This window comes from Mytilus galloprovincialis, chromosome 10 (genome assembly GCF_965363235.1).
Source record: "Mytilus galloprovincialis chromosome 10, xbMytGall1.hap1.1, whole genome shotgun sequence".
Lineage (NCBI taxonomy): Eukaryota > Metazoa > Mollusca > Bivalvia > Mytilida > Mytilidae > Mytilus > Mytilus galloprovincialis.
The window spans coordinates 12,347,761-12,491,612 of NC_134847.1; the positions used below are offsets into that span (position 1 = coordinate 12,347,761).

Sequence of the window (143,852 nt, forward strand, 5' to 3'; positions counted from 1 at the left end):
TTATCAGGGTAAATAACCTACTAATCGTTTATTAACATTGCCATCTGTTCCTGTACATGCTGCCATTTTCAATTCTGTTCTATCTCTAATATTTTTAAGAAAAATGAAAATAAAAAAAATGCTTCAAGGGGATATAACTCTCAAAGGGGATGATGAAATCCTACACAGCCTCATCTGGAAATACGTCATAATGAGATCTATCGATGGTCAATATTTGGTCTTGATGACTTCAATAGTAACGGGGGGAGGGCATGTCAAAAAAATGTTGAAAGAAAAAAAAACATTAGAAAAACAATAAGGTCTTTCCTCACGTAGGAGAACCTTAATTATTATTATCCAATGGAAAATTAAAATAAATCAAAAATGAAAAATATTTAATATATATACATAACAAAATAAAAACACAATAAATACAAATATAAAATATTATAATTATTGGCGTTACGGGCAACATGCTAATGATTGATATATATTTAAAAAATAAATACAATACATATATCAAACAAGAAATTAAATTCACATTATTCGAGCATCTATCGCTGCAACTGCAATAGACGATAGTGTGTAGATGTATAAATGTGACTTCAAATAACTTAGACCATAAGGAGAAAGTTACGAGCCGCTTGATTATACATCTATCAGAAACATAACACGTAGAGTTTTGAATGAAACCTCAAACAATGTGAACTTAATAGCAAAGAGAGCCTTTAAAAGAGAAGAGAGTATTGACAAGAGCTTGAAGCATAATTCGAAGAACACTTGTTACTTCGAAATATTATACCTGTCTACGCGTGACATGTTGAGCGCTGGCGTTGAGAAATGATGATGCTGTAGCTTTGCTTGTCTTTATCACTCCTCATTATATACTTACACGTCTATTATACCCTTCTCTATAGTTGTGATAATTGAGGTGAATAATGTTGTGTGTGACATCGGGGAGAAAGTAAAAAAAAAAAAATTGTGAATAGTCATGCGTATATGAACCATTAATCATAAAGCAAATATATATAACATGAACTGTACATAATTAAAATGCATAAGTAAAAATGAGTAAAAACTAGTAGCCAAGATCCGAACATATGCTGTTGAGTGTTATTCCAAGCAATAGAATATATGATAAGAACTTAATAGACGTTAAGGGTAAACGCATACAAATATGGTATAACTACAGGATAAACTTCTCAAATGGTAAAGGGCTTTAAGAAACAGGGAACAAAACTATAGTATACAACCTGATGCAACTCTCTGTTTCATAGTTCCATATCTACATCGTATACAAAATCCAGATAATGTATGCCACTTCTAGGCCATGTCAATGTGTATATGTGATATATTGAGATGAAATATTAAAAATGTAATCAATAATTATAATGAGTGTTGCCTCTTACTCAAATAGCAGATACATGTATGTGTACGTCCGTAACAAAATAGGCTAGGAAAGTAATAAATTTATTATGATATAGTAAATCAGCAATTTACGATAATATAATGAGAGAAAATACATTCGAATATTTTGTTGAATATGACAATCCAAATATGTTACACTCATCAATTGCACTGAAACTTTTAAAGCTGATTCTTGTAATCAATAATTGAATTGTATGTTTCGATTATCAACCAATGAATATGAACATTTATTTTGTAACTATTCAAATAGCCAAGTAATATGAACTACATTCAGATTGCCCTCAGAAATTAAAAAAATGTACAATAAACTGACCTGTCTTGGAAAAATAAACTTATACCAGTTTAATCATTGAACTGTTCAAAACTTCTGTATGCCTCAATCCATATCTTTGACACTGTCTCCACCTATTCTGCAGCAATAGTCGATGAGCCGACCAATAAATCGACTATGACTGAAGATCGATCCCTTACTATCCATATAACTTGTTAAATGACGAGCGGTTCTTGTATACTACATATACTAGTACACATTGTTTATTCATTAAATGAAAACATTGTAAACGATAGTTATTGCACTAAAGATATGGATAAAAACACACAAACTATCCATTTTACTTTACTAAGTATCAATAAAGGTACTTGTGAGACATGTTCAGCTGTGAATATTTGAGAATGTAAACGCCAAATGTCATATCCACAATATATTCCGCGATCTAACAGCGAACAAAAATTGTCACATAATCGTAATAAGTATTGTTGTGCAGTTCGTGTACATCTGCATAGGTTCCAGTTAAAATGTTGTATATAGATATAAACTTTTGAAATTAGCGTGAAAGATCAACAACGTGTTCGTGTAACTAAGTCCATTTCTAAATGATGGTACTTGTAACATGTAGTTGAAATATTCAATAGATACATATAAAATTGTTACAAAAATAAACATGTATATCTATTCCCGTACAAAGTTTCAACTGTTACTATAACAAACTTTCTGATAGCCATAGACGATGTTGGGAAGGAGTGATCTCCAGTTTGACGCGTCTGATTTATCAGATAAACATGATAAAGTAAAATATCAAAACACTGCGGTTAAACAATTTGCAGACATCAATAAATAAGTCAAGATTAAGTGATAAATATACAATGGCAGCTGCAAGGAAATAAACACTTACATACATTTTAAGTAATGAACATTAAGACACATTGTATTTTTTCATAATTAACAAAAACAGAAGTGCTAAATGGCTAATGTTAAACGTATGAAAAAATCTAAAGAGTTTCATCTCATGCAAAAACAAAGTCATGGACCTTTAATTGTTAATGCTTTTTATACAAAAACAAGGAGATATGGTATGATTGTCAATGAGACAACTATCCACCAAAGTTGAAATGAAGCGGATGTAAGCTATTATAGGCAATCGTACGTTTACGTTCCGTCATGTTTTAGACATTTGATTTATAATAGTCTTTCAAAAAAAGTAAAATCACAAAAAGACTGAACTCCAAGGAAAATTCAAAACGGAAAGTCCCTAATCAAATGATAAAACACATCAAACGAATGGACAACAACTGTCATATTCCTGACTTGGTACAGGCATCTTCAAATATAGAAAATGGTGGATTGAACCTGGGTTTATAGCACTAAACCTCTCACTTGTATGACAGTCGCATCAAATTCCATTATATTTACAACGATGCGTGAACAAACAGACATACATGTAATAGGTAAATTTCTGTGTCACAATATCAATTAGAACAAAAACAAACAAATATTTAACAAAGAAGCACAAAAAGCATCTATCAAATTTAACAACCACATGTATTGCTTACTTATATATATATTTTAAATCAACCCTTACAGGATTGAAATATTTGAAGTTCTGAGACTGCATTCACTTGTTATCTTGAAAAAGAGAAGCGAAAATCCATAGAGATACTTAAACAAAATAATTAATACAAAACCCTCAAAGCATACACATAACATGTAAAGTCATGGGAAGAGATAACAAAACATGAGATAAAGAAACGAAATAGAAAAATGCTGGCTAACATTCCGAAAAGGTTCCAACCCATCGCAAAGGAATGCCCAGTTTAAAACAAAACGAAAAACAAAAACAAAACAAGCACCAAAGTAAATTCTAAAATACTCACATCCACAAAATGTTTTAGATTGATTTTAAAAGAGGGGCGAAAAAAAAAACAAGAGGAACAGTCAAACTCACGGATCGAAAATAAACTGACAACGCCATGGCTAAAAAGACAAAGACAAACAGACAAATAATAGTACACAAGACACAACATAGAAAACTAAAGACTAAGCAACACGAATCCCACCAAAAACTGGTGTTGTTTTTAATGTTATATTATTCAAACATTTTGAATAAGGTTCAGATGTAACTATTCAATGAGATAATTAAAAGTATTTAATTAACATGACTGTATACTGTTGTGCAGTTTCAGTCCTGATATATGTTATATATAAAATAAATGTACCTGCGAAATTTGCTTCTGTCCCAATCAAATGCAATGCACAGTATAGTCATGTGGCTCCTCCTGGCAATTAAACCATTAATTTTAGTGAAAATGTTAAGACCACAAAACTAATCTATGAGATGAAAAACTTAAATATTTCTGTATTAAAATATTATTTTTTGTAGATAATAATGTAGCAGATAAAATTGATGAGGAAATTGACATTTATATACATGTACAAAAGAAAAATAAAGAAGAAAAGAACGTTATTATCAAAACTGTCATGAAATATATCTGTGCTTGTTTGAATTCTAATGGAGGTATTGTTAAACTGAAAAATAAACACTGGAAAAGGTCAACTCAAAAAGACCTAGATGTCTGGTATAATTATTTGGAAACACAATTATTTGATGATTCAAGTAAATTTATCGAATTAGAAGGAAAGTACAATGACGAACTTTTATTTTTACGGATAAGACCGTTGAATTATATCTTTACTGTTGACATGTACCTATATTTTCCCAGAACTACAGATATTGTTAAAGTAAGATATAATCAAGCCATTGATATTCTCCACACATATGACAAATCAGGTTCACTGACTGAACTGCCAGCTGTCGAAGAAGTTTTTGAGTATCAAAAGTCCCTGTTAACATTAATGGAGAGTGATCAGATACAATTTAAAGAAATAAAAAGTTCAAAGGTTCTTAGCAAATTCAGCAGCGAGGTAAACAAATACATATCGGCGTTTTGTAATCATAAAGGTGGAAGGATCTTTTTTGGTATAGAAGACAAGGAGTTTAAAGTTGTTGGAGTGCCACTTACAGAACTGGACAAAGATTCAATAAGTATGCAATTATATAAAAACTAAACAAATATCGATATTTAATTATGCATTGTATCTTTTAAATCAGATTGTTCAATAACTTATCCGATACCTACTAACATGGCCACCGTGATAAAATGCAAGTTCTCTAACATTGGTGCTTTGTGTCTATTGTTTTCGTGCTTCGTACCATCTTTCGAGTTAATCCAATTGCAACTAAATTTTACAGTTTGTTCTAATGTTTTGATGTTTCACAACTGCCATAGGTTAGAGAAGGGTTGAGTGCTCACAACTATATTTAACCCTGCCACATTCTCCATTTGCCTGTCCAAATCCAGGAATCTGTTGTTCACGTCCAATGTAATAAAATTTTGTCATCAAATCAAGCATTTTTAGATACAATTACAATGGAAATGGGTAATATGTCTAAGAGACAACAACCCGATCAAAGAGCAGATAATAGCCGAAGGCTACCAATGGGTCTTCAACGCAGCGACAAAATCCTGCAGCCGGAGGTGGACCTCAGATGGCCCCTAAATTAAAATGTCACTTTCAGATTTTGTCAATTGGTGAAAAAAATCAATACAGTTTGTTTGAATAAAAGGGTGTATTTACAAAGATTGAAATGTCCCTTCCTAAAACAGGATATATTTATCAACAGTTGCCATGTTATTTAATCGTTTATTTGCCATAATCACCGAGGGGAGATTAGCATAATGGGTAATGCTAGCTTTGAAGGAGAAGTTTACTCCCTCGAAAATAAAGGTTCTCTCTTCAAGAGGTCATGCTAGTCTCTCTGTTTGTGTTTGTTACTTTGATTTGTTTCTTTAAATTCGATTTATAAGATTTGTAGTTGAAGCTCAGAAAACTGTTATTGCATATATTTATACTCAATAATTTTAGGTATTAGTATTATTAAAGAATATAATGTTGCTGCGTTGAATTTTAAAAATGCCAAAAAAATGTAGTTACCTGAAATAATAATGCTTATAAAGTTGGTTAAAATCCCTTGCAAATAATAAAAATTGATATACTGTCTTGGAAGTACTTTACAGGAATTTCTTCATGTTCTTCTTCGCCGAAGATAAATATGATCTCTTAAGATATTTTTATCAGATCCGAAAATACCTACGAGTGATTGTCAAATTGTCGATAAATAAATTGTCGTTTACCAAATCTCTACTTGTTTTACATGTGGTGACAATATTATTTTTTTTATTTATAAAGCTAGGATAATATATGCTAAGATGGACAAAACCATGAAATGGGGCTGCGACAACAAAACATATGTGTATGGAATTCATTGGAGCATTGATTTCCAGCCAGTAAATATTCCAGATAACATTAAAGTGACCATTCAAGAGGTAAGAAAGCTTTGCTTATCTCCTTTCGGCCATTTTCTTTTCTGATGGTATATTTGGAAGGAGTAAGGAATGCTGATTTGTTCTCTACGTATGAGTTTAACGTAAGTATCCCAATGTGTGTATTTAAGTGTTCATATATAAACAACAGTTTTTTTCTGGTTTAGTATGAGGGACTTAAAGACAGATTGTTCAACAGAATTATTCATTTTCTCTAGTAATATTAGCATGAAAAGGTAAAAGTTTATTATGGCATGTATGATAAAAGATGTACATGATTTTCACGTATGAAAATGAAAGTTTCACATTTTCTTAAAATATCAAATCATTGGCAAACTGTAGTTTTCCTTTGATCTGACTGCATAACATTTTTTTAAGATCACAACCGGTCTTGTTTCATATTATTGCTTCTAAATTAAAGTTTGTATCAAAAACAAAAATGCAATTTTTCTAGATATGAATATATATATATATATCATGTATATATAAAATTGAGAATGGAAATGGGGAATTTGTCAAAGAGACAACAACCCGACCATAGAAAAGACAACAGCAGAAGGTCACCAACACTTCAATGTAGCGAGAAATTCCCGCATCGGAGGCGTCCTTCAGCTGGCCCCTAAACAAATATATAATAGTAAACATACTAAACTCCAAATTTTACACAAGAAACTAAAATCAAAAATAATATATATATATATATATATATATATATATATATATATATATATATATATATATATATATATATATATATATATATATATATATATATATATATATATATATATAACGCCATACTTAACTCCAATTTTTACACAAGAAACTAAAATCAAAAATAATATATATATATATATATTCGCCATACTTAACTCCAAATTTTACACAAGAAATTAAAATCATCATCATCATCATCATCATCATCATCATCATCATCATCATCATCATCATCATCATCATCATCATCATCATCATCATCATCATCATCATCATCATCATCATCATCATCATCATCATCATCATCATCATCAGCAGCAGCAGCAGCAGCAGCAGCAGCAGCAGCAGCAGCATCAGCATCAGCATCAGCAGCATCATCACATAACCACCATTCATCATCCATTCATCCATTCTATCCCATTCCCCATCTTATCCCATCCCATCTCTGTTTTCTATTTTTATTTCAGTCATGACATATTTGTAGTAATGTGGGTTGAACTCCTAGATTTTTAGTTCCTTTACTTTTACTTACAAACAAAGATTAATGGGATCTACACCATTAGATTTTACCACTGAAATAGTCAAAGTCATGGTGTACAGCTAGCAGTTTTGATATCATTCAAATCAAATTTTAGAAAATAATTTTGTGTCCTCAACATTTTTTCCTACAATTTAAGCTGTGTTTGAGCAAGATAAAGTGTGAATACAATTTCCAATTTAAATTTTTTGTAAAGTTCTTGGTCCACTTTTATTATGGTCAAGAAGCATTTGCTATAACAAATATTTAATCACAATCAAAATTCAAAGCTATATTAAGCTTGAATGCAGTGCCAATACTGCCCCAACAGTTAATGATTCGACTTCTGTGGTCGATGCAAGCTGCACCAAGCGGAGAATTTTATTCTCTTCTCTTCTTCTCCTAGTTGTTTGCAATGTCACTATAAGTAGTGACGTTTACAATTTCGGGAAAACGTTATTTATGGATAATTGATTTAATAGTGAATCCGGGTTTTTGTTAAATAATTGAAGTCGTTTACTAAATTCTTTCATAGATATAAAGCAATGGCTTGGAGGTTTTGATGTAGCTTAAGAATCGAATAACAAAAAAATATCGAATCCTAAATTTGCATCGAAATTGCTTCTAGATTCTGTAAAAGATACAATTCCTTAAAAAATTATTAATAATTTTTACACTGTAGTAAGATTTTTGCTTCTAACATTGATTTTCTCAACTATAAATTAAAACCCAACTTATTCTAGTGTGTATGTCTATACAACTATTTTCTACATGTTTTTGTCAGTTTTTTAAAATCTTTAAACTTGATCTGTTAGAGGTTTACATGTTGACATTTTTGTAAATAGGCGTTTGTTTTTGTTGCACTTCAATGTTTCTGTTTGTTCCGTTATTTTCCTCTTATAGTTACTATGTTTTGTTACCCAGATTTGTTTTTTTTTCAATCGATATATGACGTTTTAATAGCGGTATACTACTGTTGCCTTCACCAATGCATTAAAATAAAATAAACGGTACCAATTGTAATGCCCCAGATACGCATGTCGACGATTAATGTCTCTTCAGTGGTGCGGAAGTAAACGCTCACTTATATATTTGCAAGAGCACCCGAGTTAATCCCCGGTTTTTTGGTTGTGTTCATTCCGAAGTTCTCTGTTTAGTGTTATGTGATGGTGTGTATGTTTCTGTTGTTATTTAGATGTCTGTTTTTTTCTTCGCCTTAGAATCTTTATTTACCCGTTTTAATGCTTGCCCACTTTTTGATATTATATCTTTTCGTATGAATGATATATGAATAAACTCATAGATAACAGGATTCAAATATTGTATTTGGTGACGCTCGTAGGCATTATGCAAAAGATAAAACAAACTAATAATACGCATTCTTCATTGTAGAAATAAATTAATGAGACATAGAAACATTTCTATATTCTATAAATTTTTCATGGAAATATAAACTTTGACAATTTTTAATAGGGAGCGTCACTGGAAGTTATTATTGTGTCTGTGTGTAGATATCCTGGTGGAGTATTTACAGATACACCGAATGCGTACTACATCCGGGAAGAAGACAGGACTATCCAACAGTTCACATTCAAAGACTGGAAGACAAAAATGATTTCTTCACACAAAGGTACTTTTTTTTTTTAACTTTTAGCTTGATACATAATTAAAAGAACTCATTTTTAATTGCATTTTAATGTCAAACAAGCAGTGTACATTATTTTGTATTCAGTTGAAAAAAAGTAATTTATGAAATCGATTTTCAAATTGTAAATTTTACCACATCTCCCAATTTTTTTTCTTTTGAGATCTGCAATTTGCATAGAAATAAACGACGAATAAAACTTAAAACAATTTACAAACGTAAACAAAACTTTAAAAAAAAAAACTTAAAAAAATGTATAGCTGGTAAAAAGTACAGCTTTAAAATTTTTGAAGTTTCATTTCGAAAAAGGTTACGTTTGTAAATCGTCTTAATTTTCTGCCGTTTATTTCTGCAAATTGCAGATCTAAAAAGAAATAATTGGGAGATGTGGTAATTTACCAATGAGTCAACTATGAGCGAGCAATACAATGAATTGAATCTACGCATGTATAGATAGTTAAGCGAACTTTAAGAAAGAGGAAAACCCATTTAAGCACACCGTGTCGGATTGGTGGATGTTATCTCAAAAGACTATATTTAGGAAGTAATAACAGTATTTTGATAAAAATGTGAACTCTTTTTTTAGAGCAAACGAATGCTATCTTGTAGCTGGATTTAGTAATCTATAAACAAAAAATACCTATTCTTACTAATTTTTATTAAATTTTACGAGTTTTTGCTCTGTGTAAGAAATAGAAAGAACAAGTACTAGTTTTCAACTTGGTTGTCTTGTTTGGTACATTGCCACAATTAACCTAGATGTGCAATCAACCACGCAATCATCCTTTCTATTACTATAATAATCATAGATTATTAGACAAGTAGAGGGTGGTTATGCTTGTTTATAATATGTTTTCACTATAATTATAGAATTACAAATCCAGGAATTAAAATATAGAAAATACTGAATGTGTTACCGAACAAAACAGTAATTGACGAATGAGCATCGCGTATCACTCTTAAATATCAGTGTTGTTCGGTCAAAGTTGAACATTTGTTTATGTTTTATTTCTTAGATTAGTTATTCTGTTTATTACATTAACTCTAGACTATTTAATGGAAATATTTAAAAAAATGAAAGGAACAATTTCTATTTCTACACGTTCTCAATTGTTTTTATGTAATGTCATTAACAACGTCTTGACCGCATCAATTGTTGATAATGAAGTTATCACTCTTGAACTATCTCTTTTTATTTTTCTAAGAAATCACGATAATTCATTGCAACTAATGTTATAATGTGTGTTACTGCTGTTTTGAAAAAAAACCTTTACATATCCATATTTAAAATTGTCTAAATGGCTTTTTTTACCGAAATATAATCTCTTAAAATTTATCAACTGGTAACAAATGTTAACCCATTGATTAAGTGTACTACGTTCTTTCTGTGGAACAAGTGTACCTTTGTATTTTAATGAAAAAAAAATTTAACTATCTATTTTCACCTTATCAATTTTTATAAGATATATTTATCAATGATCTCACAGCTTTCACCCCTTTAGACTTAGTACCTTCTTTGTCTTTCATTCAAGTTTTGTTTATTTTGGGAAAGTTTTGATGATTCATTGTTTTGTTTAAGGTATTCCATTTACCAAAGGATGTGGTGAGATCTTGCAAGCGTCAGTATACAATTTATTCGATGACGTCTCGGATACGAATAAAACCGTTCATCAAACACAGAGAGGCGTATTGAATATAACAGAAATGCTCAGTGATACAGCCAGTAATGTCTCAGTTCTTAAAGATCTTGTCGAAAGTGGGAGCTTATCTTCTGAAAAACAAAAAAGTAAGTAACTGCAGTTAAAGTCAAGAGCTAGCTCTGTACGCCTGTTTGAATGTTAAAAAAAGCAATTCAATCTATATCGACCACATTTACGTATAAACATTTATGTTTGCCATTATTCAATTTGCTGTTTTAAATTGTTTTGCAATTATAGTCTGAAGTTGGAAACTATGAATTAGTTTTCAATGTTCCATTTTTACCTTCAGGATCAAGGGGAACAGAAGTTTTACAAGACGAAAATTGCGAGAACTTTCAAGGTTTGTGCTCACATTATGATGTTCCTGTTTTATTTCTATGTATAAAACTAGCAAAAATAAATAAAAAACGAACTCCAAGTAAAATTAAAAATAGAAAGTCCCTTCACAAATTGTAAAACCAAAAGCCCAACTCATCATATTACCTGAAAACAACTGTCATTCCTTTTTGTAGAATTGGTGGCTTAAACCTGCTTTTATACCTTCCTAAACCTCTCACCTGTATGCTTGTCTCATATTATATGTTATAGGCATTTACCTGGGTTTATGCATTTGTAAAATGTACGAAAACGTGATGCATTTTCCAAATAACATTTAAAATTCAGACATTTTGTAAAATTTACATGCCTGTAAGATGCATATAGTTTTTAACAAAAGAAATGTTACAAAGCTACTTAAGCATAGGTACTATTTCTGTAACGAAAGTTTGTAGTACTGGAAATTTACTTTTAATATTCAGTACTATGTTGTTACTTTAAACTTATTGTATATATGAGCATCTATGTGCCTGTATTATACTGAACTTGATTTGAATTTGAAATTCAAGTTTTATCAATTTTTGGTACACTGTTACATTTTCAGCATTTTGAAATTTTATCTAGTTCGAGTTTCTTGAAATTATGATTGTCAAACATCGAATATTGTGATCACATTTGGTATTATTTCTGCAACAAAATTTTAAGTACAAATCAAGTACTGTAAAATACAGGTACCCAAATATTTCAATAATTTTATAAAGTATAGAAATAGTAACAAATATTCAAATTAAATTTCCAGTACTACAGATTTTTAATACAGAAATATTAGTTATGAAATATTAGCAGTTTACATATAAGTATAAACTTCTGTTTAAAGCTTTTTTGTTTAAAATCGTTTGTAAATTTTGATTTATTGCAAGAACAGTCCTTTGACCATCAATATTTATCCGAAAAACAAACATTTAAAAAAACCCTGATTATATGTATATATAATTTCCTTATTGGTATTTGAAGAATACACTTTATTAAAAGTTATTATTTTGATTGCAAGATATCGTTATAAGGTGACATGCACGACAATTGACTTCAAATGTATAAAATGTCAATAGTATATCTCCATTGGACATATTCAATAGTTGCTGATCATCATTTTATAAAAAGAATTTTATGACGTTATCATTAAAAAGCATTATATAAATATTTTTAAATAAGAAATACAAATGTTTACAATTTGACACCATCAATTAAATAATTAGCTACAGGAATGATAAATTTAGGTAGTCTGATATTCAGTAAAAACAATTAATGACCAATGATTTGCTTTTATTTTTTTCAGTACCTAGTAATCTGTTTGAACACCATGTAACACACGATTACAAGAGTACAAGAAATGATACAATCCTACAGAACATGCTGGAAAATCACAATTGTGTAACAGTTAAAGGTATTACTTATTATTGGCTCATGGCAATTTTTATATTTTGAGCTGGGCATCGTTTTCATATCAGCTATTACTTCTTTATTCAGGTTTTGTTCTAATAGCTTGTTAGGATGCTGTTAGAATTAAAACCAAATCTTAACGATTTGCAATTTTGCTTATGATTCAAGGTAAAACTGGAAATGGGTTTAGGGTGAAACGTCGACAACAGAACAAACAAATATAAACCAAATAGACATAAACATGTTAACATAAAAGAGGGACGAAAGATACTAAAGGGACAGTCAGACTCATAAATCTAAAACAAACTGACAACGCCATGGCTTAAAATGAAAAAGACAAATAGACAAACAATAGTACACATGACACAACATAGAAAACTAAATAATAAACAACACGAACCCCGCCAAAAACTAGGGGTGGTCTCAGGTGCTCCGGAAGGGTAAGCAGATCCTGCTCCACATGTGGCACCTGTCGTGTTGCTTATGTGATAACAAATCCGATAAATATGATAAGAAACATATTCTTTCAAAATGCATTATAATCAACAATACTTTTCCTAAAGTACTACAGTTAATTGATATACTAATTTAGATTTGTTTTATACGGGTTTTACATAAATTTATGCTTATTACAAATGTATTACGTTCAGGTTTATTTTTTGCTTAAAAATTCACAACCCTTGAAATTCTTTTCCATTTTCGAAACAAATCAGCTCATCTTTTGTAATATCTATACTGTAAGCCTGTTACTTGTAGTACGTTCTGTGACGCATTGACCTTAATTATGCTACACATTCAAAGGAAAAAAAATCGGATTTGTCAACAAGTGAAAAAAAACCAATACTATTTTTTTTTTAATCAAATACTCGTACCATACATAAATGTGTATGACTACTCTTACGCACTAACATGGCTTGTGAATTTGGAAAAGTGGTATCGATCGCAATATGTTCAAACAAATTGCCTGGAATAAAAAATAGGGATAATTGAAAACCTTTTTGAAAGAGACTTGTGTGTTGTTCAAACAACGTGTTTTTCCGTATGTACGTCAGACAGTTGGTTTTCGTTCTTTAACTTTATTTGGCCTAAAAGAAATAGTATGTAACTTATACAAATGCATATAACCACAAAATACAGATTATTTCAGAATTTTGAAGGCCTCACTTTTTACGTTCTAGAGTTATACCCCTTACAAATGGAAACAATTCTGAATATTTCGTTTCCGTACTCAAACTTCAGTTAATCTCAATCAAGTGTTATGACACTTATTCAAAATGCTTATTACAACAGCATACAGATCAATTATCAATTTTGTTGGTGTTGCTTTTACCGTTCTAGAGTTATGCCCCTGAGAAAATGGAAAAAATGCTGAAGTTTCCATTCTCTTACTTAATTTACCTCAACCAAATGTTATGAGACTTTTGGCAATTGTTGATACCTCAAATTTATATCATAGGGAACAAATACAAACTTAGATATATTCACTTTTACCGTTCTTCAAATATGTCCCTTTATAACTTTAGTTGATGAGCAAGCAATGGCATCATATGTGTTCCATGGAAACATTCCCCATTTATTTTTTCTTCTTTGAATTTTAATCATTATTGCGTTTTTGTTTTAGGATACATAGGTACGGGAAAGTCACAACTAGCTCTAAATTATGGACTTACTATGAAAAAGGATAACAATTTAGTTTGGAAGTTTGACTGTAGCAACATTCGAGAGCTATGGCGATCAACAGCTTATCTCTTAAAAGAACTTCAATATAAAATTAAAGACACAGAAAATAAAAAGGATGACATCCTTTTCATGGCAAGAACTATCAATGAATATCTTGAGAAAAACTATACAAGTTTGCATATTTTAATATTTGAAGATGTAAGTGATGACTCCAAAAATGTAATTGAGACTTTCATCAATGTATATTTGGCAAAAAGAGGCAACCTGAAGGTTTTAGTTACTTCATTTTTATCAGTTACTGAGATAGAATTGGAAATTTATGGTTTTTCTGAGGAAGAAGCAATATCGTTTATCGATGCTATAGCGGCAACCGATGCTGAACGAGAAGAACTCGTCAAAACATTTAGTTGCAACCCTTTAGGTCTGAAAATTGCTTTAAGATACATAACGCATTGCCAAATATCAGTTAGAGCATTTCTTGGAAAACTAAGTTTACCAACAGGTGCACTAGACATAGAAAATTCCCCAGCTATTTCCCAGCAATGCGAACTAAAACCACTGTTCCAGTCTTTACATCTTATACTAAGTGACATTCACCAAAAAAATCCACGCACATTAGAACAAATATTACTAACGCAATTTCTTGGTTCGGACAATATACCCGTTATTATGCTAGAAAATGTACGTCTAAATTTTGGATCTCATGAATTAAAACAGGAAGGAATATGTAACAGCACCTCTGACACTATAGATGATGTAATTTTCACACTGAAGCAATATTCCTTTGCTAGAATCAGTGGAAAAGACGACACAAGAGTTCTGCATACACACAGTGCTATATTATTGGCAATAAAAAACTACACTTCAGAAGCTGTGGAATCAAACAATCTTACTGTAGCTGACATGTTAAAAGCCCTTCTTTGGACAGTGGTATGTTTAATGCATAAGGATAATAGAATGGAAGCGGATTTAGAGAGACACACATACCTGTTACCATATGCTGAGTCTATTTTAAACCATACACGTACATTATTATGTAATACCGAAGAGGCTAAAACCAAACTGTTTAAGGACATTTCATTTTCTTTACCACTTGTCTACGTTAGTGATATTGTTGGATATACGTACGACTTCGATGAAATGTTTCATTTTGGAGAAGCTTATTACAAAGTTGCAGAATCATACCTAATGAAAATGGTAGAAATGAGTGTGCCTATTTTTTGCGCTACAGATGAAGATATCCAGATAAAATCGATGGAACAGGCGAAGCAACTTAATCGAACAATGAACAATATTTACAAACAAAATACAAAAATGCTAAATACTATTGGTCAATGGTATATTCTTAATAAATACAGACCGAAAGAGGAATTAGAAATCATACAGAAGGGATTGCAAAGAGCAGGGAAAATATTAAATGGAAAATTAAAAAACGAACAAAATTTGGATTTACTTCACGAGAACAAACTAGCAGTTCCAAAAAAGAAGATAGGTTACTTTTTCTTTTTTGAAGTAGTTATTTCATTCTTATATAGCTACGGCCGACGACTGTTCAAAACAATGCCATTAGACACTAGACATAATTTTTATTTTTTGCATATTGCCGATCATCTTAGTAATATTGTGCACACGCTAAATCCTCAATGGAAGATGATACATCATTTACTTACAAAACGAAGTGGAACTCTCCAAGTAGCATTGAAAGAAATTTCAGGCTTGCCTCAAACAAGTCTGAAAGATTTGAAAGAAATAGCCAAGCAATGCTTACTTTCTTTAGATGAAAGACAGACTTATTTCCGCTTTGGAATTATCTATTTAGAAACTGAAAGTGATGAATTCAACAAGGTCATTTGGTTGAAGCAACTCGTTAGATGTTACAAAACTATGATAAGAAAAGCGAAAAATGAAACAGAAAAAGAAGAAATTAAACAGGAGGGCCAGGAACATGTAGAGCACCTTGAAAAATTAATTAAAGCGTTTGAACATACGTCAGCCTTACCTAGTTTATTACTTTGTATTGGAGAATTTTATCAATGCATACGTGACTTTCAAAATGCCAAAACCACATTCAAAAAGTTATTTCCAAAACTTACACAAGTGGGGCAGAAAGTGAAACCTCGTAAGCATGAAAGAAAATCTTATATTTATTACCTCCAATGTTTGCTTTTAGAACCAAAGGACACACGATTAGAAGATATAGAAAGTGAAGCATGTAAAGATATCGATATATTGGTCCCAAGGTGTTACAAAGTTTTGATGAACCATGACGAGCTAAAGGATCTTGAGGAACTGTTGTTTATGTCCGAGCAAGATAGTATTATGAAACATGAGCAAAGAGCATGTTTTGTGTATTTGGATAGCCGCTTATCGCATCTACAGAACGGTGGTCTGGATGAAGATGTCTATACACGGCATGTGATGGAAATAACTGAACTTTTAGACAAGTATTCGAAAATGCCATTGAATCATACAAAGTCCGGACTAGGAGATATGGAAATGAAGTTGAGTGATTTGAGGAAAAAGCATAATTCATAAACCTTTACAAAGTCTCTTGACTCTTAAATGGTGCATTCTAACTTGTCCATCCTACATTTGTATGTATACTGATGCCATTATATGCTTTTATATTTAGACACTGATACGCTAGACATTGCTTTTGATATATTTAAAGTGTCATTCATATCATATATTGTTAACAGATAAATCCAATGTTCACGATATATAAGACATACAGATTTTTCTGATGATGCATTGTTAAAAGTGATTCATATCAGATAAAAAAAACCATTATGTTATTTTCTTTGTGTTCGTTGAAATTATTTGGTAGATGCTAAGAATTTATATCAATTTAAACTGTTATTCTGCAATAGTTATTTTTATAATTTAGAAGACAAACTTTTTAAGAAATAACCCCACAAAATACGAAAGGGGTAAATCAATGTTCAAATCTCGTTAATCAAAGAAAAAGAGACAACAAAGTTAACATCCACAAATTAACTCATTCGCTTGCACTCAGAAAGAAGCGACAATGTATCATCAACTATACAAACTATAAAAAAAACAATATGGACGTTATTGATGCAGTTATTTTGGCATTTCGTTATATCTTTTAGGAATACAGTCAGCAATTGTTTATTTAGCTTTTGAATTTTTGCATGAATTTCGAAACATCAACTCCCTTTAATACTTCCAATTATATGAGTTTTATGGTTTATTTTAATGCTTTCACTTCGAATAAAATTCTTCGATTTATAGATGTTTGTTTTCAAGAAAAGAAAACACGTCCTTTTTTGTTTTTGTTAGATAAAGAAGTAAGTCCGAATATTAAGTTCAATGGTTTATTGTTTCAAGAATTTTTAACTGTGCTGATGACAGAAAATTAATTTTTAGTCACATTTTTATTTGTAAACGTTGATTTTGTTTTCATCCCTAAAAGCCCAAAACAAAGAGATCTTTGTTCCATTTTAAAACGTTATATAGATTTCACACTTATTATAGTAGAATAAATAAAGATCCAATGCTTTGACTATTTTAAAATGCTAAATAGTAAACTAAGATATGTAATATGTTATAACAAATTTATGCTGACGGATCTTGATTGTCGGCGTATATGTCGTGTACAAGTTGCGATTTTGTACAGGTTATAACATGTACAAAAATATTGTACATGTTATAACTTGTATAATGCAAAAATACAAGTTATAACATGTACAAAAGTACCTCATACATGTTATAACCTGTACAAAATATTGCTTAAAAATGGTTTTAACTTGTACAAAATCGAAAAATAAGGATATTTTTTTATTATCGCAACAGATGATATTGACCTCAATAACATTTTCATAACTTTTGTATTATTCCTTCATGTTAGTGTGTTTTGTCCGTTTTTGATACAGTTAATGTCCAGGGGTCGGTATTACGAAGCATTCCTAAGACCTGTCGTAAGATATATCTTAGGACATGTCTTATTATCCTCTTATGACTATCTATGGACATATCTTTATTTTATAAATTATAATTGTGAGTGTCCACCTTGAAGGCAATATAGTAAAATACTTTCTTTCTAGTTGACACTAAAAGACATAAGAGGATAGCCAGGATAGATGTGTCTACAAATACAATTGGGAATTGAAATGGGGTATGTGTCTAAAAGACAACAACCCGCACATGGAGCAGACAACATCCAAAGGCCACAAATACATGCTGTCAAAGTAGAGGATATATATATTTAAAACATCAAAATGACATTCGCCTCATGCAATGATCTTACATTTTATAAACAAAAATTCAGTTATAAATTTACATTTTTATAAGTCATGCTGAAGGCCAAAAATGTTGAAGAGTAGATCCAAAGACATTGATAATGAAGCGTGGTTCAATGAAAACTATTTCAGCCTTCTCTTGCTTTTACAGAGTAAGCATATAAGACATTGTTTTAGTCTTTGTTTGCTATAAAACGAGAGGGAGGAGTATTTCCCAAAATTATTAGGAATCGTTCTTAAATTTTTTGGAAGAATTTAGTTACTATTATCTAATGTAACTGTCATTGAGGAATGCAAGCTTTTAGAAAATAGTTTCACACTTATCTAAGCCATGATGTACTGCATAAAACATAAAATTACATGAAAACACATTTTGCCAACATAAGTCATGACACATATATTTCTTAAACTTTGTGATCATTGTCCTCTACAGAAAAAGTCACCTTCTGGCCTATTTATTGTTGTTCTTTATGCATTGGTGAATTTAAATGTATATTTTACTTCATTAAGATTATTTTAAATTTTGTACAAGTTAAAACCATTTTTAAGCAATATTTTGTACAGGTTATAACATGTATGAGGTACTTTTGTACATGTTATAACCTGTACAAAATTGCAACTTGTACACGACATATACACTCTTATAGAGACTCTATATACCTGTTTGATTCTATATGCGATAGCTGTTTGTTTTAATGATTATAACACAATGTTGACTGCTGTACCTTAATATTTTACATGTTTACCAATTATGTATCTTTAGTTTGCTCACACATTGTTATAGTTTACGATAATAGAATTCCATTCGGCTGTCATACAAGAGAGAGGTTTAGCTACCTAGAAATTCGGTTTTATCCAAAATTCCCAAATAGGTAATGCCTGTACGTAGTCAAGACTATGTTTGAGCTTTTGATTTAGCAATTGTTAAGGGACTTTCCGTTTTGAATTTCTATTGGAGTTCGATAGTCAGGTAGTTTTGTTATTTTACAATTTCCATTCCTAAACATTAAAGTAAATTTCCCGTTTTTCATAAATTTATCGTGGAAGATCAAAATGATTGCAATAGGTGACATCATGAAAAGACATAAGCTTTATCTAGTAATTTTATTAGCGTTTTTTTTCAATTTGTTTTGATCTGGGACAAATGAAATAGAAATAGGGGTCATTTTAAGGCTGTATAGAACAAACTACTTTACGGTCAACTCACCTTTAAGAAATCCATTATCCACGTTGTTTCATTTCTTGAATTAGATGTTGTTCGATGATTGGTTATTTCTATGTAATGGCTTTCTATATTTACAAACTTTTGGACAATAAAATATGTTTCAATACTTGTATCAATATAAATATTATTAAAAAAGTATATCAATAAATTATAGCATTAAAGATTAAGTAAAAAAGTACAAAAAAATATATAGGAGATACAGAAGCGTCATTCAAGGTTATTTTTAACAAATCCAGCCGTCATCGTACCACATAAAAAGTAAGTTCCGATAAACAACATTATACCGCATAGGTTAAAACCGAGCTTCACTGGAATTCGAGGAACTAGAATGATTAGGTTGAACGTTTTTCCGGTATAAATTGACAATGAATCTATGGTAAAAAAAAGAAAAAAGAAGTGAATGCAGAACTATGCAGAACTACAGTCACAAAGACTTAAAAGACCTTTCTCATTCATTGACCTTCATTACAATTCTCAGTTGATGTAAATATTTTGTCTTAAACACATTTTATGATTTCAATTCAAAATTTCATATACTCTAAAATCTCTTTCATATTAGTGTTATACAAATATATTTATTTGTGCAGTTTTGAAAGATGTAAAAACGACGTTTGAAACTGCACGATTACACGAAACAACAGTTGTTTTTATTTTGGTTGCTTTGACTTCAAGTCGTATATTGTGGCTCATCTCTTTTCATTATAGGATTTCATTCGTATAAGAGGAGGACGCATTTGCATTTGTTTATTTATTTGTATAGGCATGTTAATACCCGCCCCCGGGTGCATGACTCTCTCGCTATGTTAAACACCTTTTGGTGCCCCTCGGCTGTTTTCACCTCTTTGGTCTGGTTGTTGTCTCTTTGACATATCTCCCTTTTTCCATTCTCAATTTTAATTATTGAGAACAGTAAGAAAATAATAAGTTAAATCATACATTTTGGTATAAAAATGTGCACACTGAAAGCACAATAATTAGAAAAGAAAAGATGTGATATTTTCAATAAGACAACTCTCCACAAGAGACTAAATGACACAGAAATTGAAAACTATAGGTCACCGTATGAACTCCAACAATTAGCAAATAGATATATAGAAAGATGTGGTATGAGTGCCAATGAGACAACTTTCCATCCTTGTCACAGTTTATAAAAGTAAACCAGTATAGGTCTAGGTACGGTCTTCAAAACGGAGCTTTGACTCACACCGAATAAATCAAGCTATAATGGGCCCCAAAAATTACTAGTGTAATCATTCAAACTGGAAAACTAATGGTCTAATCTATATAAAACGAAAAAAAGAGAAACACTTATGAACCATACAACAGATGACAACCACTGAACATCAGATTTCTGACTAAGGACAGGTGCAAACAATTGCAGCGGGATAACACGTTTTAATAGTACCAAACCTTTTCATTTTTCTGAAGCAATAGTATAACATTACAACATAGACTGACACACTATAAAATATCAGTTGGAATGACTTAACTCAATCAAAAGACGTAGTAACACAAATTTACACACAATGAACAGATAAAGTTGATCTGTGATACAATGTGAATATTATAAATAAAATATATTTAATAAGAATAAGGGATGCTTAAAGTAAAAGTATAAAACCGCTGTGAAATGTTAAACAGTATTAAAAAAAAACATCAACTATGAAAAAACAATTATGTCATAATATACACAGGTAAATGAAAATATATTTGTTGTTTTGTATACTTCTTCTTCTGTCTATTATGCTTTCGTTTAGAAATACAAAGAAATTTCTTATATGTCAATAAAACTAATTCAAAACTTGGTACATGTGGGGTGAATATCGACAATAAAACTATACAATTAGTGCTCGATAAAAAATCGTGTTCTTCATTTTAAGGTGCCGGAACAGTATTTAAGGAGAAAGAAAATAATTATGATGTCCATAGAACGAAGAAGTGACAAGTTGTAGTAATTTCAAACAATTAAAGCTGGAAGATAGACCAGATACATGTTACAATAAATAATAAAAAAAAGCATCACAAATAGTATCAACAGGTCAGATTAACAAGAGAGAGCTTGTTAAAAGCCAAAACAATTAATGATACAAAATCATGCATGCGAGACTAAAATCAGCAAAAACACATCCCAGGAATAACGTATTTTAACGCCATGGACAGTCGGGAAGACATGACTTGTGCAATGCTATGTATCGACAAGGAGTAGGATAGTTAGTATTTACTTCTTTATAGATACAAATTATCGTGTGTGTATCTCTATACATCCCGTTTGAAAAGAATACAAATTTAGTTATGTTTTAATTTTCTAATGACAAAAATCAATATTAGTGCCAATGTAAACTATATTCTAAGATCTAATTACAACTTTGGTAAGATAACCTTTACTTATAAGTTTGTTTAAAGGTTCGATGAGTTTACATGGATCATATAGTAATTTCCGCGCTTTTTGTACAATATTACCGTAAAATTTTGGAAGTTAAATACCAATTTTATTAAGTTTTCTACAGGTACAGCCAAATCTATTAATCAAATCTTTGTATCTATGAAATAATTTAGTCAAAGTGTTAAGTAATTTATGGTAACGAAGTTCCTGACTTTAAAAAAAATCCATTACAGAAAGTTATATAGATGTCATCAACTTACTGTAAAAATGTATGCAGTAAAAATTCCGAAAAATTCCCTTAACAAATGGCAAAATCAAAAGCTAGCATACATCAAATAAAGACAACTGTAGTACATCGCTGTTCCAAAGTCATCAATCGAAAGAGAGAAAACAAATCCGGGTAACAAATTTTAACCGAGGGAAACACATCAATTATAAAAGAAAAACAACGAAACAACAGAACACTGATGTGCATTAAAAAAAACCGACAACACAACATACATAGAAAGGAACTATTAATAAACAACGGCCATAAATCCTGACTTGGAACAGGTCATTTTAGGGAAACATGGTGGGTTGAATATGGTTTAGTGACTAGTCAAACCTCGCGCTTGATGGTAATTTTAAATATACTTCTAAAATGATAACATGACTGCAACAGTACAAATGAATACAAGTACACTAAAGACATACGAAATGCATAAGTGAATAAAATAATAGTACATTTCGACAAGATTATCACAGAATGACAACGAATAACTAAAATTAAGTTAGGAATATTACACAAATTCACAATATAATTACGAATTGTATGTATGTTACCCGAATGTATCAATGTAGATTACTAAAAATTGGATATAATTCAAGTTAAGGTATGTTATTTGATGTATTTCATAACAATTACAAAAAAATGAATATAGAATTATCTTAGTAATTGTGTAACTAACTGCACTATTCAATTATGTCGGCCTTCCTTCCAAATCAAACTGTGCAAAATAGAAATAATAAAATCTTATGTACATAGTTGCTTTAAACTAAAATCCTACAATTGAACTTAGTGATTAATTATCTTTACTTTTGCATACAAATAGAAAAGAAAAATTAGAATGACAACTACAAACGATAGAACACAAAACAATATCCAATCAGAATTGATGATAGAACTTCGTAACTAAATACATCAACGCTGAATAAACAAATACCAAGATACTTCGTATAGCAATGCGAATTCACACGAACCAAAATAGTCATATTCGGGAATAGGTCACGTTCGGTACTGTCATATTCCTATCCCGTGTACATGCATTTTGTTATGTAGAAAATTATGGATTAAACCTGGAGGTATAGTCACATGTCTTGACCAGGATGTGTGAGAAACAAAAACAAACATAATACGAGGTAGGTGAAAAAACAGGAATGTGTCCTGAGAACACGGATGACCCACTCGCACTATCATTTTTTATGTTCAGTGAACAGTGAAAGTGGGGTCAAAATTCTCATTTTGCATTAAAATAAGAAAGATCATATCATAGAGAACATGTGTACTAGGTTTCAAGTCGATTATACTTCAACTTTATCAAAAACTACCATCACCAAAAAACTTTAACGCACTATCATTTTCTATGTTCAGTGGACCGTGATTTGGTATTTAAATTAGATATTGCATATCATAGTTAAAATAATGTACTAAGTTATAGTTGATTGGACTTCAACTTCATCAAAAACTAACTTGACCAAAAACATTTACCTGAAGGGGGACAGATGGACTTCCGAACGGAACGACGAACCAACCGACAGACGGACGAACGGACATACAGACCAGAAAACATAATGCCACTTTACTATCGTAGGTGGGACATAATTGCAAAATTGGGGTACAGGGGTAAACATTATGCTATAACCTCAATAACTATCAAAATCAACTAAACTTTGTCAACAAAGACAAAATGGCTATTGACTTGTAAATCATTGTATGGTTTGACCTTCAATATGTTTTGTTTAACTCCCTTGATCACTCTGAATAATTCATGTATGAAATTTACTGTTGAGTACATAAAAGCTAGCTCCCTTAAGAATAAGCTTATCAACACTTTTTAACTAAATGAGGTTTTTGTTCAACTTACCATGGACCCCAGTTTAAGGCAAACATGCATTCTTGATTAGCATATACTATAATATATCAAAATAGGAAAATGTATATTAAACTATTTTATTTTTTTTTCAAATTCAATTAAAGTCTTTCAAAACTTGATATATAAGAATGTGTATTTTTTAAATGTTTTTGGGGAAGTATAAATACACATCCACGTTTATTTTCGATATAGTAAATTAAAAAAAACATATTGCGAGGTTTTTGTCATGGTGAAAAATGCGACAGAGTTGTTACTCGCATTTTGGAATATTTTGTTTTAATTAAACAGGATTTTTCTCACAATCATAAAAATTAAAATCGCATTTCAGTCGAAATTGACAAAATCACAATAAATACACGCAATAATTTTTAAAATTTACAGTATAACAATTTATTTATTTATTATAAGGTCAAACTGCCTTCTACACTTGTTTTTTGCATTTTACAAGGCATGCATTCTTTGACTGACTATGTCGGAAAACTAAATCCCTGGGATGTGTTGTGATGGTTGCAGTCTTTGGTGCCTACTTTTTTTTTATTATTAATTGCTTTTAGCTTTTAACCAGTTTTCAGTAAATGCGAGTATTCTCAAACCGTACTTTCTTGTTAATTTGAAATGTTTACGCAATTTTCGTTTTTGTTATGTATTGTATTATTCTTTGTTTTATCTCGTAACACTATTTTAACAGGGTCATTTTCTACGAGATATCAACAATGAATTATCAATGGACATAAATTTGGCAGCTAAAGTCCCCTTTATATGTAAAATCTTTGATTAGTATTTAGTTAACGATTAATTTTTACAATGGTTCTCGTACTATGAATAACAATATCATTTTAAAAAATATATTCCCGTGCTCCTTACAAAATTTTTTTTATATTATCCGTTTTTTTTTTTATTTTACTCCATTTTTTTGTAGGTTAAAGATGTGTTTTTTTACATTGTTATGTATATCGTATTTATGTTGTTTCAATGATCAAATTTATTCGTTCAGTTTTTACCTGTTTTATCATAGCACCCTCAACGGAGTTGGGGTTACATATTCTATTTTCTTTTTTCTTATTTTCTTTATTAGTTTTCTTCAACGTTTTTTTCAGCTTATAATAGTTATCAAAGGTACCAGGATAATAATTTAGAACGCCAGACTCATCAGTGACGCTCATATCACAATATCTATAAAGCCAAACAAGTACAAAATTGAAGAGCATTGAGGATCAGAAATTCAAAAATCTTGTGCCAAATACGTCTAAAATAATCTATTCCTGGGATAAGAAAATCCTTAGTTTTTCGAAAACATCTAAGTTTTGTAAACAGAAAACTTATAAACATGACCACATAATTGATTTTCATGTCAACACCAAATTACTGACTACTGGGCTGGTGATACCTTCGGGGACGAAACGTCCACCAGCATTGATATCAAACCATTGGTGTAAATAGTTATCAAAGGTACCAGGATAAAAATTTAGTACCCCAGACGCGCGTTTGGCTACATCAGACTCATCAGTGACGCTAACTTGAACTGTATGAACCAACGGCCAGATGACTTTTAAAATGTTTATATCATTGAAAAAGCTCCAAATTATCTCCCTTTGGTGCAAAAATGCTTTTCCTAATGTATTAGTATATCTTAGTTTTTACTATATGCAGTTTATAAATGAATGCTCAATTTTGGATTTTATTGGGGCTGTAGATTTCGCTCTTTCAACAAATTTGATTCGGTCATAAGTTGTTAACAAAATTTACCAAACATTTGGGAAAGTAAATCAGACTCAACTTTAGTTAACCCCTTTCTCTTTACAACAAACGACTCTATTTATCAATAATCTATTTTTAGAAAATGGCTGAGGAAAAATATTGCATACTCTTCGAAACAAAAATAAAAATAGGAGAATTTGATTTACAGACACCTCTTCTGGTAAGTACATATCAGTATCGATTTAACATATTGAAACAAAAACCATAATAACATTCTATTAGTTCGAAGAAAACACATGACAAATGTGCTCTGGATGTAAACAGATCCTGCTCCACGTGTGACATTTTTAAGACGTTTTGCACTTCGTGTTCGTTATTATTGTTCTTAAGTGAACTCAGACAGTTTTGGTTCAGCATATCTTTTTCACCAGTTTTTTTTTTTATTGAAGAACGTGAAGTAAATGCCGATTTAAGTTGGATCATCTGTATATATTTCCTAATAAAGAATGTTCTCATACTTTGAAAAAATGACGTAGTTATGATTTTTTTTTTAAATATAACTAAAAATGTTGATCGCCGTGCTATGTTTCAAGCTACAGGGTATGCAAAATTGACTAAATTAGCATACATTGTCCATGAAAAAAACCCACATTTTGTGAATAAAAAGAAGCCTTGAATATAGAATTTGAAATAAAATACGAGAAGACAGGTTTTATTAAATGCTTTAGGAAATTTGTTTTCTTGTTTAAAGAAATGAAAATTTCACTATTATTCTAGTATAAAGTTTTTACTGTCAAAAGAGTTAAGTGCTCTTAAAAGGTCATAGTTGAAAAATAGATTCGAAATACACAAACAATGGGCTTGTGTTTCAAACTTTTAGATAATACAATAAAAGAGGGACGACTGATACCAGAGGGACAGCCATAAATCGAAAATAAACTGACAACGCTATGGCTAAAAATGAAAAAGACAAACAATAGTACAAACGACACAACATAGAAAACTAAAGAATAAAAAACACGGACACAACCAAAAACTAGGGGTTATCTCAGGTGCTCCGGACGGGTTAGCAGATCCTGCTCCACATGTGGCATCCGTCGTGTCTTGTGATATTAAAACCTGTAAATAGTCTAATTCGGTAGGTCACATTTATGAAAGGGAAGGGGATTGCACTTACGACGTAAGGAACATATCCGATATCATTTGCGAAACGGTTATTCTATAACGGTCAACCAACTCGTGATGGCGTCCGTAAAATTTACGAAGAGATGATTAACTCCACCATTTGGAACTCTTGATATAATAGCGTCCTTGTGAGCAACAACCCACTTTCAAGAAAATCATGATAGGAAATGCAAGCACGTGAATATCCTATCAATTGGAATATATGATTATATATACACCGTAATTAGCAGGTGCTGCTGGAATGTTGCTACTAAGAAATGGATAGTTCACAGTTGGAAAGCTGAAATCATCTCTTTTGTCGTAAAGTTTTATTTTCAATCGACCCTCATTGTCAATTTCTAGATGTAAGTCAAGATATAAGGCCAACTTAACTGTATCTCTTGTATCCTTTATCTCTATTTCTAAGGGATAGATGCGTTCGACATAGTCAACAAATTTTGAATTATATGGTGAAAGAACAACATCTATATAGCGGAAAGTAGAGTTAAAGGATATTGCTAACTTCTTATCTTTCTTCCTAAGAAAGTCCTGTATAAAGTTAGCCTCGTAATAATAAAGAAACAAGTCGGCAAAAAGAGGAGCCCAATTCGTTCCCATTCAACAGTCTGTTGAAAAACAAGTCCTCCGCATGTAACAAATATGTTGTCAATCAAGAAATCAAGCATCTTGATAATGTCAATTTGGGAGATTTTTTCGTTTGAATCAGAGTGATTCTAAACAGAGTAGGATTTATCCGTTCCTAAGACAAGATACTTGTATCTTCGTTGGCCATTCTTTTCTATAAAAAAAACTACTAACTTTTCAATATAAAAATTAAAATTCTCACACATTAATTGTAAATCTGTCTCAAAATTTGTGGATTTGTGCAAATAACTAGACCGAATGTGTACACATATTATTAGTTACATAGTGTGCTAGTGACCTAATACGGTATATATGGGGTCAGTAAATTCCATATGGGGTGAGAGCGAAGCTCGAATCCCCATATGGAATTTACTGACCCCATATATACCGTATTACGTCACTAGCACACTATGTAACGAATTTATCTTACCGACTATCTTAACGTGTAAAATAAAGACTAGTGATTCTCAAAATGAGCAAGTCTTCAATACTGTTAGCACTAAGAAAATACTTCCATTGATCCTACAAAAACAGATGCCAACAATAACGACTTGTAAGGTTTAAATTTGTTTTATGAATTTATTTTGATCTTAATCATCAATTTCTTCGTCTGTTGGAACTTTTAAGATTTTTTCTCAGTACCGTTTTGTTTTTTATAAAGGGACATAACACCATTACTAACCGTGTATGAAATAAGCCCCGCCCCCTTCTTACCTAATAAGGAATATAAAGGGACGTAACTCCACTACTAACCGTGTATGAGATAAGCCCCGCCTCCCTACTAACCTAATATCAAATATACACGGTTTGCACGCGGAGGCTTTTAACCAATCATATTCCTGGAAATGTTTAAGAGGTAAGATAAAAAAGAATCCAAGATGGCGGTACAGTGAATAAACCGTAATTTCGATTTTAGTTGGATATTGATTTGTGTATAATTTAAAGTGGATACATTGATTTATTTGATCTTTCTTTAAGGCATTGTCAGTTCCGGTGATAATAACTTGCCATGTTAATCAGGAATGTCAGGCTCTAGCAACAATTTCATGGGATCATCAATTCTCTACTCAGGCAAGTGAACAAATCAAGACTTATAAATAAACACAAGACATTTGGAAAAAGGTATGATACTCGGTAAAGGTGAGGTGTTTAAAGGAGTGTGTTTGGTGAAATTGAAACACAGACCGAAATACCAAAGACTATATGAAATGACAAACAGTAAAAGAAAAAAAAAACCTAATGGCAAATCCGAAATATAATCATCGGAAAATATTTTTTTAATGAAATCTTGAACAAGCATACAAATAGACCACTTTCGAGTTTGTCCGTCATCGGAAAACAATAGTCAATTATGCGCGCCTTTAAGATGGCATATACCAGATAGAGGGGATCGCCTGTATCCCTGCACTATAAACGTTTCACAAAACATCGTAAATCGTACGATTTACGACTGGTCGTACAATATGTTACCGATCAAGTTTACGAGTGTTTCACAAACTTGTCGGAAAAATTATCGTACGACTTCTGATTACCGACCACGGTTTATACAGCTCTTTTATGTGAAGGTCGGTAAATTGATCAGACGCGCACCTGTGTTGAATTAATAATATCATTTTATCGACAATCATATGTCATATGATATGTTTTTGGTTTATGTATACAGTTCTTTCAAGTAAGACAAGCAGGTTATATAAGAATGGAACGGTTTCAGGTAAGTATGTTGAGTATCGGTATTGTAATATAAACATTCAGTAAAAAAAAATCCGCGAAATGTGCTTCATGAAAGGTTTCCAAGCAGACGACATCATAACTTTAAGATGGACTCTATTGCTGGCACAGGGAAGGCTATCCGGTGGTCAAAAGAAGAGGTTTCAACTCTGGTAACTCTTGTTACCGGGAGTATAGACATAATTAAGGGGAAATTTTCTCCTGGCCTATCCAGTTCCGACAATATTAGTTACATAGTGTGCTAGTGACCTAATACGGTATATATGGGGTCAGTAAATTCCATATGGGGTGAGAGCGAAGCTCGAATCCCCATATGGAATTTACTGACCCCATATATACCGTATTACGTCACTAGCACACTATGTAACGAATTTATCTTACCGACTATCTTAACGTGTGAAATTAAGACTAGTGATTCTCAAAATTCTCAAATACTGTTAGCGCTAAGAAAATACTTCCATTGATCCTACAAAAACAGATGCCAACAATAACGACTTGTAAGGTTTAAATGTGTTTTATGAATTTGTTTCAATCTTAATCATCAATTTCTTCGTCTGTTGGAACTTTTAAGATTTTTTCTCAGTACCGTTTTGTTTTTTACAAAGGGACATAACACCATTACTAACCGTGTATGAAATAAGCCCCGCCCCCTTCTTACCTAATAAGGAATATAAAGGGACGTAACTCCACTACTAACCGTGTATGAGATAAGCCCCGCCTCCCTACTAACCTAATATCAAATATACACGGTTTGCACGCGGACGCTTTTAACCAATCATATTCCTGGAAATGTATAGGAGGTAAGATAAAACTAAATGTTGGGACTCAATTACAGAAAGGTATATAATCTTCATCTCAACCCTCCCCCTATACCTCTAGCCAATGTAGAGAAGTAAACGCATGACAATACGAAAATTTAAAAAATTCAATTCAAGAGAAGTCCGAGTCTGATGTCAGAAGATGAAACCAAAGAAAATAAACAAAATGACAATTATACATAAATAACAACAGATTACTAGCAGTTAACTGACATGCCCTATCTGAACACTTGATCAAAAACAAAAGGAATAGTTGACCTTTAAATTTCATGTTAAATCTAACAATAGAAATTCTGTTCAGTGAGGCATAAGTAAGTAGAATTTACCTGATCATCACAGCTTTCAATCATGGTAAACAATAGATTTTATATTTCGTCGGATAAGCATCAAACTGGCATGTACATATTAAATTAAGTACATCAATTGGTGCATCAACTGTTCCAGGTTACTGCCATAATAAGTAGAGAATGCCATTCTGCCCTATTTTGATTTAAATCCAGTCTAAACAAAAATAGATTATCCTTCTATACAGGTATTATCACCATATAGAGGGTTTGTTCCCAACCTGTTAAATCTTTTCATATTAAAGATTACTTTTTAAATGATAAAAAATTATATGTTTAACTTGTCCAACAGATATAATTATCATTATTATGTGTATTACATAACATTTCCAAAGGGAAATTCTTTACTAGCCACTGTTGGAACATATTCACTTGTACTCAGTTGTACTGGTATATTTCTGGTTTCAATTTTATTTTATTTTATTTTGAACATTATATCATAATAATTACTTTAAATTTAATTTAATAAGACTTACATGACTTATTTTATCTAGCACATAAGATTGTTTTTATTGTAGTGAATCTTTTCTATCCTCTTAAAAAGAAGTAATTTCAAACAATTTTTCAGCCTAGGACTTTATTTGAAGTGCCGTCATCAGTGCCATGGCATGAATTAGCAATCCTCCTGAATGCAAAATTTAAACATGAAACAGGACGAGGACTAACTGATGATCATCTTAATTATCTTGCTTCAAAAATTTTTGGTAAGAATCCGAATGTGTATGACTTCTTATAGAGGTCATGTATTGAATATATATATATACAACTCGTCTAAACATCAACCCAACAATGTTAGATCTGTAAATTTGCTTTCGCAAATTGTTTTGTTCTTCCCTCGCCGGGATTCGAACCCATGCTACTGTGATATCGTGACACAAAATCGCCTGCACTGCAGCCGTCCCGTTAAACCACACGACTACAGAGCCCAGGTGGTCATGTGGTCTAGCGGGACGGCTGCAGTGCATAAAGTATATTTAAACAAAACGCATTTGACTAACAGGTCGAACAACTGATGTTCTTTAACCCTGCTGACTGCCATTGGCGATTGCCAAATAAAATTGATCACAAGATGTAACAAAATGGATCTCAATATAGATTTAATACTTAACAGAAAAATTTTTCAATTTGTGGCCACGATGTTATGCCACAAACATACGGTGTCAATATTTTTTTTATACACCAGATCCGGATTTCGAAAATAAATGTCTCTTCAGTGATGTTAGGGATCGAAACGGTATTTGGAAGGCCATATAAAAAGTACCCTCATTTTTAGAAAAACTCTTGAATTTTAAGAGTCAATATAGGATGAACGGATCACATAAACCGGAGGGAAAATATGATACAAGCCCAAACAAACAAATAAAAACGAGTCTAAATTAAAAACTACGTTCAAACCTATGATTGCGTTGGATAAAAACCGCAATTTTTATACGTGTGCATGTAAAATAAATTTCGTTGTAGAAGGGTCTTAAAACAGCACAAACAACATTTTCCAAAAGACCAAAAAAGTGAAAAAAAGTATATTTAAACAAAACGCATTTGACTAACAGGTCGAACAACTGATGTTCTTTAACCCTGCTGACTGCCATTGGCGATTTCCAAATAAACTTGATCACAAGATGTAACAAAATGGATCTTAATATAAATTTTATACTAAACAAAAAAAAAATTAATTTGTGGCCACGATGTTATGCCACAAACATACGGTGTCAATATTTTTTTTATACACCAGATCCGGATTTCGAAAATAAATGTCTCTTCAGTGATGTTAGGGATCGAAACGGTATTTGGAAGGCCATATAAAAAGTACCCTCATTTTTAGAAAAACTCTTGAATTTTAAGAGTCAATATAGGATGAACGGATCACATAAACCGGAGGGAAAATATGATACAAGCCCAAACAAAAAAATATAAACGAGTCTAAATTAAAAACTACGTTCAAACCTATGATTGCGTTGGATAAAAACCGCAATTTTTATACGTGTGCATGTAAAATAAATTTCGTTGTAGAAGGGTCTTAAAACAGCACAAATAACATTTTCCAAAAGACCAAAAAAGTGAAAAAAGTATATTTAAACAAAACGCATTTGACTAACAGGTCGAACAACTGATGTTCTTTAACCCTGCTGACTGCCATTGGTGATTTCCAAATAAACTTGATCACAAGATGTAACAAAATGGATCTTAATATAAATTTTATACTAAACAGAAAAAAAAATTAATTTGTGGCCACGATGTTATGCCACAAACATACGGTGTCAATATTTTTTTTATACACCAGATCCGGATTTCGACAATAAATGTCTCTTCAGTGATGTTAGGGATCGAAACGGTATTTGGAAGGCCATATAAAAAGTACCCTCATTTTTAGAAAAACTCTTGAATTTTAAGAGTCAATATAGGATGAACGGATCACATAAACCGGAGAGAAAATATGATACAAGCCCAAACAAAAAAATATAAACGAGTCTAAATTAAAAACTACGTTCAAACCTATGATTGCGTTGGATAAAAACCGCAATTTTTATACGTGTGCATGTAAAACAAATTTCGTTGTAGAAGGGTCTTAAAACAGCACAAACAACATTTTCCAAAAGACCAAAAAAGTGAAAAAAGTATATTTAAACAAAACGCATTTGACTAACAGGTCGAACAACTGATGTTCTTTAACCCTGCTGACTGCCATTGGCGATTTCCAAATAAAATTGATCACAAGATGTAACAAAATGGATCTTAATATAAATTTTATACTAAACAGAAAAAAAAATTAATTTGTGGCCACGATGTTATGCCACAAATATACGGTGTCAATATTTTTTTTATACACCAGATCCGGATTTCGACAATAAATGTCTCTTCAGTGATGTTAGGGATCGAAACGTTATATATATATATATATCTATATATATATACAACTCGTCTAAACATCAACCCAACAATGTTGATCTGTTAATTTGCTTTCGCAATTTTTTTGTTCTTCCCTCGCAGAGATTCGAACCCATGTTACTGTGATATCGTGACACCAAATCGCCTGCACTGCAGCCGTCCCGCTTGACCACACGACCACCTGGGCTCTACTTAAATAAAGCTTTCAGTGGCTGTGTGTTACCTTTCCTCGTCAGTTTTAATCTAGCGGCGTATTACAATACATGATATCTAAGGCATGGAGATGTTATTGTTACAGATCAGCTCAATTGTCTATAGTTAAGGATCCTACAAATTAATGTAAGATACAGCCACAGAAAATAATTATATTTATAAGTACGTCTGAGTCAGTGACAAATCTAAAACAGATTTATCCATCGGATCGCCATCAATGATGGTGATACATGGCTGTGTGCATAATGTATATAATACTCGTCTAAACATCAACCCAACAATGTATGATCTGTAAATTTGCTTTCGCAATTTTTTTTTTCTTCCCTCGCCGGGATTCGAAACCATGCTACTGTGATATCGTGACACCAAATCGCCTGTACTGCAGCCGTCCTGCTAGACCACACGACCACCTGGGCTCTACTAAAATAAAGCTTTCAGTGGCCGTGTGTTACCTTTCCTTGTCAGTTTTAATCTAGCGGCGTACTACAGTACATGATATATAAGGCATGGAGTCGTATTGTAACAGATCAGCTCAATTATTTATAGTAAAGGATCCTACAAATTAATGTAAGATATAGTCACAGAAAATAATTATATTTATAAGTACGTCTGAGTCAGTGACAACTCTACAACAGATTTATCCATCGGATCGCCATCAATGATGGTGATACATGGCTGTGTACATAATGTATATAATACTCGTCTAAACATCAACCCAACAATGTTAGATCTGTAAATTTGCTTTCGCAAATTTTTTACTTTCTTCCCTCGCCGGGATTCGAAACCATGCTACTGTGATATCGTGACACCAAATCGCCTGCACTACAGCCGTCCCGCTAGACCACACGACCACCTGGGCTCTACTAAAATAAAGCTTTCAGTGGCCGTGTGTTACCTTTCCTCGTCAGTTTTAATCTAGTGGCGTACTACAGTACATGATATATTAGGCATGGAGATGTTATTGTTACAGATCAGCTCAATTATCTATAGTAAAGGATCCTACAAATTAATGTAAGATACAGTCACAGAAAATAATTATATTTATAAGTACGTCTGAGTCAGTGACAACTCTACAATGGATTTATCCATCGGATCGCCATCAATGATGGTGATACATGGCTGTGTACATAATATATATACAACTCGTCTAAACATCAACCCAACAATGTTAGATCTGTAAATTTGCTTTCGCAAATTTTTTATTCTTCCCTCGCCGGGATTCGAACCCATGCTATTGTGATATCGTGAAACCAAATCGCCTGCACTGCTGCCGTCCCGCTAGACCACACGACCACCTGGGCTCTACTAAAAAAAAGCTTTCAGTGACCGTGTGTTACCTTTAAAAAGAGATCGATGTTGACTCCATCGCATACTTCCTTTAACATGCTTTTTGGTTAATGAATTAACCATTATCTGTATTGGCTGTTTAAATTGTAAGAACAAAAATCTATTTTATTGTCTTGTTGATTAGTGTATTTGTCTGTGTCTCCTAATAAAATCAGGGCAGGTTATTTAAGAAATGAAAAAAAATATTATTGCAATGTCCCAAACGGTGCACATAGTGTATCTATTCAAGGTTATCAATACCTAAAAACAATTATCCATTAAAACTTTCCTTTAATATCGCGTAGTCTCGAGTGCCCTTTCAATGCAATTTTCCATAAGAATAATGTTTCAAATGGGCATACATTTTTATGCCCCACCTACTATAGTAGAGGGGCATAATGTTTTCTGGTCTGTTCGTCCGTCCGTCCGTTCTTCCCGCTTCAGGTTAAAGTTTTTGGTCAATGTAGTTTTTGATGAAGTTGAAGTCCAATCAACTTGAAACTTTGTACACTTGTTGTTTATGAAATGATCTTTCTAATTTTAAAGCTAAATTAGACTTTAGATCCTTATTTCACTGAAAATAGAAAATGAAAGTGGGAGTTTCAGGTTAAAGATTTTGGTCAAGGTATTTTTTTATGAAGTTGAAGTCCAATCAACTTTAAACTAAGTACACGTGTTCTCTATGGTATGATCTTTCTAATTGTAATGCCAAATTAGATTTTTTACCCAATTTCACCACGGTCCATTGAACATGGAAAATGATAGTGCGAGTGGTGCATCCGTGTACTTTGAACACATTCTTAGATACCAAAGGGACAGTCAAACTCATAAATCTAAAACAAACTGACAACGCCATGGTTAAAAATGAAAAAGACAAACAGACAAACAATAGTACACATGACACAACATAGAACACCAAAGAATAAACAACACGAACCCCACCAAAAACTAGGGGTGATCTCAGGTGCTCCGGAAGGGTAAGCAGATCCTGCTCCACGTGTGGCACCCATCATGTTGCTTATGTGATATCAAATCCGGTATATAGTCTAATTCGGTAGGTCACATTCATGAAAGGGAAGGGGATTATAGTTACGACGTAAGGAACATATCCGATATCATTTGTGAAACGGTCAACCAAATCGTGATGGCGTCTGTAAAATTTACGAAGGGATGATTTCAACTTCACCATTTGAAACTCTTGGTTGAATAGCTTCCTTGTGAGCAGCAACCCTCTATCAAGAAAATCATGATAGGAAATACAAGCACGGGAATATACATTTGAAAATCTGACAAATATTTGTAGACGATCGTTTACAGTGCATTTTCCATATAATTCATATGGTAAGAATTTTACATCTGAGAGCACTTTCAAAACTGGTACGCATGGACCCAACATTGGCTTGGGTTGACAGGGGGGTTACAAAACACACAAAAACCTATACCTGTAGCAGTCATGTCGCTGACATAAGTGGTCATGAATCTAATTGATTATGTAAACTAGTTTGTGATTGACTTCTGCGTTATTTGAACAATTGTCATTAACTTAATGTGTTTTCATCTCAATATCACTGTAAAAACAATAAATTTAACGAAGAAGCACAAAAAGATCTTAACAGTGTTGTAACTGGATAACAAAAACCTTAAACTACATGAACAAGCTGGTTTGTTTAACCTCAAGAAGTTGTCTGAAAACAATTCGCATAACTTGAATAATGTTTTGTTCAGACTTTTCAGTAGACCATAAGATCAACATGACCTTTTCAGACTTAAATTCGTTTCCAAGTGTTCGATCGTGAAAAGGATAAGATCTATATATCCATTAAGCTTATGACGTTCATAGACAATGCTTGTCGAGGTAAATTTAATCTCTTTTTTTTTATTATATATTACAGGAGAATCAAGTAATTATGCAAGTTGCCACGTAACATTTGATTTGTTCTGTAAGGTGTGTATTCCTAGAATATGTTCATATTTACTCTTCACAATATCAGACTGTTAATAACATTTATTTCAAGGATAGTTGTTTGTCTTTAATCACCATATAAAAATATTCCTTTCAATGATATACTCCTGTTCTGTAACTCGATATGATACAGTTGTAGAATTTTTAAATTTGTTTATCAAACAAACAGTCGTTTCTCATGCTATTTCAGAGCTAACGTCTTTAGGTGGCACCTGTTCATATTCGATGACGGTTCGTAGCAGACAACACTTATCCAATGTATCTTCTACATACATTACCTGTAAAATATTGAATAATTTACCCATAATTTTAAGATTCTAAAATGGTCTGTATTTAACGGAAAATTGATACACGTCATCGTATTTATTATTCTTTTTCAGGATAAGTTGACGAAGCATGAGTTCACTTTCTGGGACCTGTTTTATAGTATCATGCGTGTTACAAAGGATCATTTATATGTCGCTTGGAACGAAGGGTAAGTCTGTTTTTTTACATTTCAATATGACATTAGTTTAAAGGATTTAAATTTAAAGATTAACAAATCTGGCAACCAGTGGACATGTCATGGTGCTTAAAGGACCAAATAGGAGAATACACGGACGGACGACCTTTATATACATATATGATATTCCCCGCATAGCGTTTTTTGTGGTGTAAAACATTAACAGGATAACTAACAAAATGTTTACTTGAGACGAAAAATATGAAATATCTTAAATACATATTTACTTTTACTTTAGAAACATTGCTGGTTTTATAAGTAAAGCCAAAGCTGAGATGTGTATGAAAGAAATTTCATTTGCCGTTTAAGTGCCTCACTGTTGGGAGGAGTTTCAATTTCTTACAGCCGTGGCAGTAAGTACTTTGGCTTAATTATATTTGAATTAAAAGAGAGTGGCAAATACATCAAAAGTGGCTTCGAACTAGTTTGTCAAAAACAACAAAACGAAAAACGATTAAAAGACATACAATGGTGTAGAACACTAAAACTTTAAAATAAGCAACTCGACACTCATCAAAAAGGAGATTTCGGGTGCACCAGGAGGGTAAGTAGGTACTGATCTACATGTAGCAGTTTTCTTGTTGTTCATGAAAGTACAAACCCAATGAAGAGTTGAATTAATTCGGGAAGAGAAGGACGAGGTTGTGATTAAAAAATTTGGAATATTTACGTTGTCATCTGTTAAACAGATATTCCAGAACAGTCAAACAAACCTAAATTGTCAAAGGGATGATTTCAACTGCCTCCAGTGATACTCTTTGATCAATTGTTTTCTTCTGAGCAGCAGCTCTAGCCTCAATCATGAAAATCTTTAAATAAGACAAATATACACCAGACGCAAGCTATGCTTTTAGTAACAATTAGAACCATATATGACATTGACAATTATTTCCAAAATAAAAAAAAAATGTTTTCCTGAAAAAAATATTCATTCAAAAATGTGTACCTGTAATGTTTGTATTAAAGAATTAAGCAGATTATCCCTATTTTTCGAAATTTTCCTTCCAACTTACTGACTGGTAATTTCCTACCTTAGCGGAGTCGAGTTATATGAACATTATCGCTGAAACTAAGGGCGCACGTGGCGTTTCTTATAAAATTGACACTGTCGTCATAGGTAAAAAAGCAATAAACAGATTTTCAATGGTCATCTCAACTCGATTGCTTTTCTCACTTTCGACGTACAGGCTCAAGCGAGAAAATCAATATCGTTGTGATGATCAACAATAATCTATAATTATAGGCAATACTACCTCAATTTCTTATTTTCAGTGCGGTTAACAATCCATATTTCGCGGTTTTGTATTAATTAAAACGATATGTCAAAAACATTATTAATAAAAAACTAATCACTTCACATAAAACACTACCATAACATGCAAGTCTCTATTTATGATTTATTTTTATTACTACAGATGGTGTTCATCACACGTCTCCTTTTACATGTATCTACAGATACGATCATTGCCACTTCTCATAATGGACACACCAAAATGGACACATTTATACCCCAATAAACCATAGGAACACATTTTTGGGACAAATTCTGATGGTAAGAAAATTCTGATAGTAACAAAATATATATTTTCTAATTAATGCCAAACCACATGTATTCATAGTGGCAGAGCCATATACATATACACACAATAAAAACTGTAACCTAAATTTCCCCTTACATTTCAGCAATTATTACCTTCCTCATTTGAATTAATTACAACATCAAAACAACAATAACATCGTTTGAATACATAACGTTAAAATGTACATTCGATTAGTAATGCAATTTTTGCAAGTAATTAAAATTGCGACTATAAAGGCTTCAAAAAATTAATGCTTGTTTCATGTTCCATATTATATCTCATTTTGTTTTTCAGATTCTCCGAAGACAGATGGAAAGTCCGAGTATGAGAAATTTATATGGACAATAAAAATGAGGTATTCCGAGTTTTTTTTCAATCACTTAGTTTGCGTTTACTCTCTTGTTCCATATTTTTTTTAAGAAAAAAGCAACAGGCCCGTTTTTCATTTAACGTGATTTATTTAGATAATGGTTAAAACATTATATTATGTATGTTTGATTATGTATCATGCAGAACATTTCATAAACTCTTGACGTACGCATGTTTGTATCTTACTGCTACTGGGTTGGTTTGAAAAAAATAAAGTACTTTTAGCGTAATGTGTCGTTTTAGTGTACATGTACCTGATAAAGTTTTACCATGAACACTTGTCACAATGACATCGGAATAACGACTAAGCAAATATGACAATAAAAAAAAAATGTTTCACAATATTATATTTTTGAACTTTTTCCATAATTTTTGTAGTTCATCAGAAGACGAACGAGAAGATATCACTGATCAGGAATGTGACGCTGCATTAATGGAATTCATAGCTGGCACCGATTTCGATAAACTTTTGAATGAGGATTTTGAGATGAGATGATACACTAGCCGATAACTTTCTCTTTTGTCTCCCGCGCAAAGCGTTGCGATTGACATACAAATCTGGGTGTCCGTCCGCTCGGTCATGCCCCTTTGATATATTGATAAAACTGGAAATGTCATTATTGGCGCTCTCATGTGTACAGTTCTTGCAAGATTTTCGTATGAATATTTTAAGGTTTATGTCTCAGTCTCAAATCCGTGCTAATCATTTAATTAAATAAATTTGAAACATTGATTGCATGGCAAATTGCACCATTAGCACTCTCATATGTACAATTCTTATATTCATCATAATAGAAATCGCATAACATGTCCTCTGAATCCTTCATTTCTTTATGATATTTATAAAATGTTATGGTATTTTTTTAAGTAAGTATCCTTGTATAAATAGAAAAGGTGCATTGCGTCGGACATTCGAACTCAGCTCTTTTATTTTAATTGTTATGTTATTGTTATATTAAAACAAACAATACTTATTTAAAGCTTTACTTTCTCAACTGTTGGTTCCAATTGCAATTATATGGCATTGTATTACGAAATACACTTATAGAAATCAGTAAGGCTGTTATACATGTTATGTGTGATGACCTGTCACCACTTATTTTAGATTTCGTAAGGCGACTAGCAACGCATTGAACTTTAAAATACATGTCAATAGATATTTTTCAAAATCATTACTAACTTAAGCATTGGTGGTATTCTCTTTCGTCGATAAGAACAGGATGGCTAATACAATGTCGTTTAAATAAAGGCAATAGTAGTATACTGCTGTTCAAAACTCATAAATCCATGGACAAAAAACAAAATCGAGGTAACAAATAAAACCGAGGGAAACGCATTAAATATAAGAGGAGAACAACGACATAATACTAAAATGTAACACACATAGACAAAATCCCACGAAAATAACAAATATAACATATACATAACAACAAAACCAAATACATGAATTTGGGATAGACAAGTACCATGACACGTCTTATCGCAATGAGAATTTACACTCAAAAATAAGAGAAAACAAACGACTCAACGTTATATTGTAATACACACAGAAACAAACTATAATATAACAATGGCCATATTCCTGACTTGGTACAGGGCATTTTTAAAGGATAAAAATTGTCGTATAATGTACATTTGAAAATTGTGGTATTACTCCACCCGTGTAGCTCCTTCCCTGCATATAACCAAGTTCAGATGATGACATATAGATATATAAACAAAAATGAGATACGACGCATATATATTTATCTTAACTCCTAAACATTTCCAGTAATATGATTGGTTAAAACCAACAGAGTTAGTTAAGAACCATATCCAGAAATCAACGCCACTTTGCTTATTTGAATATTATACTAAAGAAATCGGATACGGGTCACGGAAATTACATTAAAATGATATGAAATTTTGAAAAATGTCTATTTTAATTTAAGTGATAGACAGGTTGCCGGGGCAGAAAATTATTATACACAACAATATACACCATTTAAACGAAACATAATGACTGTTGTTGCAAAAATACAGGTTCCTGAGCCATTTTAAAAATCGAAGCCAGAGGCTTTTAACATTGCAGTGTAAATTACAGGCTTAAATGGCTGAAACGTCAAGTTTGCAAACTTCGTGTTGAAAATTGACCGCCTGACAACTTTACGGAAATATCAAAGTGATTGTAAATAAGGACTCTGTGACGGGCAACTTATAATATCCGTGTTTTAATGATATCAAGCCAGTCCAGTTCAAACTACTATCACGTGGTATAATTCGTTTTGTTCATTTATCACCTGGATTTGAACCCTCTGCTTCTGTGACAACGTGACTTCACCGCCTGCACTGTGCCAAGCGTCTTGGGCTATCGAACTGTAGTTAATTTCCTTGCTATATGGTTTCTATTGGAACGTTGTTTCATTGGCAATTATATCACATCTTCTTTAAATATAGCTTTTTTAGTCGAGTAATAAAGTGGCGAAGGGAAATTGGAATGAATCAACGTGAAAACATCGATATCCCGACCAAAACGAAAACAGCAAAATTCCACCATTGGGTTCAATCAGTAAAACAATGCCGCTTCCGGGTGCGTGATTTAGCTGGTCTTTTAACATAAATGTGGATCCCGCTCACACTAGCATATGTTTTTTTTATCTATCTACTTTTAATCGATGTAAATAGAAAAAAAAAATACATGCAATCGGTCAGACCGAGTCACCTAATTACCCGTAAAACTGTAACCATTCTGTATAAATAAAAATAATTAATAGATGTATGTGTTAATACAATGATACACACGCTTGACAAAACATAGATGAAGTTATTTTTTCTATTAAATGCCAAGTTCAAATTTTAAACCACAAAATTGCAGCAAGGAACTTGCATAATCACTGGGTAAATGTGATCTCCGTAACAAAGATGGCAGACGTTTCTGGTCAATATTTTTTGTCGATTTTGTTAAAAAAGTTAAACTGCTAAATGGAGAAATTGGTCGTCGAAAAAAATGCAATGATAAAGGTAGCTGTAAAAACTGATATCCGTAACTATTTTAATCTTTTAGAAAAGGGTATTTGTAACTGTTGAGTTTTGATTTTTTACCTCATTCATTATCTTCGATGTATTAGATCGGATGAACAATTTGTCTGCAATAAAATTGTCATAAATTAGTCAAAATATTAGCAATTACAAAAATACAAAGTGAAGAAGCTAACAATCCAAATGCAATCAAAAAGAATACCGTGAAATCTTATTTCCCAGGCAAAATACCTTGGCCGTATTTTTGGAAGTTTTGGTCCTCAATGCTCTTCAACTTTGTACTTATTTTTACTTTCTAACTTTTTTTATCAGAGTGTCACTGATAAGTCTTGTGTGGACGAACTTCGCGTCTGACGTATTGAATTTTAGACCTTGCCCCTTTTGTTAGCTATTTTTCGTATGTTTCTCTGTCTTATATGTTCTCCCATTTATTTGTATTGTAGTCTTGGCATGTAATTATGTCATGTTAATATTATAATTAACATTGCCATTAAAGCGGAAGGTTTGGCATGCCGCCAAACCAGGTTCAATCCACCATTTGTTTTCTTTTAATGTCCTGTACCAAGTCAGGAAAATTGCCATTGTTATATATATTATAGTTCGTTTCTGTATGTGATACATTTCAACGTTGTGTTTCTATTATGTCGTTTGTCTCCTCCAATATTTGAGTGTTAATTCGAGTAACTATACGACGTGTCACGGTACTTTTTTATCCTAAATTCCCGATTAAGTTTTGATGTTATATTTGTTATTCTCATCGGATTTTGTATAATGCTTAGTTCGTTTCTGTGTGTGTTACGTTTTAATGTTGTGTTTCTGTTGTGTCGTAGTTCTCTTATATGTTTTTCAGCGGAATAATTCAATTTGAACAGCAATATAATTACATGTGAATACATGGTAAGTGCTGTTTTCATGAACCAATTTGAGAAAAAATTAAGTTAGATAGAGATTTTTTTTTTTTTTTTTTTATTCTTGAAAATAATTAATTTAATGTAAAATTAATGAAAGAAAACTAAAAAAAAATTATTAACTAGGCGTTTTAGCGGTTCTTAAAACATTAACTAGAAACTGTATGCTGAGATGCTGAGGTTATAGTAGGCTTTCAAAGAAAGGTAAAACTTGTTGTTATAAATACACATAATTATGTGTATTTAGATGCCGTTTAACAAAACTGTAAGTGACATTTTAAAAGTACACATCTGTAACTATAACACGGAAATTATTAACATCAAACCCATCGAGCAAGATATGGCGTAAGTAGTTCTTGATATTTTTGTTCATGTTGTCCCTCTGTGTTGTCTTTAGCTTGTCAGTTTTGTAGAAGAACGGCCATCATCTGTTTTTGAAAGTGTTTGGTTTACTAACTAATCCGAATCAAAGCAAACGGATGATGGCAGAGTGTGTAACAATGTACAAGACAGTTATTATATATAACTCGATCATCAAATTTACCTCGCCATAACAAAACAAAATCTATTCATTGTGTCTTTTTGTGTCGGAATGTATAAGTACCCGGCCACGTCCACTTGTATTTTTGTCTATCTGACGAGTTAAGCTTTTTCAACTGATTTTTATAGTTCGTTTCATGTTGTACTGTTATACCACTGTCCCAGGTTGGGGGGGGGGATCCCGCTAACATGTTTAATCCCGCTATATTATTTATGACGTGTATGTGCCTGTCCCAAGTCATGAGCCTGTAATTCAGTCGTTGGCGTTTGTTTATGTGTTACGTATTTGTTTTTCGTTCATTGTTTTTACATAAAAAAGGCCGTTAGTTTTCTCGTTTGAATTGTTTTACATAGTCTTATTGGGGCCTTTTATAGCTGACTATTCGGTAACGGCTTTGCTCATTGTTGAAGGTCGTATGGTGACCTATAGTTATTAATGTCTGTGTCGTTTTGGTCTTTTGTGGATAGTTGTCTCATTGGCAATCATATCACATCTTCTTTTTTATATTAAGTTCAAGTTTATCAAATCTAATGGAATTCAAATCTTAACAATCAACCCCGAAAAGATATATAAAGCCTATTTCAAAAACTTACGTTCTTCAAACCAAAGATCCACAAGCATCACACACTTCTTATTGCAGGACAAACCCATTTGGATATGTGTGTATACAGAGCACTCGCGATGCTTTTTTTATGAGCAATATCATACTGTTAGTACTTAACCCTCCCCCTATTTTTGTATGTTATATTTGTATTTCATTCTTTGTTGTCTTCCTATACAATGGCGTTTGTTTCTCGTTTGTATTGTTTTCATATCTAAATTCGGGGCCCTTTACATTGACTTGGTGGTACGGGTTTGTTTATTGTTGAATTGGTGTGAGATGGCCTACAGATGTTAATTTCTTTGACATTCGGTCCCTGTGGAGAAGCAATCTTGTTGTCACTCGCACTAAATTTTCTAAATGTTGTAAATCATAACTTTCCTTTAATTTAGTCCTGGTATCTATGATGAGTTTATTTTCTAGAGAGACAAAATATCTTTCGTCTATCTTGAATTCAAACTGCATCTTTCTTGGATTTTAGTTGCGAATTAAAAAAATTTGTTTTTGAAATTTTTCATTAGTTTATTTAATGCATGAACGAACAAATAACTGAAAACGTATCTAAATTGAACAGAATTCATAGCTTCAAGCATAAAAATTGGCAGTGTCTAAGAGTTGTTTTCGCCAACAAAAGCTGTACTTTCAGGCAAAAGTAAATACTTTAAATGCAATTCGATGATGACTTTTCTTATTCCGTATTATGACAAAGAGTGTTCAAACATTTTCATCTTGCGACAAACTAGTAATGAGAACCTTTATAGCTGACTATGCGGTATAGGCTTTGCTCATTGTTGAAGGCCGTACGGTGACCTATAGTTGTTAATGTTTGTGTCATTTAGGTCTTTTGATGATAGTTCTCTCATTGGCAATCATACCACATCTTCTTTTTTATACTTTCTGTTTATTGGCTAACTACAAAATATAATTGTTTTTATTATAATACATGTAGTAAAATTACTTTCAAAATACGTTGTTTAACAGTAATCTTCGTTTTTATCAATTTGAATAATATAATATCCAATCCATGCAATCGTATAGTAATATCAAGCAAGAAAAATGAATCATAACAGGACCAATTTTATGAAATACACATCGTTATCAATTGGAATTTCCCCTATCGTTTTCCGTCATTGTTTAATTTTAGTAAACCTTTATGTGAACTAACTCATGTAACTGGTATCAACATTTTCACACTTAATATTATGAGTGGGGACATCGTATCAATTGTTCTATTTATATTTAATTTCGTTAGAACTACATGTACATGTATATACGGTAATTGAACTTTATACTTTTAATTACAAAATCAATGTTCACTTCCGCGCTTGCAGTGTAACTTGAAATATTGATATGCTCGTCAGGTTGTTGACGTATTTTTGATCTAAAAAATGACATTAAACTTAACAATTTCGATAAATTTACAGTCTTCTGTCTGTTCCACTGAACCCGTCTTTTGTGAAAATGCGTTATGTATGGTACATGTCTATGTTCAACTGCAAAATGAAAAATTACAGATCGCAAATATAAGGATTTCTTTTTCAATCTAATTATACAATTGACCGGATTCACATGTACACAATCATGACCGGAAAAGACTTATACCCTTTGACAATAGAGAATTTCTCTTAGGTTAAAAATTTAAAATAAACAAGTTAATTTTTGATATTCATTTCCGCATAATTTTAACAAAGTATGTGCAATATGGAACATGTGAATGAATACAATTAAAAATTAAAGGTCAATTGTTCATGAACAATTAAAAGGTCTTACATTTTTTCTTTTATTAATTGCCTTCTTAGTTAAAAATTTATATGGTTTCTAAGGACTTTTATGTTCATAATAAGTGGTTGCTAAGGACAAAAATCATTTCCGAGGATAAAATATTTAATTTACTACCAGTATTAAAGATATCATATGTACTGTTCGTAGTATTTAAAGTTAAAAAAAATAAGTGCTAAAAATGAGTGCTAAGGACTTATATGTCGTTGCTAGGGGCATTTCCCGTGTTAAAATTTCATATTTATTTTATTCATAGACTTCTCAGTTCAAAAATGTATGGTTGCTAAGGTGTTTTATGTCGTTGCTAGGAACCTGACCTTGACCTAATTATCTTATTATGTAGAACATTTTTGCAATTCAAAGTTTCTTTCTATATCTAACCACTTTTAAGTTATTAGCAAACAATCATCATTTCAGACCCAAAAAACAGTTTTGGTGCCCTAGTTCCATAACAGTTGGTTCAATAATTTTGAATCTGCACAACAAATGTAGATCTCGACAAGACACACATTTTCTCCGTTACATTTTATCAGCCATCTTTTACGGTTATTGAGTGAATCCGATAACAAGCCATGGTCAAAACCTAGGTCATAACCTTAACCTTAGGTCACTTTTCATGGTCACGTGCATTGATGATCATTGGTGATGATCCTAGTGGGCAACAACTTACTGTTTCGAAGTTTTAGGGCCAACCGACATTGGTTAATTTTCAAAGGGGCATAACCCTACCAATGAGTCGTTGAATCTTTCCGATCAATATGTAACGAAGAAGCAGGGTCTGTTCTTGAACAAATTCCATTCTTTGTTTTTTTACCTATCATGGTTATGGGGTTAGAATTGTCACAAGGTTTTAGGTGTTAGGGGAGATAACCGCTATAAAAGAAATGTTACGGGGACGTGCCCTCACCACGAGATAGCTTTTGTTCAACCAATACTAGATACCTAATATCATTTCAACATGTCGCGTACTTTTTGGGGGGAAATTTCGTTAAAATTTGGCGGAAAGAAGAATAATAATAATCAGAAAAAGAGGAAAAAACAGTAATGGTCTTTCCCCCATAGAAAAAGGAAAGACCTTACAAAACTGCTCTCAACACATGAAACAGAAGCTAGTTTATAGAGTGCGCGAATGTTATTATACTTTCTATACAGATAATGACTTGTATTCAAATCTTTTTAATATTTGATGTGCATTCAATGAATTACCTTTCCTTGACTTATAATGCCTAGTAAAATTAATAATTCAATATCTAATGGTTTTGCTGACCTTACTTGTTCGAAGCGATATAATTTTCTGTCCCTTGTATGATGCCAATCCTAAGACCCATATGTCGCATTAGACACATGCAGTTGGGTCTGTAGTATCCTAAATTTCTAGTTCATTTTTCACAGAGAACAATACGATATAACGGTAAATAACTTCGATGTAGTTAAGATATACGTATTTTAAAATCCAACCTCATCATTTATTCTTAATACAATACATGTATGTATCATTATAATACGTTATGATACGTTATTTTGATTGCATAACAGCAATATCGCGTCATTCTGATATCAATCTTCATTTCAAATTGATTTTTTTTTCGTGTGATGAAACATGCGATGGGTTCAATTAACTGCTATTTACTATAGTGTTTTATATTACTATCCATCTTATATTGAGTATAAAGAGGCACCATTTCCTTGCATTTAACCAAATAATTCAGTGTTTGTTATTGTCCTGGCTTTTTCGCGAGCAACTGTGAAATCGTCTGGGATTTTAAACAAATTGTCCGGATGTTTTTACAGAAAAATTGAATAAGAAAAAAGGTATTCTGGACTTTGAAAAATGACTTTTCTAGTTCATAACTGTAATAAAGTGAAGGACAATATCATATATACCCATATATACCCAATAAATCATCAAAAACACATTACTACGTTGATCAAAATGACGCTTTTTTTTTAATCTAATGCAGTTTTTCTGTTCAGAGAGCGTTCTACAACTACTTTTCCATGTTCATTTAGAAATTACTTGATCCTTAACAAAGCGGTGTTTACAAAATGTAGAACAAAGTGCAGGGAACTCATATTCATTTTAACTTCATATCATGCTATTTCTGATTTTACAGTTAATGATATTTCTTGTGATGAACCCCGGGGATTAAAAAAGTAAGAATCCTTATAGACAACCGTGATGAATAAAAAAAAAATGCTATGTAATAAAAGATTTTCTACTTAAAGTGTCCTGCCCCCACCCTCATAAAAAAAATATCAATTAAAAAAAACACACATACACACACACACACACACACACACACACACACTTAATCCAACCCATTTGTATTGCCATTGAAAATAAAATTTGAATAAAATTTCATATATATCAACAATGAGATGAATATGTATATTATATGCTATCGCCAGCTATATTTTTCAGTGCTTTGGTCGACATCAGCTAGGAACAGCATTGTAATAGAAAGATATCCATATATTTCATTTTTAGGTACTTTTCTTTATATTGAAAGGAAGTGCTAATGGTGTTTAGTTGCTGTATGACCAATTATTACATATGCATAATCAGACTTCTTCTCACAGTAGTAGCATTCGGTTCCATTTCTTAAACATTTGTTAAACAATAAAATAAATAATACAAGATACAGACAAAATGATAATGAATTATTATTATATTCTTTTAAAAACAAACATATATCTCACCTCACAAAATATGTATGTACTTCTCAGTCCAAATTGTCTATGCCATAAGTTTCATTAGATTGTTGACATCACGAATATATAATGTACATGCAATTTATAAGATGTGAGAAAAAAGAATACTTACAAACTAGTATCTCAATTGTTTGTAAAACAATTGAAAGGTCTTTCCTGTAAAAGTGATGTTTTCGTAATGTACTCTGTACGACCTTTCGTTTGATATACGACAAGTTTACCTTCTGAAACTTTTCGCTTACTTTTTTGCGATCGGAATTATGATATATGTAACATAGAGTAGATGAGCTTTCATTAACGCCATGTTCTAGAAAGTTTGCTTTTTGCACTTAATAACCCTATCCAAGTAATTTTTGGAGGTCGGGAATTTGATATTTCAAATGTACACATCATGACCTTTCATTTGATATGCAACAACCCTATCTTAAAAGAAATTTATTTTTTGCCCTCAATGCCCCATCCAACCCATTTTTGGGGGACGTCAATTTGAAATTTGAAATGGTCGCTTCATGTTCTTTAATTTGATATGCGACAACCTTACCATCTGAGAAATTTGAATGTTTGCACTAAATGACCCCATCCGTCCCCCTTGGATAAAAAGGGGGGTTAAAATTTTCATTTTTAAGCAGAGTTTATTAAGACCTTCAATTTGATATATCAGATGACCACATTTGACAAAGTGCAAATAATGATGCAAGATCAACGATATAAATAGAAGTTATGAAACTTACAAAGTCAATGCAAAACTTGAAAATTTCAAATTGAATTTTTGGTGGTTTTTTTCATGAAATGTTTTTGGTATTTGGTCAAACATATGACTATGTTAACCTCTTCAATTTCTAAAACATTTTAAGTGGTAAGCTCTTGTTGATTCAGAAAAACATGCCTCCGCTCGCAAAACTTAAAACTGCATTATCTCTAAAACGACAATAGATATCTCAAATCTGTTAAATGATAAATGATCTACAGCTAAAGGACAACATTATAAAAAAGAATTTGGACAATTATAAAGTTCACAAAGGTCACAATTATTCATCAAATATATGATGCAATACCAACTTAAGAACCGGAAGTCGTAGAGACATGGGACTAGCACCATTCAACTCAGGACCACTTAACCTTTCAAATATCAAAACGTAAAGGTCATTGTAAACTGTGAAGGTCAAGGTAAAATTTCATCATGACCTTTCATTGACCTCAAATTGAAGGTCTTGAATGACTGATCATCTTTGCAGTTTATAGTAGGTTGATATATGTTACCTTTAAAAAGATATACACACAATACTATACTTTTAAGAATCATCCCGTTGTAACTTTTGAACAGACAGTCGGACATTTTTGGACTTATCATATAAAATGTAGAGCTCATCGAGAGGAACATTTTATACGCTGTATGTATGCAGTAAAGTCTTATCGTTTTCCTAATATGTAAACTTGAAATTGCAGCGTAATTTTTTTTGCACTTAGTGACCTTTGACCTTGACTGCATATTAAAGGTCACATGAATTAAAGATTATTGGTAAAGGTCCCAAGTCTCTACGACTTTTGGTTCTTGAAATACAATTTTCATAAAATTATGTACAATTTTTCAAGGGGAATAACTCCTTATTAGGGTAAATAACAAAATAGTTGTACATGTTCATTAACATTGCCATCCGTTCCCGTACATGTTGCCGTTTTCAAATCGATTCTATCTCTTATACTCTTTGAGAAAAATGCAAAGAAAAGAAATTCTTTCAAGGGGATATAACTCTCATAGGAGACGATGAAATCCTATTCAGCCTCACATGGTAATACTTCATGATGAGATCTACATTATGTCCAATTAAGGTCATGATATCTTTAACACCAACGAGGGGGGGCCATGTTGAAAAAAATCAATAAAAGGGAGATAACTCCTAAAGGGGATGATGAAATCCTTAACAGGGTCATTTGGTAATACATCTTGCTGAGGTCTAGCGATGGTCCATATTTGGTCTTAATAACTTCAACAGAAACAAGAGGCGGGCATGTCAAAAAAATGTTGGAAGAAAAAAAGGAAAAAAAAGGAAAAAAAAACATTAGAAAAACAAATAAGGTCTTTCCTCACGAAGGGGAAAGACCTTAATAAACGATAAAATTGAGAATGGAAATGGGGAATGTGCCAAAGAGACAACAACCCGACCATAGAGCACACAACAGCAGAAGGTCACCAACAAACGTCTTCAATGCAACGAGAAATTCCCGCACCCGGAGGCGTCCTTCAGCTTGCCCCTAAACAAATATATACTAGTACAGTGATAATGAACGCCATACTCAACTCCAAATTGTACACAAGAAACTAAAGGTGAAAATTATACAACACTAACAAAGGCCAGATGCTCCTGACTTGAGAGATCTCAACCCTCCCCCTATACCTCTAGCCAATGCAGAAAAGTAAACGCATAACAATACGCTGATGTAACCAAAATAAATAAACAAATGACAGTAATACATAAATAACATCAGATACTTGTCAATATCATGCAAATAAACTCATCATAGATACCAGGACTAAAATGCAAGTGTTAATACACCATGTGCCTTGAAAGTACTTAATTGCAAACTTTATTTTATAGTTTTTAAATGTAAATACACCAACATATAACAATTTTAGCAATACGAAATGTGGGGAGTCACTCCATAAAACAAAGACGCACTCGAAAAAGCTCGGACTAATCTTGAAAAAGACCGGACACGAAGTAATGACTTCAGTTTTAAAATGTCAATATCCATGCAATAAAAATATTTTTTCAAATTGTCTGTATATTTTAAGAAATATTGATTCCATATAAAAAAGAAGATGTCGTATGATTGCCAACGAGACAACTGTCCACAAGAGACCAAAATGACACAGACATTAACAACTATATGTCACTGTAAGGTCTTCAAGCATGTTTACTATCCGCCCACATTTGCATTGGTATGTGTGTGGAAATGGCTTTATTCTGTATTTTGGAATAAAAGCATTTTAAGGCTAAATTTAACTTTTTTTAGCAAAAAAGAATGTCAGAATGATAATATATTTTTTCTCTCAAATACTAATATACTTTGTATAACCTTGTATATCAATCTCAAGCTGATATTCAACTTCTTGTCAGAAATTAAGTCTGTTTGTTTATATTTTTGGTCATATTCACTCGAAAAAGTGGTCACACTCTAAATTTAAAGCCCGATCAAATCGCGATAAAACACTATCCGATTTGGCCGGACACTTTACCTCCCGTGACGATCTTCCAGAATAAAGTGCACAATTAAATAATAGAAAAAAAAAATTTGAAATCGTGTCTTCGTGATTCTTATAAAAACCTGTAATTATATGTATTGAATGCTTCTTTTAGTAATTGTAAAGGGTTCCAAAAGCGTTGACTGGGCGCAAAATTTAGAATGAAGGGCTTCCGCTTCATAAAGAATGTACTTCGGTCAACGCTTTTAAACCCCAACAAAATAACAAAAAAGGAGGATTCAATTCTTAAAACAAGAGAAATCAACTGGGAAATGATTCAGACAGACAAATTCGTATTGATAAAAATATATTATAATTCATTCTTCTAATTTTAGGTATAGACCCAACATCAGAGAATAAAGAGTACGTAGAGACGGAGAATATAGTGCTTAATATTATCAATTTATAAAACGATTAATATGATTAAGATGATTTACTTCCTGATACGGTACTATTACGCATTCTATTTGATAATGATTATCACTTGTACAAGAAGAACGTTTTATCAAAACGAGAGTGTAAATAAAAATAAAATTCCGGCATACTGCAAAATACTAAAGAATTCATTTGTATGTGATGGGAATAAAACGATGAACAGAATACCATTTATTCCGAGCTATATCAACAATCTTACTATACAAAATGGTATTTTTTCTAATGTAACAGGGGAAACGTTTTATAACGTAGAAAACAGTTCAGTTAAAATTCTGATATTAAAAAATTGCATGATACAACTCATAAGTAAAGATGCTTTCAAAGGGTTAAATAAAGTGATTGAATTTGATTTGTCTGGTAACAATGGACTTGTTTCTGAAGTTATTGCTGAGAGTTTACATAGTATGTCTGTTTCAAGAATAGAAAGACTATATTTAACACATATTGAATTGACACACTTGCCAATGAACATGTTTGACGGGCTTATATCAACACACATATCTGAGATTTATCTTAATCACAACTTTATAAAGTCTCTAGATGGTGAAGTCTTCAGGAAATTGATCCACTTACGCATACTAGATTTGTCATGGACAGGAATTTCTGACTTCAACTATAACTTTGTAGGATTATCAAGCTTAGAGACGTTATCACTCTCGGGTACATTGTTTTCCAAGGTCCCTAATTTTTGCAATGGAAACCAAAGCTATCTTCCGAATTTGAAACGACTTGATTTAGGTAACAGTAATATAAACTCTCTATTTACTTTTGCGTGTTTGGATAATTTAAGAACTCTTCATTTAATGGAATTATCTCTTCGTTTACTTAACAACAACACCTTTTCAAAGCTGAGATCCTTGGAAGTATTAAATTTGGATCGACTTGGAACCCACCTTCAAAGGATAGAACCTGAGGCTTTTAGTAGTAAATCTCTGAAAAAACTGACGTTTTCCGTCACTAGTATTTTGTATTTTAATGAATATAATATTGAAAGATTTCATCCACGATCACTTTTTTTTAATTGCAATCAATTGGAATTTCTTGACCTGTCTAATACTAGATTTCAGTTATCCGAATATCACTGGTTTCAAATTTTTAAACCATTGACACGATTGAAGGAACTCAGACTAAAAAATGCCAAAATTGGAAATTTACCAACTTTCAAACAAAATATTTTCCCAGTGTTGGAAAAACTTAATCTAGCTTCAAATAGAATATCATCGTGGAAAGATAGTGAAACTTTTAATGAAATAAAATATTTGAGAATTTTAAATCTACGTGGCAATCGTATTTCTTTAATCAACAAAACATCTTTTCCCGAATCATGGAATAACGGGAAAGGATCTTTAAAAACACTACTATTAGTGGGAAATCCATTTTCCTGTACCTGTGGTCTAGCATGGCTAAGACAATGGATGGATACTACTTCCGCAAAAAACATTACAACAGACAAACACGTATGGAGATGTTCTATTTCAAATTCTAAAGTACTGGAATATTACCCCATGCAGACATTTCCGTGTTTAGTTACATATATTATACCATCGTTGATGGCTCTCTTTGCAATATTGGTGACAACGTTTATATGCTATATATTTCGATTTCAAATAAAACTTAAACTGTACCGGTGTAAATCGAGGAGAGATGGTTATAACTCGATATCGAACAAAGGATATGTCTTTGATAGCTTCGTAGCATATAGTTATAACGACCTCAATTGGGTGAAACAGCACCTGATTCCAAAACTTGAAACCCATCATCATCTTAAGCTTTGTATACGGGATCGTGATTTTCGACCAGGGACGGTATTTTCAGATCACATAACAGAAAACATTGAAGCAAGTAGAACCTTTCTTCTTATACTGTCCGACAATTTTGCAAGAGACAAGTGGTGCAAATTTCAGTTAGATATTGCAAACCATATTGGGATTTCCAGAGGAGATTTGACTATTGTACCTGTTATATTAAAATACATAAGCTTTAAATCCTTAAATGAATCAATTTATAACGTAATTAACAATACGGATTGTATGGTATGGTCAGAAGATGGATCAGCGTCAGAATTCTTCTGGACAAAAGTAGTCGAGTGTATTCATTGATGTTACACTAAGAATGAAAATCGCGACTCAGAGTATTAATTCTGAAATTCTGACGTAAAAAAAACAATATTTCAGGATTAGTTTTTTGAAATATTACAATCTTTTCTATAAATGTTCGTTGTAAAAAGGTTATATATAGTTTAGCTGATGTATACTTTTTGGCATGAAAACGGACTATGAATTAAAATATATGGGAAAATATAGAAGTAATAGTTACACATGTATACAGTCAGACTCTGGTAGCTTTCATAATTCCTTAGTCAACCAGACCCACATTTATTGCCATCACTACTAGAAGGATAATACAGACACACAAAGAAATAGGTAGAAACATATTTCACTTTTAGGACCTAATAAAAGATGCTACAATACATGCTTACCAGGGGAAAACACCATATTCTCGATAGAAAATACTGATGTAAAAGAAGGTTAATAGATCAGCAGGTTTTCATTCAGCAAGGATGCATTTGTCCCTTAATTTTGACTTCGAAGTGACCGTATTGGACAGCTACGACTGCTTCAGAAAACAAAAAATGGTCAAATACGCATAAATATAAGATAATACTCAATGGGGACCGAAGTTGCAGAAATCAGTACTAAAATCCACTTCTTTGACAATTTATTTGCCAAGAAAGCAGTTCAGATTTTGTCGATACTGCAACAGACTGACAAAGAGACACGTCAATGTACATGTATATGTATTTTGCGGACTGTAATACTCTAAAGCGATGCTATTAAACAAAGTAACACTTGTTTTGAATTCCATATCAACATCAGAAGTGTCTGGTTATATACAAACCACCACTATTTAACAAAAAACCTGGACGAAAAAGGTTTATATGATTAATAAAGAGAAGTACGTTTATTGAATTAGATGCGCATTGTAACAGTTAATGTATTTTAAGTGATGCACGAGTCATCCAGAATCATCTACAAACATTGGAGCTGATCAAACCATAATAGAACAAATAATCAGAACTGTGCATGAGGTAGATACATTATACTTGTATATATATATATATATATATATATATTGACTTAAAAAGCATTAAATTTGAAATATCTTTTTTAACTCATCGGTGACCTATATTTTTTATTATTGTTTTCAAATAAGCTGTACCATGTGTACATAAACTAAATAATTGTAAAATTTAAGCAATTTCTTATATTAGGTTATTTTTTTTATTTCGAAATTACCTCAATTTCGCCTATTAGTTCAACAACAAAAAAAAAGGATTTTAACAAAAATGTATGCGTCTTTTTGAGGCAGATTGTGAGCTTAAATGAACGGTGACCCCATTTTTTTTATTTCATTTTTTTTTAAGTATATGATAAAGTTTATTTATAAAAAGATATAGCGAAATCCTATATTTGAAAAAACAAATTGATTTATACCCAGGAGCCCCCTTAATACCATTTATTTGTCTGTAATTACCTATGAAGGATGCCGATTGATTTGAAAGAAAAACATGATTTGCAATTTGTTCTGATTTTCTTATTTCACATCTTAGAAATCATTTGGTTTTACATTACTAGTAACTATTAAAATAAGATGTATAATGTACATTTATCCCATTTGCAATAAAATAAAATAGCATATGAAATTTGTTAGGGCTTTTTGGTTTCGCAAACTTAAAAAAAGGGTCTTTCCGTTTTGAATTTTCTTTTAGTTCGGTATTTTTGCTTTTCTTCTTTTCACCAGCGAAAACGTTATTTGAAACGAAATATAGTAGTACTTAAAACTTGTTTCAAGTGTAACGTTTTACAAACTTTGCAACATCATTTATAGTCATTAGTATAGCAAAATATTTTTGAACTGGTTAAGGTTGATATGTGTTTTCAACTATTTGAAACCATAGATAGACGCTTGTACTTTTCATTTGCTTTTCTGTTTTATGCACACAAAAAAATCCAAGGTCAACTGCTTGTCTCTTGAAAATTATCTCCATTACTTTTCACTTATATATATCATTAATAATTCATTTCTGATATACGTATAAACCGAATCCCAAAAGACTATTCTACAAAAGTTCACCTGATTGAGAACAAAAGATTCGTAGAAAAACTACTTGAACCATGTCTACATCTTTAATTTGTTTAGAAACTGCTGTTTTTTCTTGTGTCTTGATGCTCTCATTGAATTATCAACTTTAATATATGTTATTGTATATCCAGATATTGTTGGAATTAAAAATTTGTTTTTCGACATTGGAGTTTTATTAGAATTTATATCAGTAGCGTTATAGTTTACTTCAATTGAAAAGCATTGTGAAAGAGAATTATTCAATTTTCAAAGGTAAAGGGTATTTTTTTTTTTTACATTCAATATTTAGAAGGTTGAAGATATTTTACATTTCTTTTTTAATCTCTGTTCTCCCGAAAGATCTAGCATGGAAAAAATGAACGCGTTTAATTGTCTTCGTGATGCTAAATTAATTAAGTGTAGCAACATGCAGATATGTCCTCACGGTTTTTGAGGTACAGGGAAAATATACCGATCGATAAAATAGAAAATCAAACGTAAAATAATTCAGAGAGTAACAAATAACGTCAACTGTAGTATACTGGTGTTCAATAGTCATAAATCGATTACGCGAAAAAGATCTGGGTAACAAACTAAAACCGAGGGAAACACATTAACTATAAGGTTAAAACAACGGAACAATAAAAACACTGAACTGTAACGAAAACAAACGTCAACATACATAGAAACGTAATATTTGATAGCATCTGGTTTATTCCTGACTTGATACAGAACAAAATGCTGGTTTGTACCTTGTTATGTGTCTAGCCAAATATCGCGGTTATATGGCAATTTAATTTTAAAAAAAAAACAACACATAAAATGCATACATTACCTAAATAACATGTCATGGTTAATTTATTCTTTCATGTTTGTCAAGTATATTAAACAGTAAATAAAACCTTCATACTCAAAGACATAAAAACGTACCAATTTAACGAATACGGTTAAACAGTTTTTTTTATATTTCATATTGACCGGACATTAACTATACATGACAAATAAGAAAATTATGTTTTTATCTTAGTATAAATCATGCAGAAACCGTAACATAAGATTGCTATCAAAACGTTACCATTGTTGAATGTCTAACCACAAATTCAGTATCATCTTTTTTATCGAGTAAGAAAAAGCTGTTTCAAATAAACCCAAAATTTCAAGCTGCTTTACTTTGTTAAGATATTTATAACTTGATTATTTACAGCTAATACGTAACAAAACTATGTATTTATTTTTACAAAGAAAAATCACTGTCTTACACATATGATCCAATTCATGCAATTGACCAGCTGGTTTCATTGTTAATGTTTCACCCTATGAACACTTACTAAAAGTGTTTGCAGGATGAGATAAAAGTCGGAATTAAGATAACAAAGAGACATTATTTGTAGGAGAGAAACTGACAACATCATGGAAATAAACTAAAACAAAATGACACCCTTTGGTGAGTACTCCGTTGAAATGAGGCACCCGGCTTTGATTTATTGTTAAGACTATATCAGCTGATAATTCCAGTTGTACATTTATCAGTTAGATCTTAACCCAATTGTATATCACACATGTATCATTGGCCCTTCCGAAAGGTTGATACACTGTATTTCTTAAAAACATGGAGTTAAAGTTAAATATACGCAAAACATCGACGCTATTTGAGCTGCAGTCATTCCTAGCTAGCTGTTTTTTTTTTTTTTTAACAAAAAGTCTAGATCCTCTCGCTTTAATAAATATCCGCGACTGATTATTCGTTTTTTTTTGCATAGCACCAATTCTGTTTTCTAAAGGCAGTTCACAATATAACCAAAATAAATGCAGAAAAAAATATTGCTTGATAAAAGAATGAGTGGATCCAGATGAAAATGTCACCATGTTGCTCAGATGACAGTGATTAATTTGTTCATTTGTAAAAAAACAAAAAACGCTATATTTGCAAATAATGACGTGATATCCCGTGTTTGTAATATGTACAGCAAATTATCCAAACCAAGTCATTGTAATCATGGTCAAATTTAGCACAAATTTGAAGTCATTTGTGGTAAGGAAAATCTTGAATAGTAATACATGCATAACGTTTATATTGATATATAACGTTACTACATATACCACCATCAAATTAGGTTGAATATAAAAACAACATAAAAGGTAAAATAACCAAAATACCAAACTTTGAGAAAAATTTAAATGGAATAGTCCATAATCAAATGGCAAGGTCAAAATCTCAAACAAATCATACGAAAGTTTATTCATATATCTTTAAAACGGTTGTTATTAAGAAGTCATTACAAAGAATTTTGCTTTGAAGATCACGTGATACTTAACTTTAAACTTGTTTGGCTTTTAACTATTTTGATATGAGCGTCACTAATGAGTCTTATGTAGACGATATGCGCGCCTGACGTATCAAATTATAAGCCTGGTACCTTTGAAATTTTTTCAAAATATTGATTGAAACAATACTGAAATTAAACGAAGTACAGACTTATCTTTTACGACATCGAGATTCTTTCTATGTACACATATTGGTACCCGAATTTCGTTTTTGAATGACCATAGATGTGTCTCCCAATAATATTCTGACGCAAAGCAATGATTACTTGTCAGTATTGACGACAAATTGTTCAAATTATGATGCAAAAACTTGGAGAAGGTTGTGAAACCAATAAAGAACCTATCACTTTATTATGCATTGGACAAAACAAACAGACATAATGGTATACATGTCAAAAGGGAAACATTAGTCAACATTAATCACCATAAAATAAACAAGCATATACATAAACATTTACGAAGGCACAATTATACATTTAAGGGATGTCTAAGTACAGAGCAAAGTCATATGTAACAAAGAAACACCAAAAATGACAGATAAGAATACAAACATTATCATAGTTTGTTCAAACCATAGTTTTTTTTCTAAGAATAGCAATATGCCTTTCGTTTTTTGTCGGTGTTAAAAAAAAAACGTTCAAAAGGATTTTGAAACAGATATTGACCAGGAAAATATTTTTAAAACATTTAGGAAATAGAAAACTAACCTAATACAAATTCAATTTACTATAAAGCAAGTAATGTTATGTTTACATTTTCTTTTTCATCAATGTTGTCTAAGTTGTGTTCTGTGTTTGGTCTTTGCCCTGTAAGCATGGCTAGTCTGTCAAGGTCAATTGTTTTTCGTCTGTAATAATCTTCATTGCTTTTCACTTATATCAATATTTATTAATTGATGGAATACGTATTGACAAAGTCCCTAAAGATTTATAATCTGATTAGTTCATTTTCAAGTAATTGAAGAAAAAAAACTATTCTTAAAATTATCATTTGGTCTTAATTTGTATAAAAATGGCAGTTTTGACTTGTTATTATCATAAATCATAAATAAGTAATAAAAGTGGTCTGGTTAATTGGTCGCAATGTATTCAGCAATTCCAAGAGGAAAAGTTGTTTGATATTGTTTGATGTTACCATTTGATTGTCAACTTACTCTGCGTGAAGGCCAAATCAGAGACATTTATAGGCAGCAGAGGGTAGATACACAAATCATTTTCTCAAATTCATTCATTGATTCACACTGTCAAAATGGACAAAAAAGGGAGAAACTGAAGAATCAGGTCAAGGGTTATGGAAAGATTTTTCAGAAAGCACCGGATTTCATGGTTTAAACAAAATGACATTTGACAAGAACTATCCAGGACATTTAATTCGAAGGTATCAAATATTGTTTCTTTTACAACAAAATGTTAATATGATGAATTGTTTTAGATTTGGTTGTAAAGTTGTCCCTTTATTAAACTGTGTGTGGTAATAATACCCTGTTAGTCCGGCGGCTACAAGCATATTTCAGACGAATTGTGCACATCCTGCTACAAGCATGAAATTTGGCATAGACCTTCCTCAACTATTACTCTTTTATTTCAGATAGGGAGGCATTTAAAAAAAATGTCTCACTTCCGGTAAAATCCAAAATGGCGGACGTCATACTTGAATCAGCCTAATATCGAAGGCTAGTATTTGAAAAGGTGTTATTGGCATGCTACTAGCATAATATTTGGTACAAACCTTTGTTATGTATTACTTTTGGATATATTAGATAGATTATATGTCTTCAAAAACCCTACTTGCGGTTAAAATCCAACATGGCGGACATTGTACTTGAATAAGCTTATTTTTTTAGGGAGGGTAATTGAAATGTGTTTTAATGTATTGCTACTATCATTACATTGTGCAGGAACCTTTCTGTGGTTCTTCTGATGGATACAATGTATAAGACATATGTCTTAAAAACCCTTACTTCCGGTAATATCCAAAATGGCGGACATAGAAATATCGATTTATTATTCAAATATTCAACTTTTTTTAAAATGTAAAGAAAATGATTTTCTTTTTGTGCTGGTCATTAAACTTTTGTCTTTAAGATTCCCAAAATCACTTATTCTATCATGTTGTACATGTTTAAATGTAAAGTTGACACTTCCGATAAAAATATGACGTAAATTTAAAAGATGAGTCCTCAATCCATTTCTTCGATGAAGAGTTTTGGATAGATTGAACAAAACAAATAAAATCCCTATAGTACTAAAACATATTTTAAATTACTACAAATTTCGGCCAAAAATAACGATCACCACGACATGCACACATCGCAGTGCACAGGATATCCGATTTTCAACATTAAAGATTACCGCGGCATCCTTTCTTACATCCACAATGTACAAGCTTCTGACAAAATGATGAGGCCTCAAAAAGAGTTTTTTTTTAAGTTATCCTCTTTGTCCCCGCCTGTAGTGGGTAGCATAAGAACCATTCCCAAGTTCGTCTCCCTAAACACCTACCTAAGTATATTGCATGATTTACATGCTTGAAAAGACAAGACCAAGTTGTGGGAATAGCCTCAAAAAGCCTTCCCTTTTGCGCAAATAGTTATTTTCTTGCTTCGTTAACCATGTTATACCCATGCGATCTTACAGTGAAACCCTGGTGATTAAGTCTGATCAATCATCATTCTTTATGTTAAAGTCACATCTTCAAATGCAATCAATGTCTCCCCCATAGTCTTTTTTTCCCTTTCAAGCAAAGAGATAACCATATCACAACAGGTAAAGGCATAGATAACAATAAGTGTGTCAGATCACTCATTGCCTAGTGCATTTGAAAGGCCATTGATAGATATTAATCAAAAGTCTTTTGCCCTCCCAAGCACAATCCATAGTTCGTCTACCCCTATGTCATGGAATAGCGAAACAGTAGTGACAGCATCATCATTCGACTGTTCGAATCATGACTCGTTTAAGTTCGTGTTTCACTGCATCAGACACATGCACCATGATTCTAGTGTCTGCCTCTAAATGTGAACTTGGTGCTGAACTTGAAATACATCACGTGGTGGATAAGATAGAATATCCTGACCATTTGTTGCTATAACTACCATACGCATCCAAGACTTCATCCACTCGTATTACATTTTCGTAGTATTTTATTAAGGTAAGGACATAATACCCAATCAGCATACTCGTTAGGCCGCAATTCACAATCGAAGAGCTGATTTCCCACATTTACAAAGACTGTGGTATTGTTTCTTACATCCATAAATTTCAAAAACTCATATTTTTTTGCCTTGTTTACCCAATCTGTTTCTTTTTTTCGATCTTACAACAAAACCACGTGTCGTTTTCAATGACATTAAATTTATCAAATCCATATGGTGATGTTGGCTGGTCAATCATCATTCTAAATGCTAAAGTCACATTTTCAAACTCCATTAATGTCACCAACGCAGTTCCTTTTCCAGCAAACGTGTTATCTTTTAATGCCTAGTAATGACTCAGTTAAGTCTGTGTTTCACTGAATCAGACACATCGATCTTGATTCTAGTGTCAGTCTCTTCGTGTAAACATGATGCTAAACTTGAAACATCACCAAGTGGTGGATAACACTGAACATCCTGAGCATTTGTTGCAACAACTAACTACTCAAAATTGTATTGAGCAAGCTGCTGTGAATGAAAACTTAAAAGTTCTTGTCGTCATCTCTTTGCCAATTTTTAGGATGTTTTTAACCCTGGATACGTCTGTGTATTCCCTTTCCCCCAAATGTTGCTCTTGCCTCTTTTAGCAGCTTTCAAACTACCAGTATTGTCTATGTTCGCATCCGACACTACATCCACTGTTGTTACAGTTTCAAGGTGTTTCCTAACGAGTATGATGATTTGGTACTTACCTTAATAAAATACCTTGAAACTGTAACAAGAGTGGATGAAGTCGTTGATGAGTATGGTAGTTGTAGCAACAAATGCTCAGGATATTTTATCTTATCCACCACGTGATGTATTTCAAGTGTAGCACCATGTTCACATAAAGAGACAGACACTTAAATCATGGTGCATGTGTCTGATCCAGTGAAACACGAACTTTAACGGTCATGAATAACAGTCACTGATGATGCTTTCAATAATATTTCGCTATTCCGTGACATAAGGGCAGAAGAACTATCGATTGTGTTTGGGGAGGCAAACATCTTTTGATTAATATCTATCAATGGCCTTTCAAATGCACTAGGCAATGAGTGATCACACACACTTATTTCTGACCCATATCTTTACCGGTTGTGATACGGTTCTCTCTTTGCTTGAAAAGGTAAAAAGACTGCGTTGGAGACATTGATGGTGTTTGAAGATGTGACTGTAACATAAAGAATGATGATTGATCAGCCTAAATCACCGGGGTTTTACTGTAAGATCGCACAAACTTATCAGATGGAGCTAACATGATTAAAGAAGCAAGAAAATCATTTTTTGCACAAAAGGGAAGGCTAATTATAAGTGAGGCTGTTCCCACAACTTGGTCTAGTCTTTTCAAGCATGTAAAACATGCAATACACTAATGCAGGTGTTTAGTGAGACGAGCTTGGGATTTGCTCTTATGCTACCTAGTCCAGGCACTAATGGATTGCGAAGGGACAAAGAGGGTCCCTTTTAAAAAAAACTCTTTCTGAGGCCTCATCATTTTTCAGAAGCTTGTACATTGTGGATGTAAGAAAGGATGCCGCGGTCATTTTTAATGTGGAAAATCGGGTCTCCCGTGCACTGCCTTGTGTGCATGTGGTCGTGACTGTGAATAAACATGTATTCTTGGCCAAATGGTAGTAATTTTAAATGTTTTAGTACTATAGTGATTTTATTTTGTTTTAATCAATCTATCCAAAACTCTACATCGAAGAAATGGATTGAGAACTCATCTTTTAAATTTACGTCATATTTTTACCGGAAGTGTCAACTTTATATTTAAACATTTACAACATGATAGAATAAGTGGTTTTAGGGATAACTTAAAGCCAAAAGTTTAATGACCAACACAAAAAAAAAATCATTTTCTTCACATTTTAAAAGAAAGTTGAAAATTTGAATAATAAATATATATTTCTATGTCCGCCATTTTGTATATTACCGGAAGTAAGGGGTTTTAAGACATATGTCTTATACATTGTATCCATTAGAAGCACCACAGAAAGGTTCCTGCACAATGTAATGATAGTAGCAGTACGTTAAAACACATTTCAATTACCCTTCCTAAAAAATAAGCTTATTTAAGTACAATGTCCGCCATGTTGGATTTTAACCGGAAGTAGGGTTTCTGAAGACATCTAATCTATTTAATTTATCCAAAAGTAGTAAAAAACAAAGTTTTGTACCAAATATTATGATAGTAGCATGATAATAACACATTTTTACACACTAGCCTTCGATATTGGGCTGATTTAAGTATGACGTCCGCCATTTTGGATATTACCGGCAGTGAGACATTTTTTTCAAATGCCTCCCTATCTGAAATTAAAGATTAATAGTTGAGAAAGGTCTATGCCAAATTTCATGCTTGTAGCAGGATGTACACAATTTTCCACAAAGCCGCCGTACTATGTATGCGTTGAACATAATTGTGTCTGATATTAATATTTTTTTCTAGGTGGCATTATACTAACCATTTATCAATAGTGTTATTTTTTTCTCATGATGTAAGCTTTAATCCGTGCATTTAGTATTCATTAATCTTAAATGTTATAAATCGGAGGCTGACTACATCTTTATGTGTACGCCCCTCAGTTTCTTGATAACAATATATTTATTTTACATTGAGCAAGTGATGAATCTTTATCAGATAAACATTTAACATAATAGATTTTGAAGATAACATTATCAGAAAACTGTGTGTTCTACAGGGATCACAAGTACTTCAACTTTCATCTGATACATTAATTACTATTATTATAATATATGATACATGATTAAAGATTTACCTTTATGCGTTGGCACTTTATTGTTTTAAATATGTACCACTTTCCAGCATGTTCGTTTTTGACAGGGTCAGATTAGATGGTGTAAACAAAGTCTATCCAAACAACTTTTGCAAAGAATTGCGCTCATCCCGGTGCTTGAGGTGTTCGTAAACATTCATTGCGTGCGAGTTGGTTTTGTTTTGTTGTTGTTTCGTGTTGAAGGCCTCAATGTGACTTTCATATGAAGAACAGCAATAAAAGCATTGTTCCTTTGCTTTATGTGTGTATGTTTTTGTTGTTGGGCATTACCTGATTAAATGTCATCTCGGAAACTCCATATACTTTGTTTTCCTATAATTGATTAACGTATCCATATTGTAATATATGATCAAAGATATTGGATAGTTTTACAGTCTGATATTTACACAGTTATATCTAGAGAGAGAGAGAGATCTTTTTTCTAATGTAAAAGAAAAGAGGGACGAAAGATACCAAAGGGACAGTCAAACTCATAAATCTAAAACAAACTGACAACGCCATGGCTAAAAATGAAAAAGACAAACAGAAAAACAATAGTACACATGACACAACATAGAAAACTAAAGAATAAACAACACGAACCCCAACAAAAAATAGGGGTGATCTCAGGTGCTCCGGATGTATAATGTAAATGTCTTGCCTGAATTTAAGGCGACGAGTTCCATGTATAGTTTTTGTTTTCTAAGTAATGTGATGACATTTTTCGTTTTGGTCATAATGTTATTTTCTTTTATATAAGTGTTTTGGTATGTTGGCCATCTTTATCTAGATATTATGAGATTATGTACCATTATTACCATCTTATTTAGATTATTAGTATTAATTTAATAAAATAGACAAATATCTGTAAAAAAAGAAAACCTTAGTTAATCGATAAACGAACATACAGCATTAATGAAGATTTAAATTATTTGCAAAGAAATAATCTGTCATCACCATACTTTAACAAAATCAAGCTTAACTAAGTTTTACTTTAAATTGTGATACCATCTTGTTCAATTTAGTTATTTTATGTCAATAATAATGATTTCATCATGAATCTATAAATCAATGTAACTTATTGTTTTCAGTGTAGTCTGGTCAGTGGTATGGTTAGCCAGTGCTGCGCTCCTCATCTATAATATAATAACTGAGTTTTTGAACTACTACAGTTATCCATCACTTTCCTCTACGTACATGTAGTAGTCCTTTGTTCATTTATGTATCATTGCTATTTTGCCATTTTGCTTAGTTTCGTATGTTACCTATTCTGACATCGGACTCGGACTTCCTTTAAACTGAGTTTTATTGTGCGTATTGCTATGTATTTCATTATACTACATTTGCTAGAGGGTTGAGATCTCCCAAAACATGTTTAACCCCACTGCTCTCAAGTCAGGAGCCTCTGGCCTTTGTTAGTCTTGTATGATTTTTTATTTTAGTTCATTTATATGTTTTGGAGTTTAGTGTGACGTTCATTTTAACTGAACTAGCACACAATTTTATTTAGGGGCCAGCTGAGCACCACCTCCGGTGCGGGATTTTCTCGCTGCGTTGAATACCCATTGATGGCCTTCGGCTGTTGTCTGCTCTTTGGTCGGGTTGTTGTCTATTTGACATATTCCCCTTTTCCATTCTCAATTTTATTTCAAAGCAAAAGGTTATGACGAATTTGCAAAGTTAGACTAGGAAAAGGCTGAAAGATGAAAATTATCGTACAATATAACGATTCTAATTGTCGTACAATGTCGTTCAATGTGACGACACCATCACGAATTGGTTGATCCATACGATGTGTCTGTGTCTAAACTAACTAAGGACATTTATACAACGTCTTAAATTGCGGTTTAACATTTACGTCGTTTAGTCTTTTAATACCGAATGTGACCTATTTCCGAATATGACTGTTTTGCTGAAAGTGAATTCGCATTCCTCTAAGGCGTGTCTCGGTATTTGTTTATCCAACATTCATGTATTTAGTTGTGATGTTTAATTTGTAATTCTGATCGGATATTGTTTTATGTCTTATCGTTTGTAGTTATTTCTATTTTTATTTTCTATTCGTATGTAAAGTAAAGATAATTAATTACCCAGTTTATTTATATGATTTTAGTTTAAAGCAACTATATGTTCAGGATTTATTTGTTTAGAAGAAATACCGGCATAGCTAGATAATACAATTAATTACACAATTACTAACACAATTCTATATTATTATTTATTTTTGTAATTGTTATAAAATACACCAAATAACATAATTGCAAACCTAATCTCGATTGATATCCAATTTTTAGAAATTAACCTGTGACGTTACTTTTTGTGGCGTTGATACGTTCGTGTGACGGACAGTTCGTAATTCTATTATACTGTTTTTGTGTACTGTCCTAAATTATTTTAGGTATTCGTTGTTATTCTGTGGTTAACATGTCGAAATATACTATAATCATATTATTTATTTAAAAATGTCTTTTTTATATGTCTATATGGCGAACAGCATTCTTTCCTTTCGCACGACGTTGAATAACCGTCCACACGATAAATATAATAAATTCCAAGAGTTCTGTAATAGTAAGGATACTGGCACCAAGAAATAGGCCCATCTGTCCTCCAAGATTTGCTGCAAAAGAATATATTTTTATTCAGTAAACTTTAGATATGTTTATTAAAAACCCTTGTAGATCAATTTAATGACTCCTCTATGTTTTGCATATTTTTAAATGTACAATTGGGTCACGTGTCACGCAAAATTAATTGTGTAAAATAAATTTCATTCAAAAAAGAGTTTAACAATTTCTTAAATCTAAAATCTGACACGTAATAAGTTATTTTGTAAAGGAATATTTCCTAGAACTTCAGTCTCGAACAGCTAAGTGACCAACAAATCACACTTTGAGTTAATGTTGTTTCAATTCCATCCAAAAGTTCTAATGTGTAAATGAATTGCGATTAATTCAATTATACTGCATTTAGACAGACCCTCGTGTATAACCACATAGGCAAAGTTATATTTGATTTAAATGTTATCTACAAACTTGTGCTTTCCTATTTTGTAATGTAAATGATGAGGTACAAAGGGATGTAGAGAAAAGATCAGTAAGACATGTTAGCTTATTCAAGTTTTCGAGAAATAGAAGAAAAAGCACCCATAAAACCGTATAATTTAATTTTGTATGTAACGCGTCTTCTGATTGGCTGACGTCATTTTGTTATGAGTCCATAGACATAATTTAGTCATGTGACCGCGACGTCATCAACGTTTTTTCATGGTTTTCTACAGTTTAAAATGGAATTTAGAATTAAATTATAAGAAATGACTGTAATATTTTTTCTGTCTATTCGAAAAACATAAAAAATGTGCTGCACACTGTTAAATAACCCGCTACGCGCGTTATTCAGTGTGCACCAAATTTTTTATGTTATTTCTTCATAGACAGAAAAAATATTACAGTCATTCCTTAATTAATGCTACAAAACTAAATTCGGGAGAAGCCCCAACTTATTTATTAGAAATGAACAACGCACAAACGTCAAGTGGAATACCAGAGACCATGTCATTGGACCAAATTATCTAAAAAGAAAACTGTTTTAATTACTCAATATGTTACGGTTTATTTCCCCGATGCATCATGCATTATCCAGATTTGGAACAACTTGTTGAAAATATTGGTATCCAATGCTGTTTAACTTCGTAATTGCGAGGTTTTCTTATTGTTCTGATTCGAGCGACAAAACCATACGAGAGTTTAGCGTATGAAGTATAAGCTTGGTAACTGTGAATTAGTTTTACCACCACTTGGTCAATGCCACGCTGTTGGAAGTTCCTGAGAAACTCATAAGCTCATAGGTCAGTATGAGTCAGTTCTCATATTTTGAAATGAAATATCATTGATACGGACATTTTATGTTAATCGACCTTTCATCAAGTGTTAAACAAAATTGATTACTCGAAAAAGTAGGGTACCCTAACATATAGATGTTTGAGCCATATCATGTACATCTGTTTGAAATTTTTAGTTTTCAATCCTGTTCAACTTCATTATTTATTCGGATTTCCAATTTGTTTGTTCGAGCGACAAATGTGAGTCTTCTGTTAACAAAATGAGCACCTGGCATAATAAATCGTATGCCTGTAACTTAGATGAGTTTTGATAATATTCAATTATTTAGTTTTTGCTCAATTCCCGCTTCACTATTACAATGTTAATCAATCTTTTCCAAAATCACACATATTTGAAAAAGATTGGTTCGATTGGCATTTTTCGATATATACAGTTCAGTTTAAACCTTTTAATGTATAACTCAAATGTATCAATTGTGCCGAATAATGAATAAACAAACATCTGATTTCCTCATTACTTTGTTAAACCTCATTCATAGACGGATTTACCGGTAATTGCACCTAGTTAATCAATTGATGAAAAAATAAATATATTTATTCAACTGATACGACGAGTTAATTCATCCCTATATAGCTACATGCATACGATTAAACAAAAGGAAAAGAACCAGCACTTGTGTTTCATTTTTCACATTGGAGTCTATAACAAATAAAGTGGTTGATCGAAAGAAAAAATACATCTTGACAGTTTGATAGATATATTAAAAAGCTCTATCAGCACCTCAAGGAGACGTTACATAAAGTGCGGTCTATAGAAAACATCCTGAGCGTGGTTTTTATAACAGGATTTTCAGCCTATGGCAAAACTTCACGCCGTATTGCAAATGGAAGACTTTCCAAGTCAACAATTTAAGCAAATGTTATGTAAAATGTTTATCACGAGACATATGAAAATAAAGTCTTTAAAAGTGTCGTGCGTCAGAAGTGCTTTATTTAATACACCTACATCAGAATCCAAACATGCCAAACACTTGAAAGCCAGGGATGTATACATACAACAAAATTCATGTTAAAGTGTTATTTTCATTAACTAGCACTTAGTCGATAATGCAGGTGGGCTATTCGTCCCCTGAGGTTATCATTATTTCAATAGTCCATGCTTCGGTGCTGACACGATTTGTAATTTTTTTCTAAAATAGCCCCGTAAGTTTTAAAAAGAAACTAAGGTTCAGACTCCCTCAAGCAAAGTTGACCTATTAATTTCGTTCAAAGGGCTTTTCTAGATTTATCTTCTCCAAGTATATCTCCAATAAAAACAATACAAGGTAATTGCTAGATACCTTAAAGGTATATCTTATTGTGTATATCCTTCATTCCTTTAAAATAGCTAGGACTTGAGGTAAAAAATACTAACAAAATAGAAAAAAATACAATATGAAGGCAACAAACAAAAAATTAGGAAATCGAATCATCTGCAAAAAAAACGAGACAGAATGCTTCGCTAGGGTAATTATTTGCTGTTTTTCATGCATAATCCTCCATGCGAATCCACAGACAAATATCACAGTCGATAATAGGACACAATAGTTATCAAAGTACCAGGATTATAATTTTGTACGCCAGACGTGCGTTTCGTCTACATAAGACTCATCAGTGACGCTCATATCAAAATATTTATAAAGCCAAACAAGTACAAAGTTGAAGAGCATTTAGGATCTAAAATTCCAAAAAGTTGTGCCAAATACGGCTAAGGTAATATATTCCTGGGATAAGAAAATCCTTAGTTTTTCGAAAAATTCAGTTTTGTAAACGGGAAATTTATAAAAATGACAACAATATTGATATTCATGTCAACACCGAAGTGTTGACTACTGGGCTGGTGATACCCTCGGGGACGAAACGTCCACCAGCAGTGGCATCGACCCAGTGGTGTAAATAGTTATCAAAGTACCAGGATTATAATTTAGGACAAGGTATGATAAGGGGCATTTTTGGCCCCCTCCTCAAATGACTTCATATTCAATTCATCATTAGTCTATGCATAGTGACTTAAAAAAATGTTGATCATTTTGTGTTTATGTGATTATTTGGTTGCCTAGCAACGGGTTTTATAAAACGAAATATAATATCCATCTTTATTGCAATTGCCCAAGGAAAAGACTTCTGAATATATTAAAATGAATGGTAATATGTTACCAAACACTTGAATATTTACTATTGTTTTTAATAATAACCTAGCAACCACAATGTTGCCAAGTGACCACACAAAAGTACCTTTTTTATCCAATGTTATCCATAAAAAAATGAAAAATTCAAATGTTTTCATACAACTCATAATAAATCGACTCCTATATTGATATATTAAGAAACAATGTTTGCATGAAAAAACAATTTGATTTTGTATCTATATAATCCTTCAAATCAATCTGAGTTTTCCTTAACAACGCATAGTTAGTTTTAAGTTAACAGTTGAAGAACATTTAAAAAGATGTTTAGTATCACTGAGGGTAATTTTTAAGCTTGAAACGTGGAAATAAAGGATATTTATCAGTTCCTTTAGTGCAGATGTGCAATTCTAATATAATTCTTAATTCAGTGTTTCCATGGTTACACAGGAACGTATCCATGATGTAATATCTTGCTTAGCAACCATCGCGAATCCGATAAAACAATTTTTATGTATATCTAAGTATGTATTTTCATATAAAAGAGAGACAGCAGATACATATTTTTTAGTTTTGCATACTGTATAATAATCTAAGATTCTTTGCTGCTAACAACAGCCTTATTACATGTACCCCCCCCCCCTTCTGTTTTCACAATGTTTATTTTTTTCTCTATTGGATTTTCAAAACAAAATCAATTGTGCATGATTTGATGAATAGACAATGTTATTTATGACTATAAGGTTACAATTAATTTCCGTTTTTTTTTCTTCGCCCAAAAATTGAATAATTTAACTTAAATAAATGGAAAATGTGCCCATTGGCATAGGGATTCAGTCGATTCCCCCGCTAACATATAAATTTATACAGAGATATATCCCAAGAACTTTAAAAGTGACGCTACTAAAATTTGAACTTAAACTGAGTTTTGTGGCAATAATCATTATATATGCATTTCATAACATTGAATTGAGACAAACTCAAGTTAGAGATCGGAAACGAAAAATCAGCATTTTTTTTTTCATTTGTAAAGGAGCATAACCCTAGAACAGAAAAAAGAAATCACCAAAATTCATACTGGGTCTGTGTTTTGTGGTAATAAGCATTGTTTATAAGTTTCATAACATTTGGTTGAAGCAAACTAAAGTTAGAGAACGGAAACGAACAATTCAGCAATTTTGCTTTAGTACAGGGGCATAACTCTTGAACTGGAATAGTGGCGCAATCAACATTCAAACCCTATCTGTGTTTTGTGGTAATGAACCGTGTGTATAAGTTTTATATCATTTGGTAGAGACAAACTAAAGTAGGAAAACGGAAACGAAAAATTCAGCATTTTTGTTAAGGAGTATAACTCTAGTATCAAGTGACGCCAGCAAAATCGAACTTGACCTGTATTTTGTGGTGATAAGCATTGTGTATAATTTTCTTAACATTTGGTTGAGGCAAACTAAAGTTAGAGATCGGAAACCAATTTTGGAACGTACAAACGGACGGACCTACAATGTATGTATGTATGTATTTATAGACGGACAAGGGAACAACTTAATGCTCGCTCCGGTACTGAGAGGACGTATGCATGCTCTTTACTACATAGTTTTTACGTGAAGCACAAAAAAAAAAAGTTGAGAATAATAAGAGTAGAAATTATTGATGTGTAAACGTGGCTGCTGACTTCCAAATTTACATAAATAAACTCATCATAGATATTATTTTTTTAAACCTTTTAGTTGTAAAATAAATTTTATGCAGTAAAAGGTAGTACCATTCATATTATTATTTAGAACATTGAGTAAATTGGTGCATACGGTACACTGTGGTTGTTAAATTGATCTACATATTGATATTTTTCAACTGGGGAATTGATTTATAAACTTGGCTGCTGACTTTCAAAATTTACATAAACGTCCATTTTTTTTAAACCTTTTAGTTGTAAAATAAATTTAATGCAGTAAAAAGTAGTACCATTCATATTATTATTTAGAACATTGAGTAAATTGGTGCATACTGTACACTGTGATTGATAAATTGATCTACATATTGATATTTTTCAACTGGGGCAGAGAGGATAGGATGGTTTTTTTACAGTTTTATTTTAAATCTAAGACAAAGATGAATACATCATGAGAAAATAGAATAATAACATATCTATCTTTGGGCAATCCGGAAAATGATAGGAGTCTGGTGGTTTTAGTCATTTTGTTCAATGCATTTATTATAAATAAGAAGATGTGGTGTGGTTGACAATGGGACAAGGCAACTCTCCACTCAAAAGACCAAAATGACACAGAAATTAACAACCGTACGGCCTTCAACATGAGCAAAGCCCATACCGCATTGTCAGTTATAAAAGGCCCCGAAATAAAAATGTCAAACGATTCAAACGAGATAACCAACGGCATAATCTATGCAGACAAAAATTAACCAAAAACAAATATGTAACACATAAGCAAACGATAACCACTAAATTACAGGAGTCGGTTTCACAAAAAAACTTACGACTAAGAATGATCGTAAGTATACTGAATTGTTCATGACTCACGATCAATCTTAGTCGTAAGTTTTCTTTTGTGAAACTGACTCCATGCTCCTGACTTGGGACAGGCACATACATAGATAATGTGGCAGGTTTAACATGTTAGCGGGATCTGAAACCTCACCCTAACCTTGGACAGTGGTGTAACAGTAAAACATAAGAACGAACTATAAAAATCAGTTAAAAAAAGGCTAAGATCAATAAAAAAAATAATATTACAAATAAGTGGACGTGGCCGGGTACTTGTACATTCCAAAAACGAAAAGACACTGAATCTTTTTGTTCCTCATTATCTAACAGGTACAAGGTATGCTTCTCTTGAGTAAGGAAATGTCTTTTCTACATCCCTTGAGAGGATACACAAAATACAGGTTTAATATACATTGTCTTAAATTGGAATGGACTGGATAGGGATTGTGTCAAAAAGACAATTTATTTCTTTTACAAAAACTAGTTATGTTATCCTTTTATCGATTAACAAGTCGCACACATAGAAGCTTCTCCTTTTATTTTATATTAGGGAAAAGATTCTAAAAAAGAAAAGTGAAAAGAAATAAAATAAAATAGTCACAGAAAAGATAGTATTATATCTTTTTAACTGAAACTTTTATCATGTTGTAATGTCAGCTTTTAGCAAACGCCGTCTGATCAGCTTATATATACGAGAGTAGACGCATGGATTTTCGTTTTAAAAAAATAAGCATGCATCTGTAATGTATCTTCGGATTTTGACATTCGAATTTTGTTGAGATTATTATATAGTATCATATTTGACTTTGTATTTTTTCAAAGGTTTACAATATTTGCATACACTTAATTAAAGTTTCAAAATTATATCTAAACCTTGCAGTATTTCTTTTTAATACATGTTATATATTTAAAATATTTATCATAAATTTAATGAGTTAAGATTTTTGTTTCTTTAAATTTTTGTTTTTTTAAATATTTCAAAAAATTTCCGGTATAATCCATTGACAGGGGAGGTAATTCTCGGTTCTAATTTTGTTTCCACGTGAAATCGATTTAAATGTCCAGTTGCCATTTACGTACTAGGAGGGGGGATAGGACCTTTATCGGGACTCCGGGATCGGGTGTTTTTAAGCTCGGGATTTCGGAATTGACCCTTTTGGGATCCGGGAATCCTTTTTTTCTGATTTCGGGACGTCGGGATTTACTTTATTTAAATTCGGGACCTCGGGATTTCGTTTTTTTAAGTCCGGGATTTCGGGATCAGGACCCCTCTTATCCCCCCTCTACTAGGTACACGGATAAAAATAGTTATAATTTGGTAGGGTCTTTATTCATTTAGTGTTTATGAATGTACAGTTTGCTGGTTGTTCTTTGACAACACTGTCACTGTCACTTAAAAAAAAGATGCAAAATCACATGTTCCTTTACTTTGCCCGACTTAAAAAAAAACGCCGACGAAAAAGCTTTTTTCCTTCCCGGCATTGACGTTTTGTAACTCAATCAAGATCACCTGAGTTAAAATAAGATACTCGAGCAGATTCGGAAATGCGAGTACCACGAATATATTTAAAACAGTGAATTATTTCCTTACAACAAACAACACATTGAAATATCTTCGTGGTACTCGCGTCCGCTTATAGTTAAAAATTGCTCAAACGGACGGAAAAACTTCGGATTTTCATGAAATTTACGTTTTTCACGAGAAAGAGAGAGGTATTTAATATTTTTTCACACGGAAAAAAGAAAAGTTGTATTGATTTTTTGTTAGATGAGACACTATTCTCTTTAGAAATAGCCATGTTTCTTGGATATTATGCATTCTAATTTTAACGAAAATAGGGGGTCATTTGCTATAGCTTATCGTACCTTGTCCAAAAAAAAAAAAATTGGGATTTATAGATCTAAGACTGCGAAAATATGTCCCTAGTGAGTTGAGTCCAATTGGAGATAATGACAGTAAAACTTATGATAACTACAATCCCCTCCCCTATTCATGAATGTGACCTACCGAATAAGACTTGTTACCGGGTTTGTACTAACATGAGCAACACGACGGGTTCCACTTGTGGAGCAGGATCTGCTTACCCTTCGGAAGCACCTGAGATCACCCCAAGTTTTTGTAGGGGCTCGTGTTGCTTAGTCTTTAGTTTTCTATGCTGTGTTTTGTGTACTATTGTTTGTTTGTTTGTCTTTCTTTTTCTTTATTAGCCATGGTGTTCAGTCGTGATGGAGCAGTTCAGTGTAAAAAGCACTCCACAGTTTATAAATACCGTATACTGTGAATGTGCACGAAAGAAACGTATCACCTAAATAATGTAAACGCCATTCAAAGCCTGAGAAATTGGAAAAGAGAGGCGAAAGATACCAAAGGAACATTCAAACTCATAAATCGAAAATAGATATATGACAAAAAAGAAAAAAATACCAAAACATAAACCACAGCATACAAAACACAACATATATGTAGAAAACATGGACGTTGGCTATTGGAAATTTGAAATCATCCAGTTTGTAAAAACGGTTCATTAAAACTATAGGTAATAGATGATTTAATTTTAATGTAAACGTCGGAATTTCTTTAAACAGAAACTGAAAAAATCCTCCGACAAGCAAGGCCGTAACCGAGTGAATATACACATAAGTCAGATTACATGATCATGAGAAATTGACTAAATGTACCCCACTAAAACCGGGTATAAAGTCCTTTGCTGCTGCAGAATGACAAGCTATTACTATGCGGCATCCCAGATTTGTCATTGATTATTAAAGAGATCAACCAAGGAAAACCGAAAAACTCATTCCAAGTCATGCTGGACTGTGAGCTATACAAAACATCTTATTATAATCCTGGTATCTTTGCTTAGTTTTAATTAGTCCGACCAATATAGATCTGTCCTGGCAGTAGTTTATCTTATCTACCTAATAATGAAGTAACACCGTCGTATTTAGGAACTTGTTCTGTTACTGTTGTTGACAGGTCTTTCAGATATATTCGAATCTTCAGGTAGTGGCTTTGAAAATCATTTCTACAATATAATTTATAATTTTTAGATTTTGAAATTCATAAGATAAAAAAAACGCGAATATAAAACATGTTAAAGTGTATATTTTATTATAGGTTAATTTTAGTTTTCCAAATATCTTTACAATTCCAAAACGAAATTATTCAAGTCAAATTTTATCAATAAAATAACTTATTTTAACAATACGCAATAGAATTTTTAGTTTAGCATGCTTGTTTGTTTCAGTATTTATCGTGCAATGGTTGGCTTTTGATCATTTTTAATACATTTCATATAGATAAGATAAAAGTTAATATGTAAAGATTTTTGAGCCGTTATACCAAATCAATTATGAACAACGAAAAAAAAAAACACAGCTGCTTGTAGTATAATTAGGAAATAAAGCTGTTCCAAAAATATGTGCGATAGAAAGATAAATTTCAAAGATTTTAACAAATACAAGTTTTTCATAATAATCATCTCATCTAGGGTTTTGAGAAAAGTGTAAGTTCAAGCTCATTTGAAAGCCTTTAGTACCTGAATATATATGTTTAGCGAGTAATAAGGTTTACTTTTGTTCAAAATGTTTTAATGTCTTTCGTTTTTAAAGTCATACTGTTTCGTTTTATGGAAAAATCATTCTGTTAAGGTTTATGGTACGTCAATATTTCTTTCTGCACATACTTCCAGCTTCCCCTTCCTCTCCGCTCCATTCCCCTCCAATAAATTCCAAGTAAAATGTATGTATATATTTAAAAAAAAAATCCAAAGTACTAAAAACACAAAGATGCTATGGTGCCAAACCTAAATTATAACCCAAGTAATTAGTATGCTTACTTATTCGCTACGGATGATAATACTTGGTCATACTTAATGACCCGGCATTCTGGAGGACAAACACATAATGTTGACGACTGTAATATAGCCCCTGTAAAAGTAAGTAATGTAGGACTGAATAAAGGTATGTCAAGTAAGAAAATAAGCATGTTGCTTTTATACATTTGTTTATGTACCTCATTTAATTGAAAGAATCGGTTACACTTCTTGTGAAAAGATATAACATTTAGATATGTTTATATTCAATTGTTTCTTTAAGTGCATGTCTTAGAATAAAAAAAAAAAAGCTTTTGTTCATTTCAGATTTCTATTGACCTCTCGGTTTTCGAGATTTTTCGTTCCTTGTTAAGACTGGTCTCCATGTCCTCTATATGTTTAGATTTTACATAGCAAGGTATCAAAACTTAGTGTTCACCAACCATTGTTTGCCCAATTACATTTAATCTCCACGAAAAACATAACTTATTTTTCGGAAAATTGAGAAAAAAATCAATTTTTGTCGTTACTGTCGTTTAAAGCATGACCTCAACTTGAATTTTCTGGAATCCATGTGCAAAATGCGTCAGTGATCGTGTCCGAATTATGAAACAAAACATGGCCACTGAAACCATAGCATAACCATAATAGGTAGCAATATATGTATAACTATATAAATACTTACCATAAAGTTCTGCGGCACAAGTATTGGTATGGTAATCATCGACGCAATATGTTTCATTTCCTAATAAGGAAAATTAAAAAGGGTCAACTCCCGGTTATACAACTTTTGATGACTTTTTCAGAATATAGTACGAAATAGGATTACAAATAAGGAAAAAATAAGGTCAGCTAAGTAAAAGAACCATTGTACATGTATATCGTATATCGGGACATTTTTACGTCCTTCTAATTTGTATTTTGTTTGCAGCAAGCAGTATGCATTTTGAAGCAAAATTAAGTGTATGCGAACATTTCAATGTCTTCTTGATTGTTGTGTACTTGGCCAAGATTTAACTTCGTAGATTCCCTTCGTAGATTCAGCCTGCGATAAAAAGGCGACATACGGTAGTACGTTGATTAGGTAGTGGTCATACGTTTATATATTCACAACAAACCTCCCTTTTATATAAATTAGTTTTCAACCACCAAAAAAAGAAGTATTTATCGTAAAATAATTAAAACTATCGGTCGATATAATTTAAGAAAACTTGAACAGCTAAGGCTTCAAGTGTGTATTTTTTTTTCCTAATGCTATTTGTATGTACTACACTATAAAAGGTCAAGGTATGATAAGGACCTTTTCTTTTCTCCATTTTCTTAGAATTTGTAATCTTCAAAGTTGAAGCCTATCCTAAATATGAAATGATATGTAGTATTTGGTCATCCATGTAGTACCTTATAATGTGTTCATGTTGGTACAGACTATGAAGACATAATCTTTCAATCAGTTTAAGAGGGTAGACCTTGGTACAGGGAGATAACTCTTTTAATCAGTCATGCGTTTTTAAAAGTCAAGTTTCATCAATATATTTTAAGCATTTACCTGAGGCAGATTGGAAATAGTCTATGTGACATAGAAGCTTAGAAAATATTTATGAAAATGTTTGACACAAACGTATTGATGAATTTCATAGTTATTTCCCTTAACTTAGGTCTATTTCCTTAATTGAGATCTGGAGCTGGCATGTCAGTAACTGCTAGTAGTTCTTTGTTCATTTGTGTATCATTGTCATTTTTCTTAGTTTCTTCTGTTACCTATTCTGACATCGGACTCTGACTTCTTTTAAACTGAGTTTTACTGTGCGTATTGCTGTGTTTTTGTTTATTCTACATTGGCTAGAATTATAAGGGGAGGGTTGAGATTTCACAAAACATGTTTAACCCCGCCGCATTTTTGCGCCTGTCCCAAGTTAGGAGCCTCTCGCCTTTGTTAGTCTTGTATAGTTTTTTAAATTTTAGTTCATTTATATATTTCGGAGTTAAGTGTCCATTTTAACTGAACTAGTACACATTTTTGTTGTCTCTTTGACACATTCCTCTTTTCCATTCTCAATTTTATGACCTTAAAAAGACTATGAACGACGAAAAGTGAAAAAAATCTACATCTTTGTAATGTTTTGAAAATACAATTGACATCAACACCAACGTACACAATCATGAAGTTTTCAAGCGACTACCTTACATTTATATATCTTCCGTTATATAAAATATTCTGATGGTTTCGTTGGTGCTCTTATTCTTAATAAGCTTGCATTGAAGTCCTTTTGTGGGCGGTTATTTGCCCTTAAATGTCGAACAACTTAGTGATACCAGAGTCGTGAGACTAACAATTTAGTATGCACATTTCGTTAAAATAAGAGACGAAGACATAATGGGCTCTCATCAAAACAGTTTGAATGATACATCAATTACGCAGTTATAGGGCTTTTTGAAAACCAAATCTTGAAAACTCATCTATGCCTGGAAGTAGAGAAACATAAGTGTTTCAACGCTTTGTATAAAAAGCTCGACAAGTTATTTTAAAAAATTACACTTAATAATTGGGTCCAAAAAGGGCCCATACCGAACTTACTCCTTAACAGAAAAGAACCGCAACAGGTATATGTCAATTAACATAGGGGTGCTGAAAACTAGGCTGATGATATTTTCTGGGACCATGAGCACTGAGTGCGTCAAATAAGCTCTTTGGTATCTTATGATATGATTTCAGTTGGTCAGTTCCAAAAAAAAATTCTCATTACGATTTACCGTATTTCCATTTTTCGATGCATCAATTTGGTAACTACTAAAAATACCTGTTGGAGAAGGGTTCATCGTGCAGCTACACTCTTTCTTTAACATTTCGTTAAAACATTTACGTTTGCAATCAACAAAGCTGTAACCGGTGTCGTCTATACAAATCTGATTTCCATACGCTATATATGGACTTGGTAAAGATTTATACTGTAATATATAAACTTACTCCTTAATAAATTTGACACATATGAGTCTGTGAAAATTTTAAATATAAATTGAATAATTCATTGATGAAAAATAAGGTTATTTGTCAATTTTTTTATTTACAGTAAACAAAATCAATCATCCATTTAGTATGGACGATGAACGAGACGTTCTTTGACATCAACTTTCTGCTCAGACACTGGTGACGTTGAACAAAGTCTGAGTAGCAGCTACAAGCTCTTGAATATCGAATGAGTTGGGAAATGTATATTCCATATATGCAGGTGAAGTTGGTATATTGCTACTAAGGTGGGAGAAATTGATAATTTCAAAATTAAAATCGTCTCGTTTGTCATAGAATTTACTTACTTTTCGAGTTTTTTAGTTTGAAATATGCATATTTTATGTCAATACTTTTCCGAAAAGAAAATAAAGCACAACTATCATACGGAAAGAGATATTTTCACCCAGTTGGCCATTAAGAAAGTCCTGAAATGATGGCCGAATGGAAATACATTTTTGTACATCTTACAATTATTGGTAATAAAAAGTAGTAGACAATTTTCTTGTCAAGACAAATGTTTACCGAAAAGAATCTATAGTTGATTGATTCTTGCAATTTCTATATATAATTAATTTCTTGAAGCAGTATATATTCGATTGCAAATTAAAAAGTGGGTTCATCTGCTAAATTTTAGCTAGAAATAGAAAACCTAATTTTTTTTAAATGCCGGTGGGCTTTGCCCGTGCCCGTCTTTTGTGAGAAAAATTCGGGTGATTATATAGGGAATCACTGAAGCGTGACTGGAGCGCCCCCCCCCCCTTTTATGAAAATTGCTGGATCCGCCACTGTTATAAACGTCCCAATGTAATTCCCGCCGTACATCAAAACTTAACAAATGTTACTGTTATATACGAATGTATTGATGAAAAAGAAGTCAAAAGTCTTTAATTGCCCAAAACGTGTTTGCCCCCGCAGTAGATTTCGTGTGCTTGATAATACATTATCTTCATGTTCCGTTGTTAGTAATTTTTCCTCGAATTTTGGATGCTTATCGTTGGCACTTTTGTGATTCATCATTATCTATAAATAGAGCCTAGGTGGTCCAGTGGTCTAGCGCGTCGGGCACAGTGCAAGGCGATTTGGTGCCAAGATATCTCAGTAGCATGAGTTCGAATCCCGGCCAAGGAAGAACAAAAAATTAACTTCCGCAAATTTACAGATCTATCATTGTTAGGCTGTTATTTAAACGAATTATATAATATATATATATATATATATATATATATATATATATATATATATATATATATATATATATATATATATATATATATATATATATATATATATATATATATATATATATATATATATATATATATATATATATAAAAGTACGTCTGAGTCAGTGACAACCCTACAACAGATGTATCCATCGGATCGCCATCAATGATGGTGATACATGGCTGTGTACATAATGTATATACAACTCGTCTAAACATCAACTCAACAATGTTAGATCTGTAAATTTGCTTTCGCAAATTTTTGGTTCTTCCCTGGCCGGGATTCGAACCCATGCTACTGTGATATCGTGACACCAAATCGCCTGCACTGCAGCCGTCCCGCTAGACCACACGACCACCTGGGCTCTCAAAAAAGAGCTTTCGCTGGCCGTGTGTTACCTTTCCACGTCAGTTTTAATCTAGCGGCGTACTACAGTACATGATATATAAGGCATGAAGATGTTATTGTTACAGCTCAGCTAAATTATCTATAGTAAAGGATCCTACAAATTAATGTAAGATACAGTCACAGAAAATAATTATATTTATAAGTACGTCTGAGTCAGTGACAACTCTACAACAGATGTATCCATCGGATCGCCATCAATGATGGTGATACATGGCTGTGTACATAATGTATATACAACTCGTCTAAACATCAACCCAACAATGTTAGATCTGTAAATTTGCTTTCGCAAATTTTTGGTTCTTCCCTGGCCGGGATTCGAACCCATGCTACTGTGATATCGTGACACCAAATCGCCTGCACTGCAGCCGTCCCGCTAGACCACACGACCACCTGGGCTCTCAAAAAAAGAGCTTTCGCTGGCCGTGTGTTACCTTTCCACGTCAGTTTTAATCTAGCGGCGTACTACAGTACATGATATATAAGGCATGAAGATGTTATTGTTACAGATCAGCTAAATTATCTATAGTAAAGGATCCTACAAATTAATGTAAGATACAGTCACAGAAAATATTTATATATATATATATATATATACCTTCGATACCGTATATGCCCTTAACTTGTTACTATATACACAAAATTTATAAGCATGATATATAGATACAAGATTTATTCACAAAGTGTTTAGACCCGGGAGATGTTATACTTGATATATAGTATAAAGACTTGTCTATTGTTGAAGACTTCTTATTGATCTCTAGATATTTAAGAGATAACTTTATCTTACCTCCTATACATTTCTAGAAATAGGATTGGTTAAAAGCAACCGCATCGAGGCCGTGTATATTCCATATTAGGGTAGTAGGCGAGGCTTATTTCAATACACGGTTAATAGTGGTATTACGTTCCTTTGTAAAAACAACACGGTGTTGATGAAAAATCTTAAAGGTGAAAAATTGTTCATGAACGATTGATTAAAATAAATTCATAAAACACATTTCTATCAAGTTGTTATTGTTGGCATTTGTTTTTGTATAGACCAATGGAAGTAGGTTCTTCATACAAGTGGTATTGAAGACTTGATCACTTTGATACGCCACTAGTCTATATATATACCACATGTTGAGATAGTCGGTAAGATAAATTCGTTACATAGTGTGCTTCGCTCTCACCCCATATGGAATTTACTGACCCCATATATATCGTATTAGGTCACTAGCACACTATGTAACTAATAGTATTGTATTGTTTTATTGTCGAAAATTGAGTTTACCTGGATGACCCCTAAGCTTCAAATACAACACAGTAATCTCAATTATAATGCAAAATTAAAAAATCATTTGATTATAGGCCATTATTTTGCTGTAAAATGTTCAATAAACAAAAATTCCGCGAAATGATGTTATTATTTTTTCGCACCTAAACTTAGGTATGCCTCAGGTGTCAAACGTTAACACCGGGCGTTTTCTTGCTTCTTGTTCGCCTCAGAATGTAATACAATTTGATAAAAACAAGATACATGTATCTAGGTGCAAACAATGAGTTTTTGCTTATTATTGGAGGAATTAATTCTAGAATTCAAAATGTCGGCTTCACTCAGTTATGATAATGTTACTCTGAGTGTCATTCAATCAAAACCATCCGATACAAAATAATAGACCTATCGTTATTTGGGAAGCTGCAACAAAATAATAGACCTATCGTTATTTGGGAAGCTGCAACAAAATTATAGACCTATCGTTATTTGGGAAGCTGCAACACTTGACGCGAGCATTTGCGACACTTGACATATTGACGTCATACAACAATCACTTTTCCTTTGTGGCGTCAGACATTTTCTCTTGTGACGTCAAAATTTCACATGAACGTTTGTTATGTCCAGTAATGGCGGATAAATAGCATTAACTTAAAGGTGTATTGCATTTATTAATTGTATGGTCATTTTGGCGTTATGTTGCTGTCTCATCAACGTTATCTCGCATCTTTCTTTTATTCATGCATGTATGATAATGCAACTAAGTCAGGTGAACATTCCTTTAAAAATAAATTTCTATCAGTGGCCTTTAATTGGCCGGAAATGGTCATATGAAAAAATACAATTTATGCTTTTCAGATGGTTGCACATTTTAAACCTTATAAATCAAAATGGAAGGGTTTTGATGATATTGTCAGAACTGTAATTTCAGCAATTACATCAAACTGATTAAATGATTTAAAAAAAAAATCTATAGTTCGACCACAGCTTAAATAACGAATACTGACCTCTCTCCTGTGAATTTCTATAAATGTTTCAGTGCCATTTCTCACAGTTCTACCATCCCTCAACATATTTGGATCTTCTTGTGGATCATGAATAGCAATCTGATTAACACAAAAAAAATCTTTTGACAATGTAAGGAACAGTAGAGCATTTGGCACCAAAAGGGCGACAATTGACAATGATTAATGCTCACAGAATCAACGATTTTTCTCCTTTTAGACCCTCCCTCCCCCCCCAAAGGAAAGAAAAAAAAAGAAAAAAAAGACATACACTCATAAAGATTCAAATAAGTTTTCAATCCCGCTCCCACCCAAGCCCAAAAAATACTTGACGTCTAAAAAAATGGCGTCGGAAATTTAATTTTGTTAATGCACAAAATATAATGCTATGTTTCTCAATAAAATACGTCTTAAAGGTGTACTAAGGTCAGTTATAAGGAATTTTTGTCAGATGTTTCGGACTCCTTGTTTTTTTTCCAACGATACAAGGTAAAATAATTTGCCCCATTACACCCATTTTTCTATTCATATAAGACTTCAATAGCTCATAAAAAGTCATTTACCAAAACTTAAGGGGATTCTAGTTTTCTTTTCTTTCAATTTGAGACCCAAATAATACCAATGCAAATATAAGGTAAAAGTACGAGTAAGCCTTTTCTCGTCATTTTTTTTTTTTTTTTAAATCAAATATCTCAAAAGGGAGCTCCATAACCAATTAATATTTTTAACTTATTTTGTTCCTTAACAAGTTCTCTTCTTACTTATAGTATCAATCTTAAATTCTAGATTTTTTCTTAATTTCACCTTAGTACATTCATACTATAACATGTATCACAAAATATTTTCAAACTATTGTTTTTTGTATAATTTGTAAAAAGTTATACATTCTTTTTTTCCTTGTGTATTTTAAATGAAAAAATCGAAAATCTGTCCTTGCCAAAAAATCGAGTTTTATAGGGCTTACTTTTCAAAAAGATTGTCATAATTCTTCAGATCTTATGTATCCTAAATTTGGCTATTGGTTTGAGAAATCCATACCGTTGTGTTTTTCGTCAAAATAAAAAAATAGTGAACATTTCTGAATTTACAGTTACCAACAAATCATCCATTTCCCTCAGTTAACAAGCAATTTTATTCACCTGTATATTCTACTAGGATTACAAGTTTCCCGTCGTTAAAAATCATACTGCGATTCAAACGAATGAGATCAGTTAACCAGACAAATACAAAACAACATATCCTGTTGATGTGTCACTTAATTTAGGCACAATTTTTTATGGTTCACGTTTCAAAGTCAAACTCTTGGTCTATGACGTCAATCGTTCTCAATTTTAACGCTGAAACATTATGTGCAAAGGTTCTTTTTGTTCGTCTTTTGAAGCTGACAATTATTTGATCTTGATTTAAGACTAACAACGGAAACATTATACAAGTCATCAAGTCAGTCTGGTTTTACATCTGATTTTCATATATTGAATGAAATAAGGAGATGTGGTATGATTGCCAATGAGACAATTATCCCGCAGAGTCTAAATGACGAGGATTTACATAATTATATGCCACCGTAAGACCTTTAACAATAAGCCAAACCTATACCATATACTCAGTTATTAAAGGCCCCGACATGACAAGATGTGAAATGGTTCAAACCAATAATACTATCTGCTTTATTTATGACAAATCAATATACGTATAGCATATATCACAGACAGCTACCAACGACAACCACCGAATGGCAGACTGCTGTCACGGGACCTGTAAATAAAGAACGTGTCGGTGTTAAACTTGTTTGTGAGCGCTCAACCCTCCCCTAAACTTGGACAGTCGTATAACAGTACAATATCAAAACAAAGTAAAACAATCAGTAGGAAATGGCTTGACTAACCAGATCGACACATGGAATTACTAGCATAAAAATAAAAGACACGAAGTACCGGTCTAAGAGTACTCGCAGTTACTGAAAGCTAGTGCAAAGCCAATAACAACTGATATATAAACGATTTTCTACCATACTCATGTATCAATCAGAACACATCCACTTGCTTTAGTGTAAAGACAATCTGTGTTACCCAAGTTTGGCATCAGCGGAGATTACTTAAAAAAGTACATTGGAACCTGAAATCATTTCGTGGAAACTGATATTTTGGTTCAAAGGAGGAAGATATCAAGTGTAAATTCGAAACTCACAAGTCGAAGAAAAATTAACAGTCATCTTGTTCATGTTGCTATTATTGTTTAAATGACAATGACAGTTTTTTGATATAGCCGAAAGGTCCGTCGTGTTGTAGAATTCCTCTGATAAGTTTTTACTTTGTAAATAATGAAAATCTACTTGTTTTTGTAGTGTGGCGCCTGCCTTGTTTTTGCAATTAGATTTGAAGGATGTATCTTTTTTTCATTATTACCAATTGACGCTTGACCACCATATTCCTTACTTTCCATAAGTACTTAGAAAATACATGTTTTACGGCGCTCCTACCTTTATTTTTTATGACAAATCATTTACTCATAATGGAAGAAGCTCATTCTACAAAACATGTTCTTATTGTTTATTCTATTGATTATTGGCGCCTTGAATACTTTCGTTTGGCCATATTAGTTCATAGTTTAATTTGACAAGCACAGCTGTATTTCAAAAGGTTATTAATATCAGAAATGATTATCGAAAACGACATCATTAAACAAAGAGTGATAACAGGTTAATGAGATAAAAAGCAAACGCAAAGCGGGGAAATAGAAGGTTAATGAGATAAAAATCAAACGCAAAGCGGGAAAATAGAAGCATCGATTACTTCATGTCTTCCAATAGTTACGTCATTTTGACGTAATTTTCACCTCTTATCCAAACCTTCATGTTGACATACACGCATGCCATTAGAAACAATTCCACTGACAGGACTTATAACTAATTGGTACTTATCAACAATTGATATGGAATGGAACTCTTTCTGGAACACCTGAGTTAATTCTGGATTTTAATTGGAGTATCTAAAATTTGGTGATGCATTCTTTATTTATGGACAATCATTGATCTTTGTAGCCATTTTATTTTCTGAATGCATGCTCCTAAATATGTTTTATGAAAAATTGAATAAACATTGAAATAGTTTCATTCATAATTGCTAAAGTTGTGTTGCGCAATATCCATGATATCTTTTAATTTTAAATACCTGCAGTTCTCTGGATGTTGTTTGAAGAAACAGACCAGACGATATTCCATATTGACTTGTAACAAACGCTTCATTTGCATTAAATCTTCTACATACACAGCCACACATATAAGCAGTCTCATAAAAGTAAAAATCTGTATATTCAACCACTGGTATTTCCGAGTGACCCACAAAAGATTGATCGAAATACAATGATACGCTGTTAAAATCAGTTGGATTTTGGGTACACAGTGTAACGACAGGAAACTGAATTTTTTGGTCAAATCGGAGGTACGTTGAAGAAAGCGATGGGTAACTGTAGTAATTCAATAACTCCGTTACAATTATATAGATGAGCACTGTAGCACACGCAAGCCATACTAATGTCCAGACTAAACTGCAAAATGTGTTAAGATAATTTGGATGAAGGTTAATTCATGAAAACAAAAATGTCTGTGTTTTTTTTTATTTTCTAATGACGAGTCTTTAAAAAACAATTCTTTTATTTTGTAGATGTTTGGATTGGTTGTAAAATAAAATAAGATGACATTTATTTCTTTTTATATTGTGATATTAACAGAAAAATAAAAAAAAGTTTCGTTTGGTTGGTTTTGTTTGTTTTAATTTTTCGATAAATGAGAACACAAACTTTATAGATTTAAATGTTATAGATAAAATTACATATATCCTCAACCGAAGATCACACATTCAGGTAAAGAAGCATGATTCCTTTTTAAACCAGTCTGTAGAACTGATGACATCAGACTCTTTAAACAAAACTCTTAACAAATATTTACTTTCATAATGTATATAAATGATATTGTTGATTACTGTTTGTTTTCATTCTTTAATGGTGTGTCACATGCTTTGAATATAGTAGTGTAATGACAATAAAGATTTGAATTGAATTGAATTGATTTACCTCATTAAAGGTTATCAAGATTTTGATGATAATCTTGCTCATTCAGTCGATTTTATTGTAATGTGTATATATGAAACTCGAGCCCAATATGGAATTTACTGACACCGTATATATCGTATTACGTCATTACCACATTGTGTAAAGAATTTATCTTCCTTACTATCTAAATATTGGAGATATAGATACAGTCATTATAATACGTTTTTTTGATTGGCTAACAGCAATCTCGCATCATTCTGAAATTAATCATCATTTCAAAATGAAATTTAACATGCATGATGGTATGAGCTTCCACAATTAAGTGCACAGGTAAATTAAAAAAGAACTTGATAGAAATCGTGTTTTTATGATCATAGCAAAAAATATAATAAAGTATTTGAATGCTTCTTTTAGTAGTTTTATAGGGTTGTAAAAGCGTTGACCTTGCGCACATTTTTAGAATGAAACGCTTCCGCGCTTCATACAAAATGTACCTCGGTCAACGCTTTTACACACCAATAAATTTACAAAAAGAAGCATCCAATTCTTAAATAAAGACCATAAAATAAATGGTGGACAGCGTGTATATAATTTGACATCAGCACACAAACCACCAATTGTATATTTTGAATTGAATAAAGGTATCTATAAAAGGATAACTCCAATGAGGTCATCTCCAAATACGACTTACCTCCGAATATGTACTTGCCATTAGCAACAAATGAAACAGGAACGCCCTACTATTCTAGACAATAAACCTGTTCAACCCCCCCCCCCCCTCCCCAGTGCTTGACAGTTTTCGTTAAGTTGATGCCGTTTATGTAATTAGTCATCCTGTAGATTTCTAAGCAGTTTTGTATCGGTATGATATAGCCTATTAGATGTTTTATTTTTAAGCCATTTTACTGTTTAGTTTTGTATTGTCCCCTTTTGCTACCTTTTTCTTCATTTCTAAAACAGCGAAATCGTAGCTTCAGTAAGCTACACTTCATTTGTTAGTATCGAATAAGACAATACGTTTCCATTATTTCGAAGTTTGACCTTTCTGAAGATAAAACCTTGTCTAGTGAGGATATGTCAGGTATAAATCACCTTCCAAAAATAAAAAAAGAATGTGGGAATGATTATTCATCTGAAACACATTCCACTCACCCCAAATCCCGTCTGCCATAAATGGTTATTTGATCTTCAAATTTATAGTATGTATAATAATCTGTATTTGAATTTAATTCATTAATTTTTCACATGTTTACGTAAAAAATCTATAAATTTCATTATAGCATGTATAATAATCTTTATTTGTATTTAATTCATTAATTTTTCACATGTTTACGTAAAAAATCTATAAATTTAAAACAATACCAATTTATTTACATATAATTTGTAAATATGTTGTTTTAACAATTAACAATAATCTTAGCCTCAGGTTGTTCTCTTTTCACTTAACTAATTATTAAGTACAAATTTGTACCTTGATTAAAATGCCGGGCAAAATCAATCTGCGCCATTTACAGTTTTGAAAAGGTATTAATTGCACCACTCTTTATTTTTCTGATGATATCAATTGCGCCAATAAATGGCATCAAATTGCGCCACATTTACCTGTATATTTTTTACCTATAGCATATAAGAATCATGTACTATGAATAAATAACCTATCACTTTCAGATTAAACTCAACACTTATCAAAATTGAGAAAAATCACCAAGAAATAAATTGTTCAGTAAGAGAATAGTTTTTCACATTTAAAGATGTCTGATTGAGATGTATAGTTAAGTCGTAGTGTGCTAGGCTGTGTACAGATGAATTTTGTACGGTTATTTTGATTGGGGAATTAGATCATTTACATGAAACTAATACTCAGAAACTAGACAGACAGATTTTGACAACAGCATGCAAACGAAAAGCATGATATGTTTATAATTACTTCTGAGCTCTTCAAAATTGACGAAGATTTGGAAAAGAAAAATTTGGAATATCTCAATCCATGTACAGAGAAAGAAGGAAACTGCCCCCATCTGAGCCAAAAAAATCAACCCGAATTTCATGGAATTATTGATGATATAGTGTTGTAACAAACGAAGATGATGACTTTGTTTTGTGTAAAAATCATTTAAGAAATATAATTTCATAAAATTGACGCAAAAAGATGATTTTTCAATTGGCGCAAATGATACCTATGGTTTTTAAAATGAAGTGGCGCAGAAGTAGCATTGGCGCAAATAAGTTGTGGCGCAAATGAGTTCATTTTTGGCGCAAAAAGATATCGCCCAAAATGCCAAAGGCAATGCTTTTTTTAAACTATCATATTTATATGTAAACATTCTGTACTGATGGGTATTATTTAAACACTTTCTACAAAATTTCAAATAATCAGCATTGAAAGACGAATGGTGATTAAATGTAACAATAATGATAGAAAAATGAAAACTTTTAATTTTGAAAATAAATCTTGTTCGAATGTTTTCATTGTTAAAAAGTGAACGTACTGGTATATATGTATATATAAGTTTCATTCTATTCTAGCTGGTTGTTATTTTCATGATTTTGTTCTAAATGATATAGCTCTTACATGTCTTTGGATAACATTAATTGAAATGTAATTTATTACATTGGCAATGTAATTGTAATTGTAATCACATTTAAAAAAAATCAATATAATCGAAATGTAATTAATTACTTTTGCATGTAATTGACCCAGTTCTGATTATGACTGTTTTACTGCATATAACTGCTCAACAAATAAAATATTGGTATATCACCAATACTGCCATGACTACCACCAATCACTAGTGTTATATACAATGAAGGATGTTTTAACCTTGAATTCATTTTTTTCAATCATCTGAAATCTTTCTTAATGAGGTCAAATGTAACACCGTTGATAAACGAAACGTTTTATGGTTCTCTTTTGGCGAGATATTAATTTCTGAAGAAATTCCCTTAATGCAAATACGGTCTTAATAAAAAAAAAAAATTCTTTCAGATGGTATAATAGGGACAAAGTTACAACCATATGTAAAGTACAAGTATTATTACACGTTGTAAATATTGATTATAGAGGTCATATAAGCATGATGAAATCATACGACTCCTTTTTTTTAATTTAATATTGTATTGAATCAGAATTTGTACCAAAATAAATTAAATAAATCATTAAACAATTGATACCTTCGAACTACACGTCCTGGATATGTCTTGTCAAACGTCATTTTGTTCAAACCATGAAATCCAGTGGTTTCTGTGAAATTTGTCCACAACCCTGGTCCGGAATATTCCATTTCTTTTTTTTCGTCCATTTTCTAAATGGTGGGTTAAATGAATAAATTCACGTAAATGAATTGTTTATCTGTCCGCTCCTGCCTAGTACGATCTCTGTATTCAGCCCTTACGCAAAGCAAGTTGTCAATTAGATAATTTTGAGAACAGCAACGAGCTTATAGCCATAATGCGTTTCTTTTTAATGATTTCTGATAATAATAAGTGATAATTAACAATACACAAGAGCAAGTTTTATACAATTAAAGAATTAATTGAAAAGGTGTTGACCGGCTTATGAATCTATGGTGACTTAGCTAATACGCATACCAGATATTAATAATTAATTAGATAGAGGAAAACAATTGAAAATTATTTCAAGTGACCAACACAATAGCATTAAAAGACAAATCGTGCCTACAAGTCCAAAATCTAACACAGAAAGCCAATTCAAAGACAACTTCATATCTTTGAATTTAAAACTGAAAACATAACTTTAAGTAATGATTTACAAGACAAAACAGCAAGTTGTTTACAATTAAAGATGTAGTTCTCGGTTCAAATCATCTTTGTATGAATCTATTGTTCTCAATCAAATTGAAAATGTGTTGACCGGCTTTTGAATCTATGGGGACTCTGCTAATACGTATATCAGAAATAAATAATTAATTAAATAGTGGAAAATGAATTGAAAATAATTTCAACTCACTTTAACATGAACTATTTTAAAATAACAGTGCTACAACAGGGACTGTGTTTTATAAATGAGCCGCATGCGCACAGCAACGTTTGTTTGAAGTAGTATTGACGCACAAGCTAGTTTTAGTTGATATATATTTAAGAAATATTTTTCCTGGTCATGTTCCGTGTAAAAAAAAAATGTTTTTTGTAAACAATATTAATTTTTGAACTAAACAAAAGTGAAAGGAAAGATAAAAACTGTCTCATTGTACATTTGTTTTTTTAAGTAGTTACAACAGAGTCTGAATATTTAAACATCGCGAACAAACGGCCGTTTAAATGTAATAATAATTTTTGACTAAGTATAACTAGAAGAACGTGGTTTGGTACTTATACATCCCTCAAAAAATTTAGCAATTTAAATTGGTATCTTCGACAAATTTATTTAATAAATGAAACAGGTTAAGAAAAAGAAACAGAGACTGTATTAATAAGTAATATAACCTAAATGTGAAGCACTACACGGAGTCGAACTACATTTTTGTACATCTTTTCATTTATCCCATTTGGTGCCAAAGTTGTTAATTTTCTTATCCAAAATCTTTCCCGAGCGAGTCTATCCTCCTTAGACCAAGCAGAGTTGTGGTCAATGATTTTAATGGTCAGTCGATTGAGATCTGCCTTAGTGTGGCCAGGGGATCTCAAATGTCGACTGAGAGGGAGGTCTGGCTTGCATTGGTAGTCGCTACGATGTCCGTTCATTCGTTTGTGAAACGGCTGTTTTGACTCGCCAACATACTGCTTACCACATTTACACTGTAAGAGATACACAACATTTGAAGTCTTGCAATTAACATTGCAAAATATGGTGTATTCTGTGCCAGTGGAGTGACTGTTAAAAGTCTGGGTATTTTCTTGTTGACTTTTCTCAATTTTGATAAGTATTGAGTTTAATCTAAAAGTGATAGGTTATTCATAGTACATGATTCTTGTATGCTATAGGTAAAACATATACAGGTAAATGTGGCGCAATTTGATTCCATTTATTGGCGCAATTGATATCATCAGAAAAATAAAGAGTGGTGCAATTAATACCTTTTCAAAACTGTAATTGGCGCAGATTGATTCTGCCCGGCATTTTAATCAAGGGACAAATTTGTACTTAATAATTTGTTAAGTGAAAAAAGAATAACCTGAGGCTAAGATTATTGTTAATTGTTAAAACAACATATTTACAAATTATGTGTAAGTAAATTGGTATTGTTTTATATTTATAGATTTTTTACGTAAACATGTGAAAAATTAATGAATTAAATACAGATAAAGATTATTATACATGCTATAATGAAATTTATAGATTTTTTACGTAAACATGTGAAAAAAAATGAATTAGATACAAATACAGATTATTATACATGCTATAAATTTGAAGATCAAATAAACATTTATGGCAGACGGGATTTGGGGTGAGTGGAATGTGTTTCAGATGAATAATCAGTCCCACATTCTTTTTTTATTTTTGGAAGGTGATGTATACCTTACATATCCTCACTAGTCAAGGTTTTATCTTCAGAAAGGTCAAACTTCGAAATAATGGAAACGTATTGGCTTATTCGATACTAACAAATGAAGTGTAGCTTACTGAAGCTACGATTTCGCTGTTTTAGAAATGAAGAAAAAGATAGCAAAAGGGGACAATACAAAACTAAACAGTAAAATGGCTTAAAAAAACATCTAATAGGCTATATCATACCGATACAAAACTGCTTAGAAATCTACAGGATGACTAATTACATAAACGGCATCAATTTAACGAAAACTGTCAAGCACTGGGGAGGGGGGGGAACAGGTTTATTGTCTAGAATAGTAGGGCGTTCCTGTTTCATTTGTTGCTAATGGCAAGTACATATTCGGAGGTAAGTCGTATTTGGAGATGACCTCATTGGAGTTATCCTTTTATAGATACCTTTATTCAATTCAAAATATACAATTGGTGGTTTGTGTGCTGATGTCAAATTATATACACGCTGTCCACCATTTATTTTATGGTCTTTATTTAAGAATTGGATGCTTCTTTTTGTAAATTTATTGGTGTGTAAAAGCGTTGACCGAGGTACATTTTGTATGAAGCGCGGAAGCGTTTCATTCTAAAAATGTGCGCAAGGTCAACGCTTTTACAACCCTATAAAACTATTGAAAGACGCATTCAAATACTTTATTATATTTTTTGCTATGAACATAAAACCACGATTTCTATCAAGTTTTTTTTACTTACCTGTGCACGTAATTGTGGAAGCTCGTGCCATCATGCATTTTAAATTTCATTTTGAAATGTAGATTAATTTCAGAATGACGCGAGATTGCTGTCAGCCAATCAAAATAACGTATTATAATGACTGTATCTGATACTGTTAGTTATGTCAATTAGTAGTAGAGAAACGGGGATATTGGGAAAGTATGTATGGCGCCAACAAACAAGTTTAACCCCGCCAGGAGTCGGTAATTCGGTGGTTGTCGTTTGTTGCTGTGTAGCATATTTGTTTTTCGTTCATTAAACTGTACAAAAATTAGGTCGTTAGTTTTCTCGTTTAAATTGTTTTACATTTGTCATTTCGGGGCATTTGATAGCTGACTATGCGATATGGGCTTTGCTAATTGTTGGTAGTCGTACGTTGACCTAAAGTTGTTAATTTCTGTGTCATTTGGTCTCTTGTGGAGAGTTGTCTCATTGGCAATCCTATCACATCTTCTTATTTTTACAGATGAAAGTATTTTCTAATATTTGTATCTTTCGAGGTAGTATTGTAGTTGCTGCATACATATTTAACTATACATACAGACCCGTGGTCAATTACAAGCCAAAGTAATTAATTACATTTCAGTTACATTGATTTTTAAATGTAATTAATTACATCATAATTACATTGATTTTCAAATGTAATTAATTACATTACAATAAAATTGCCTATGCAATTAATTACATTTCAATTACTTTTATCCAGAGACACAGGAAAGAGCTATATCATTTAGAATAAAATCATCAAAATGGCAACAGACTAGAAAAGAAAGAAACTTGTATACACATATATACCGGTACATTCACTTTTTAACAATAAAAACATTTGAACAAGATTAGTATGAAAAAAAGTTATATATATAGAGATACAGATAAAAATATTTTTTTATTCTTAAGAATTTTTTCTTAAAATTTCAAGTGTCTACTTAAAATATTAATTTAATTTAAAGGTTTTGTTATGTACCTCATGTGAAATTTGATGTAACTTCACAGATCAAAATTGTCAAGTATATTGGACTCCAGTCTTGTATGTTTTGACTGGTTTTTTTTTAAATTTTGTAGAAATTGTTTAAATAGAATCCATCTGTACAGATTTTAACATATAAATATGATGGTTTAAAAAAGCATTGCATCTTGAGGAATGTTATATGTTTTTCATCATGATAAATATTTAAAAAGTATTAAGAAAAATGAAAGTACCAAGTGCATATATACTAAATGAAGGGGGAAAAAATACTAAATGTACAAGTTGCATCAGAAAAGCCCAAAAAGTTTAAATTTCCTTGCAATTATTTAAATGTAATTCAAAGTAATTGAAAACTCATTCATAATTACATGGCAAAAACATGAAAAAGGCAATGTAATGTATTACTTTCAATTACATGTAATTGAAAACATGCTCAATTACACATTTCATTGAATTACTTTCAAAATTGTTATTAATTACAACTAATTACCATTACATTTTTAATTACCCCAGATCTGGACAGTACGTATGATAATCTTACTCGCATTAACTCGCATGACCCATCTGTTGCTATGTAAACAACACACTTTATTCGATTTTTTAAGTCATAATATACATGTATGGCAATTACCGCGGACAGGAACACACCAAAACCAGTAATAATATCGAATAATGGGCTTTCTTAATTTTTCAAATCAAAGGAAAACACTTTTCTTTTCGTTTTCTATATTTATGTTCCGCAAGCATAGCTAGCATTTTTTGACGTTTCGTTATATGCTATTCAAGTTTAGGTAAAATGTCATCAAATAAAGGCAACAGTAGTATGCCACTGTTCGAAACTAATAAATCGATTGAGAAAAAAAAAAACAAATCCGGGTTACAAACTAAAACTGAGGGAAACGTATCAAATATAAGAGGAGAACAACGACACAACAGAAACACAACATTAAAATGTAACACACACACAGAAACGAACTATAATATAACAGTGGCCATTTTCCTGACTTGGTGCAGGACATTTTAAGAAAAAAAGGGTGGGTTTTTAACCTGGTTTTGTAGCATGCCAAACCTCCCGCTTTTATGGCAATGTTACATATAACATTAAAATGACAACATTACATGACAGGACTACAATACAAATAAATGGGAGAACATATAGGACAGAGGAACACACATATAATAGCTAACAAAAGGTACCAGGTTTAAAATTTAATACGCCAGACGTGCGTTTCGTCCACACAAGACTAACCAGTGACGCCCAGATGAAAAAAGTTCGAAAGCCAAAATATAGTACAAAGTTGAAAAGCACCGAGAACCAAAAGTTCCAAAAAGTTGTGCCCAATACGGCTAGGGTTTTCTGCCTGGGATAAGATCATCCTTATTATTTAGAATAATTCATACTTTTGCAAACAGTTAATTTTATAAAATGACTATATAATAGATATACATGATAAAACTGAAGTGGTGACTAACTACATAATAAAAACGGATACATTACATAAAACAACCTAATCCAGCACATAAAAATACACAGCCGAGCTTATAGCCAAAGCCTCAACGCTCAAAGTGACGTCACATTCGAAATTCTAAAAAAAAACCACACAAAGTGACGTCACATTTAAACTTCTAAAAATATTTCCCAAAAATAAGATAGAATTAGGATTGATTCAAGACTAGATTTGTAATACTGATATTACAATCATTAACATTCATTGTTCTGCACTTTGGACGGGAAGGTGGCTTAGATAAACTATTTTGTTGTCGCCTAAGATCCCCTTTACCTGACATCCCTTTAAGGGAATACGATACAGTAGCAGGGGCAGATAATACTGTTTTCAAAACTTTTCGTGTTGTTTTCGCGACGTTGGTAACCAGAACGTTGTAATTTCGCGGTGTTTCGAATAAGAACGTTAACGTTTCGCGACGTCGCTTTAAATGAAATCATATTAGCGCAGAATACTCACTGACGTCATAATCAGGTTGCGCGAATTTCAAAAAAGTACCTGCTAAACAAGCGGCTTTGTCGTTTCTAAAAGACGGCGAAATCCGCCGAAGAGCAGTGAGATCAAAGGAAATACTGGAGATGAACAAAAATAAATCAAATACAACTTTGCATGACGAATTGAAGAAAAGGTAAAAGACACAGAAGAGAGCTCTGACAGTATAACATGGAAAGACGGAAGAAGAATTGTGGAGCTTTTTAGTCTGACAAAAGCACTGAATAACTGACAAAACTGTACGGCAAAACGGAATCTCCTCAACATACTAAGAGAAAGAAAAATTGCAAGGATTTCGGAGCTATCCTACTATTCGTTGCTTAAACTGTAACATGCTGAATAACATTTTAACAAATAAGACACATTACGGAACAAACATGACAGAAGGACCTGCTTTTTTTGACATCAGCAGAAACGTGACAAAAGCTGCAATAGCTAATTATGAGTGTAGATTTTATATAGATTGGACCGTTGGTTTTCCCGTTTGAATGGTTTTACACTAGTAATTTTTAGGGCCCTTTATAGCTTGCTGTTTGGTGTGTGCCAAAGATCCGTGTTGAAGGCCGTACCTTGACCTATAATGGTTTACTTTTATAAATTGTTACCTGGATTGAGAGTTGTCTCATTGCCACTTATTGCTGCTTAACGTCCAGCGGCAAATATTTAATTGAACATTTATGATATCAGTATATACATGTTATTTTAATGAAACTCAAAGAAATGAGAAAACGTATGAACCCGTGATTAATTAGAAAATTTTAACAAAATATATGGCGCGTAGGGTGGCCGAATCGGGTCTAGTGTTGGAAGATTTGAAATCCATACACAAAAGTCATTACTACGACGTGGGGTACAGTTGTGCAATATTTTTCATGACGAGAACATTTATTGAAAGATAATCAGAATCAAAATAGTTTGTGTCTTTATTTTCTTCTTCTTGTATAGCATTGGGCAGACTGCAAATTGAATAGTGTATTGTTATTGTACGGCCGAATTTAACAGACAATCAATAAAATAACAAAACCGACTGCATATGCGAGGCCCTCATGGGTGGACAAGGTCGTACAATACCCCTATTCGTAAATAAAATTATAAATAAAGAAGTCTCTCATCCTGTCCTGGACTTGCCTTGGTACATAAAAAAAATTGCAGAGTTTAATTGATTTTTTAAAAATATATGATATTATATGTGTATGTAGAAAAGGTGTCAATAAAAGTCCGTTAAAAAGTTTAAAAAAAATTACATTGGTGTCTTTTTTGTTTGAATTTAAGCAAAATATTGCCAATAGATGCAGAATTTTCACACGTTAGTTTGTTTAATTGGTTTATTTTTTGTGTATATCAATCTGGATGTTATAGACCAAAACAAGAAAACGTCCGTTCACATGCTGTTAAAAAGGCTTGCAATTCAATGGTGTCGTTTGTTATTGTATATCATATTTGTATTTCGTTCATTGTTTTGTACTTAACTCAGGCCGTAAGTTTCCCGTTTGAGTTGTTTTGCATTTGTCATGTAGGGTCTTTTCATAGCTGACTGAGCGGTATGGGTCTTAATCATTGTTGAAGGCCGTCCGATGTCCTATAGTCGTTTACGTCTTTGTCATTTGGTCTCTGGTTGAGATTTGCCTCATTGGTAATCATACCACGTCTTCTTATTTGTGTAATCATCTCCCTTTTGTACTTCAATGTATTGAGAGATATAAATTGAAGTATCGGCAAATGTACACTAATTGCAGACAGACAGACAGATCAGAAAGTGTACACACGTTAAAACTCGTCGCTGTCAAGCGTTGTTTCTGAGAAAAGTAATTAACACAATTATAGTTAGACGATCGGACAGAAGAACAAATAAAGTGTTTTCAATATAGCTCTACTTAGACAAGCAAGTACGCCAATATTCATACAGTTACGCCGTATGAAAGGTAATGCAGCTTATCTATAAAAACATCCTTGAATATTATTCTCTAATACTAGCTGCTGTACTTCCTATGAAATGTTATACTACAACTTCATTTTCAGTCGACTGAGCCAATTATGACATGAAATTGCACAAAACAGCTCAAACTATAGAACAGGAAGTACTCCTTATAATCTAAATTTGAAAGATGATTATCTTTTGAATGTAAAAAGAAAAAAAATCCAAGTACGTCGGGGCCTTTTAAGGCTGACAGGTTTTGTCATTGTTGAAGGTTATACGGTTGTTAATTAATGGTATCACCTCACTTAATTTATAGTTGGTTCACATTTTGCCATGTAAGGGCCTTTGCAATAATGTTCGCTATCCTCTTTCGGTACATGAAGCAATTTAAAACTAATGTCGGACGGAGCTGCACCTGTATACTTCTATAAGATTTTTCTGTTTTGCCGTACATCTGACAAAGTAATCTGCTGGGATCCTTTTTTATATCCTTTTTTATTATGAAAAGGTTCCTGTCCAAATTCCGTTTCGTAAATGTTTAGCCTCATGTTTAGCACAAATGTTTAGCGATTTTACGAATAACCATCTTATGAATTTTTATGATAAGTATCAACGCTTTGGAAAACACCTTCATATACTTGACAGCATAGTCGTGTACGGCGGGAATGATTACACGACGTTGGTGCGATTAAAACTTTATATAACGTAATTTAGCGCCATACTGACAGACGTCGTAAAAAATTAAGGTATATGGCTTTTATTGAAAAAACAAGCACATGGACCAATATTTTTTTCTTTTGCAATCAATCAAGTACTGTTTCAAGAACACTCCGCCAAAATTTCAAGAAAAAATCAACGATCAATTTTTTTCTGCACTTCCGAAAAGACGCAAACATATGATCAATTTCTTTATTTCGCATATATCAATCTAAATCCGGAAAATGATAATTTGGTTTAACCTTAAACTTGTTTCAGCATGTAGATGCCATGGATCAAGGGAACGTTTTACAAAAAACCCGGTTAAGTTATGAATTTTTGTTCAAAAGTATTGTTACTTTCTTTAAAAGTCATTATTTATGAATTTTCGTGAATATTTTTCCAAATATGCAAATTTCGAACCAAATTATCTCAAAAAGTAAGTCATGAAGGTACTTTTTTCTTTTCATATTCGGAAAGTACACATTAAAATTGACCTACTATCAAAATTGTAGGAAAAAATCAACGAGGGATCTCTACTGTATCGTATGCCCTTAAGTTTCACCAGTTGAAATACCAAATTCAACAAATACTAAAGGTATAAAGTATTTAAAAGGTTTTTTTTTTCTTATAAGGAAACTTTTTGAAGTTTCACCGGCACCAGCGTGATTAGGTTGACAGATATTGAATAATTTTGGTACAGAGATGACCATGCATAGTTTTGAATTCTTGTGATTCTTCTATTGGTAATAGTTTTTTGTATCCGATGCCACGAACAACTTTTATTTTGAAACAGAGTTGAGGCCTCTGAACTAAGGTGACGGGTGTTACATAGCTCCGAAGAAAAATAAACCTTTTTGAAGATTTCGAAGAATTTATGGTAACATACTTGTATGTGTTGAAGACAGTCGGTAGTTGCACTACTCTATAGAAGATTTTCTGCAATATTTCGGGATAATACCCAGTAAATTAATTTTGTCAATGTGTACTGACAAAGACGATTCAAACAAAGAAAAAAAACATGGCTGCCTCACATGCCGAAGCAGCCAAAGGTGACAATACACAATCACAAACATATGATGACAAAATGACCGGAGTAAAACCTACTTTTCTACTTGAAGAAGATGTATTTGGAAACAATCTTGTAAGTTTCAATGGTCAGCGTTACTTTTTAACTCACTGGGAAGTCTACCATGCAATAAATGAGCAAGTTCCAGTAAAATCATTGTCTGGTCTACAAAGAGTACGCGGTATATGGAGAATATACTTTGATAACAAAATGGACAAAAAAGACCAGTTGTCCAAAGGAGTTACAATCAGAAGGATTTCTGTTGCCCTGTACACTCGAAATCCAAAAATTACTTTTCGTGAACAGGAAGATACAATTAGAGTACGGGTAAAAAACATTCCCCTCTCAGCAGACGACAACCAAATAATAAGAACACTGGAAACTTCTGTCAGTAAATGTGAGATACTTAGCTGTTACAGGGAGAGGCTCCGAATAGACAACAAGATTACAAATTGTAAAAATGGTGACCGCATATTGATATGCAAAACTTTGAACAACCCTTACCTAAAACTATGCAGGTTGGGAAATACTGGGCCAACATAAATCATTATGGTCAGCCTCATACAACCAGGCCAAGTACAAAATGTAGCAAGTGTCTTGATGAAGGACATTCAGCAAGAGAATGTCCAAATGGCTGGAAATGCAAAAAATGCGGGCAATTTGGGCATAAACAATTTGAATGCACAGAAAATATGAATTCTGATAGTGAGGTAAATGACGATGGTGAGGAAATGAATAACACGTTCAACAAAGAAAATCATGATGATGATGATGATGACGATGATGATGAAAGCAATGATGATTGCACAGGTGAAAACAATCAGTCTCTTGAGGAAGGAAATTCCCAAAATATAACAAAGCAGTCAATGAGTATCGAGGAAAGTAAGAAGACGGATACCAATTCAGAACAGTCTCAGTCAATCCTTGATACTCAAAGTGTGTTGTCCAGGAAACAACAAAATCAAACACCAAAGAACAAAGAACAACAAAAACACAGGCCACAAAGAGAGCATAACAAGATATTTATCAACAAAAGGAAGAGATCAAGACAGCACTAACAATACTAATGATACTCCTAAACAGTTAAGAAATAAAAATCCAAACGTAGAAAAATCTCCTGTGACGCCAACTGAAAATCTTCATGACGCAACAAGAGATGCAAAGAAGCCAAAGAAGAAACGCTAGATTGATAATGATGATATTAACAATACAAACTTTAGATAGAAATACTTTTAATAAAAATTATATAAAAACATTAAAAAAAAATGCATTGCTATGTTAAAATGTCTCACAAACTAGTTTGTACAGCACTGTTTTTATTTATATCATCCAGTATTTACTATCTAAAATGTTTGATCTGTAAATTTGATGTAAGCTGTTTACTAATGCAGCAAGTTGTGAAGAGAATAGAAGGTCTAATTTCAACAGCATCTTTAACTCTACTGAAGTTAATCCTGTTCGAAATGTTTCACCTGAAAAAGAAAAAGAAAAAAGTAAAAATAAAATATGAAGATTTTGATATAGAACAAAGGAGTATTAAGCATGTTAAGGTAGTGAATAAATTACATTTAATAAATTTGAGTAAAACAAATCTTTTCTATTCAAAGCGAATTATAAATTGTCAAATGATAATAATGTTAAATTTGTTTGTAAAATATATAAGAAGCACACATTCAATACTTAGATTAGCTTCAAAAAATGTTTTTAATATTTTGCCGAATAGTAAAAGCTCTAAAAATGCTATTTTTCAAAGTGTGTACTTGAGAAAAACAGTGTACTATATATCACATGATTTTGTTATAAGAATTGTATATGTATATGTATGCTATTATGTATGGACATTTGTGTATCTATTAATACTAATGATATACTTTATAGTGATATGTATTGTGATCCTATTATTCTATCATATTTATGATGAAAAGAGTACTGATAACTGCATATGGTGCCAAACAGTGCCTAAGTTTACATGCATTATTTTGTGGGTAAAATAAAGTGTGTCAATACGTGCTTGTATTTACATGCAGTGTCACGTGGGCAAGCAAATATAGGTCATTCGACCTTGAACGGACTTTTAAATCAATTTAAAAATTTGTGGATCTTGCAATAAGATCTACTGACGAATGTCTTAAATGGTTGTCTATTAAATTTTATAACATAGTTTATAATGAGTGTAAATCATTAAAACAATGGAAACAATCATAAAAATACAATTCAGCCTTCAACATCAGACTCAACAGAAGAGTTATAAATAACAGCAGGTTAAAATCTAGAACATACATAAAGAGACAAACAAATTTTAAATACAAAATGTGTCACAAACTGAGATCGAAACACAGAATGTTCAGTTTTAAAAATAAAAATAAAATAAAATTTATGTCAGATTCTAAAGACACAATACCGCAATTAAATCATTGTTTATATTTCTGTGAAAACAAACCACTCAAACTAAGAAACAGAAATAAATGTAGGATAAACCAAATGTGACTTCATGAAAAGACACTCTGTTTATTTATTTTATAATTCATTTCATTTTAAAAATTTTAATATTGACCAAATGAAATAGAAATAAGGGCCATTTTAAAACTTTATAGAACAAACTATTTTATAGTCAACTCACCCTTCAAAAATCGATGATTCACGTTGTTCTTTTTCATTTCTTGTCTCCATTTTTTTTATTAAAGTGTATGATGTTATCTACATGACTTAGATTCTTTTCAATGAGTTATTAATGGTATGTATTAGAGATGACTTTTTACATTTATTAACTTTTGTCAATCTTTTGGACAATAAATATGTTTCAATACTAGTATCAATATCATTATTTAAAAAGTACATCAAATAAATTACCACAGAAAAGATTAGGTAAAACAGTACAAAAAGATAGAATATACGGAAGCAACATTCAAGGTTATTGTTTACAAAACCATCCGGCATCGTACAACATAAAAAGTAAGTTCCGAGAAACAACAGTATTCTGCAAAGGTTTTAACTGAGCTTCACTGGATTTTCCAGAACAATAAGCAAATTTAACTGTCCAATATCACTACACAGAATTTTTTTCTTTACACATGACTTTTGAGTTCTCATTTCGAGGCGCATTAGGGATGTTGTCACATATTGAAATTCATAGTTTTAATTTTTCCAAATATTTTTATGTGATCGTCATTGTTATGACTTTCTGAATGAATCTGCATTTTTGTCCATTTGTGAAAATAATAAAGTTGTTTTAGCACTATAAGGCAATGACACTTTTATGCCTATATTTATTTATTTTGAATACAATGTGTGTGCATAATTAATTTCTTCCAGTATACTTTCACTAGTCAAAAGAAGGACAAAACATCTGAAGGTAACCTTAATACACAGACCCTGTTAAAGCATTCAATAAAATTTCCTGGTGCCTAAAAGTGCATTTTGACAGAGAAATTATGCAAAACTGAAGATTTTATAAAAAAAAAACACCAAAATACTTAATTATTCTTGCCAGTGGAAACCTGGCATTTTATACTGTAGAAACCACTATAAACTACTGTAAAAGTCATTTGCATCATATAATTAGAGTGCAATGAAGTGTAAATTTTCAAAACTTGTGCTTTCACATAATTCTATTTGAGAACAAAATGTTTTTTACAAGTATTTCAGTGAAAATCTTTTATCAGTGAGAAATCGACATGAGGTTTTAAAGGAAACATTGTGACACCACACGTAATAAGGCGTCATTAAATAACGACATACCAAAATAATGCTGATTATAGTTTGCAGTGTTACATGAGGAACAGTTGCCGCAAGGTTTAACTCGAAATATGGAGTCGAAAAGATCAGTAACAAAGCATTTTCATTTAGTATCAAGACCATAGCAACAGTTTTCATATCAGTATATTTTTAACATACCGATTGTAATTTCATTGCATAAATACCATAAATAAACAATTTAGAGCTCGCCAAATAAAATTAAATGCTTACCAGTTATTCAGGTCTTTTTAAAACCTCTAGTTTGCCATCTCAGGTTAAAAAGTAATGATATGTCTGGAACTGAAATAAGTCAGGCGGTGCTGTTATCTGGTTTAAATACATAAGTATTATTGAGAGAGCAAAAATCAAATTCTTGAAAGTTTTATCGCAAAGAAAGAAAAATGCTTCTCCCTTGTGGCTTATCAACCTTCATTTAAATCTTTTATATTAGTAGCAATGAGTGGTAGTTAACTAGCCTAATAATTGAAAAGGTGCAGCAATATTGTATTCAAAAGGTTTGACCCTCCCCCTTTTTCACTGAGAAAAGACAATATCTTGTGATTTGCTAGTGTGCATTAGAAATAATAATTCATGATTTACTTAATACATGTACATGTTTGTCTGTTTATTCATTTGCATATGATATCTACTGACCAGGGATCAAATTATTGGATAAAAGCACATGGGATGATGTATCTCACTTTACTCGTATGAAGTGTGTTATCTCCCTTGATTATCAGTTATTCCTGTAAACCGGAGTGATAATTACATAACAAAGACTGTATTGTGTCATGTTTACTCACAGCTAAAACTATTATGTTAGTTCATACCTTTTTCAACTAATAAACAAATTCCTTTCGGATCTCTCGGGGGTAAAAAAAAAATAGAATTATGCCTAAAAAAAGTGTTCAGCCCCGTACCAGTAATGCATTTTAAAAGCCAAAATTTCATTGAGTATTTGCTGGTATTTATCGATAATGTTTATCTGAAACCATCTGGGATATCAAGGTATAAATAAAAAGTACTAACCATCATTTTCACAATTTTCTCTGCTGTACAAGGTGAAATCATCCATAGATCACTCCGAACACTTCTGATAATCTTCTTGTAATTTGGGTCAATATCTTTAATTGTTTTTACATAGGCGGTAATGGTAACGTTTTTTCCTGTAGCTCAGTCCATATCGTAATCTTGGATATGTATGATAGCTCGTTGCAAAGCTGTGACATTTTCACATATGTGGTTAAATTTTCGGGGTACGAAGTGAGATTACCTTTTCCGTAAATTAGCATACCTCGAACATCCTTTTGTGATGCGGCTCCTTGTGGTAAAATATCCCCTTTGAAAATTTAATACTTTGAACACATTTAATAGCTCCATAGTTTTTACACATTTATTCTATGTTCCTCTACTTTCCTAATCACCACAAATGGTTAAGTTCAGTCATTTGTAAAAAATAGAAACATGTCCAATATAACTACACAGAGATTTTGTCTTTACACGTGACTTTTGAGTTCCTCATTTCGAGGCGCATTAGGGATGTTGTCCCAAATGTGTTGTCCCGTAATTATTTCATGATGGCATTTCAAACATTTATATGCACTTAAATATTTTTCACAAATACATTTATCTGTGCTGCTTTAAAAGAAGTAAAGACAACGTTTGAAACAGTACGATTACATGTAACAACAGCTGTTCAAGCTGTCATATCAAGAAAAGTTTATATCAATTAGATTGCATTGATTTCAAGTTGTAAGTCTTGGCCAATCTCTTTTCATTGCAAGTTTTCATTCAAATAGGCTGATACACCCATCTCCGTATGCGAGATTTCCTTGCTGTGTTGAAGACCTATCGATGACCTTTATCTGTTTTCTGCTCTTTGGTCTTTATTGTTGTCGCTTTGACATATTCTCCAATTCCATTTTCAATTTTATTTATTAACAACAGTAAAATAATAAGTTTAATTATACATTTCCGTATTAAAAGATGCACAATGAAAACATAATAATGTTTGTTATTAGAACTCATTTGATATAAGCCCAAATATAGCTCAAAAAGAAAGTTAAATGTAAAATGTTATTCAAAATAAAAACAGATGTTACATTTTTCTAGAGTTACTGCGCGTACACAGAATAAAACAATGTTCGCTGTTTGGCTTTGGCTATTGGTAGGCGATGATCAAGAGTGTTATTGCGTAGCTGTTAGACCCTGACAATTTTGCAAGATTGATACTGTGAGCATAAAATCGTTTAATATCATTTGACTTGCTTTTATGCTCGCAGTATTAGAAGATATACATGTCTGTATGTAGAGGTTTTATTCATTATATCTGTGGTTTTTTTATTGCATTTATGTCCAATATTTTAAATTCAGATTTTGAAACAGAACAGAACAATATCGAACTTTAAAAAAGAAACAGTACGAATAAACAAAGATTTAAAGTGTATTGATTGTTTTCGTGAAAAGAATATACAAAATTGAAAAATAAAGTAGCTACGAGCTACCTCCTGTTTACAAAACTTTAGATTTTTCGAAAAACTAAAGATTTCTTACCCCCAGGAATAGATTACCTTAGCCGTATTTGGCACAACTTTTTGGAATTTTGGGTCCCCAATTCTCTTCAACTTTGTATTTGTTTGGCTGTTTTGATCTGAGCGTCACTGATGAGTCTTATGAAGACGAAACGGGCGTCTGGCGTATTAAATTATAATCCTGGTACCTTTGATAACTAATTACCATATAATACGAAACTTTTATTATTGTGAACTACTCCCTATTTTGATACACAAATTATGCTTTTGACATTTTGCCTTAGATAGTTTTACACAAATATTAAAAACAGTCGGGAATGCCGATAGCAATATATCACGAAAACATAATTTAATCACAGAAATCTATTACAGAAAGTTAAAGATAGATGTCATCAACTTACTGTAAACATTTATAGAATAAAAATACCGAAAATTGCCAAATGACCAAATCAAAAACTCGCATAAATCAAATAAAGACAGTAGTATACCGCTGTTCAAAAGTTAATACAATACAACATACATAGAATCGAACTATTAATTAACAACGTCCATATTCCTGACTTGGTACACGATATTTAAAAAAATGGTGGGTTGAACATGGTTTTGTGACTAGTCAAACCTAGCGCTTGATGGCAATGTTTTAAAAAATAAACCTCTTAAATGACAACATAACATGACGGGAACACAGTACAAATAAATGCAAGTACACTAAAGACACGAGAAATACATCAATAAATAATATAATAGTACATCTCAATGCTCTTCAACTTTGTACTTGTTTGTTTTTATAAATATTTGATATGAGCGTCACTGATGAATCTAATGTAGACGAAACGTTCGTCTGGCTTAATAAATTATAATCCTGATACCTTTGATAATTATCTACATGGTAATTATAGAATGACAACGAAAAAATAAAAATGATTTAGGAACATTACACAAAAACAGAACAATATAATTACGACCTGTATTTTTGTCACATGAATGTATCAACGCGACAAAATCTAACGCCACAGGTTGCGAATTTACACAAACCAAAACAGCCGTATTCGGGAATAGGTCATGTTCAATACTATCATATTCTTGACCGTGTACATGCATTCCGTTATGTAGAAAATTGTTTGGAAAAACCTGGTGGTATAGTCACTATTATTGACAACGATGTGTGAGAAATAAACACAGACACAATACTAGGTAAAAGAACTAGAATGTGTTCATAGAACACGGATGCACTACCCGCACTTTCATTTGTTATGTTCAGTACACAGTGAAATTATGGTAAAAAAAATCTGATTTGGCATTTAAGGTGGTACCTAACACTACAGGGAGATAACTCTGTAATATCAGTTAAACGTTTTAATTACGTTGCCTTGTGAAGGCAATATAAAGCTTCACAATGATCAAAATTAGTGTTTGTCTAACTGCTATATAACCAGTGTAATTTTTCTGATAAAACGCTTGGTTCAAATTTTTTGATTTTTTTATATTTTTGTAAAAGGGTCAAAGTAAATAATTTGTCAAAGTTTTATGAAAATTAAACGAGCCAAATTAATTTTAGTGAAAGTGTTGGGTACCACCTTAAATTAGAAATATAATATCAATGGGAACATGTGTACTAAGTTTCAAGTTGATTACACTTCAAATTTATCAAAAACTACCATTACCAAAAATTTAAACTTGAAACTTGCACTATTATTTTCTATGTTCAATGGACCGTGAAATTTCGGTCATTAATCTTATTTTGGCATTCAAATTAGAAGTATCATATCATATTTCTATTAAATTGGACTTCAACTTCATCAAAATCTACCCTGACTAAGAAGTTTAACCTAAAGGGGGACAAATGAACCAACAAACGGACGGACGGACGAACGAAGGGACGGACGGACGAACGGCTGCACATACCACAAAACATAATGCCCCTCTACTATCGTAGGCCAGTCATAAATACAAAATTGGGGTCCAGTGGTAGACATTGTGTTATAACCTTAATCACTATCAAAATCATTTAAAATATGTAAACAAAGACCAGACGGCTATTGACTTGTGAATCACTGTATGGTTTGACCTTCAATATGTATTGTTTTACTCCATTGATCACACTGCATACTTCATATATGAAATTTACTGTTGGGAACATAAAAGCTAACTCCCGTAAGAATAATCTTATCAACACTTTTTAACTAAATGAAGTTTTTGTTTAACCTAACCATGAACCCCAGTTTAAGGCAAACATACATTCTTGATTAGCATATACTATTATATATTAAAATATGAAAGTGTATGCATATTTAAATATTTTATAAATTATTTTTTCTTATAATTCATATTAAAGTCTTGCAAAACTTGATATATATAAGAGCAGTAATTGAACTTTAAACTAGCTTTTATTTAAACGTTGCTTTTTATGCTCGATATTATGAGTCTGATTGAATTAATACATAAGTATATAATATGTATCTTTTTAATGTTTTCGGGGAAGTATAAATACACATCAACGTTTATTTTGATATAGACTCAGGTTTTATAAACTATAAATTCAGAAATTATTAACAGGGTTTTGTTATTTTGAAAAATGCGACATTTTGAAATATTTTATTCCATTGAAACAGGATTTTTTTCAAAATCGAAAAAATACAATCGCATTTAAGTCTGAAATTACAATTCTAAACATTTATTTATTTGTTATAAGGTCCAACCGCCTTCTATACTTATTTTTGCATCGCACAAGTCATGTACTCTTTGACTGTGTTTGTCGGAAAAACTAAATCCCTGGGATGCATTGTGATGGTTGTAATCTTTAATGCCTTTATTTTTATTTTATTATTAATTGCTTTAGGCTTTAACCATTTATCAGTAACTGCGAGCACTCTCAAATCATATTTTCTTGTTAATTTGACTTGTTGACACAATTTGTAATGCATATTTGTTATTTAATGCTTACTTATTTTGTGTGGTATCTAGTTGCAGTAATCAAACAGGGGCATTTTCTACGAGATATCAACAACAAATTATCAATGAACATAAATCTGGCAGCAAGTCCCTTTTATATGTACACTCTTTGATTAGTATTTAGTTTGCTATAAATCTTTACTACATGTATAGGTATCGTACTATGAATAACAAATTCATTTTATGAAAAACATTCATAAGGGATGAGTTGAACTTAACCATTTTCAACTCTTGGTTTAATAGTTTCCTTGTGAACAGCAATCTACTATAAAGGAAATCATGATAGGAAATACAAGCCCGGGCATATCGTATCAATTGGGAGATATATACTCCGTATACAGGATGTTGCTACATAAAAACGGAAAGTTCACAATTGGGAAGCTGAAATCATCTCTTTTGTCGTAAAGGCACGGCTCATATGGCAGATTTTGACATTTCCGTTCAGTTTATTTCGGTAATGTGGTATAATCGAATATATAGATAGTAAAATCACAAAAAAAAAAACTGAACTTCGCGGAAAATTCTATTAGGAAAGTCTATAATCAAATGGCAGAATCTAAAGCTCAAACACATCAAACGAACGGATAACAACTGTCATTTTCCTGATTTTGTGCAGGTATTTTTTTTAATAAAGAAAATAGTCGATTTAACCTGGTTTTATAGCTAGCTTAATTTCTCATTTGAATCACTGTCGCATAAAATTCCATTATATTGACAACAATATGTGAACAAAACAAACAGACATAATTAGTATAAATATCAAAAAGGGTGAAAATAAGTCAACATTGTGTTATTATCACCATAAAACAGCAAAAAACATTTACAATGGCACAATAACACAATGACGGGGTGTTTACATACAGAGCAAAGTCATATATAACAAAGAAACACAGAAATGCATATAGTCAAAAGCATATAAGAAATACAAGAATACAAAAATTATCATAGTTTGTCAAAACCATATTTTTTTCTTAGAATAGCAATATGTCATTCATTTTATCGTCGGTGTTTAAAAAAAAAGAAAAAAGAACGTTAAAACGGTTTTTGAAACAGATCGTATAATATACACAAAATGAGGATGTTAAATTTGATGTATGCCTTTTTGTGCTTCTTCGTTACATTTGTTGTTTTTATAGAGATTAAGATGATAACACAATGTTGACTGATGTACCCCTATTTTTGACATTTTTACCTATTGTGTCTGTTTGTTTTGTTCACGCATCGGTGACAATATAATAGCATTTGATGCGACTGTCATACAAGTGAGAGGTTTAGCTAGCTATAAAACCAGGTTCAATCCACCATTTTGTACATTTGAAAATGCCTGTACCAAGTCAGTAATATGACAGTTCTTGTCCATTCGTTTTTGATGCGTTTTGTTATTTGATTTTGCCATGTGATTATGGACTTTCCGAATTGATTTTCCTCTGAGTTCAGTATTTTTGTGATTTTTATATTTTTTTTTTTGGAAACAGATATTGAATTGATAATTACTTTAACTCAGGTCATGTTATGTTTACATTTTCTGTTTTATCCAATATTGTCTTAGTTGTGTTGTGTGTTAGATCATTGACCTGTAAGCATGGCTAGTTTGTCAAGGTCAATTGTTTTTCGTCTGTAATAATCTTCAATACTTTTCACTTATTATTATAATTATTTATTAATTGATGGAAAACGTATTGACAGAGTCCCTAAGGATTTATAAGCTGATTAACTCATTTTCACCTAATTGAAAACAAACTATTCTAAAAAATTAGTTTTTTGGTCTTAATTTGTATCAAAATGCTATTATCAAAAATCACAAATAAGTAAAGTGGTCTGGTTAATTGGTCGTAATGTATATTCAGCAATTCCACTAGGAAACGTTGTTTGATCATGTTGATATTGTTTGACCATTTGATTGTCAACTTACTTTGTGTGAAGGCCGTATGTGAGAACTATATAAGCAGCAGAGGGCAGATAAACAAATCATTTTCTCAAGTTTATTCATTGGAGTCACACTGACAAAATGGACCAAAAGAGAGAAGCTGAAGATTCAGGTCAAGGGTTATGGAAAGATTTTTCAGAAAGCACCGGATTTCATGGTTTAAACAAAATGACTTTTGACAAGAACTATCCAGGACGTTTAATTCGAAGGTATCAAATTTTTATTTATATACAACAGAATGTTAATTTGATGAATTGTTTTAAACTTAATTGTAAAGTTGTCCCTATATACACCTATTATTATTAAAACAATGCATTTTGAAAGCACATCATATAACACTACAGGTACTCTAAGGTCTTCCCATGTTAAACAAATATACACAAATTCGTCCATACACGAAATTTCTGAGTTAAAAGTAGACCAAAATGCGTTTAAAAGTAAACAACATCAAATCAACTATAAAAAAGTTAAGTTTCTAAAAATTTCATCAACTTGGTTAACATGAATTAAAAGATTTTAATGAATAAGTAAACATTTCAATACTTGTTATCTAAGATAAATATTTTCGAAATTGCTGAAAGCTACAGTACTGTTATTTTGTATTTATCAAATATGTTACTAAAAGACATCGGCTTATAACAAAATGCTATATCAAAATGTATTGAAACACGTCAAACTAAAAAACAAATCAGACTGAAAGGTATAAATATAACTATAGCAAGTCCAGTCTATGGAAGAAGCGTATCGATAAAAACTTTTCTTATATCACATAGCGATATTGTCTAATATCAATTGTAAATATGCAGACATTCCATGCGGAAAATGTTGTTTTCGGCAACGAAAAATTAAGAAAATACTTACTTTAAAACTTATTGTACAAATATAAACAACAATTGAGTCTAAATATACATTCAGAAGTTAGTTAGAAGCTAAAGTTTATGTCCGGTTAAAATTTGAAGTGCTGTGTTTTTCTTATATACATAAATAAACAATGCGATACTTTTAAAATATCAATGCGATACTTTTAAAATATCATAGCGGTGTTTTTGTTATATCAATATTAGTACCGATTAGTATTAATATTAGACTGTTGTACCCATATTTTGACAATTTTACCTATTATGTCTGTTTTGTTTACGCATCGTTGTAAATATGACAGAATTTGACGAGACTGTCATACACGTGAGAGGTTAAGCGCTATAAAACCAGGTTCAATCCACCATTTTCAAAACTTGAAAATGCCAGTACTGAGTCAGAAATATGACAGTTGTTATCTATTCGTTTGGTGTGTTTTGTCATTTGATTTTACCATTTAATAAGGGACTTTCTGTTTTGAATTTTCCTCGGAGTTCAGTATTTTTGTGATTTTACTTCTTAGTATAGTATTGTATGTAAATAAGCAGTTTTAAGACCATTGCTTAAATTTAAATTGTTTTTGGTAAAATCTTACAAATTTCTCAATAAGTTTTGGAAGCAAAACTCATCAAATAAAGGTTTAATAAACAATGCCGTAATCAAATAGCTAAGTATCAAAATGATTGTTCACATATATAACATTTAGCAAATTTCATAATGAACGCACCGAAATAATATATATCCGATATGCTCGCAACGCACGCATGGAAAACTTCATTGGATAACAATGAAACTAACTTGTGACAAAGATGAACCATACTGTCCTCGTACTGATTGATTCGACAAAATCTGACCTGTACTTTTGAATCTCTTTTTTTTTACAAATTAGACCGTTGGCTTTCCTGTTTGAATGGTTTAACACTAGCAATGCTCTTGTTCCTATATAGCGTGGTGTTCGCTGTGAGCCAATGCTCCGTGTTTAAGGACCTACTTTGATCTATAATGGTTAACTTTAAACAAATTATTACTTTGATTGAAAGTTGTCTCATTCGAACTCATGCACCATCTTCTTATACCTATAAATCTTTGGAATTTCCCCTTATAAATAACAGCTTTCCAGTCCTCCAACTGAACGATCTAAATATATCAATATAGAAAAGATATATACACATTTCTAACGTCAAAAGACATTTACATCTCTTTTATTTGTGTTCTAAACATTTTTTTTAGTACTCATTGAAGAAATGAATTTATAAAAAGCGATACGGATCGTTATTTTGCACTAAGAAAAGTTCGCGTATTTATACGGTCGTTTACTAGCCAAAAACGAAAGTCAAATCTCTGTGGCAACAATACATTGGAATACCCTCACGGTCATAGCGATGTAAAAAAAAGCGTTCACGCGGCGAGCTGAATATGTTCATAGAGATATCGATTTACCAACGGGAAAAGTCTTTGATATCCAAAAAAGAACTGGTTTCCTTCTCAATATCTTTTTCTATGTTAATAATAAATACATTTTCTGTTTGACAAGATTTTTGATTTTCGTTGTATTTGAAGTTGTCCAATTAATAGTCTGAGGCTACTCAGTTGATATCTTCAAAGTTCGGGACATCAGCATTTGTACATTTTAGTTTGTTTGTATTATTGATTTTACCATTTGACTATTTATTGTAATTTGGAGCTGTATTGGATTGGATTGTTAAAAGAATGTTTCTTTAAAGTAATGATATTTTTTGACTATTTCGATATTACCAGAGACATATATACACAGAGATTGGCAACTCCGTGAAATCCCGTAAAAGATCGCGGCCCGGGATGAGATTCTCGTCGATAAATATTAGAACATGTAATCAAGTCAGGGATGAATAACCTCGATAGATAATCAAGAAAAGCAATGGGAAAATTATTTCAGATCATATTATAATTTCTTTTCTAAAAAAAAACCTACTTGAAATCGTTATATTCATTTTTATGTATTTATTGAGAAAAATATTTTTTTCTGCATTTCATATAATTTAAAAATTCAAATCTGGTAATGATCAATTGTTATTACTAGAAACTTTTCTTTACCGCATATTGCTCCTTAATTACACAGTAAAATTATGTGTGTCCGATTTTCCGGTAATTAGTCCCTTAGAGTTGTGACTGTTGATTCACATGTGTGCGATTACGCAATTTATTGCCCTCCGATCACCTGAATTTGCCGGAGGTGAAGATCTATATGGATTATTACTTGGTAATTGTTTTTAAAACTAAACAAATTCTGACATATTATTTTAACCATGACCAGAACTTTATTTTAACAGAAGCACTGGCCAATACTATAGTTTCATTTAGGAAAACAAAAAGTCTTTTAACATGTCAAAAAAAGAAATGAAGCAACTTTTTCATATATAAAAAATATGTAGCCAGTAGAATTTTGTATCGTGAGAAACTGATTTTATATCTGTTTTAATTTAATTTTAATTTTTAATTGTCGATTTGACCTAGAATAAAATTATTTATGGAACCTTTGCATAAATTTGATTTTCCTAAATGCATGTACATTATAGTGTTGTCGAAATCACTATTTTTGCTGCCATGAAATATTGAATATGAATCTGTCATTATTTGTAGTTTTTTTAAGACTTAATATCACAGACTCTGATTAAACACAATTTGTATCATAAGTACATAAAAATGCCGGTTTCAAAATGCCCTGCTGAACTTTAGAATTTTAATGTTTTGTTTCATAGCTCATCGGAGTTCTACAAAATTCTTATCTTTACTCTTTCCTATCGGGTAGTGAAACTTGAGTTTGAAATTAGAAAGATTTAAAATCATTGTGCACAGGTTTTATCTGATCTTTTGTGGGTTTATGTTGTTCAAGGTAATTTTCGGTGCAGTTATTTTCTTTTCATTTGTTATTTTTTCCTCTGTGTTACACGACCTTGTACTTTTTGTATTGCCCCTTGACATCTCCTGCTTCTGTTTAAACCTTTTCCGCCAATATCTTTTATTTAAAACAGATGTCATCTGTTTTAGATAATATAGTCTCATTCCCGGAATTTGTTATACAGTAATTCATTTTAATATCAGCTTTTTTATAAGCATATAAACTGCTTGGTCTCTTCACACAACTTATGTTAAGGACGGAATGCATCAATAGGTACATATATGTAATAGGTTATGGATATATAAGTACATGTTATGTGCTTTTGACCTTCACAAGAATTCTTAAACATTCATAGATGTGCAAAGAATATTGTTGTCGTTGGGTTGTTGTCTCAATGACATATACCTCACATTTCTGTTTAGTCATAGCATCTGTGCCTTTTCAATTTATTGCAGAAAATATTAGCATAAACATTTTTCAAAACAGGAGAGGTGAAATAGTGATCACAGAATGAGGACATGTAAAACTGAAACAGATAAATATAAATAAGCACCATTGACAATTTGTTAAAGGACTGAAACAAACATAGGTGGTGACCAATGTGAGCGACTAGTGTACAGTAGTAGAGTGAACATTTCTTGCTTCTTTTTCTACACATTTTGTCATTTCATGTTAAGGAAGGAATTTGTGAAACGAAATATTTTGCTATTTAGTACTGTCAAGATATATCACAGGGGTGTTGTAAGATAAATGAACAGTTTCTCTTTTTTTTACATTATGCTACCTTTATGCTACAAGGGTAGCATTGTCCATTCTCATGATGTACAAAGATATTATAGAGTGGCCTTCAAATGATAGTCATATATGTAAATCATTGTCTCATTAGCAGTCATACTACATCACCATATTGTTAAACCGGACATGATCTAAGTTTGTGAATTATGTTTGCAGTTTTCTTGACATGCATTGTGACGTGTCATCGTATTCATTTTATATTAGAAAACTATAGCAGTTATATTAGAAAAGTATCGCATTCATAAATTTTTGATATTAAAAAATCATCGCTATGATATAAGACAAATATCGCATTGATATTTTAAAATATAGCAGTATCTTTGACTTATTGGTGATTTTGGCTTAGCAAACAATTGAATTCATCTCAATTGCATTCCACTGAATTTACTACATGATATTTATAGAATGTGTACATCTACAAATGATAAATCATTCATTTTTGTTTCATTTATTCAACAATTCAATTTTCTCGTTTAAATACATTTTGCTTGTTATTACATAAAATAATTCATGGAAATTACACACCAGACGTATGTCGTGTTAAATGTCCCCCTGTTTTAAGAAACGAGTCATTACTTTATACCGAGAAATATGCCTTTCTTCGTACAAATGCTAACATTCGTCTGAAATTTCCCACAATGCAACTCGTTGATATAAGATAATATCGCTCGTTGATATAAGAAAAGTTTTTATCGAATCGCTTCTTCCATAGACTGAAGTCAACATCAATCAAATACATTACATTACGGTTCCAGGTCTAATTTATAAGCGATCCACAAATGCAACTTTATTGAAGTACCCATTTATAGCAGATAAACATTCTGCTGTTGTCTGTTCCATGGTCGGATTGTTGTTTATTTGACACATTCCCCTTTCCATTCTCAATGTTATTTAACATAATAGATTTTAAAAATGACATTCTCAGTAAATTGTGTGTTTAACAAGGTTATCATTTAACACCTTAACTACTAGAATATATGTAATATAGTTACAGGTTTACCTTCATGCGTAGAAACTATATTATTCTAAAATTAAATACTTTTCAGTCTGTTTCTTTTTTTTTGACGGGGCCAGGTAAGATGGTGTTACATCTAACAAAGTCTAACCAAACTATCTTTGCAAAGTTTTCCACTTATCCTGATGCTAGGAGTCATGCAGTGCTTACGAGTTATTTTTTTGTTGCTCCATGTTGAAGTGCTCAATGTGACTTTCAGATGAAGAACAGCAATACAAGCACTATTTCTTTGCTTTTTGTGTGTTGTCGTTGTTGTGCATCACCTGATTTTATGTCATGTCGGATACTCCATATTCTTTGTTTTCCTATCATTGATTTACGTGTTGTGGATTCATCAATATTCGTTGCTGTCGTGGATACAGGTGAACCACGAGTACAAATGTTCAACGAATAACAACTTTTAAATATACTTTATATATAGAGATTGGCAAACCATGAAATCAAATATCCACGAAAATGCAAGTTTTCGGCAATCCACGAAAATAGAATCCACAGTATTGATGTTGCAATAACATTAACGGTACCAATTTTCCTGCACCAGATGCGCATTTTGACAATACATGTCTCTTCAGTGATGCTCGTGGCCAAAATATGTAAAATCAAAAGCTTATATAAAAGAGGAAGAGCTATGATCAAAAAGTTCCAAAAAGTATTGCCAAATCCATGAAAGGAATCAGAGCTTTGCATGAGGGAGATAAATTCCTTAATTTATAATAATTTTTAATATTTTGTAACAGCAAATTTAATAACACAAAAATTCCGTATTTTCATGCCAGTACCGGAGTACTGGCTACTGGGCTGGTGATACCCTCGATGAAATTGTAATAGATGATTGAGGATATACTAGATTTACTATCTTATAAATTGCGAATGGAAATGGGGAATGTGCCAAAGAGACAACATGTTTACATTTATATATAAAGAGAAAGCAATCTTTTTTCTAATGTAAATGTCATGCCTGAATTTAAGGCGATAGGTGTCATGTATAGTTTTTGTTTTTTTAGTAATGTGATGACATTTTTCGTTTTGGTCATAATATTATTTTTTTATATAAGTGTTATGGTATTTTGGCCATCTTTGTCTAGATATTATGAGATTAGGTACCATCATTTCCATCTAATTTTGACTTTAGAGTATTAAGTTACTAAAATAGACTTATAGAACAATATCCGTATTACAAATTCAAAACCTTAGTTAATCAATCAACTCAATGCATCATTAATGAACATTTTAAATATTTGAAGGCAATAATCTGATTTCACCATACGTCAACAGAATCGAACTTAATAGTTATCAAAGGTGCCAGGATTATAGCTTAATACGACTGAAGGCGCGTTTCGTCTTCTCTCGACTCATCAGTGACGCTCAGATCAAAATAGTTATAAAACAAAACAAGTACAAAGTCGATGAGCATTGAGGACTAAAAATTCCAAAAAGTTGTGCCAAATACCGCTAACTTAAGGTAATCTATTCCTGGGATAAGATAATCCTAACTAACTTAACTTAGTTATACTTTAAAATTTGACCCCATCTTGTTCAATTTAGTTATTGAATATCAATAATAATGATGGGATCATGAATCTATAGATAAACGTTACATATTTTTTCAGTGTAGTCTGGTCAGTGGTATGGTTAGCGAGTGCTGCACTCCTCATCTATATCATTATAACTGAGTTTTTGAACTACTACAGTTATCCATCGCTTTCCTCTACGTACCTTCGATTTGAACAAAAACTTCAGTTTCCTGTCGTAACAATTTGTACTAGCGATCCAATCGATATGGACACCGTGTCATTGTATTTCGACCAATCTTTTGTGGATGACTCGGAAATACCAGTGGTTAGATATACAGATTTTTATTCTTACGAGACTGCTTACATGTGTGGCTGTGTATGTAGAAGATTTAATGCAAATGGAAAATTTGCAACAAGTCGATATGGATTATCGTATGGTTTGCTTTTTGAAACAACATCCACTGAACTTAAGGTATTTGATTGAAGATCGAATTTCTCTTTCTATATTTTTTTATTGAAGTGTTGACCGAAGCAAATTTTGAATGAGATACAAAAGAAAATGTGCACACGAAATACGCAATTACATCCCTAAAAATTTACTGAAGCCATAAAATTAAGATTTATATCAAGTTATCCGTTAGGTTTTCAATGCATTGTCACGGATATAACGTGCTTTCAAATGTATTTAGGTAATTATTATCAAACGATAGTGCAATGAGTGCAACACACAATTTAAGCATTGACATAAATTTATTAACAAATTCATGGTTTATAATATATTTGCACTTTTGTGTAAATTGGCTGTTCAGGAAGTATGTGTGTCTGCACACGTGTGAACTATTTGAAATAATAACCTTGATACGTATTTTAAAAAAAGGAGAAAATGGTGTTTTTTCATTTGTTTAAATATGCATAAGCAATAATACAAAAAAAATAAGTAATTATAAAGGTGGTGTGGTTTAATTGCCAATGAAGCAACTAAGTTCACACGAAGGAGATTTAAGCAACTATAGGCCACCGTACGCCGTAAAAAATCAACGAAATACACGTACAGTCAATAGATATAGGAATATGCAGTAAAGTCTGGTATAATGACAAATCTAAAATAAGTTTAAAGAAATATAAGAAATACTGATTTTTGACTAAACAATGTACCAAAAACAAAAAGGACAAACAACAATTATTGATAACATATGAATTGCAATCGCTTCACTTTGAACAGGTATATATGCAATTGGGACCTTTATATGTTATCTTTCATGGCAGCATGGTAAAAAGTAGATGTTCAGTACTTATGAACTATACTAATATAACACATCTTTCTTCTTGTTAACGACGCACGAACTTTTCGATATATAAAGAGATTTTTAAAAGTGTAGGCCTGAAAAATATGAACATTAAGTCAATATCAGACTCCTCAGTGACGCTCGAATCCAGAATTGTAGAAGTCAATTAAAATATAAAAACAATTCAAACAAATTGCGCCAAAACTGCTTCTGCACTCTAAGACTTAGATAAAAAAAGATGTGTTTATTCTTTGCACGAATAAATAATCAATTTACAGAAATTAAACCTAACAATGATTTTTTCATGAACTGACATATTGTAACAAACCTAGGGTTGCTATAATTCTGTTTAATAACCATCATTCAGGAGGAGTGGGATTGACGGCAGTGTGAAGAAACAGATTTGTAATAAACATAACAATGATATTTATTTCAACTGTATTTTGACTTCTTCTTTCAATATAATAAACATCAAATAAACATTCATCATTCAACAGATAAAGCAATAAATCGGGTGGTCAATATAAAAGGTAGTTGACGGTTCAAGAGATTGATTCAGAATGACATGTGTGTCTACAGGCTCCTATTTATGTCTTTTGGCACTTACTATGACGTTAGAGTAAACATCTAATCATCCAATCAAAAGCAACGTTTCTTACGTCTTTTGGCTAGTAACGTTTAGAAAGACAAACAGATTTCGTTATTCTTAGATAAAGAAACATTATTAAGTTGTCCTCACTTTGTCCTTCTTGTCCGAATTATATTTAAAAGCAAATAAAACCAAAAGGACATTTCTACATAATGCTATTTTTAAACGGACAGTAAATTCCTTTCTCGATACGGCGTATGAACTTGGGTGTAATTTACATAACCTTACGCATTAGATATAATGCTTAAATGAGATCAATGAAAACCCTGTTCTATCATAAATAAAGACAATGTTAATGAAAAGGGAGGCACAAACATAATAAATACGCAATTTATCTGCATTGACAAAGTGTTTACTTAAACAAATAATAATAATGAGATCGCAAAGTGAAAGTACAAAACGGTGTCATGGCAGATGTAAACAAGTTGAATCTCACGACGATATTTGTCAAAATAAATCACTATATGACGGGATAATCAAAGTATTTCATAGGTAAACATTACCAAGATATACATATAAAACTGGCCCTTATCACTTGCAAAGTACAAATAGTTTAAATCATGAGTATGAAAGTCAATGCATTTCAGCACACCCGAGAAGTTGACCACCCGGCAATATTCAAATAAATATATGTAATATACAATTAATAATACAATAAATAATAACAATTATCAGTCCAGATTTGTCACAATATAGCGGATTACAAAGCTGCTTAGAGAATTTCTTGACATGTCATCTAGAAGTTGCATTGACCTTGACCAGTGATTGTTTAATTCTCATTAAAGGTACCAAGCTTCAAAAATCCTAGGTTCCTGAAACACCTAGTCCTGAGACATCAAGTCTCTAAAACACCTAGTCCTGAAATGACTAGTCTCTGAAGCACCGAGTTCCTGAGACAACTAGTTTTGAAGCACCTAGTCTCCGGAGCACCCAAGTCACCAGATTATTACAAGCTATCTGTTCGAGGGACTGCGACCATTCCCGAGGGAAATTACAGTTTCGGAACAACGCGGTAGCTTGCAATAATTGTAATACTTAGTCTCCGAAGCACAAAAGTCACCAGACTATTACAGACCACCTTTTCGAGGGACTGCGACCATTCCCGAGGGAAATTACAGTATCGGAACAACCCAGTAGCTTGCAACAATCGTAAAGACTTTGAAAACCGCTTGCTTCAAAAACACAACGCTTTCAACTGAACTAGGTTTACAAACTTCTGAATTCCAACTTCTTTATTTGCTGGTATTTTCTTCCCGATGTTTAACCATAAACGGCCAAACAACAAATGAGCGACTTGCACTATGAATCGGTGTCTTTATATACCAAGAGCGCGGACCTCGAAGAGAGCACCCTAGCAACAATTAACGCGTCTCATAACAACCAAGGATAAAAGCCTGATTTTATATGTATTTATCGTTAACGCATTGTTCAAACGGGTAATTTATTATAGATAACAATTCAACGATAAATTACAAATATTGTCTTATGCCTAAACTGCATTTTTGTCACACAACAAAAACATATGTACTTTTTATGTATTGTTCCTCAGATTGCTATTCATGATCCTCGAGAGGAACCAAATATGGTTAGAGATGGTAAAACTGTGAGAAATGGTACTAAAACATTTATAGAAATTCACAGGAGAGAGGTCAGTATTTGTTTTGAAAATTTGAATTTAAAAATACATACTTGTTTTCAAGCATTGATCCCTTCACTAGAAAATTAAACTGTAATTTTGATTTTACTATTATCTAAAAATTCTTAAAAAAAACAAGTTATCAATACATGAACCAACAATACTTTTATAGACATAAAATAACATAAATTTAAGCAAACAATTATACTCTGTTGATTTTAGTCGTAGAGAAGGAAAATACAAAAATGAAGTATTATATTTTTCTGGTATTACTACTATGTATTATTCTACTAGTTCGCGACTGTAATAAATAAATGATATTGAATTTATATTGCTCTCATAATAGTTACATTATTAAGTCATTATCTCACAGTAAATACGTACTCTGATGATCTGTCCAAAGATAGGACATTATCAGTATTAAAGTTACGGTTAATTCATCATGATATCGCTGTTCTTAAAATTTGGACCTCAGCAACCGATTTGTTTCAATAATTTAGTTCGTATCACTTCTGTTCTGTTATAATCTTAATTAAATAGAAAATGAGTTTTCTTCTTGAGTTCTGTGGTTCTCTCCATCACTCCATCCACCAAAAAAGTATATGCTTACAAGAAATCCCAAAATATGTCGATTGATTGATTGATTGTTGGTTGCTTTACGCCGCATGAGCACAAAAAGGCTATATCGCGGCGAGTAAAATATGTCGAAATTGTATTTTAACCATAAAACAATCAATCATCAATTATATAAAGAAGATGTGGTATGAGTGCCAATAAGACAACTCTACATTCAAGTCAAAATCTATAAAAGTAAACCATTACAGGTCAACGTATGGTCTTCCAACGCGTAGCATTGGCCAAAACCGAACACCAAGCTATAAAGGGCCCCAAGAATGACTAGTGTAAAACATACAAACGGGAAAACCAAGAGTCTAATCTATATAAAAAACAACGAGAAACGAGAAACACGTATGAACCACATCAACAAACAACGACACGTACTGAACATCAGATTCCGGACTTAATATCTATTTTAAGTAGTTGTTATGTAATTTTTTGTATATTTTGTTTTGTATATTTACAGTATGTATCTTTACCGAGTCCATTCGTAGCATATGGAGATCAGATATGTAGAGACAACACTGATTACAGCTTCGTTGATTGTAAACGTAACTGTTATAACGAATTATTAAAGAAGGAGTGTAGTTGCACGATGGATCCTTCTGCAACAGGTACTTGTTTTCGATATTTAACGATGTACAGTATTAAAATCGAGAGTGGAAATGGGGAATATGTCAAAAAGACAACAACCCGACCAAATAACAGACATCGGTTGAAGGCCTCTAACGGGTCTTCAACGCAGCGAGACAATTCCGCACCCGGAGGTGATCCTCAGCTGGCCCCTAAACCAAAATGACCCAGTTTTGTGAAAATGTTCGTCTCACTTAACTTCAAAACATATATAAATGAACTAAAATAAAAAAAAAAATATAAAACTAGCAAAGGCAAGAGTCTCTTACTTGGGACAGGCACCAAAATGCGGTTGGTTTTAACATGTTTTGTGAGATCTCAACCCTTCTCTTACATCTTACAAATGTAGAAAGAAGATACACATTTCAATACGCCAGTAAAGTAAGTCTAAATGTTTGCTACAATAATAAACTTAAGACAAACCTTTCAAAATAAACACTTCGTTCATTGTGAATCGTGACGAATATAGCATATGAACACTACTGAATCAATATACTACCGTATATCAGGTTTGAGTCGTAGAAAAAAGACGCTAAGTTTACCAAAAATATACCCAAACAAAATCCTGGAAAAGTGACAACACCATTGCATAAAATTACAATAATAATGAGCAAACCACAACTTAGTAGGGACATTTAAATTTGTCTTCGTGTGTTTCGTTTCTTTTTATGGCCTACCACAATCAATTTCATACTGGAATGTTCGGGTAAGGTTAACTATGCGGCAAATTCTCAATATCACACAAATTAGACTTAAAACCATACTGGATTTGCTGATTTACAAGATGCAGGTTATTTACTGAACGGACCTTGTCTGTACCATATGTCTAATATTATGTCATAACATAGTGTAAACTGTACGTTGACATTTTCTTTATCATTAGGAAACGAGCCATATTGCGTCGATGATTATTTTACAAACACTTGTGCCGCAGAACTTTATGGTAAGAGTTAAGTTATCAAAAATCTTAAAATCTCAAAAATAGTGGTACGGCAGTCAACATTGTGTTACTAGTATAACCTTTATCGCAATAAACAAATATGTAACAAAAGAGCATAAAAAGGTATAAATCAAATTTTAAAAACAATCATTCATTTCTTTCTTATTTTACGATTTTATTCATCTCTGACAAATCAAGCCATAAAGGATTGAATATATGATGTACTGGGACCGAATCAATGTATTACAATCAATAGATTTATTTATATCATGCGAAGGCATGGCTTAAGAAGTAAGATAGTGATTTAGAATTCAGGCACCATCACTTACGTCTTTGTTCTGTACATAAAATCTTTGCAATAGAAAGAAAATTTAGGCTTGATACAACAGTAACGACAAATTCATAATTGTTTTTGTACATATTTAAAATTACAAGTAAATTTGATATTCTGTTGAATTCTGAAACCTAGAGATAAAATATCGAAAATCGAATGAATATCATTGTAAATGATTGTTAGATCTTGACATATTAAGTGTTGCCGACTAACTTATAAAATACTGTAAAGACTTCCACGAGAGAAGCCTGATTTACATCATCTGACATGCATGTATTTAGTCTTATAATATTTACATTACAGGGGCAGCGACAGAGTCGTCAACAATATGTGTCTGTCCTCCAGAATGCAAGTTTATGAAATATGACCAAGTATTGTCATCCGTAGCTAACCTGTAAGCATTTAAAATAATTGTGTTTAATTAACCCTATTTTGTCTTGGTATTTTTATTACTTTGGATCATTTCTCATACAAATACTTGTAATGGCTTTATTAAGATTTTGTTTTGGTCTAAACTGTACCAAAATTAATTTTCATATACATTGTAACTATAAGCATGTTATCTTTATTTTTTAAATCTAACTATAAAAATGTATATAAAAATGATAAAACACTCCGAAAAAAATAATCGTTTGCAACTCGCTTAATACACGTCTATTCTGACAGAACTCAAATGAACTTGAACTCCGTCTTCTTTACATGTACCATGTTTATCTAATCCATATAATCAATTTGTTTGGAAATTTACACAAAGTTAGTTATGTCAATTCATTGATACTATTCAATTAATCACAAATAGTTTTGACACTGCGTTCAATTTTCAATATTCTTAAGTGTGCCATATATTGTTTTTCAAATTCAATCGTGTATAATTCTTTAAAAAAACAGTTTGTGCTAAACAAAATTATTTATGGTCGAAATGCGTATCTACTGCAGAAAAATTGGTACCGTCAATGTAATTATCTAAAACATTTTTAAAACCTTCGAACACAAAGCATGCACACGAGATGTTTAAGTAATGCTCTTCAAATAAATACTTGTTTGGCTTTTTAACTTTTTGATCTTTGCGTCGCTTATGAGTCTAATGTAGACGAAACATGGGTATGGTATATCAAATTATAAGCTTTGTACATATGATAACTTTTTACACTACTGGGTCGATGCCACTGGGCATAGAATACCATAGCCGTATTTGGCACAACTTGTTGAAATTTAGGGTCCTTACTGCTCTTTAACTTTATATTTGTTCGGCTTTTTATCTGAGCGTCACTGATGAGTCTTATGTAGACGAACCGAGCGTCTGGCGTATCAAATTATAAGCTTGGTACCTTTGATAACTATTTAGTTATCTTTAAAACCAGGTTTAGTGCACCATGTTCTTCATAAGCAGTGCCTGTACAAAATCAGAAATTTGACCGTTGTTTTCCGTTCGTTTGAAAGACTAAGACTTTTTTGTTATCGTTTGACAAGGAACTTCCCGATAGTATTTTCCTTAGAGTTCTGTATTTTTGTTTTTCTACTTTTCATCAATGGAACAAAGCATGATTAAACATAAAGAAAATACTTAACATTGTATTGGAAGAAACATACTGTTTTGTCCATGTAAAGATATTCGATTGATTGATTGTTGGTTGCTTAACGTCCAGTGGCAAAGATATTCGAAAAGGTAAAGCTAACAAACATTGAATTGTACACACTTATATCTTTTTTTAATCTCAGTAAAAAATAATTTTGTAGACAAGATGGATATGAACGCTATCTGAACATAAAAATATATTTCAAAGACTTGTCAACTACAGTAACAGAACAGGTTCCAAAATATGACGGTCTACCTTCTTTATTAGGTATGTAAAATATTTCCTATCTTTATTACAAATGTGACACAGCGATCGGTTTTATTAAAACTAACAAAAATGATACAGGTGGGTAAGCTAAAAGTCGAGTACTGTGGATTCATTATTATTCGTTTGATTCCAATGTTCGTGGTTTTCGTGGGAACATGTGAACCACGAATTCCAATGTTTAGCGAATAACATATTTTCAATAGACTGTGTATACAGAAATTGGCAAATTCACGAAACAAATGTCCACGAATATGCAAGTTTTCAGCAATCCACGAAAATTGATAAACACGAAACTAAGTGATTCAACAGTAAGCGTTTTCGGTTCTACTTTGCTTCGCGACAAGCTCCTTGGAGTAACATATTCATGTACAATTGGTTGTAAAATTATAGGAGAAAGTGGGTTTCAACCTAGATTTAGTTGATTTCATTTAGTTATCTCCTCACACCTTTATTAATCTTCCATCTCGTTTGGTCTTACTTGCCAAATGTATTTTCATTATCTGTTTTTTGGGGGTTTTTTTTAAACACGTATGCAATTGCATTTAATTGAAATATTTCAAAGATTCATCAACCCGCTAGACAACTTCGTGATTTCAATTTACATATGTCTTCTTTGATTTCACGTCAGTAGCTTTTGCCAGATTGAATGGGGTTCACATATCTCGATTTATACGTGACGCTCGTACATGTTCCCGTTATAAAGACTTCAAAATCAGGGGTGTGCCCAATAAAAACAAAAAACGTCTCCAACAGATCAAAGTCATTCTGAAGAATTATCAAAATAAAAGCTTCTTATGTTGCACGATTATGATACGAATTGGTTCACTAAAACGAAGTGTTTTCGGTCTGAAGTGTCATTATGGTTTAATTAATTTATGTAACTACAAATAAGTTAAACTGTTTCAAAAATTGAAACGAAACATTATATTTAGCTTCAAGGATGCATAGTACATATTCTCCATGTATGAAAATAATTAAATTGTTCATCGAAAGAATTTAATGTTTTACTGATCAGGAATATATTATTTTGTAGCGAACCTTGGGGGACAGATGGGTTTATTTCTTGGTGCTAGTCTCCTTACTATCACAGAGCTGTTGGAATTTCTCATCTTTATCATATGGACTGTTATTCAACGTCGTAAGAACAGAAAGACTAATGTTGAGAATATATATTAAAGATCTAAACATATATCATCCACTTACATTGTAAATAATTATTCTTGAATAATTTATTTTATGCAGATGACGGAAATCTTTAGTTTTATTCTAATTTAATTTGCCTTTCCCTTTGGAGAGCCCCTGCACTAGATAATGTGTGTCAATGTTTACACTACACGTCACAGTTTACACATTCTTGATAAGCAACACGATCGATATTTATGTAAACAAGATTTTATCAATTTTCCCTCCCTTCATCCCCTTTTTTCAACTCCTTTTCTTAATTTAGAAATTTGGTTGTTTTTTGTTTGTTTGTTTTTTTTTTTTTTTTGCTTCTTTTTTATAAACACGGTGATTTGTTTTGGCTGACTATGACATTTTTGGCTTGGCTTAGTTGACCCCTTTTTTAGGCCAAGCTACTGTATTATGTAATATGTTATGTAATATGTTATTATTGTTTTTATGTATTTTCATTCATTATTATCGTGTTGTACAGATGTATATATATTGTGTATTTTGATATGAAAGAAATTTTTACTAATAAGTAAAAATTTTGCAATTTACTCTCTAGTTTCTCCATTCATTTATACATTGCCATTACAATACCAAAATGAACTTGTCGTCGGTTTCTGACCCTTTCATCTTATCAGATGATTTCTTACGGTTGTAGGAAGATAGCATAAATACACGTGACAAAAGTCTAATCAAAATCATAAGAAATTAAACTCACTACTGTTTAACTGTTCCTCGTGTTGAAGATTGTGTTAGGTCTTCAATAGTGAAGAAAATAAAAAAATACGGTGTAAAAGGATAAACTCATAATTATACCCCCGCTTTAAAAAGGGGGGGTATACTGTTTTACCTCTGTCTGTCCGTCCGTCCGTCAGTCCGTCCATCAGTCCGTCAGTCAGTCCGTCCCATGAAACTTTCGTCACATTTTTCTCAGGAACTACACATCCACCCTTTCTGTAATTTGGTATCAACATTTATATATGTCAGCCATACCGTGTGATGCGTTTTCAGATTCATCACTTGACAACTTCCTGTTTACCGAACACTTGTCTGATTTTACACATGATAGCCAAATTGAAAATTTTCGTCACATTTTTCTCAGGAACTACAATACAAGGATTTCTGAAATTTGGTTTCAGGATTTATATAAGTCAGCTATACCGTGTGATGCATTTTCAGATTCATCACTCGACAACTTCCTGTTTACCGAACACTTGCATATTTTTACACTATTAATATTATCCACTTGCGGCGGGGGTATCATCAGTGAGCAGTAGCTCGCAGTTTCACTTGATGTTCGCTCCTCTTGTTTTTGACAGATATTCAAAATTCTCTGGGTTTATTAATTTTCCTTTTAATGCTAACACATACTTTTCTTTTCACAATTTCATTAAATATGGTTTGATAAGCCATATTTGAAAATGCTTTAATAAATGGTTATTTTTCATTACTTTTTAAAGAAAATGTACGAAAATTCTATAGAGAATTATGTCCTGCCAATTTTTAATGGCGTATATCTCGAAAACAACCAAACAGACATTTTTCTGCTTTTTTGGTTTCTTTGTCTAACCACTTTGAATTTGTATGCAGTTTGCCACAATTTGAGATAGGATTAAACAAAAATACTACATGGTGACAGAATTTACGTACCTTCTGGTTATCCACTGGAGTGTTCAGTTAATGTGTTTTACAGAGGACTAGCTTTGAAGTGCTCAGTTAATACGTCCCATAAAGCACTGGTTTTATACATGCTACATGATCATACCTGAACTTAATTCAATCTGTTGCATGTGATACAAATGGTAATCGGTGTTGACAAATTATGGCTTTGATGATACTGAAAAATATAACGAATTGATATGAACAATATAAGAATGTTAAAGTGCAGCCCGTATTGAAAACATGGGAATTTGCCATGAACCCAGACTTGGGGCGCTAAAATTCCTCTCCAAATCGTATTAGATCAGGCCCTTAAGTCAAAAAAAATTTCTCAGTGCTCGGAGCACAACAAAATCGTGCTCGAATCATGAATTCCAGAATTTTGATTGGTTGATTTGTTCATTCTCGAGAATGAGTAAAAAACTGACTCGAAAGTTTTATGACTTCAATGCCAGTTTTCAGGTAGGTAAATCAAACATTATGTCATTCTTTTTTTTTCATTTTTCTCCATGTATAATATGAACCTTGTATAATTAACGTTATACTACCTTTAGCAATGCATGTACACTGATTCACATTATATCATGGTTGCCCTATGTTTGATCTAATTATTGGACTTTAACAAAAATAATAAATATTATAATCCACTTTTTCCTTTCCAGAAACAAGTTGGCAAAGATATGTATCACACGCATTGGAAGAGCAGTGGAAAATAACATTGAAGGAGAATTATGAAACAGTGATTATAACATCAAATTGAGGAAGAGAAAAACACATTTATTACTCTTTTATGCTGTTCAATCTTAAGATTACTGTTTATTGTATTTGCAATGGAGGTTATTGCAGTTGATAAGAAGATAAAATAAAAAAAATTGAGTTTCTAAGTTTGTTTTATGCAGTCAAAATAATCAATTTTGATAAGCAAACCATGTATGTTCAAAAATTAAAAAGGTTGATATATGTACCAAATGACCTCCGTCAGACATTAATCAGTCTGTTGGAAATCAGTCTTTAGATTTTTATACTTTTACAAAATGTACCTCTGTACGTATGTCTGTAAGATTCAAATCCATCACAGTTTTCTGAGGAACTACAAATTAAGAGTTTCCGGAAACATGGGAAAGTCATCACTCTTCATGTGAACATGCTATACTGAGTAATGTAGTTTAAATCTGACCCTTTCAACTCCCCGTTAACAGGATGCCTAAATATTGTTACACCAAATTTCATATATTTTTTTAGTAAAATACATTGTACGCTCTGCAGTTAGGGTTTACAGGAAAGTGTACAATAGTTATGCATACCTAAGTTACTATTCACAATACACACATTACAAGTGAATGAAATTGCAGAATGATTAATGAATGCAAAAAAAAAAAGAAATTTAACCATTAAAAATCTAACAATGGGCATATGATTGGAAAATTTATTTATGAGAAATAAGACTGGAAAAGTGGTCGTATTCTGATTATTCCCTCAGCATACAGCATTAAGGATAAATAACATAGACTGTTCAGTCTGAAGGTACCTGGTATAGAGGGTCATGTCTTATAGTAGATTCTCTCCTTGTGGTGAACTAGCATGTTAAAAAAGTACCTCAGTGCATTATTGGTCTAGTTCTGTACAAAATAGGTTAATTACATTGTATTTATATCTGAGTATCATGTCCTCTTCCTGCACTCAACTTGCCACTGGATCACACTCAAATTGCCACTGGATCACATAACATCCATCCAACCATCCATCTTCTCAAAAGTAATATACCGAGTTCCAATGTTCAATTCTTGTTCAAAATGTTCTGATTTAACTCAAGCAAGACACAAATACATGTAATATGGTATTGTCAAATAGAAATATTAATAAGATCTTACTAAAAACATAAACCTTATAAAATAACCACACAAGATGCAATTCTGACAACAAATATGACATAAAGCCAGAATATTAAAAAAAAAATAAGTAACTATTGAAGAGCTGGAACGAAAGCAAAACCAAATCAGGACAAAATTAAATCAAAGAAATAAAAAAAAACATAACGAAAACAACAACATGTCACGATATAGAAAATGAATGGAAATGTGGTAAGTGTCCAAAGAGAACAATTAACTCACCCCAAATATACAAAACAACCTAAGACCTTTTAAATAGGCATCACGGTATGCATTCAAATGTAAACATTGTAACTAATTTTAAGGTAAATAAACTAAATTTTACCTGAAATAGAAACAAATAAAAACCTTTAAAAAGATACACATTTACGTAATTAAAAAGAGGACATATTTTTTATGAACACAGTGATGTTTAACAGTAATGAAAAATTCCTTACAGATACAGTACTGATTTAATTAGTGTTATAATGAAACAGTACTGACAAAATCAGCATTGACACAGTACTGTCAAAATCAGTACTGAAACAGTACTGACAAAATCAGAACTGAAACAGTACTGTCGAAATCAGTACTGAAACAGTACTGACGAAATCAGTACTGAAACAGTACTGACGAAATCAGTACTGAAACAGTACTGTTAAAATCAGTACTGAAACAGTACTGTCAAAATCAGTACTAAAACAGTACTGTCAAAATCAGTACTGAAACAGTACTGTCAAAAACAGTACTGAATAAACAAAAAGTATAACATTACAAGTTTTCTGTCTTGCCGAACAGTACTGATATATACGAGGGTAGAAATGTACCAAAAAAACGTGAGTAAATTCTTGGCAGTGTACGTGCCCTCCAGGGACAAATGCATAACTTTCGTCAATGTAAAAAGTATTGTCTTAAAAATGCAGTATGGATATGTTCACCGTAATTATAAGTTCATGCAATCCTACACAGTTGTAATGTGGTCTTCGGGTGTTTTTTTTTAAAGATTATTTTACCTGAACATATAATGTAAAAGAAAATGGTAATAAGATGTGATACGATATTTAACGATATAGAGACTGCAAAAACGTGGCGTTATTGAGTTGAGAGACACATCCAAACATTATTTGTCATACAACTCTTGAAAGTGACCGTAAAACTTAAGAAGTGTTAATTTCGTACGTTCTTCCTTGTAACTTTGGTACCCAAAGTAATGCCTACGACCAATAAGTACACTCAATCAGTTGAACTCCAAACCTACTGATGAACACAAAAATTGTTATCTACAAATATTTAGAGGTGACTTAATAAAGGAGGTTTGGTGAAGCCAGTTTTGAGCCCTTGAATTCAAAAAGTATTATAGTTTATAAAACTTCAAAAAAAGACGTTGTTCCGATTTTTATTAGACATTATTCTGTTAGACTTTTTATACACATTAGCATAAGACATATCTCAGTTAATATTTTTCGTTAGTGAATGTTCACTCTATGATGACTTCATTCGCAAAGATACGCTTCTTTAACAAACCTACTCTAACAGATTTACCAAGAAAACGCATGCAATCGACACCACTTATGTTTACGGTTACTACACCAATTGGTTGACTTATTCAACATGTATGTGCCTCAACTCACAAGCGAATTGATTTTTGTAAAAAACAGGTCTTTAAAAATTAACAACTATAGGTCACCATATGGCCTTCAACAAGGAATATCAGATCCTGAGATAACATGACAGTCGTCTCATCCGTTATATTACCGATTGTTATATTGGAAATTGTTACATTTTGACTGAGTGTTGATTTGCACGCATAGCAGTATACGCCTACCCTATTGACATACCCGGAATCGTTAAATTTTGATGCCACAGTTTGTTTTTAAACTTCATTCGCTTCCTTTGTTGATTTAATATTTTTGAAATTGGTGAACTATGTATGTACAGTTTCTGTATTTCAATCAGTCGTTAAGTATTGTATTTTCTTGTTTTTGCAGATAACATCAATATTATGCACAAAAAAAAATAGTGTGCGTTTAATTATGAATAAAATTGACTATGAGTAAGGGATGTGTATAACATGCTTAACGTAACTATATTCAAATTTAAAAAAAAAAAGTAAATTGGAAAGGACAAATCAATCCATTTAAGAGACACACTTTGCCATATGGTACCAATCAAATAATCAGCCTGAAAGAAGATTGATAATGTGAATGTTTGCCTTGTTGTTATAGCTAGATGTTATATATTCATATTTTTTATACAATAAAAACGTATATTGCATCGAACCCCGGATACAATTTTGCGTACGATGTTTGTTGTTTGTTGTCCTACAATAAAATAAAGTGTCATTGGAGCCTGTTTATCTGGTATATATGTTAATTCATTTTAGGGAGTCTGTTAATTATTGAATTGTATTGTTGCTTAGCATCAAATTATTTGCTAGATAAAGTCATTAAAAAACCTTTTCATTTGTCAACGTTTGCTTAACAAATTTCTTCAACCTTTTACATAACTCTTACGATTACGAATCATTTTGTTGTTGCTGCAAATCAGCCATACAAGTTAGGGGTTCATGACTTCTGAATTTGACAGTGTCCGTGAAAAAGAAGCTCCACATGATTTTCAACCCCTATAACTATCACCAAAATGAGCAAGAAAATGTCATGGGGATCTTCATGACAGCTTTTGGTCATTCTCGACTAAGGGAGTGAAAGAAGGCTTGACAATTGAATGCTTATAAACAGCAATTAATTAATAAAAATATTGATACTTCTATAATGAAAACTCAAATAAATATAATTTAAATAAGCAATGAATTAACATGTTCACCATTTCTTATATATGAAGGGATGAAATACTTTCAATCACGCTACACTGTACGGCGGAGACACAATTTGTGACGGTGAAAGTTCCTCCATCGTTCAATTTTCATCATAGAGATCCCTGGTACATAAAAGAAATTACTCATAGTTCTTTAGATTCTGAAACGGAAAAGGATACAAGTTTACATTACACTGTTTATTTGATTGGTAAGACTACCTTTTATGTCATTGCTGAGCGTGATGGCAACCAACCTGTTCATCAATGTATAAATCTTTTTTTCAATACATCAAGAACATGAATACTAGTAAAGGTAAAATTTTTCTGCAAGTGTTGATGAAAAAAAGTTCTAACCATAACATACATTCTTATTGAGTTATTTGCAAGGGATACTGTTGAGTTTTTACACCACTTACCTCGTTTGAAGTATTCTCTAATACTCAATATAATAAACATGATACAATACGATTTCTCATGCCAATTTGACCAGTTTGGAAGAAAGGTTGATAATTATCACGTGAGGAAATTAAGCATCATAATTTAAAGAGATGTATTTGATAAAAAAAAACAAAGTTTGTTGAAAAGCTGCAAATGACAAGCAATATTCTAAATCACGAAAACATTTTACAAAATCTTCATAATTTTGTTGTCCCAACTCCATGCTTCACTTGACAAATTTTTTGTTTATCAAAACAACGACATGCTGGTGAAGTTTTAATTCCAAGAGGGTATCACCAGCCAAGTAGTCAGCACTCCTGTGCTGACATGAATTATCATTAATATGGTCATATTTATATATTAACTGTTTACAAAACTTTTAAATTTTTGAATACTAAGGCTTTTCTACATCAGAAATAGATTACCTGAGCTGTATGTGGCAAACCTTTAAGTAAAATTTGGTCCTCAATGCTCTTCAACTTCGTACTTTTTTTTGCCTTTTTAACTTTTTTGGATTCGAGCGTCACTGATGAGTCTTTTGTAGATGAAACGCGTGTCTGGCGAAATGCAACATTAAATCATGGTATCTATGATGAGTTTATTTGTAACGAACTTTAATTTGTGTCATTCGTATAAATTCAATCGTTTCCTATAATTTCCCTTTCGATATTTTTTTTGGTATAAACAATCGGCGGAAATATTAAAGAATTGACAGTGATGTGACTCATAGAAATGTAAACTTAGAATTTAAAAAAAAGTGGTTAAATACGACAGCAGTTTACAGATGTTTAAATTTCCAATTAAAATCAATGAGCTTTGCCGAAAAAACAAAACAAAACAAAACAAAACACAGAGTTAATCACTCTATGGATTGAGGCCCGGCGCGAAAACATAAGCTCCTTCTGATAAATGCACTATTCACCCGTCATGCTAATCGACGTTTTATAAAAATGTCACATTGATGAATAAGGTAATAACTTCGGTAGATTTAATGTTCAGACAAATATTATGGTATATAATGATATTTTGTCTTTAATTTATTCAAAAAAGATACAGCAATGACATGAATGAGAAGAAACTTGTTTAAATTAAAACATAGACATATGTGTCTCTCTGGAACAGTCGGTGTTGACACATGTGTCCCTCCAGCACAGTCGGTGTGGACACATGTGTCCCTCCGGCAGCAAGAGGGTTAAACATTATAGTCTGTTATGCTTCTATGAGGTGATTAAGTAATAAGACAAAACATATCGAACATAACAATTCACAGTGTGGGAACGGAACTGTACGGTTTTCTAATGATTTGGTTATTCGGGAGACTGTCAAGCGGGGCTCCGACATTCGAAAAATAACAAGTTCCTTGATGGAAACTTTGACGAACTTAAATTATACTATATAACTTTTCTGCTTCAAGTTGCGGTTGCTTAAACATTCTTTATGTAAATATGAACTAATAAAATAATAAAATAGATATATGCATCCAAACGTTTTCCTTAGAATGGTGGAGCTCCGTGTAAAACGATCAAAAATGTCACACAACAGCGATCAAAAATGTCAAATAAACATCGAAAAACCAATCGTTGCTATCAGAATTTTCACATGGACCCTTTTAGCTTTCTGATATATATAGTCTTACCTGTCTAAAAGTTTCAAAGCCATTGTTCCAGTAGAAATCCAAATATTTTCATTTTCTCCATGTCGGATATTTTTATTGACTGTACAATCGCTTGCTAGCGTACTGTACTATCACTCGGAGCCTTCCTGTACAATCACTAGGAGCTTTTATGTTATTCGTTTGGTCAACTAGACTACTCCTAAAGAAGGGTAATATTGTTTACCTTATGAAGACTTCACAGTTCAGCTAGCAAGTAAGCTAGTCAAAGGTATAACCTTTACCTACACACTCATTGCATTTTCCTGTAATCATTTATAGTGTTTATGTTGTTTTTTTGGCATATGAATAATTATAACACTCAGGTAGATTATGCTCACTACTATCTCTTCTGCCACATTCATGATCAGTCTATATTTTCAATGAAACTTCTGTCGTATAAATATTTATTAAAACTACTGCAATCCAATGCAACAAAGTATGTCTGGTATGATATTTTTCTTTCCTTTTACTTTTACGATTTAATAACAGTTATTTGGTATTGTTATCATTTTTTTATTTTAACCTAAATTATACATTCAAAAGTGTTACTGATGTTTGAAGCTTTTATTTCAATGGATGCAGTCTGCATTAGCGGGTCCGGTATGCGGGGAGAGGGAGTTCTGATGGTTGAAACCCCATTATTTTTTCGATTTTGATTTATTTTGTGGACGTTGTAGGTTGTTCCGTGGTTTGGATGTTTTTAGTAGGCTTAATCCGCACATGGTCTGCTATCGTAATGATAGTATTAAATGATGACCCGATCATTCAACTGATTTTGTATAGTTTGGTCTTGTGATGTGCTAGTTTTTGGGAAGGACAGAGCGCACACATACTTGTTTAACCCCGCCAAATTCTTTATGTACATGTTCTAAGCCAAGAGCCCGTAGTTCAGTGGTTGTCTTAATTTGGTTCATGTCTCTCATATCTGTTTTTCGTAAATTGTTTTATTATAAAGTATGCCGTCAGCTTTTCTGAAATGTATTGTTTCTTATCTATCATGTAGGGACATTTTATAGCCGACTATAATTGCTTAAATCCATTTATCTTTAACTTTGACAATCATATCACATCTCCTTATTTTTATATTAAAGATATAAATGTGGTTTGATTTTAAAATGTTGTTCTCACTAAAAAAAACTGTTTCGTTCGTTCGTCGGATTTTATAGTTAGTAATATTGAAAAGTTCCTGGAGCCTGACACTGCTAAAAAATCATGTGTAGGGATTTGGTGTTTTCTATGTCTTTCAGATAACAAGTCCTCCCTGATCCTTGATAAAATTAATTTTACGGAAGCTTTTTCCACTTGTCACGGTAATAAACAGACATCTCATTTGAAATTATACCACATCTCCTTATTTTGATATCATGTTTATTGACCTATACGTGTCTTTTCTTGGATCGGTGATTAGCTACCACTATTCCACATTCGAATTCCTTTATCAATATCCCGATCCTGTGATGAAACATTCTTTGTTGAAATCTCATACACGGTTAGTAGTGGTGTGACGTCCCTTTATATTCCATATAAGGTAGTAGGGAGGCGGGGCTTATTTCATACACGGTAAGTAGTGGTGTTACGTTTGTTTATAAAAACAAAACGGTACTGAGAAAAATTTGTAAAGATTTCAACAGACGAAGAAACTGATGATTAAGATTGAAATAAATTCATAAAACACAGTTAAACTATTAGTTGTTATTGTTGGTATCTGTTTTTGTATGATTAATGGAAGTATTTTCTTAATGCTACCGGTATTGAATACTTGCTCATTTTGATAGGTCACTAGTCTAAATTTCACACGTTAAGATAGTCGGTAAGATAAATTCGTTACATAGTGTGCTAGTTCCCAATACGGTATTTTTAGATTAGTGATTTTTAACATATTTTGTACTGTCCGTTTTTTTTTTTTTTTTTTTTTTTGTCTTATTCAGTAGTTGTTTGTTTATGTGTTACATATTTGTTCTTCGTTCAATTTTTTAACATAAATTAGGCCATTATTTTTCTCGTTTGAATTGTTTTACATTGTTATTTTGGGGCCTTTTATAGCTGACTATGCGGTATGGACTTTGCTCATTGTTGAAGGCCATACGGTAACCTATAGTTGTTGATTTCTGTGTCATTTTGGTCTTGTGTTGACAGTTGTCTTCTTTTTATATTTATTGTACGAATTTTGTTTTTGACTCTGATATAGTCACCTTAAAGGGTTCCTTGATAGAATCTTGATTGTCAAAATGACTGGTTTTGTGCTCAGTTTCATTTCAAATACCATAGATGAATATAATAGGACAGACAAGGAACATATTCTGTTACACCGTTCCGTAATTTATATAGTTCGTTTGATTATATTCTTAATCTATTTATGTGCTCCAGTCTAGGAGGATTATTCATCTTTAACGTTAAAACATCGTACCGTCGCTACCTTTCCCTCTCTCACACGTATCCGTTACATGAAAACTGCAAGGTCATAACGATCACAGGAACATCATCTTGGACACAATTCGTGGCTAACCGCAGAGTGAGTTAATTATATAACATTGTATTTAAAGCCTTCAAATTGCCTTTCGTATGATTGAACCTTTTCTTCGTGAAATACCTGGAATTTATCTGTTCTTGAAAGTACAACATTTTCTCGCTTCCACGGACTGTACTATCTATTACCTTTGACATTTCCTTTTAATAACATTAATTGAACACATTGTAAAATTGTATTTTATTTGTTTTTCAGCTTTTTACCATTTGTTAGATTGGTTTAAGAATAAATTGTCAGCACCTGATATTCTTATTGCTTGAGCCCAATCGTGGTTATACTTAATGGTCAGGCCATTACAGTAAAAAGTCTACAACTTGCCTGTTGTGTCTCACAGATAACGCCACTCCACAGCTACACAGCAACCTACCTGTTGAGCCCTGCATGTACGCGTCATCCCTTGACGTACAGTAAATTGACGTCAACCTGTCTTTACATATCCAGACAAGGAACGACAACGTAGCAAAGTACATACCTTTACACTGACAGTGGACTACAGATCTTGTGTGTACTCGACAGCAACCTAACAACGTTGAGTCAACATGGATCCCAGTCATGAGGAACAACACGAAGAGATTCAGCTCCAACAGGGAGATGTCCCTGAAGTATTAGAAAATCCATCTAATAAAATACAGTCAGATGATCCCGAGGCTAGGCGAGTACGTGACCTCACGGAAAAGGGACAAGGAGCTTTCACTGAAAAACGTGACAAGTTCTGTCAGGAACTAGAGGCTCTCTGGGCAGACATTGAATCCCAGTTATTGGAAGTAACAACGCCTCCTAACGATCTCCAGCAACTCCTAACAGTCCAGGACAAACTTGTTAAAGCCTGTAATAATTATCGTAGGCTCACAGATGAATACCTAGACTTTCTGAAAAGGACCCGAACATTGGAGAATCAAAAAGAAATTGATGCATGTAAACTCTCTTTGGATTTGCGTCTGTCCAAAGTGGAACTGGTCATGGAAAAACTACACGAGCATCGCCTCGCCCTAACAAAAGCCAAATCAACTAAAACAAAGACTTCAAGGGGTAAGAAAACCTCGCACAGCGGTAGCTCTAACGTGTCAGACATGTCAAGCCTGGCACGTAGAAAGCGTGCCAAGGCAGAAGCTGCAAAGTCTAAGATAGCATTCGTCGAAAAACATGCCCTTATCCTACAACAGGAAGCAATGTTAGAGGAACAAGCCCTGTTCAGACAAATTGAAATGGAACAGGAAGCCACACGTAAAAAGGCTGAAATGGAACAGGAAGCCACACGTAAAAAGGCTGAAATGGAACAGGAAGCCACACGTAAAAAGGCTGAAATGGAACAGGAAGCCACACGTAAAAAGGCAGAAATGGAGCAAGAAGTCGCTCAACATAAAGTTCAACTAGAACAGGAGGCTGCTCACAGAAAAGTGCAATTAGAACAAGAGGCTATGCGCAGGAAGGCTCAAATGCAACATGAAGCCGTACGGGTAAGCCGTGAAAAAGCCGAGCTGAAAGCCAGATTCAACCTTCTTGAAGCACAGAGAGAAGCTGCAGCCGCAGAAGCCGAGGCTCGTATCCTGGAATACGATGATAGCCAAGCGGTTAGCGATCTCCCTGACGAAAAGGAAGACCCGCTCCAGCGTGTGCAAGATTTCGTCAATAAACTTCCTGTATCAACTGTTGTAAAGGAAGTAACAGGACCTCAAAAGAAAAAACAAATTCCTGTTAAGATCGAGCTGAGTCACGAAGCACCAGCGTTCGTGCCGTCAGTGGCACTGAACTAGCTGTCACAGACATCTGCTGTCTTACCTTCCGATACTAAGTCACCGGAAGTTACCTTAATCCCAGATCTGGGATTAGTAACTGGCATACAAAGACTAGGCCTTTCAGATGAGAGCCCTACTGAACACCAAAAACAGGGTGTTAAAGAAGCGATCCCTGTCTTACGCACAAAACAAGACTTTATAGAAGAGATCCCTGTTTCACACCAAAAACAAGGCGTACTAGAAGAGATCCCTGTTGCACACCAGCAACAAATCAACCTTACATCAGAGATAACTAGATTCCTCTTACGCAAGGACCTGCTTTTCTCCCGATTAACAAGCTTTAACGATCGGGCAGAATCCTTTCATACTTGGAAAGCAAGCTTCAAGAACGTGACTGATGAGTTACAAGTCTCTGACTCAGAACAGATCGATTTACTGATCAAGTGGCTCGGTCCAGAGTCTGCTAAACACGCCATTAGCATAAGAGCGTCGAACGCCAATAATCCTTCCATAGGTATACAGAGACTATGGAAGAGACTTGACGAGCGGTATGGTGCTCCAGAAATGTTGGAAGCCTCTCTCATGAGTAAACTTGCCAAATTCCCTACATTGACGAATAAGGACAACGCACGTCTCTACGAACTGTCTGACATTCTATCAGAAATAGAATATCACAAGGAAAATCCCAAGCTGGGATGTTTGCTAGCATACTTTGACTCTTCGTCCGGGATAAATCCAATTGTTGAAAAACTGCCATACGGACTCCAAGAAAAGTGGATTACAAGGGCTTCAAGATACAAGTCTAAATATGAAGTTGCCTTTCCACCTTTCACAGAATTCTCTGCCTTCATCAGGGAAATTAGCAAAATTAAGAACGATCCTGGGTTCATCTTTGGGTCAAAAGTAACATCAAATACAAAAGACGCTACGCCAAGGTTCACACCTCAGACGTACTCTAAAGTCAACGTCCATAAGACGGCTGTTGAACAGCAAACTGAAGACAGCAGTCAACAACAAGATCTGTGTATCCTACACAAGACAAAGCATACCTTGAATGAATGCCGAGCATTCCGAGCCAAACCAATCGAGGAACGCAAGGAACTGTTAAGACAAAACAATGTGTGCTACAAGTGTTGTGAGTCAACCACACACAGAAGTCGGGACTGCAACGCAAGTATCAGTTGTAACGAGTGTGGAAGTGAACGACATACCACAGCACTTCACATCACTAGACCACAACAATCTGAAAGTTCCCAGTTTAGCTCACCCAGACAAGCCTACGGCGGGGAGCTAACACAAGTCTACGGCGGGGAGCAGACAGAGTCAGCTGAAACAAAGTTAACCTCTGTAAGTTCGATCTGCACAGAGATCTACAAAGATCATAAGAGCGAGAAATCTTATGCCAAGATATTACCTGTGGACGTGTACCACAAGGACAAGACAGACAAAATTATCAGGATGTACGCCATTATTGATGACCAAAGCAACCGGTCTCTTGCCTCGCCTGAATTCTTCAGTCTGTTCAACGTTCGGGAGAAACCTGAAAACTACTCTCTTACAACATGCTCCGGCAGAGTAGCTACTTCAGGGAAAAGAGGAAAAGATTTCGTCATAAAATCTGTAGATAGTGACGTACAATTTGATCTGCCTACATTAATTGAATGTAATAATATTCCCAATAATCGAGACGAAATTCCTACTCCTGAAGTTGCAATGCATCATCCTCATCTGACAGAACTCAGAGGAAGCATTACGCCACTAGAGGAACGTTGTCAAATTCTACTCCTAATTGGAAGGGACCTTATAGAGGCACACCACGTCCTTGAACAACGCCTAGGACCATCCCGAACTCCATTTGCCCAAAAGTTGAGACTTGGTTGGGTCATAATTGGAAATACATACATTGACAAGCAAACTGTTCCTATTGAAGTCAACACAAAGATAACTAACGTTTCAATCACGGAATCAGAACAACGTCTTGCCTCAAGACCGGAAATAGCCGTCAAGGACAAGAATCCAATTGTTGTTCAGTCTAACGACAAAAACTTTCATTCGAATGCCAAGGTCGCTAAATCGCATTCAATACAATCCCTTGAATGTACAGGACCTAGTACCAAGCCTGGTAAACGCACAAATTCCTCTAAAGGGACAGCACTCGTGTCACTAAAAGCAAAATCTGTGACTTCTATAGAAAAATCTATAGATAAAAAAAGTTTCATTCCGAAATCAACAGAACCTAAAGTTCATGGAGAGGAAATCAATAGCATTCACAAACCTATTCCGAAAGAAGGACCTATTGCCAATCTCAATCTGCCATTGCATGAGCAACGTCTACTACGAGGAGGAAGCAGTATTGCCAAATCTGACTTGAATATAAGTGAAAAGGAACCAGTAGTCTTATCTGGACATCGTCACAGAGTAACACCTTTTCTTGGACATTACTACGACAAAATCAAACATAGAGGACGCCACTCTACAGATAGAGCGACTAGATCTGCAGGATTGAACGTTATGACGAAACGCCTAATTTCGTCTAATACTCACAAAGATGTGTCATATCGCCAAATCGGAAGACAACCAACTGCTAACTCTTGTTATACTTCGATCTATCTTCGATCGTCATCGCCGTCTAACTACGTTGGAGAAAACAGTTCCCATTATCGATACAGCAGTAATAGAACATTCTACAGAACACAACAATGTCGTCCAAGACACCCTTCTTCTAAAGGACA

General features: G+C 32.4%; 2 protein-coding genes and 2 long non-coding RNA genes across 4 annotated transcripts; 3 read left to right on the forward strand and 1 right to left on the reverse strand.

Moving 5' to 3' along the window:
• The first annotated feature begins 4,608 nt into the window (after nt 1-4,608).
• Nucleotides 4,609-19,673, forward strand: LOC143049858 (uncharacterized). The gene is made up of 7 exons (XR_012970337.1): nt 4,609-4,727; nt 5,933-6,069; nt 8,774-8,930; nt 10,525-10,731; nt 10,935-10,985; nt 12,297-12,404; nt 14,022-19,673. It is a non-coding gene; the product is annotated as an uncharacterized LOC143049858 (long non-coding RNA).
• An 11,376-nt stretch (nt 19,674-31,049) lies between these two features.
• On the forward strand, nt 31,050-40,292 carry LOC143048975 (uncharacterized). The gene is made up of 7 exons (XR_012969969.1): nt 31,050-31,183; nt 36,797-36,849; nt 37,248-37,342; nt 37,608-37,722; nt 38,785-38,921; nt 39,244-39,304; nt 39,697-40,292. It is a non-coding gene; the product is annotated as an uncharacterized LOC143048975 (long non-coding RNA).
• Nucleotides 40,293-52,462: 12,170 nt separating this feature from the next.
• Nucleotides 52,463-56,861, forward strand: LOC143049859 (toll-like receptor 4). The gene has a single exon (XM_076223621.1). It carries the CDS (start codon nt 52,541-52,543, stop codon nt 54,653-54,655), a length of 2,115 nt encoding a protein of 704 aa, XP_076079736.1. The 5' UTR covers nt 52,463-52,540; the 3' UTR covers nt 54,656-56,861.
• Nucleotides 56,862-67,278: 10,417 nt separating this feature from the next.
• Nucleotides 67,279-84,400, reverse strand: LOC143048976 (acid-sensing ion channel 4-like). The gene is made up of 6 exons (XM_076222814.1): nt 84,184-84,400; nt 80,081-80,228; nt 77,968-78,027; nt 77,307-77,397; nt 76,387-76,493; nt 67,279-67,575 (listed from the first exon to the last, which is right to left on the reverse strand). The coding sequence occupies exons 1-6, from the start codon at nt 84,247-84,249 to the stop codon at nt 67,430-67,432; spliced, it is 618 nt and encodes a 205-aa protein (XP_076078929.1). The 5' UTR covers nt 84,250-84,400; the 3' UTR covers nt 67,279-67,429.
• Between the last annotated feature and the right edge of the window lie 59,452 nt (nt 84,401-143,852).

What these genes read in the sequence shown, in the direction of transcription:
- LOC143049859 (XM_076223621.1), top strand. Translation starts at nt 52,541, where the DNA reads ATGATTAAGATGATTTACTTCCTGATACGGTACTATTACGCATTCTAT.
- LOC143048976 (XM_076222814.1), bottom strand. Translation starts at nt 84,249, where the DNA reads ATGTTGAGGGATGGTAGAACTGTGAGAAATGGCACTGAAACATTTATA. An exon ending in TAGAAATTCACAGGAGAGAG is followed by an intron (nt 80,229 to 84,183) that starts GTCAGTATTCGT and finishes TATATATTACAG; the next exon opens with TATAAATCTTTACCAAGTCC. An exon ending in CGGTGTTACTTCATTATTAG is followed by an intron (nt 67,576 to 76,386) that starts GTAGATAAGATA and finishes ATTCTTTTGCAG; the next exon opens with CAAATCTTGGAGGACAGATG.